At 34.9% G+C, this 121,896-nt stretch overlaps 2 protein-coding genes, 2 long non-coding RNA genes and 1 other non-coding gene across 6 annotated transcripts; 3 read left to right on the forward strand and 2 right to left on the reverse strand.

The window, feature by feature from the left end:
- Nucleotides 1-6,065: 6,065 nt before the first annotated feature.
- LOC127148197 (uncharacterized) lies at nucleotides 6,066-6,940 on the forward strand. Its single transcript, XR_007819007.1, has 3 exons — nucleotides 6,066-6,108; nucleotides 6,182-6,245; nucleotides 6,852-6,940. It is a non-coding gene; the product is annotated as an uncharacterized LOC127148197 (long non-coding RNA).
- A 39,231-nt stretch (nucleotides 6,941-46,171) lies between these two features.
- On the forward strand, nucleotides 46,172-46,244 carry TRNAA-AGC (transfer RNA alanine (anticodon AGC)). Its single transcript has one exon. It is a non-coding gene; the product is annotated as a tRNA-Ala (tRNA).
- A 137-nt stretch (nucleotides 46,245-46,381) lies between these two features.
- LOC103492486 (formate--tetrahydrofolate ligase) lies at nucleotides 46,382-51,252 on the forward strand. Of its 2 annotated transcripts, XM_008452884.3 has the most exons (5): nucleotides 46,382-46,909; nucleotides 47,183-47,332; nucleotides 48,212-49,387; nucleotides 50,090-50,236; nucleotides 50,749-51,252. In XM_008452884.3, exons 1-5 carry the CDS (start codon nucleotides 46,748-46,750, stop codon nucleotides 51,022-51,024), a joined length of 1,911 nt encoding a protein of 636 aa, XP_008451106.1. In that variant the 5' UTR covers nucleotides 46,382-46,747; the 3' UTR covers nucleotides 51,025-51,252. The 2 variants fall into 2 exon arrangements, with proteins under 2 accessions (XP_008451106.1, XP_050937421.1); XM_051081464.1 differs by lacking the exons at nucleotides 46,382-46,909; nucleotides 47,183-47,332; nucleotides 48,212-49,387; nucleotides 50,090-50,236 and adding an exon at nucleotides 50,330-50,663.
- A 1,378-nt stretch (nucleotides 51,253-52,630) lies between these two features.
- On the reverse strand, nucleotides 52,631-117,294 carry LOC103492488 (callose synthase 9). The gene is made up of 52 exons (XM_008452885.3): nucleotides 117,113-117,294; nucleotides 115,140-115,347; nucleotides 112,063-112,160; nucleotides 111,663-111,826; nucleotides 110,609-110,705; nucleotides 110,098-110,208; nucleotides 109,887-110,012; nucleotides 108,239-108,328; nucleotides 105,376-105,473; nucleotides 105,108-105,225; nucleotides 99,473-99,598; nucleotides 98,563-98,639; nucleotides 98,397-98,475; nucleotides 96,057-96,173; nucleotides 95,702-95,804; nucleotides 95,445-95,568; nucleotides 95,174-95,363; nucleotides 94,935-94,987; nucleotides 90,560-90,620; nucleotides 90,405-90,486; nucleotides 88,354-88,403; nucleotides 87,695-87,781; nucleotides 86,607-86,698; nucleotides 86,493-86,517; nucleotides 79,515-79,609; nucleotides 79,303-79,384; nucleotides 79,027-79,187; nucleotides 78,547-78,667; nucleotides 76,622-76,719; nucleotides 76,456-76,546; nucleotides 76,205-76,365; nucleotides 75,974-76,083; nucleotides 69,493-69,627; nucleotides 68,447-68,515; nucleotides 68,198-68,375; nucleotides 67,960-68,074; nucleotides 67,445-67,564; nucleotides 66,000-66,115; nucleotides 65,832-65,915; nucleotides 65,624-65,736; nucleotides 58,760-58,812; nucleotides 58,500-58,676; nucleotides 57,842-57,889; nucleotides 56,553-56,711; nucleotides 56,053-56,166; nucleotides 55,880-55,968; nucleotides 54,939-55,097; nucleotides 54,672-54,774; nucleotides 54,267-54,386; nucleotides 53,927-53,977; nucleotides 53,668-53,850; nucleotides 52,631-53,291 (listed from the first exon to the last, which is right to left on the reverse strand). Exons 2-52 carry the CDS (start codon nucleotides 115,339-115,341, stop codon nucleotides 53,055-53,057), a joined length of 5,712 nt encoding a protein of 1,903 aa, XP_008451107.1. The 5' UTR covers nucleotides 115,342-115,347; nucleotides 117,113-117,294; the 3' UTR covers nucleotides 52,631-53,054.
- On the reverse strand, nucleotides 89,306-90,346 carry LOC127148173 (uncharacterized). The gene is made up of 2 exons (XR_007818921.1): nucleotides 89,793-90,346; nucleotides 89,306-89,671 (listed from the first exon to the last, which is right to left on the reverse strand). It is a non-coding gene; the product is annotated as an uncharacterized LOC127148173 (long non-coding RNA).
- Nucleotides 117,295-121,896: the final 4,602 nt, after the last annotated feature.

Here is a 121,896-nt window from a genome sequence, read left to right on the forward strand (position 1 = left end):
ATGACACATTTGGATGTTGCTGACTTCTTTGAGTCTCCTTAAGAGAAAACTGATGTTAACGAAGGAGTAGCAAATACTTCATTTAGTTATGATAATGTCCAAAACTAATATTTGTATAATGTTTTAGTTTTTTTTTTCAATATTCAACTTTTACAAGTTTATTTAAATTATTTATATTTCAAGTTTAGTTTAGTTTTTTTTTACCCTAAGACTTATTGTAATTGGTTTTTTTAATGAAGAGTTATGGACATTTTTCATATTTTGGTTGACTCAAAGATGAATATGAAGACTTATGTTTAATAGATAGTGCAACTACGCACACAATACTTAAAAGTAAAAAAATATTTTTCTACATTGATAATGCTCGAAGCAAATGTCAATACAATATCAGATTCTGCAAACTTGATTAGAGGTTATTTTGCCTAGCGGAACAAAATTCACAATTAATAATGCTTTGTTCTCTCTAGTAAGTAAAAAAGAAACTTATTAAGTTTCAAAGATATACGTCAAAATGGTTATCACGTTGAAACTAATAATAAACATAGTATAGAATATCTTTATATTACATTTATTGTTTCACATGAAAAGCGTATATCGAAAACACAACCTATTTTTTCTTTTGGATTATATTATACTCATATACGAGTTGTCGTAACGTGATTGCGACGCGGAGTGACCGATGTTCTCAATTATTTAATCTTAATAAATAATAGGTTCTGAGTCGTCACCAACCATATTAAGGTATGATTGGTCACCAAAAAACATTGGTTTACGTAATTTTAGATTTAAGGTTCAAAAGACAATATGTAGGGAAGGTGTTAGCACACTACAATACCCATAAAAATGGTTACCAAAATTTATCTTTTCAACTAAATTACAGAGGTTCACAAAACAAAGTTTTTTATTTGATTTTTTTAAATGTCCAATAGTTCTCAATTCACATATAAGAAAAAAAAGCTAAGCATGAATTGAATAATATGGTCTTTTCAAAAATATAAAAAAGCGGCAAAATATTTACTCTCTATAGAACAATTCAAAAAACGGAAAAATCCCAGAGGCCCACCATGTAAAATATCAAAAATACCTCGTCAACTACGCTATCAATAACGCGCGCATAACATATTTCGTTTAGATTTGGTTTTTATTTGATACTCGATCGTTTAGATATGGCTACAATTTATACGTGATTGTTTAGATATGACTACAATTTATACGCGATCGTTTAGATATGGCTACAATTTATACATGATCGTTTAGATATGACTACAATTTATCTTTTTAATTCAATCGTTTAATTTTGTTACACGATTGTTTCATTTGGCTACGTTTAAATTTGGTTACACAATCGTTTAGATTTGGGGACCCAAATCTAAATGATTTTATTTTTCAAAATTTGGTATACTATTTTCTTAATTCTTTTGGTACACGATCGTTTATTTTTTTTACACGATCATTTATTTTTTTTACACGATCATTTACTTTTTTTTATATAATCATTTACATTTAGCTACTCCGATCCAAATGATTTTTTTCAAGATTTTTTATACATGATCTTTTAATTTTTTTACACGATCGTTTACTTTTTTTTAAACGATTGTTTACATTTGGCTACTCCAATATAAATGATTTTTTTTTCAAGATTCTTTATATACAAATTTTTAGATTTGCTATTTTTGTACATGACGTAAAAAAAGAAAAGAAGAAAAACGATGGAAAAAAATTGCAGCGAAAAAAAGAAGAGGAAAAGTAGAAAGACAATGGAAAAGCGAAAAAAAAGAAGAGGAAAAGAAGAAAAACGATGGAAAGATTAAACGACGTAAATAAAGAATTGAAAAATAAGAAGATGATGGAAAGAAATTATTGAAAAAAAATAGGAAAGAAGAAAGACGAAAGAAGTAATAGTAGAAGACGAATCGCAAAAAAAGATGGAATGACAAACGTGAAATATTTAAAAATGGCTAACTTTATGGGCTTTGTTACACGAGCCGTAAATAATTTGATGTTCGGTTGCATTTACGTAAGTTTCCTTTGAATAATTATATGGGTGGCATGAGAGCCATTAGAAAAATGAAATTTATTTTTTGTTTTAAAAGATGATTTTTTTTTCACCTCAAGAATATTAAAGTATCAAACTTTGATATTTTGATCTTCATCATAGGCGTTTAATGAGAAATTTCATGTATATAAAGAATTAATAAATTCTAAAGAAAACAATACTGAGTCTCATTTTAAAATATAAAATTGTTGATATATATATATATATTTTTTAAAATAATTTATTGATTAATTTTTCAAAATGAAAAATTTCATGTATTTATGGAATGTAAATCATAAAATCTATAAATAAACATTACTTCTTTCCCGTCTCGAGTTATTATATTCATGTGGTTAAAAATAAATTAATTTTTTCATACATTTTGCAATTATAGAATTAAAATAAATAAATAATAATAATAATAGTAGTAGCAAAATAGTGTGAAATATGAGAAATACAGGTTGACAAATAATACATGTTGGCAAATAATACAGGTTGCCAAATAATACAGGTTGGAAAATAATATATAGGTTAGAAATAATATACAGGTTGAGAAATAATATACATGTTGAGAAATAATATGCATATTCAAATAATACAAGTTTGGGAAATAATACAAGTTTGGAAAATAATACAAGTTTGGAAAATAATATAAGTTTAGGAAATAATAAAGTATGGAAAATAATACAGGTATAGGAAGTTATCTAGGTATGGGAAGAAAATAATACATGTTGGAAATAATACAAATATGGAAAATAATACAGGCATGAGACATAATACATGTTGAAATAATGTACGGGTTGGAAAATAATATACAGGTGGTGAAATAATTAAAAAGTGTAATATGTAGGTTGTGAAATAAATGTCAAACTTAACAAACTATTATATATGTCATTCACAAGCCTAATAGATTGTATCTCCTAAATCTAATAAATTTAAAACCACGTTACCCTAAATCTAATAAATTTGAATCAAAGTAAAGCAGAGTCATAATAAACTCAAATTGCCTAAATCTAATAAATTTGAAGCTTAGTGTAATCAATTGGCCTAAATCTTCTAAATTTAGAGTGCATCGAAATCAATTGGCTTAAACCTAAAAAATTTAAAGCACAGTAAACTCAAATGGCCTAAATCTAATAAATTTGAAGCACAGTGAAATCAATTGGTTGCTAAATTTGAAGCAACACCACCGTAAAATCAATTAGTCTAAACCTAATAAATTTGACGTAACAGTAAACTCAATTGGCCTAAACCCAACAAATTTAAAGCCACCGTAAAATCAATTCAACAAAATTTCAACAAAAAAATTGAAAAATATCACAAAATTCATTGGAATTGATCACAGTTAACATTCAAATGGGAAAGGAAAGAAAGGAAAGAAAAGAAATTCATAAAAAAAAAGTTACATTTGAAGACCAATTTGGCAGAAAAGTTTCATTTGCTTTTTTTTTCCAAACCTCACAATTGATCTCAACGTATTCCTCCTCCAAGAAAATTCCCTTTTTACAGTAGAAAAAGAGGAAAATCTAATGTACCAAAAAAGAAATCTTGTTTGTTTTTATAGGGTAGTGAGATGGTAGTTTTATTTTTTATAGTGTTGAGAAGAAGGCAGGATCGTGTTATGAGAGTGGAGAAGGTAGGGAGAGTCGTGAGAAGGGAGAGAGAAAAAATCGTGGGAGAGAAAATTTGGGTGAGTTGAGGAAAAATAGAAAGCAGACGTAAGATTCGTGTATATATTTTTTTTGTTTTTTGTTTTTTTTAAAGTTAAATTCAAATTCAAATCCAACTTTCTTTAATAAAAAATAAAAAAAAAGTAAATAAATAAAATAAAAAATAAAAAATAAAGGACAAGATACAATATCTCCAGCTTACCCCCCTTTGTCCATCCTGAAATTGTTTAAAGGTGGACAAGGGAAATAGATAAAGTATTTGAGCCGAATTTGTATTTGTTAGAGAGAGAAAGAAAGAAAAAAAACTATCAACCTTAGCTCCAAGGCTAGGTTTGATAAATGAAGAATTTGATAGACAAGTTTCGGCCTTAACTTCAGATCTGGACTCGATTTAACCAAATTTGAAAAGGCATCAACCTTAGCTCCAGGGCTAGGTTTGATAAATAAAGGACCTGATCGACAGGTTTCGGCCTCAGCTTTAGATATGAGCTTGATTTAACCAAATTTGAAAAGATATCAATCTTAACTCTAGAACTAGGTTTGATAGATAAAGGATATGATAAACAGGGTTCGCCCTCAGCTTCAGATCTGAGCTCGATTTAACCAATTTTGAAAAGACATCAACCTTAGCTCCAGGACTAGGTTTAATAAAAAGTGGACTTGACCTACCTTTGAACTGGGTAAAAATTTAATTTAATAAAATATTGTGCTTTTCAAAGAAATAAATTGCTCACTGCTCCATTTTACCAATCCTATTAACAAACGAATCAAAACTGCGAAAGACTGCACTATGTTGTAAAGATCCAATGTTGTTTTAGTCTTAGACTTCATAAAATGTGAATCGCTTTAGGATGTAGACTTCCAATTACGACAACTCACGATCGTAGCAAAATTTTTCTGGACTTGTAGACACCTATATTTCCTTAAGTCTTATCAAAAGAAAATCATAGCTTTTATTTAGCTTGCAAATATAATAAGTTGTACTGGATCCTTGCTAATTAACAAAATGTAGAATAATAGGCTGATGGATCATGAATGTTTACTATAATTTGATAATCTTTATAAAGGATAAAAAAAAGATAGACAAATAAACATATGTTTGATAAATATAATAAGAAATGACAATGATGTTTGGAATAAGAGTATAAAGAGAGAAGGTGAGAGAAATATTACACATATGGAAATAACATTCTAAGGACTAAATGTAAGTTTCCTAGAAATACCCCTGACTTCTTTCAACACTACGAAACCATCTAAGAAAAGGTCTCATGCATAATATCTTCGAACATAATCTGAATTCACAAGATCTTTTAACTGAATGCCATCCATATTGGTTAAAAGCAAAGCTTTTCTTGAAAAAGTTTTTTCACTACGAACGAACCTTCATAATTAGGAGTCTATTTTTCCCAGGTATCCTTTTTAACACTAAGTCTCCTTCTCGAAACCTTTGAGTTGGAATTTTTTATTGTATGCTCGCATTAGTCTTCTTTGGTAAAGTTGTCCATGACTTAATGCTGCTAACCGTTTTTCTTCAACGAAATTCAACTGCTCATAACGACCTCGTATCCATTTAGCTTCATCAAACTTAGCTTCCATGAGAACTCTCAATGAAGGTATCTCAACTTCTATAGGTAGGACAACTTCCATACCATAAACCAAAGAAAATGTTGTTGCCCCTGTTGAAGTACGAACTGACGTACGATATCCATGTAGTGCAAACGACATAATTTCAAGCTAATCTTTATATGTTGTTGTCATTTTCTCAATGATTCTTTTAATATTTTTGTTGGCTGCCTTAACTGCCCCATTCATCTTTGGGTGATATGGAGTTGAATTTCAGTGATTAATCTTGAACTACTCACAAGTTCGTCCATTATTTTCACTACAAGAAATCGAGGTTCTTCTGACGCAGAGAAAGACGTCGGTAGAAAAGTCATCAGGAATAACAGGCTCTTCCAACGCCAAGTGTAAGACATTAGGAAAAAATCTATTCCCGACGCAGTGCAATGAACATAGAGAATTACACGTTTTACCGACGCATATAAGATGGGTCATGAAAGATTCATCGGAGAAAAAACTATTCCCCACGCCAAACATAATACGTCGGAACACGCGTTGAGAATTACAGGACAAATTATTTATGACGGGCATGTATCCCCGACGCCATGCTTTATGCGTCAAGAACGACATCGGGAATAAGGAGCATTCTCGACGCTATTATTGTGCGTCGGGAAAGGTGGAGCATTCCTGACGCCGTAAGTGGGATCTCTCAATGTTTTCGTGATGCGTTGGGAGATCCCCTATAAATTAAATTATTTTCCTTAAGGGACGTCTTGGACCAAGTAACTGCTGCAGCGTGGGATTTCTTCAGTAGGGGCTCGAGCACTGCAACCTCTTTCTAGGGTAAGTCATTTCAAATGAGTCTTGAACCGTTAGTCGTTGGTGACCTAATTACGAATTTTGGCGTATTAAACAGTTAGGACCTCGTCGCTTGGAAAGCATACTGCCTCGCGGTTAGGACTCGTCAAGTAAATCTCCAGGTAAGAGATTCTACTACTAGCACCATGTTTAGAATTATGAGATTACGTATACTTCAATTGTACATGTTGAGGACTAGACAATACGATGCATGAAATCAATGATAGTATGATGCAAATGATGATATGGTTATATTATAGCATGTTGTGTGGTGACGAGAGCTGTTATGGCTGTACGACGGATGTCGAGATGGAGAGTGTAATGATGATTTATCTGTTATGTTATATGCTGATGCCATGTGTATGTATACTGCGATTAGGGTACATGTTAGCTTAACCTGTTAGAGTCGTACCTGCATGGGTGTCCTTCGGGATCACCACCTATTGAGGACTGTGTGGTCCGACGGGACACCAGTCTAGCATGGATATAGATATGACTCGAGTGACTCGACGGGGTCCTCGCATCCCGATTGTCCTAGGTGTCCCCCGGGGCACCGAAGACCAGAGTTACGTTCCTACGGGAGCGCATGTTGCACGTGTTCGGGAACGTGCCAGAGATTGGGTACCAGTTACAGGACTCTGACAGGAAGTTAACAGGCACCTAGTGGGACTAGTAGTGGGTCCCTTACTGAGTATTTTATACTCACTCTCTTCATGTCATGTTTTCAGGTAGAGGACGAGGCAAGGGCAAAGGCAAGCTGGCGAGCGACCCGAAGTGACCGTGGCGGGCCATAGGGACTTCTGCTTCCGCTTATTCTTGTTTTAGACTTTAGTACCTGAGTTTGAGTATTCTTCATTACTTATCATCTTTTTATGTAGATAGGGCCCGAGTAGGACTTTAGAACGCATTTCATTTTTTTTGCATAACTACCTTATTTGAATTTTCATAAATAAAATTTCTCAAACCTTATGCGTTTTAATAAATTTTATGACTTAAACCACTTGTTCTATATTTAGTAATGACTTCGATTCAGTATAAGGAGTTGGGTCGTTACATCTATACTAATGATTTAAATATAATTAGAACTTCTGAAGAGCTCTCATAGGCAATAGAATATCTCAAAAAAGAATTTGATGTAAAAGATCTTTGTCTTGGCTTGCAAATCAAGCATTAAGTTGATGAAATTTTTATTCATCAATCAACATATACAGAAAAGATTTTAAAAAGATTATATATGGACAAAGCACACCCATCATTGAACATTTCAATAATGGTTCGATTAGTAGATGTGAAAAATGATATCTTTCAACCTCAAGAAGATAATGAAGAATTACTTGGTCCTGAAGTACCATAGCTGTAACGCCCCAACAAATTTGATTTCCTTTTTATTATTATTTTTTTAAGGTGTGGTTATGGGAAATTTCGAATTTATTTGAGGAACTTGATCATTTTGACTTGTGATTAATCAAGGTTTAGAGACATAATCATTTTGATTTGGATAATTAAATTGGTAAGGTTGTTTGTTGAAGATAAAATAATTGAGTTAAGCTAATGTGATATTTTAGTTGGAAAAGAATATATATATATTTTCGAAAGGGGATGTTGTGATTGGATAATTTTTTGAAAATTTAAGATATTGGGAGATTTAATTGGAGAGAGAGAAAGTTGTTGGTTTTGAATTAATTGAAGGAAAATGAAAAAGGGAATTTATTTTGGGTTTACCTTATAAATGAGCCTTGGGACCCGTGTACCAAAAGTAGAACCTTTTTTTTGGAAAAGAAAAGAGAGAGCAACCTAAAGAAATTTTTGGAAAAAAAAACCCTAGCAAGTGCCGCCGCCGCCGTCCGCCCGTCGCCGAGCGCCGCCTTCAGCCAGAAACCGCGGCAGACGTCCCTGCAAGTCAGCCGAATAGATCAGCCAACCCGCACCGCCAGTCGTTCGAGTTCGGAAGTCGTGCGCCGCACCCCGTCGCACGACCCGATCGCATCTCCGCCCCGCGCTCAAACGAAACTCCTACCGAGCGCCGCGTCTCCTCCGCCTGCACGTCGTCGCCCGAGCCAGAAACTCGACCCGCATCACCTCTTCGTGACCGAGCCGCACCTTCTGTCGCAGCCGATCCACGTTTCTGACCAAATAGAGACGCCGCGCCTTTGACCCGGAATCCGACCCGCGCAGCCGCTTCGCGCCGTCAAGCCACGCCCGCGTGCAAGCCGAGCCGCACCTCCCTTCTGCCGCAAGCCGAGCTGCACGCATGCAGCACCTTCACTCGAGCCGAGCCGCGCCTGCACACGAGCCAAGTCGCGCCTGCACCCAAGCCTAGTCGGTCCCTGCTTTTCCAGCCGAGCCGCCAAGCCTTTTTGGAGCCACCTAATTCTTTGGTCCTTTCCCCCACGTGTCCTTGGTGAGTTTGTGGTAAGTTGGTTGGATTTTTGGCATACCTAACGAAGTGTAATCTTGGTTTTAAATAATTTAATTTTGGGTTAAATTAAATTATTTTTCTGAAAGGGCCGGTTAAACCAAGTGGAGTTGAAACGTGGGATTTCTCGACTTAAAGGGAACTACTGCAACCTCGACCTAGAGTAAGTCATCTCAACTGCACTTTGGGTCTTGGGTCGTTTGGTGATTTAATTATGAATTTTGGCGTTATTAAACACTTATGACCTCGCTGCTTGGAAAGCACACTTGTCTTGCGGTTAGGACTCGTCGAGCAAATCTCCAGGTAAGAGATTTCTACTACTAGCTCTATGATTAGAACCATGAGACCGCATACACTTCCAGTTATGCATGTTAAGGACTAGACTGTATAACACATGTAGAGCATGATGTGACTGATGATGTGGTTTTATATGATGGCATGGTAATGTGATGACGTGGCTTATTATGACTGTATGTTGGATATTGTGATGAGATGTGAAATGATGATTAGACTGATACGATTACATGATGATGTTATGCTTATGTATGCTATGGTTAAGGTACCTGTTAGCTTAGCCTATTAGAGTCATACCTGCATGGGTGTCCTTCGGGATCACCACCTATTTAGGACTGCGTAGTCTGACGGGACGTTAGTCTAGCATGGATATAGATATGATTCGAGTGATTCGACGGGATCCTCGCAGCCCGATTGTCTTAGTGCTTCCCCTGGGTTCACTACAGACCAGTATGTCCTAGGTGCTCCCCCAGGACACCGAAGACCAGATTTTCGTTCCTACGGGAGTGCATGTTGCACGTGTTCGGGAACGTGCCAGAGATTGGGTACTATTTTCAGGACTCTAATAGGAAGCTAACAGGCACCTAGTGGGACTAGTAGTGGGTCTCTTAGTGAGTATTTTACACTCACTCTCTCCATGTCATGTTTTTTAGGTAGGGGCCGAGGTAGGGGCAAGGGCAAGCTGGCGAGCGACCAGAAGTGACCATGGCGAGCCATAGAGATTTCTGCTTCCGCTTACACCCCGTTTTAGACATTTAGTACTTGAGTTTTATTTTCTTCCTTATTTACTATTTCATTTCTTTAAAAGTAGATAGAGCCCGAGTAGGATTTTAATATTTATTTATATTTTGCACATTATCCTGATTTGATTTTTATAAATAAAATTCTGAGGTTTTATTCGTTTTAACTAAACTTTATGGCTTAAATCATGTGCTTTACATTTAGTAATGACTTTGGCTCAGTATAAGAAGTTGGGTCTTTACAATAGCTTAGTGCAATAGATGCACTAATATATCTTGCAAATATCACGAGATTAGATATAACATTTTCAGTAAATTTATTAGCCAGATATAGTTTTTCTTCAATAAAAAGACATTGAAATGGAGTTAAGCAGATATTTTTCATTATCTTCAAGGAACGATTTATATGGGTTTGTTTTATTCAAACAAATCAAACTTTGATCTAGTTGGTTATGCAGATACTGAATATTTAATTATCTGACCCACACAAAGCAAGATCTCAAATAGGTTATTTGTTTACATGTGGAGGAACTACTATATCTTGGCGATCTGTAAAGCAAAAAATTACGGTGACTTCATCGAATCATGCATAAAATTTTACAATTCATGAAACTAGTAGAGAATGTGTATGGTTAAGGTCAATGGCTCATCATATCAAGAAACATCCGATTTGTCTTTCAGTAAAAAATTACCAAAACAATATTATTTGAAGACAATACCACATGTATAATTAACATAAATCAAAGGAGGGTATATAAAAGAAGATAGAATAAAACATATCTCACAAAAACTCTTCTATATTCATGCCCTTGATGAAAATGGTGACATCAGTGTTCAACAAATTTCTTCAAAAGACAACTTAGCAGACTTATTCATAAAGACATTACCCACATCAACATTTGAAAAGCTGGTGCACAACATTGGAATGCGACGACTCAGAGAACTCAAGTGATGTATCCATAAGGGGGAGTAGAAATACTGCACTCTTTTTTCCTTGACTATGGTTTTTTCCATTATGTTTTCCTAGCATGGTTTTCAATGAGGCAGTTATATTAAAGTATAAAAATGATGTACCTTCTTTTCCTTTCATTAGGTTTTTTCCTATCGAGTTTTTCTAGTAAGGTTTTAACACGAGTCATTTGTTTTATATACTATGGATATCTAAGGGGTATTACTGTAAATATAATTATATATAATAAATGTAGATATCCATAACCTAAATAGATTACCACTTTTCATATTATCTCTCATTCAATTCCATGTTGTAACATTCATCCCATTGAATTCCATAATGTAACCTATATCATGACATGTTCTATAAATAAAGGTATGTGGTGTCTTTGTAAGATACACCACAATTGAGTTCAATTGTTCCTTACTTCCTCTCTTCTCTATTCTTATTTTGCGTTATTTCCTTGTTCTTATTTTATAACATAACGAAAATTAATAAAACCTATTTTAATTTAATTTATCAATTTAAGTTAATTAATATAATAAATGTCAAAATTAAAGGTGAGTATTAAGTGAAAAATATAAAATTGTAAATCTTGAAACCTAAAAACCAAATAAAAACAAGTTCTAAAGTCAACAATAAAAATGAAGCATACTATAAAAATCACACTCCTAGTATTTTCAAACTTATAAATTAAATTTAAAATTCAGAGACTAAAAGAAATTTTTCTTCGTAGTTGTTTCCAAAATAATGGTTGAAAATGAGTAACATAGCACAAGAAAAGAAAACGAAAAAAAAAAATAGTTGTTTTTTTTTTTTTTTACCTTTTGAAATTAATTCCAAGAACAAGAGTAATTTTAGCGGTTAATTCTAAAACGGTTTTTAGTTTTAATTAATTCTTCAATTATTTTTCTTCAATCTGAGAATATTTTTCATTAATTCGATTTCTTTTTCTAACTAGTGAACGCTTGAATTGACATGTTGTGTTAAATTTGAAGAGCAATTAAAATGTGCTGTTACACCAACATCTTGCAAAACTTTGCTTTTAAAGTAGTGGAATTAGAATCAATATTCTTACAAAATTAAAACACCCATGTGTGAGAGAGGGTTGCATCTAATGCAGTCTCTATATGGGGAAGAGAGATATCTATGAGGAAGCTTGAATAATTTGCACAAAAAATTATTGCCAAAGCCCATATTGCCATAAGGACCCCTATTTTTAAAATTTGTAACAATTAAACCATCAATTTTGTAACCATTAAATCATCAATAATTGAAATATGATATTGATGTGTGTTTACTTATTCTTTTGAAATTTTGGGTACAATCGTAATTAAATCGTAAAGAAAATAAACTGGAAATTGTAATTAGATTACTCTTTATAGTGTTTGCTTTCGTGTAATGAGAATGAATTGAATTGTAATAAAAAACTATGTTTACTATGTGATATTGAATGAAATTTAAACTAATAGCAATGCAATCTTAAAGTTAAAATAAACCGAAAAATACCCTAACTACCTAGTATCCGGAGGAAGAGCTTCTTTTTTTTTGTTTGAGAAAGACTTTTTAAGCATAATATAGGTGGAAGAATTTGAATCCAAAACTTTTTGTCCTCCGAAGTAAAGGATGTCAGTTGTTGGTTAGAGAAAGAATTTGGAAATATGTAAAAAATACAATATAGACAAACACATGTATATACAATGGGTCCCATATAACTCTCATCAATATTACCTACAGTTCCATTACATATATTTACAATTTGAACAAACCAATGACAAAAGTAATCTGATGAGTGATGAGGCTTGTTTGCCAAAATCGTGTTGCGTATGTTTGCGATCATGAGTTGGTAAATGAGACTTAAGTTTAAGGAAAATACATCTTTTTTGGTTTCGCTCTATATCTATATATATCAAGGGACAACCACATAAATAGCAACTCTTATTTGGGAAAATAGAAAAATAAATGTAAAATTATACAAATGGAAAAATAAAAAAAATATATTAAAAACGAAAAATATGGAATGCCAAAAATAACACCAGCCGGTTTAAAACCCCAACTTTCAATTGAATGATTTGAATAACGTACCACACAATAATTAAAAAACCCCTCAAATTAAATACACAATAATCAAACCAAATACCAAGACAATCAATTAATTGTCACACCCCATTTTAAATTTTCTCCTTTTAACCTAGATCTAGGTATGAATCTACTCCTTAAAACAATCCTTTTCAAACATAAGATTGATAAAATGCTTTTAAAAAATTATATAAAAATTTCGGATAACACCTCTCTTAAAATATGGGTTAGCCAAACATGTAAAGGGGAGAAATTTTGCACTTCTATATATGTATATGCAACTTCAGAATTTCCACAACACATCAAGTGTGTCTCCCCACATACTTCTCTTGACAATTTCAGAGTTTCAGGCAGAAAATCATATTCAAACTAGATATTACGTACAAAATAGTTTCAATTTAATGAGAGATCTCCCCAAACACAAGTTCACAACCTCACTCTCGCTACATCTAACCACTCCATGATTCATTACAAAAGATAACTATATACATACAAAAAGAATAATGGAGATCTACAATCGATAATGAGAGTTCAACCAACACTTGGCCCTTGATCGCTACTTGAGGGGAGGGGGAGAGGCAGAAAACAATGAAAATGTAAGTTGAAAACTTAGTGAATGGCAAGTTTCTTAGAAGTAAAACTCGTAAAGCATGCTTAAATAGAAAATCTATAAATATGCATTCGTAATGAAATATTAGTTAAAAACGTCATTAACTCATAGCCATTAGTCCACCAACAAACCTGTAGTCAATCCAACAATGGCAAGACTTCTAAAAATAGGGCTAAAGATAGCTCGCATATGACAAAGTGTCATGCGACCAAAACTAGCTCATGCATCTTTAGTATCCGCCACGATATCAACCTCCAACCAATCCAATCCAACCATGATAACATACTAAGTATACGACTGGGAATAGCTCACAGGTGCTCCATATCCACAAGAAAACACGCGACAAAATGGAGCTCACGTATACTTAGCACCTACCACAGTAATAACATCTATCTAATCCAATCCAACCATGATAGCATACTAAATACACGGCCCAAAATAGCTCACATGTGATCTACATCTATAAGAAAACACACGGCCAGACGAAGCTCACGCATATTTGGCATCTACCACAATAACAACATACCGCTCCTATGTGCACATAGAGCCATCCACCACGGGTCAAGCTAGGCCCGAAGCCACATCGCAATCCTCCATCCACATCCTCACCTAGATTCAGGTTCCCGAATCTCCGATCACGGTCTCTTTCAGCCTCGAAATCCTCTAACAACCATAGGTGGCACTACAGAAACACATTCACGTAGCCTTAGGAAAATCACCTTCTCGTTTACCATAAATATCGGTTAAACATATTTCAAACCAAGTATAATCAAAACTTGAAACTCAAATTTATAGAGTTCAAACCATGTGCATGTTTAAAACTGTGATGAACAAACACATTGTTTAAGTGTAAATGAAATAGGAACTTGAACCCGCTTTTATAAAATTCGAGTCATAAACATTTTGAAAATTTCGATGTGTAAATACATTGTTTAAACATAAACAAAAATGTGATCATAAAAAGTTTACATCATGGTAGTTTTCAAGCAATATCATGAGACAACATGTATAAGTATAAAGAAATCTTGAAAATAAGCCACTCACAATCAGTAACTCTATCCCTCGGGTTATACGCTTTTTCTACTTCAATTTGACCTGAAATAACGATCAATGACCCTTAGTTATATTCGCATATCAAGATACCACAGTTATCTCTAAAATATTTAATCGTGATCACGATTAAATATTTTAGAAATAATTGTGGTATATTGGTATCATTCACCACATGCTTTAATTTAGGCTAAATATTTCACTTTTGGGCCCTTAAACTTCAACTTAAACTCCTAACGTCATAAACAAACAAGATTAAGTCGTCTTTAAAACCATATGCTCTTATACCCAATATCCATACCGTACCTTAGAGGGTTAGATCCATTAACAATCTCAAAACCAAACTAACAAGTCAATATATAACTTAAGAGATTACCTACACTTGTCCTAAACGACTTTAAACATTTTGATCAATGTTTCTAAGTCCTTCAAATCTTCAATCTTTCATACATAAAAATATGAGGAAAATCAAGTTCATGCTAAAACTAAATGGGTATTCACGAAACTTACTAAAATTACCTAAAATCTTATCGAACAATTATTAAAGTAGCCTTAATCCTAATGAACAACATCCTATCGACTTTCTACTTCGAAAACAAGCATCCACCATCATGGTCTATTCAGTTTTAACGCTTAAACTTAATGGGCATTCAAGAACTCTAGAAAAACTCAACAAAATTGCTCCAAAACTTATCAAGAAGTTAACCAAGTAACCTAAACTTCAATGGACAGCACCAATACTACCTTCTAACTTCGAAATCTAGCTTTCAACATCATGGGCTATTCAATTTTAACACTAGAAACAAATGGGTATTCAATAACTGCTCCAAAAAACTTAGAAACTTACCAAAGTTGTGTCGAAACGCCTAATTTCAAGTTTTTGAATGGCTAGACAGCGACTCAAACTCTTTTAATATTCAAATCTAGCATTAAAATGTAATGGGTATTGTGAAAACCAAGTTGAATTTTAATGGGTAATTGAAACACATCAAGAAATCCAACTAAAATAAAGAAGATTTACCCAAAACTTAGATCTAACGATAAGGAGTTGGAAAAGAAGGAAGTTGGCAGTGATTCAGCTTGTAGAACGACTTCAATCAAGCCTAAAGACTTCAAATTTGTGTAACCCGTGAAGAGTTCGACATAGGGTGGCTGTCAATCGGTTAGATGGACGGTGCGACAACGATCAAATTGGGCGTCGGTGAGCAACGTCGTGACTGAAGGCATCATGGCTGAGGTCTCTTCGTTAACGACGTGTGATGTGGCACAACAACAATAGATGAATAAAGGGTGTGCCGTGGATGCTAGACAATGTGGATGAGTGACACAGATAGTGAAGTCAGCTTGATGAACGACAAAACGGGGTTGCATAGCTCGTGGCTGATCTATAGCTCGAGAGAGACACAGTTAGATCACGGTGAGGGATGGCGACGATCGAAAGAGAACAAAGAGGTAGAGGCGAACGACTTGAAGAGAAAAGGGATGGAGGGGCAGTTAACACTCTCTCTCTAGAAGGTGAGGAAGAAGAAGAAGAGAGAAAAAAAAAGAAAATATCCCCCGTTTGTTTCTTTTCTTTTTCCCTCTTTTTTTTATTAAAAATAAGAAGAAATTACTATGATGTCCCTTAGATAGTTTTTAAAAACTAACAAAATTCAAGCTTTAACCCAATTAAAATAGTTCTAAATTTTCCTTAAAAGACAAATCACCCTAAAAAGTATAAAAGAAAATATTCTAACTTGTTTTTCACTGTTTGGGAAATATTAAATAAATAGATAAAATAAAAGAGAACGGAATGAGGGCTTACATTAATGACATGCAAAAAATCAAATTCTCTCTACCTTTCATGGGTAAAACCTTGATTTTCTCCGTAACCTCTATTTTCGAGCTTGAACCAAAACAAAGAAACCTCCATTGAAGACAAATAACACATTTGTAGGAACCCATCAGAATTGATCGTCCGTTGTCGTTGAAGAAGTCATCCGTTGAAGAACCGTCAGTCATCCGACGTTTATTTGTCAAAGCAGTCGTTGCTAGAATTGTCCGTCAAAGTAGCTATGAAAGTTATGCCGACGTTCGTTCGTTGGACTCGTCTTCCATTACTATAATCATTCATTTGCCGTCTACAAACAATAGTCCACTGTTTGTTTTGTTGTTTACCATTTAGTTTGAGATTGAAGGAAGGTTTACAAACTATTAAATTTCCTTTCTAAAGCAATATCTCAATTTTTTTAAAAATTTAATATTAGAGATATATTACTAGAAAACATGCTTGTCTGTTATAGAATAGAGAAATAATGTTAAATGGAAATTTATTTGAAATAGTTTGTAAAATTAAAATAACATCTTACAAATAAATAATAATATTTTAGTTTGTAAAAAGGGGTATTTTCAAAAATATAAAAAAGCGGCAAAATATTTACACTCTATAAAACAATTCAAAAAACGGAAAAAGTGTAAAATACCAAAAAGCCCCATCAACCATGCTGTCAATAACGCGCGTGTAATATATTTGCGATTTATACGCGATCGTTTAGATATGGTTCAATATATACGCGATCGTTTAGATATGACTATAATTTATACGCGATCGTTTAGATATGACTACAAGGCGATCATTTAGATATGGTTCAATATATACGCAAATTTATATGCGATCGTTTAGATATGGCTACAAAGCGATCGTTTATATATGATTATAATTTATACGCAATCGTTTAGATGTGATTACAATTTATACGTGATCGTTTAGATATGACTACAATTTATCTTTTCAATTCAATCGTTTAATTTTGTTACATGACCGTTTAGATTTGGGGACCCAAATCTAAATGATTTTTTTTAAAATTTGGTACACAATTTTTTTAATTTTTGTGCTACACGATCGTTTAGATTTTTTTACACGATCATTTACTTTTTTTTACACGATCGTTTACATTTGGCTACTCCGATTCAAACGAATTTTTTTCAAGATTTTTTTTACACACGATCGTTTACTTTTTTTAAACGATCATTTACAATTGGCTACTCCAATCCAAATGATTTTTTTCAAGATTCTTTATACACAATCTTTTAGATTTTACTATTTTTTTGTACACAGTCTTATACACATTAGATTTTGCTATTTTTTATGTACACAGTCTTATACAAAGTCGTTTAGATTTGGTTAACAAAATGCAAACGCGTAAAAAAAGAAAAGAAGAAAGATGATGAAAAGAAATCACAGCGAAAAAATAATAGGAAAAGTAGAAAGACAATGGAAAGAAATCGAAGCGAAAAAAAAAAAAGAAGAGGAAAAACAGAAAAATGATGGAAAGATTAAACGACGTAAATAAAGAATTGAAAAATAAGAAAAATGATGGAAAGAAATCGCAGAAAAGAAAAAGAGGAAAGAAGAAAGACGAAATCGCAGGTGAAGAACGGAGAAGACGAAATAGAGAAGGAAGACGAATCGCGAGGAAGAAAGAAAGATGAAAGGACAAATCTGAAATATTTAAAAGATGACTAACTTTATGGGCTTTGTTACCCGGGCCATAAATAGTTTGGTCTTTTGTTACATCTACAATAGTTTTTCTTGTAAAAATAAAAAAGATGTTTAAAAAAAATTCAAAACTTTTAGAATATTGAAAAGAATTTTTTGATCTTATATAAATTAAACTAAATCTAATAAAAAAATTTGAAAAATAGAAAACAACAAAATATTTACTATTTTTAAAGTCAATTTGATATTTTCGTAAAACAACCCGATAATAAAACAGAGGAAAACAAATTAAATCATATTTGATAAAACTAATTTTAGGTTAATGAAAAAAAACAGAAATGTGAAAACCACACATATATAAATAATAAAAGCTTATTAATAAGATATCTTTTTACTTTTTTAAATCAAAATATTTTCGATCAAATCAATGAATTTAATTTTTGATTAACAAACAAATCTATTTGAGATTATAAAAAAATAATAATAATAATAAACCCAACCTTTTCAAATCAAACTAAATCAAATTTGTTAGGTTAAATCAAATTTAAAATAATAAAATGATAAATTCAAAATTTAAATTCGTACATTTTTTTCAAGTTTATTGGACTGCAAAAACATTACCAATGTTTTCTACAAGACTATATATCGATTAGAAATTTATTCATGATCTGGTTTCGGATAATTTTATTTACAATGTATAGGAATAAACTACAAAATATTTGAAAAGCATGGAATTGCAATGAAACTTATCAACCACGTTTTTTCTTGCTGCAGAAACTCCCACGATCGAATTTTCCATTTTATCAAGTTCTGCATATATCAATCTTATCATCAGCCCAAAAGCTCGGCCAATCCAAAGTCCAACCACAAGTCAACAATTTCAATACTTTGAATTCGATATGGGAATATGTTTCTTAAATTTGGTCGACCAATGGATCAACTATTTCAATTGTATACGGATTAACCACCATATAACAATATATTATAGAAATATTTAGACAAAAAAAAAAACCTAACATAACTATGATTTTACATAAATATCTTAAACTTTCTAATAAGATTTGGCCAATTTTATGGACCAATTTGATCTTTTTCATTAACTTTAAATATTAAATATTAATGAAAATTGATATATTTTTTTTCCATAAATATTTTGTACTATATTTATTATTTATATTAAAACTAACATATTTATTCTATTAATTATTTAATATACATTTTTTTATTTAATGTAGTTGTGGTCATTTATTAGTCCTATGTAAATATGATATATATTGAATACAATTATGTAATATTTTCAATCATCTTTCTCTCTCCCCATTTTCATATCCTTCCATGAATTTAGAGAAAAAAAATTTCCAATCATCTCTCCGTCCATTTTTTATTCTTTTGGTGAAGTATACTACATCTTCAACATTTCAATCGATCTCTCTGTCTATTCTTTCTTATTTCGTTCATCTCCTCCAAGTTGTCTGGTGAGTACATATTTGTATCTTCTTATTAATGTTTTTCCAGTGAAGTAAATTATAGTATGCCGGTAAGGTTTTTCGATTAAGTAAATTTGTTTCATCTTATTCGTCTTATTCATATTTGTTTCTATGTATTTCAATTGTTTTTTTCTTACATTAGTAATCAATATTTTTTGTTGAATTTATACTTATTATATTACATTCAATTTGGAATGTTTTCATATATTGAAAGTCAAATTCATAATTTCTTACTGTGTCTAAAATTGTTTTTGGTTTAAATGGATCATTATATACCATGATATATTGTCGATAATATTGTACAGTGATATAATTGTTTTTCCTTATATTAGCAAAGATTAATAATTTATTCATTTTGAGAAGAATATAGTTTCAATTTATAACAATTATATTACATCCAATTCGCAATATTTTTCATATATTTAAATGTCATTTTAAAATTTTTTACACCATGTGAAGTTGGTTTCGGTTTACATGTTTGTTCATCATATACTAAGGCTTATTGTGTATAATACGTTATAGTGATATATATATATTGTTTTTTTAGATATGACCAATATTAACGTTGTTTCAAGAGTTACACAATAGTTCATAAAAATTATGTTTTCTAAATTGGTCATGTATATTGTTCATAATTTTCGTTGAATTGCAGCCGAATATATTGTATTCATGGGACAATATTATTCTTATATTTAAAGTTTTGTTTCTAAATTAACACATTATATTTTCATATTATTCGTTGAAGTCAATCTAATTAAAACTAGACATTCAGTATGTAACGACCCAACTTTCCGGACTAAGCTGAGGTCATTACTCGATACTAAGACTCGACCACACAATACCAAATTCATACTAGACCAGTTACAATTTCTTAAAACGTTAGGAATAAAACAACAAAACAGTATCGGGCCCTATTTCAAATCACAGTTACAAAAGTTCTGAATAAAATCTCAAATCATCAAATCCAAAATCCTCAAAACAAATACTCTAACCAAAATACATCAGCAGAAGCGAAAATAAAATCGGACACGTCCATATGACATTCACGCATCCTTTCTGCCCCTCGTCGGTCTGCCCCTAGCCGTGCCCTTACCTGAAAAGTTAAGAAGAGAAAGGGTGAGTATAAACATACCCAGTAAGGGACCCACTACTGGGCCCGTTAGGGGACAACAGTTAACTTCCTATTCGGGGGTGCCCTACATAACAGTCTAGTGGTTCCGTAGAACGCACATATCAGTCCAGTGCTCCCGAAGGATGCACATATCAGTCTAGTGCTCCCGAAGGATGCACACATCAGTCTAGTGCTCCCGAAGGATGCACACATCAGTCTAGTGCTCCCGAAGGATGCACATATCAGTCTAGTGCTCCCGGAGGATGCACCTATCAGTCTAGTGCTCCCGAAGGATGCACATATCAGTCTAGTGCTCCCGAAGGATGCGCATATCAGTCTAGTGCTCCCGAAGGATGCACATATCCGTAAGGCACACTACCCCATAGATGAAGCTAACCGTTACCCCTCAGTCCATACTAAACAGTCCACAACAGTCACACCCCAACGGCATTCATATTACAGTTCCGCCATAGGCTTTGTCAGTCAGATAGTATAGGTTTAAACAATTACACCCTCAGTTACTATACGCGTCACTAATTCGCACACCATTAGGGAAAACCCTAGACCCAATCAAATAACCAACCAAAACCGGACTCACTGTCCTTCCCCGTCCAAATTCCATGATCAACATCCAGACCAATGATTACTACATACTGAACCGTAACTTCAAGGTCCACCAATATAAAATCCCAATCTACAATTAGCAGTCACAGTACCGTCACATCAGACAAAATATAACAACAGTGCTTAACAGTCAACACACATACAGTTATTCAATACAGTCACTAACGTGTAATCCCCTGTGGATTACTACGTTTCCAGCCTCGATCTGAGGTCCAGTAGTAGGAAAACCCTTACCTGATACTCGGTTATGCCCCTCGATCGAATCCACGCTCAACGGATCAACGTAAACGAAAACACAAAGGTTTTAGTTGATGACTCTAGTAGAAGTCATTTTAAAAAGGTCAGAAGCGACATCCGTTGACTTACCCAAGGAAAGGAAAACTACCTCCAACAAGCCTACCGCAAGACCCGAGAACTCAAGCGTCAACTCTGTACTACCTTCAAAGGAGAAAAGTAGGGCCATATCTTATTCCAATATTCAAACTCTAATCGGATGTAGCACATTAGGGAATTCATCGAAAACAATCCCTACCGAAGACTCACCGTGACCTGGAGCGGAGGAAGGAAGGCTTAGGTGGCTTGGTGAAACAAGGAGCTCGGCTCGGCTTGAAGGCGTTCAGCTCGGCTCGGCTCGGCTCCACCTCGGCTCGGCTCGGCTTGGCCTCGGCTCGGCTCGGTTTGGCCTTGGCTCACAGCTCGGCTTGTGGCTCGGCTCAACTCGGCTCGCGGCTCGGCTCACTTGGCTCGCGGCTCAGCTCGCGGCTCGGCTCACTCGGCTCGCGGCTCGGATCGTGGCTCGGCTCACTCGGCTCACTCGGCTCGCAGCTCGCGGCTCAGCTTGGATCGCTACTCGGCTCGGCTCGCGGCTCGCGGCTTGGGTTGGTTTGGTTTTCGGCTCGGGTAGCTCGCGGCTCGGCTCGAAATGGGTTCTCGGGTCGGGTTGGATGAGATCGAGCAGCCACGGTTGGTTTATTATCTTCCGGCGAACGAGGGCGGCGGCGATTCGCAGACGACGCACGAGGCACGACATTGAAAGGAGGGGATACCACCTGCGGTTGGGACAGAGGCGGTGGCGTTGGCTGGTGCGAAACGGAGATTCGGTAAGCTTCCACGAATGCGACTGTGGGTTCGGGTTGACCGGAGAAGAAGGAAAAGAAGAAGCTGGGGTCGCGTCGGCTGAAGAAGGAGGATGGAAGGGAAGAAGATAAGAAGAAGAGAGTGTTGGAGATGGGCGGCGCTGAAACGGAAATGGAGAGAGAGAGAGAGAGAGACGGCTGCGGCGCTGGGGGAGGTGAAACGAAGAAGAAGATGGATGGGGGGGGGGCTCGCGCGGCAGTAGGGTTCCCCTTCTCCCTTTTTTTTTAAAATATGTATATATATATATATATTAAGTTAAGGAATTTAATAATAATAATAACATTTTAAAATAATAATAATAATAAATAAAATATTATTAAATGTATATATATATATTAACTTTTAATAATTCTAATTAATAATAATAATATACAAAATATTATATATATATATATATATATATATATGTATTAACTTTTATATAATTAAATAATAATTATAATAATACTAATAATAACAAAATAAAAGATATTATTAATATTAAATTACATATAAAGCTTATAATAATTAATAATAATAATAATATAATTACTATTATATTATTATTATATAAATTTACAACTAAAAAATTCCAGAATTTCAGAAATTAATCCAAAATTTAAAATTCCCTAAAAATTAAATAAGGCGGTAAAAGTTTACCTCGAAAATTTGGGGCGTTACATTCTTCCCTCCTTAGGGAACTTTCGTCCTCGAAAGTTTCACTCCTCGAACAGATCGGGATAACGGGACCTCATGTCATCTTCTCGCTCCCATGTAGCCTCTTCTACCCGGTGATTCCGCCATAAGACTTTAACCAGGGGGATTTCTTTATTCCTCAACGTTTTCACCTCTCTAGCCAGCACCTCAACGGGTTGTTCAGTATAGCACAAGTTTTCATCAATCTCTAGTGGCTCGTAATCCACTACATGGGATGGATCTGGCACGTACTTCCTCAACATAGAAACATGAAACACATCATGAACTGTCGAGAGTGATGGTGGCAACGCCAAGCGATAAGCTACAGGACCAATCCGCTCTAGAATCTCAAACGGCCCAACAAAACGGGGACTCAGCTTTCCCCTCCTCTCAAATCGTAAGGCACCTCTCATAGGTGCTACCTTTAAGAACACCTTGTCCCCTACCTCAAATTCAAGATCCTTTCGCCTCACATCTGCATAACTCTTCTGTCTACTCTGAGCGGTATGCATGCGTGATCTAATCTTCTGTATCGCTTCGTTGGTAGACTGAACTAACTCAGGACCCATCAATCTCTGCTCACCCACCTCACCCCAGCAAACCGGGGATTTACAACATTTGCCGTACAAGGCCTCAAATGGTGCCATGCCGATGGTAGCCTGATAGCTGTTATTATAAGCAAATTCCATCAAATGTAAGTGGGAGTCCCAGCTACCTGGAAATTCCAATGCACACGCTCGCAACATATCCTCTAAAACCTGGTTCAGACGCTCAGTCTGACCGTCAGTCTGTGGATGGAAAGCCGTACTAAAGTCCAACCTCGTGCCCATAGCAGTCTGCAAACCCTTCCAGAATTTGGAAGTGAAACGGGCATCTCTATCAGAAACAATCGACACTGGCACTCCATGTAATCTCACTATCTCCGACATGTACAGCTGTGCCCACTTACTAGCAGTATAGGTGGATTTACCCGGAACGAAGTGCGCTGATTTGGTAAGCCTGTCCACCACAACCCAAATCACTGTAAAACCCCTCAGAGTTCTCGGCAGTCCTGTAATGAAATCCATGGATACGTTTTCCCACTTCCATTCCGGTATGCTCAAGGGTTGTAATAAACCCGCTGGTTTCTGCCTTGGTGCCTTAACCTGCTGACACACCAAGCATCTACTAACAAATTCTGCTACTTCCCTCTTCATGTTACGCCACCAATAAACCCGCTTCAGATCCTGATACATCTTCGTACTACCCGGGTGCATGGAAAATGGGGAACTGTGAGCCTCAGATAATAATTCTGTCTTAATCACACTGTCTGACGGCACACAGAGGCGTCTCTCAAACACAAGTCCACCATCAGAGGATATGGAGAACCCCTCCGCTTGCCCTGCCTCTGCTAGGCCACGTTTCTCGACCAAATAAGGATCGTTACTCTGAGCATCAATGATCCTTTGCCTCAAAGTCGGCTGTACTGTCAACTGGGCTAACTGCATAGTAACTGCCCCCACTGACACTGCAATCTCAGCCCGCTCGAGATCCCGATGCAATGGGGCCTGTCGGGTAATAAGTGCTGCCGAATGTGATACCTTTCTACTAAAAGCATCAGCTACCACATTCGCCTTGCCTGGATGATACAGTATCTCACAATCGTAATCCTTCACTAACTCAAGCCACCTTCGCTGTCTCATATTCAATTCTTTCTGAGTAAAGAAGTATTTCAAGCTCTTATGATCCGTGAATATCTGTATCTTTTCACCATATAAGTAATGCCTCCATATTTTCAAAGCAAAAACCACTGCTGCCAATTCTAGATCATGTGTAGGGTAGTTCTGCTCATGACTCTTCAACTGACGGGACGCATAAGCGACCACCTTACCCTGCTGCATCAAAACGCAACCCAAACCCTTCTTGGAAGCATCACTATAAATCACAAAACTGCAAGAACCATCAGGTACAGTAAGAACCGGTGCGGTAACTAGCTTCTGTTTAAGGTTCTGGAAACTGTCCTCACATGCCTTGCTCCAAACAAAAGGAGCTCCCTTCCTGGTCAACTGAGTGAGAGGAGTAGCTATACGAGAAAAGTTCTCCACAAACCGTCGATAATAACCTGCTAAACCCAGAAAGCTACGAACCTCACTGACAGTGGAAGGTCGGGTCCAACCGGTGACTGCCTCTATCTTAGCTGGATCCACAGAGACCCCGGCCTTAGAAACCACGTGACCCAGAAAGGACACCTGCTTCAGCCAAAACTCGCATTTCGAGAACTTTGCATACAACTTATTATCCCGAAGTGTTTGCAAAACCATACGTAAATGCTTCTCATGTTCGGCCTCCGTCTTGGAGTATATCAAGATGTCATCGATAAACACGATCACAAAAGTATCTAGGAACTCCCTAAACACTCTGTTCATCAAGTCCATAAACACTGCCGGAGCATTCGTCAAACCAAAAGACATCACAATAAACTCGTAGTGTCCATACCTGGAACGAAATGTTGTCCTCGGTACATCCTCATCCTTAATCCTCAGCTGATGGTATCCCGACCGAAGATCAATCTTAGGGAACACTGTGGCTCCCTGTAACTGGTCGAATAGATCGTCAATCCTGGGCAAGGGATATCTGTTCTTTACAGTTACCTTGTTCAACTCCCTATAGTCAATGCATAGATGCATCGATCCATCCTTCTTCTTAACAAATAAAACTGGCGCACCCCAAGGTGACACGCTCGGTCGAATGAATCCCTTATCAAGCAATTCCTGTAACTGTACCTTCAGTTCTTTCAGTTCTGCGGGGGCCATTCTGTAAGGGACTCTGGATATAGGAACCGTGCCCGGCTCCAACTCTATGGCAAACTCAACCTCTCTGTGCGGAGGTAACCCCGGAAGTTCTTCAGGAAAGACATCCGGATAGTCCCTCACCACCGGTTCCGACGACAGGGATACATCGACCTCTCTAGTATCCACCACGCTCGCTAAGATACCCCAAGTACCCTGACTGAGCAGTTTACTGGCCCTGATGGCTGAGATTACCTGAGGCAACGACTTTGACCCTCCTCCCTTAAATTTAAAACTGGCCATCGAGGGAGGGTTAAACGTTACCTCCTTACGTGAACAATCTATGCTGGCGTGGTTAGCGGCCAACCAATCCATACCCAGGATTACATCAAAGTCTAGCATATCCAGGACTATCAGCGTTACTTCAATCACATGGCCTGCTATCTCAATCTGGCATGCTTTCACCTTTTCCTTCGACAACATACATTCCCCGGAAGGAGTAGATACTGATAGAACATGGTGTAAGGGCTCTACCTCTAAGCGGGCATGCAACACAAATGCGGAAGAGATAAAAGAATGTGACGAACCCGAATCAAACAAAACTAAGGCATAATGCCCCAACACTGGGAGCGTACCTATCACTACCGTGCCTGCCTTCTCAGCCTCAGTTTTGTTGGTAGCAAAGACTCTACCCTGATGTGGAGCACCTGCTCCCTGATTCTGCGCGTTCCCCGTGAGTCTCAACGGGCATCTATCAGCTGTATGACCCTCTTGCCTGCACTTAAAGCAAGTCCTGGTCCCGAATAAGCAACGGCCCAGATGGTGCTTCCCACAAGTGGTACACAACGGCTTCCCTCTGGCAGCCTCCCCTGCCTCAAAAGGTTTCTGCTGGAAGCGGCGAAACTCACCACCTGATCTGAAATTCCGCTGTGGCGCTGGAACAGGCTGCTGCTCAGCCTTCCTCTTCTGTCCCGATGTCGAACCTCTACCAGCGGTCTTAGACGAGTTAGCCCTCTCCTGTAAACTGAGATCCACTGCCAGGCGCAGTGCATCGGCATGAGTAGCGGGTCGGAAAGCTCGGACCAAACCCTGAATGTCCAGTCGGAGGCCTCTAACAAACTTATCAGCTCTGGCCGCCTCGGTCGCTATCATCTCGGGAGCGAAGCGGGATAACATGTCAAACTCCGCATCATACTGCTCCACTGTCATGTCACCCTGCTCTAAGTTCAGGAACTCCTGCCGCTTGGCGTCTCTCAAACTAGCAGAGAAGAATTTCGCATAGAAACTCTCCTTAAACTGCTGCCACGTGATCTGACTCACATCACCACCTAGCATTCTCTCTGTAGTCTCCCACCATGCAGTACCTTTGTCAGTCAACATAAAAACAGCACACTGAACTTTCTGATCCTCAGGGCATTTCATGTAACGGAATATGGTCTCCAAGGACGATAACCACATCTGAGCCCTGGTGGGGTCCTCCAAAGACCCATCGAACGTCGTGGGATTATACTTCCTGAAATCCCTCAGGTGCTTAGCCTCTGCTGACAACTGATCCGGCACAAACTGGGGCGCAACTGGTACTGGAGCCGGAGCTGGAGCAGGAGCTGGTGCTGGAGCTGGCGCTGGAGCTGGCGCTGGAGCTGGCGCCGGAGTTGGCGAGGCAGGCTTCTGCTGCTCCCGCATCTGCATAATCAAATCTCTAAACCTCTGCTCCATGGCGGCTAGGTCCGCATGAGTAACTGGCGCAGCCGGGTCAGGGGCTTGGGCTACAGGCTGCACCTCAGGCTGAACGTGTCCTGCTTCCCTTCCTCGGCCTCCTCGGCCACCCCTACGTGCACCTCTCCTTGGCGGCATTTCCCTAACAACCACCAACGATCCCTTTAGTCATAATGGTAATTGAATTTGCAGTTTAACTTAGGTAAGGTAATGCATGTAGAGTTATACATATACTTTCATGGGAGCGTACCTGACGAGTGGCAAGGATCGTTTTAGCCATAAGGACACAAAACACAGACTCACATTATAAGTCAGTCTACAGAACCTAAAACTTAGGCTCTGATACCAACTGTAACGACCCAACTTTCCGGACTAAGCTGAGGTCATTACTCGATACTAAGACTCGACCACACAATACCAAATTCATACTAGACCAGTTACAATTTCTTAAAACGTTAGGAATAAAACAACAAAACAGTATCGGGCCCTATTTCAAATCACAGTTACAAAAGTTCTGAATAAAATCTCAAATCATCAAATCCAAAATCCTCAAAACAAATACTCTAACCAAAATACATCAGCGGAAGCGAAAATAAAATCGGACACGTCCATATGGCCTTCACGCATCCTTTCTGCCCCTCGTCGGTCTGCCCCTAGCCGTGCCCTTACCTGAAAAGTTAAGAAGAGAAAGGGTGAGTATAAACATACCCAGTAAGGGACCCACTACTGGGCCCGTTAGGGGACAACAGTTAACTTCCTATTCGGGGGTGCCCTACATAACAGTCTAGTGGTTCCGTAGAACGCACATATCAGTCCAGTGCTCCCGAAGGATGCACATATCAGTCTAGTGCTCCCGAAGGATGCACACATCAGTCTAGTGCTCCCGAAGGATGCACATATCAGTCTAGTGCTCCCGAAGGATGCACATATAAGTCTAGTGCTCCCGGAGGATGCACCTATCAGTCTAGTGCTCCCGAAGGATGCACATATCAGTCTAGTGCTCCCGAAGGATGCGCATATCAGTCTAGTGCTCCCGAAGGATGCACATATCCGTAAGGCACACTACCCCATAGATGAAGCTAACCGTTACCCCTCAGTCCATACTAAACATTCCACAACAGTCACACCCCAACGGCATTCATATTATAGTTCCGCCATAGGCTTTGTCAGTCAGATAGTATAGGTTTAAACAATTACACCCTCAGTTACTATACGCGTCACTAATTCGCACACCATTAGGGAAAACCCTAGACCCAATCAAATAACCAACCAAAACCGGACTCACTGTCCTTCCCCGTCCAAATTACATGATCAACATCCAGACCAATGATTACTACATACTGAACAGTAACTTCAAGGTCCACCAATATAAAATCCCAATCTACAATTAGCAGTCACAGTACCGTCACATCAGACAAAATATAACAACAGTGCTTAACAGTCAACACACATACAGTTATTCAATACAGTCACTATCGTGTAATCCCCTGTGGATTACTACGTTTCCAACCTCGATCTGAGGTCCAGTAGTAGGAAAACCCTTATCTGATACTCGGTTATGCCCCTCGATCGAATCCACGCTCAACGGATCAACGTAAACGAAAACACAAAGGTTTTAGTTGATGACTCTAGTAGAAGTCGTTTTAAAAAGGTAAGAAGCGGCATCCGTTGACTTACCCAAGGAAAGGAAAACTACCTCCAACAAGCCTACCGCGAGACCCGAGAACTCAAGCGTCAACTCTGTACTACCTTCAAAGGAGAAAAGTAGGGCCATATCTTATTCCAATATTCAAACTCTAATCGGATGTAGCACATTAGGGAATTCATCGAAAACAATCCCTACCGAAGACTCACCGTGACCCGAAGTGGAGGAAGGAAGGCTTAGGTGGCTTGGTGAAACAAGGAGCTCGGCTCGGCTTGAAGGCGTTCGGCTCGGCTCGGCTCGGCTCCACCTCGGCTCGGCTCGGCTCGGCTCGGCCTTGGCTCACAGCTCGGCTTGTGGCTCGGCTCAACTCGGCTCGCGGCTCGGCTCACTCGGCTCGCGGCTCGGCTCACTTGGCTCGCGGCTCGGCTCACTCGGCTCGCGGCTCGGATCGTGGCTCGGCTCACTCGGCTCACTCGGCTCGCGGCTCGCGGCTCAGCTTGGATCGCTACTCGGCTCGGCTCGCGGCTCGCGGCTTGGCTCGGATCGCTACTCGGCTCGGCTCGCGGCTCGCGGCTTGGGTTGGTTTGGTTTTCGTCTCGGGTAGCTCGCGGCTCGGCTCGAAATGGGTTCTCGGGTCGGGTTGGATGAGAACGAGCAGCCACGGTTGGTTTATTATCTTCCGGCGAACGAGGGCGGCGGCGATTCGCAGACGACGCACGAGGCACGACACTGAAAGGAGGGGATACCACCTGCGGTTGGGACAGAGGCGGTGGCGTTGGCTGGTGCGAAACGGAGATTCGGTAAGCTTCCACGAATGCGACTGTGGGTTCGGGTTGACCGGAGAAGAAGGAAAAGAAGAAGCTGGGGTCGCGTCGGCTGAAGAAGGAGGATGGAAGGGAAGAAGATAAGAAGAAGAGAGTGTTGGAGATGGGCGGCGCTGAAACGGAAATGGAGAGAGAGAGAGAGAGAGAGACGGCTGCGGCGCTGGGGGAGGTGAAACGAAGAAGAAGATGGATGGGGGGGGCTCGCGCGGCAGTAGGGTTCCCCTTCTCCTTTTTTTTTTTTAAAATATGTATATATATATATATATATTAAGTTAAGGAATTTAATAATAATAATAACATTTTAAAATAATAATAATAATAAATAAAATATTATTAAATGTATATATATATATTAACTTTTAATAATTCTAATTAATAATAATAATATACAAAATATTATATATATATATATATATATATATATATGTATTAACTTTTATATAATTAAATAATAATTATAATAATACTAATAATAACAAAATAAAAGATATTATTAATATTAAATTACATATAAAGCTTATAATAATTAATAATAATAATAATAATAATATAATTACTATTATATTATTATTATATAAATTTACAACTAAAAAATTCCAGAATTTCAGAAATTAATCCAAAATTTAAAATTCCCTAAAAATTAAATAAGGCGTTAAAAGTTTACCTCGAAAATTTGGGGCGTTACACAGTATACGTTAGCTTACAAAAAACTCGAAACATACATTATGTGAAACAAATATATTATAATCATTAACAACAAAGTTACATGGTATATTCTTGGATCAGATTAATTTAGTCTTCAGGATATACCATGTTTTATATAAAACATTATTACAGTTGTTTATTATATAATATGAGGTATATATATGCGAAATAATTAAATATATATGTGTGTATATATGAGAAAGTACATCAAATATATATCTTGCTATTATGTAACTTATTAAAAATCTATAATTGTTATACTTATACTTGATCTAAACATGATATACATTTGAAATTAATAACTAAACTAAATGAGTGCATGAATATAACAATTTTACAAATATATTATCTTATATACCAAGTAATATATCAGATGTATATTAGATAAATCAATATAGAGGTTTTATTATTTTTCATTTAATTTTGAAAGAAAAACTTTGGTTTTAAATTATGCATGCATGTAGTAGTATTCCTGAAATGAGTTAGGACGTTGAGTCGTTACAACTAATTTCAATGACCTCTTTTGTTTGGCAACTTCAAGCTCGACGAAGATTGTCTTCAATGATCAACTATGGTGATCACAACCATTTCTATCGACCAACTTTGATGTTCACCTCACACGATCAACTATATGATGAAGACCACCTACAATGGTCAACTCGATCAACCGACTCCAACTACGAATTTCGTTGTTTATCTTCAATAACGACTAATTCTAACAACCAACTCAAGTAATCATATACTAAAAAAAACAAAAACATTTGACTAGTGAAAGTATTTTAAAATACAAATTTAAAATTATCAGTTTGTAATGTTTAACAGGTTGTATTTTATAGTACTTTGACACCGAGAGATTGACAGAGGAGGTGATCGGGCCCTTCTTGTAGAGCTATTTGTCACAAACATCCAAAAGACCAACTACTTCTTAACAAACTTACCACAATCTAGGAAGACATTATTTGCACGTACTTGGTAGGATGAACTAGGCGATCCTAAAATGAATAATATTCTTTTGTGTGCAAATAGACCATTGATGACGCATCATGTGAATTGGATGTTATAAGCATAAAATAACAAAATATATACTTATTTACTGAAATAATTAGTTTCAAATAATTATGAAATTTATTTTTATTTATTGAGATCACATTTGGGTTTCAAATTAAAATATCTATGCAGTTGAATGGCAGACCCAAAAGTTTTTAGAAAATCATAAAAAAATTCATACTTTTTTTATAATAACTACACAAAATACTCCTAACTCAACCGAACTCAACATTTTCCATTCTAAATACAAATTTTTTAAATCAACTTGACTATGTACTTTAAACATGCGATTATTGCCAACTTAGCGATAAACTTGGCTCTGCACCACAAACACATATACAATCATTGTAATCCTAACAATTATTAACTTTAACTCTCTCATCCACCCTAAAAGGAGGAATATAAATAATTCTTACTTTGATTCACTCATGAAGAAGTCCTTGGCATGAGTGTGACATGTTTGTTGGCTAACATTGAGACTTCCCTTTATGTAAAGAATGATGATTTCATTTGATATTTGGATTGTATGTACTATACGCACGTTCATGTGTTAATCGAGTCTTTTCAGTTTAGTTTTAAAAATTTTATGATAGAACCTTTTCACTTAAAATAATTTTTTTTTAAATAGTGAAATTTGCCAATCAAAATCAAGGGTAAGAAATATATACACAAACATACATATAATTTATTTTCATTGAGCATATAGATCCTTTATTATATTTAAACCTTATCCATATTTGTATAAAAAATACTAGCTAGCTAGTATTTATATTATTAGTATCCGCGAAGATACAATAATGGTTATACATCATGTTTGTGTACATGCTAGTATTTACATTGTTCATCTCCACAATGACATAACAATATTTGTTGTGTTTTATGTTTCACAAAACTAAAAACATTCAAGCAACATCTTTTTGCATAATTTAATGTTGTTTATATTGAAGGAAATTAAATCACGGTGGAAGTGTGTGATCATGTGTTCTTTGTGAAAAGCCTAAGAGATAAAAGATAATTTTTATTGCTTGATGATTATTTTCATTCATATATACGAGTATTTATACAAGTTACAAGAATATAAATATGGTAAAATACAATCAAACAATTTAAAATTAGAGGCCTAATTAGGCAGAAGAAGATTAAGAAGAGATTTGTGGATCTGAAATATCTTCTAGTATCCTCTCTCAAATGGATGACTCAGGTTGAGTCAGTAGTTTGTCTCGAAGTTGGAGAAATGTTTGAGACAAGAGTGACTTAATGTGAGTATATCAGCAAGTTGTTTGTTGGAAGAGATGTAACAAATTGAGATGTCTTTACGAAGAACTTTTTTTCGAACAAAATGGTAATCAATCTCAATGTGTTTTGTTCAAAGCATGAAACACAGGATTATGAGCCAAAGAGATAGCTAAAACATTATTGCACCATAATGTTAGTGAAGACTTAAATGGAACACGAAGATCATAAAGAAGTTGACAGATCTAGTAAAGATCGACAGTAGTAGTGGCAAGTGAGTAATATTCTACTTTAGTGGAAGAACGTGAGACTGTAGGTTGCTTTTCAGAAAACTAAGAGATTGGTTTAGAACCAAGGAAGGCAATGAATCCAGAGGTGGAACGTCGATCAGAAGTACCACATAGATGTCTGTAGAGATATCGAACCCTTTCGAAAGTTTATTCCAAGGATCGAAGTACCACATAGATGTCTTAGGATTTTTATGTTTGGTTTAGTGCTTGAGAAGGGGATAACATGCATACCCAAAAACCTTTAAATGATACAAATCAAAAGTGTAACAAAAAACATTTCAAATGGCGAAAATATTTTAAGTGAGGAGAAGAGCATTTGATCAATAAAAATAATGCAGTAGAGAAAGCATAAGGCCAAAATTCTATGGAAACAGACGAATGAAAAAATAGAGACAAACAGTTTAAACCATTTGCGTTGTTTACGTTCGGTTATGCCATTTTGCTTAGGTGTATAAGGGCATGATTTTTTGTGAGAAATACCTTTGGAATCAAAGATGGATTTTAAAGAAGTGTTGCAAAACTTTCCACCACCATCCGATCAAAAAAATTTTAATTTTTGAAAGAGTTGATTTTTCACAAAAGGATCAAATTTTTGAATAATAGAGGTAACATTTAATTTATATGCAATAGAAAAAGCCAAGTAAATTTGCTAAAATTGTTAATAAAACTAACACAAAATCGATTTCCATTAAAAGAAAATATTGGAGAAGGTCCCTATACATCACTGTGAACAAGTTCAAGTGGTGTAAGAGAAGTAGATAACGACATAGAAAAATTAATTTTGTCATTTTTACTTTTAAACAACTAAGGCATTTGCAAGTAGAAAGAGAAGAAGACATAGATAGATTGATACGAGATAAAATAGAACTAAGAATCTTTGGAGTAGGATGACCAAAACGAAAATGAAATAATGATGAACCCTCCTAATTTGTATGAAAATTATAAGTTTGGGAATGCATGGCAGAAGTGGATAGAGTAGAAGTACTGGGAATGGGATGGAGACCGTTGATGCTTTCACCAATATATAGAGTTTGGCCAGTGACTTTATCCTGAATGAGGCACTAGTCACTATCAAAGATAAAAATGCAATTGTTGTCAAGACAAAATTTATGAACAGATAAGAGATTTGCAGCAAGTTTACGAGCATGAAGTATTTTGAAAAGATTATGTTAGCTTTTTGGCCCTTAACCTCAAATTAATTAATTTAAATTAATTAATTAATGTTTTGATGATAACAAATCTAAATTTTTTATTGACAATTTTATTATTTTGAATAGTTCATAACGTAGGGCTTGAAACAATGATTCTAACATCTCTTGAATCACCCGAATCGTAGTTCAAACAAAGAAAATATTGCTAAAAGAAGTTTAAACGAAAAAATACCCGAGATGGTGACGTGGCGACCAAATAATCAATTTTATCCAATTAGAGAGAGCCACTTGGAGTAATGGAGAAGTAACGCATGTGACTTGTTTTTATTTTTTCTTTTGTTTCTTTTATTGGCTTTAAAAAAAGAAAATGAATTTAAAAAGAAAATAAATATAATATTATTATTTATCTTTGTGTCCAATGACTATTTTTCTTTGAAGATTATGAAGTTGTTTTATTGGGCTTTAAACAAATTAATTTAAAAAGTATATATTATTCTACTATTATTTATTTTTGTGTCTAATGGCTAGTTTTTTTAAAAAAATATTGTGAACTTGTTTTATTGCGCTTTAAACAAATTATTTTGAAAAGATATATTATTATATTATTATTTGTGTTGTGTCTAACAGCTAATTGAGTTTAAATCTCAATCATTCATTTTTCTTTTACTTACATCCAATGACCCAAAATGATTTTAGATTTCAATCTTTCTCTTCTTTTTAAATACCATTTTTCTCAAATTTTTTCAAGTACTTTGTTTATCTTTACAATCCTCAAAAGTTGCAAAAGTCACTATTGTTATTCTTTCTAAAGTTTCCAATTTTCATTATTTTCATTATTTTCATCTTGTCATTGAGAGAAATTTTTATTGTATTGTGAGAATTAATTATTGTGAGCTTAAAATTGCATACTTGCTCTTTTAGAGAGTTTTTCTTTTGTGTAATTTAAAACTTCAACATATTGTGACAATTTGATCCTAACCCGTGGAAAGGATTGGGTTTTCTCTTGAACCCGAAAAAGAAGTAAGTAACGGTTCGACTCTAATCCGTGGAAAGAGTCAAAAAAAGATTTCAATCAAAAACCCAAGAGGTGCTTGCGAAAGTGGATGTATGTCGAGTTTGATCGAACTACTAAAATTACGGTGTCTTCTTCTCTAACTTTTTTCTAATTTTTTTTACATTTAATTTTAGTTACATATTCTTGTTAGTTTAGTTAATTTGATTGCATACTCTATTACATACTTTTTTATCAATCTTGCTATTTAACATATTTTATCTAATTTTCTTTGTTTAATTTAAAATTTATCTAATTAGTTTAATTTATGCTTATTTGTTAAAAAGTTTAATTAAACCATATTCACCCCCCTCTAGGGTTGCCATATTGGTCCAACAGATTAAAGTTATGAGAGGGAGTTGAGAGTTTAACATTGTTGATATTTTGAATATTAATTTAAAGGTTGACCATTTTCCACTGTGACAGTTTCCTCACCATTATAATTGTTGGATAAGTTGAGATTTGCCAATTCATTTGTCATATGAACGTTTCATCCACTGTCATATAACCAGAAATCATTAGTATTTTCACTTGAAGATTGAGAATTCATAGAGTTTACTACAATTAGTATTTCAAGTTCATGCAATGATAGCAATCAAGAGCTCCATGCCCTTGTTCATGGCATGTTTGACAAGGTATGCAGCCAAGAGGCCCAAAAAATGCTTCGGACTCAAAACCAGGTATAGGTGCAAGTGTAGTGTAACGACCCAACTCTTTATGCTAAGCTGAAGTCATTACTAATTTAAAAAATAACTAAAATTTCTTAATTTAAAAACAAATAGAAAATAAAACAAAACCTCAAATACTTATTAAAATCATAAACAAATGTATGTAAAAATAAAATTAAATAAAATCCTAACTCGGGCCCTATCTAGTTTTTAAAGAAAATAAATAAAATAAAATAAAATAGAAAGTGCATTAGACCAAATGACATAAAGCGGAAGCAAAATGATCCTTATGGCTCGCCACAGTCACTTCTTGTCAGTTGCTAGCTTCCCTATGCTCTTACCTCTACCTCTGCCTGTAAAATTTAAACATGAAAGAGTGAGTACAAAAATATACGCAGTAAGGGACTCACTACCAGTCCCCTAGGTGTATGTTAACTTTCTATTAGAGTCCTATAAAAGTAGTACCCCATGAACTGGCACGTTCTCGGACACGTGCAAATATGTGGTCCCATAGGAACATATCTAGTCTTTGGTGAACCCAAAGGAACATCTAGGATAAACTGGTCTTTAGTGTATTCGAAAGAAACACTAAGACAATCGGGCTGGGAGTGACCCCGTCGAATCACTCATAATCATGTCTATGTCAATGTCAATGTCATAACGGACTGGTGATCCCGTCGAACTACAGAGTCATAAAAGGTGTTGATCCCAAGGGACACCCATGTGGGTACGACTCTAATAGACGAAGCTAACAGTGCACCCTATCCATAACATGTAACGTGTCATAACATTATCATAAACATGGCATAACATAACAATCATAGCATACTTATCCAAATATCATAATGATAAACATAACACAGTCGTCCTCATCAACATACTACTAGTCATAACATAACATCGGTCATCAGCATCAATCATCATTACAATGTCAATCATTATAAATAACATCGAGTTATGCAATTTAGCTATCGTCCATGCATAACCATACACACATGCGATCTCTTAATTTCAGTCGAAAGTCTAGTAGTAGAATCTCTTACCTAAAGATTAGTTAAACCGAGATTTTCCTAACAGTCGTGGTCAAGCTTCTCAAAGGAAAAATCCTAAGCAACAAGGGTAAGTAACTAAGTTTAATAATTTAGCTCGCATATAACCAAGGATCCAAAAATCCAGTTGGTTTAACTTACCCAAAAATCGAGGCCGAAATCAATTTAGACTTAGGTGGACAAATTTTCAGCTCGGTTTCCAGTTAAATCTAGCCAATTTAATCCAACAATTAATTAATTAGAGTCGGAAATTAATATTTATTGGGCACTAACCAAGACCCACTCACTTACCAAAAATAGGTGGAAAGGCAAAAAATTAAGCTTGGCAGCTCAAACGGCTTGGAAAATAGAGTGGCTCGGCTAAGGCAGAGAAAATGGCTCGAGTAAGTGCGGCTCGGCTAAGGCACGTGGCTCGGATACAGGAGGGCGACTAGACTAAGGCACGTGGCTCAAACGAAGACTCAACTGGATGGCTACGGATTTGCATGGCTTACGGCTGACGCTCGATGATAGCATAACTGGCTTCGACGGAGCGACGGACGGAGGGGCTCAACGACTTACAACGATCTTGATTTGAAGGGTGGTTCGCGAACAGCGGCTGATGCAACGAATGCACAGATCAACGAGATGTACGGTTGCGCGACTAGGAACCAGCTCGACTGATGGTGCTGTTGCACGGCGGAAGGACGAGCGGAGAAGACTGACAACGGTCTTGACTTGAAGGGTGGTTCGCAAACAGCGACTGACGCGACGTATGCACAAATCAACGCGATGTACGATTGCACGACTAGGAACCAACTCGACTGATGGTGCTACTACACGGCGAAAAGATGAGCGGAAAAGACTAACTGCGACAGATGAGGGATGGCAGTCGACTGGGGCACGGCGGCTAGGGTTTCAAGAGGAAGATGAGTAATTTCTTTTTCACTTTCACGCTTTACGAGGACTTCTTTAAATAAAGTAAATAATAATATTATTATTATTATTATTTCTTTTCTTTTTCCCTTAATCTATTCCCCAAAACCAACTAAATCTCAAACTTTCTCTCTCTCCATTTAAACCCATCAAATCCTCTCTTTAAACTTCAACATTCTCTCTCTCCAATCACATGACTTTATCTTTTCAAAATAAATAAACCAATCTCAAATAATTATATTACTTTCATAATACAATTATTTTAACATTAAATCCAAACAATAATTATATACTCCTAAATATAATTATTCAAAATTCTCTCAAAAAATAACATATACCCTTAAGTAATTATATTATCCTCATAATATAATTATTTTTAACTTCCAAACAATTAATGATACAATCAAATATAATTAATCAAATTTTCTCAAATACAATCAATTTTTTGTATTTTTCATTGTGGGCCTATGGGGCTTTTCGTTTTCGAAATTATTCTATATAGTATAAATATTTTGCCGTTCTGTTATATTTTTCAAAAGACCCCTTAATTTTTCCTCCACTTGTTTAATTCAAATTTTATTTAAATTAAATAATTTAATCATATGAATCTCATCCATTCAAATAATTAGCAATTTAAATCTTTGTGCAAATAAATTAAATCTTCAGTTATTTATTTAATTAGATCTTATTCAAATTTTAAAAAAAATATTTATTTATATGGATCTTATCTAAATAGATAATTAATCGGGATCTTTTAAAAAATATAACAAAACGGCAAAATATTTACACTATATAGAATAATTTTGAAAATAGAAAAAGCTCACAGGCCCACAATGGAAAATACCAAAAATGTCTCGTGATTAATTGGCACCCAGCACGCGTAATATATTTGGTAAACGATCGTTTAAATTTGGCTATTCTTTCCTCCGTGATCGTTTAGATTTGATTGTTTAGATTTAGCTACCAAAATCTAAATGGTTTTTTTTCAAGATTCTTTAATGTTACACGATTAATTAAATTTGGCTATTCTTTGGTACACAATCATTTATATTTAATTGTTTAAATTTGGGTAGCTAAATCTAAACGGTTTTTTTCAAGATTTTTTGGTACACAAACCATTTAGTACACAATCGTTTAGATTTGATCGTTTAAATTTGGTTATCCAAATCTAAATGATTTTTAAAGATTCTTTGTACATGATCATTTAGATTTGACTATTTCTGGTACAAGGTCTAAGATTTGACTATCCAATATTCCAACCATTTTTTTTCGCGATCTTAAACAACTAAATAACAGTTCTAAAAAAATAAAGGAAAAATTGTAGAAAAAAGAAAATGGAAAGGAATGATAAACAAAAATATTTTTAAAAAATTTATAGAAGAAGAGAAAAAGACGATGTAAAGAAAAAAAATCGCAGAAAGAAAGAGAAGAAAGACATAAAAAGAAAGGGCAAACATGTAATATTAAAAAAATGGTCAACTTCATGGGATTTTTCATTTTGTTACACGCGCCGTAAATATTTTGACGATTTTTTATATTTACGAAAATTAACCTAATTAATCAATTGAATCACATTCAAATAAGGAAAATAAGGGACATTTTCAAATATAGTATAATGAATCAAAATATTTACAAAATATAGCAAATTTTTAGATTTTATCAATGATAGACACAATAGTCTTCTATTAATGTCTATCAGTGTCTATTGTTGATATAATTTGAAAGTTTACTATATCTTGTAAGTATTTTCAGCAGTTTTGCCATTTTTAATAATTTTTCTTCAAATAAATTAACTCTCTATATTTTTTAAGTTATCATTTGAATCTTATTCAAAAATAAAAATAAAAATAAATCATGTAATTAATTACATAGGATACAATTAATATGTTTCCTTACAAATTTGAATATAATTTTCTTTCAATCACTAATTCATCTATGTTGGTCCGTACTGACTCCGCAAGGGAACCTTATATATCTATAGATTACAAGCTCCAATAATCCAAGATTAATTAATTAAATTTATTTTATTTCATTAGCCATTATATACCTATAGTTGAACTCTTATACATTGTAGAACAAGTGTCCATGAATAAATATAATCAATATATATAAGTTGATCATTGAAGAATTGTTCATAATTACAGTTGAGTCGAATATTTCTTTTACCCCTATAATTAATTATATCTTTTTCTTAAGTCCCTCTCGAGTCAGTGAAAGAGGTGGACTCCCTGTTTAAGACCCAAAATCAACACTTAAAGAAATTACTACACATCTACTTATTCTTATAGGGAAAGAATGAATTTATGTCCCAGTTTCCTATTTTATCAAGTCTCCTAAAATGGTATATAAGCTTATTAAGTCAGCAACTCAGCACACTTTCACACATTCAAATAAAAAGACTAATCTCACATATAGGAGTTCATAAAAATCATTCAAGATTAAGATCAAGTTACACCTAATTATACAATGAAATATTAATTTTTATCAACTAACCATTTTACAAGGGTGAGAATTAGATATTTTGCAATTATGTCTTATATAAACTTTTTGTATAACCCCATTCACATGTTTGCACATGAATGGTTTGAATCAAACCATTTGTAACTAATACATAAAGTATGTGTCATATTCATAGTTTGAATGAATGCCAATTACATACTATTTAAGACTGTCGATAACAACCTTAAATTTTTCTAATTAATGGATAAATTAATATTAACTATTAATTAAATTAATCAACTACTAAATTATAAGGTTTTAGGGCATAAATCTAAGCCTAATATAATAATAATAATAATGAGTTTGACAAAAAAAAAATTATGAAATTAATTTTTAGAAGTCAAACCACCAAAATGAGAGACTTGATTTTTTTAAAAAAGACAGTTATTATTTATAATTATTTATAACTTTTCTACAAGGAAACCGAAACTTCATTCGAATGAATAAAATTCATATGCATGTCCTAGGTATGTTTCAAAATAATCATTCGTCGAAATCCGTACGATGCTGTTTCCTTTTCAATTAAAATTTATTTTTACTTATTCGGTCTTCTTCATATTTTGAGCTCATAAGTAAAAAGAGTACTAGATTATAGGAAAATCTGTGGAAATAGCAAATATGAAAATAGAAAATAGAAAAATTGCAAACTGTTATTTTTTTATGATTTATAGCAAAATTAACTGCTATGAATATTTTACAACTTTTTTGGCCTGAAATTACCCCTCCACGGATGACAATTGTCCATATATAAATGCAGTGTATTTGTTAAGATAAAAAAATCAAACAAAATACCACTTATGATAATTATTAACTAAATCAAAAAATTATTATATTTTTTTAACAATATTCAATTAGTTTCAACATCCCCTAATTATTATGATAAAAATCAACAAATTAACGAAAAATAACTTCAAATTAACGAAAAATAACTTCAAATATTTAATTTTTTATTTATTTTGAATCTCTCCCTAAAATCATGTAAGAGATAATGCAATAATGAATTATTATGATAAAAATTAAGAAATTAACAAAAAAAATTTCAAATATTCAATTTTTTCCTAAAAAGATAATACAATAATTAATTATTAAGATAAACATTAAGAGATTAACGAAAAAGAATTTAAAAGATTCAATTTTTTACACACCACATACTAATCCTTCCCTAAAATCATGACAAATATAATGCAAATAATTATCTTTGATAAATTAGTTAAGTTTAAATTCAAAATTCAACCCCTCCCTAAAATCATGTGAAATACAATGCAATAATTAATTATTAGGATAAACATTAACAAATTAACGAAAAAGAATTTAAAAATTCAAATTTTTACGCACCACATACCAATCCTTCCCTAAAATCATGACAAATATAATGCAAATAATTATCTTTGGTAAATTAGTTAGTTTAAATTCAAAATTCAACTCCTCCCTAAAATCATGCCAAATATAATGCAATAATTAATTTTTATGATAAAAATTAAGAAATTGATAAAAATTAAGAAATTAAAGAAAATAAATTAAAAGATTCAATTTGAAGCAATGGTGGAAAGCGATCTTAACAATCAACCGAAGCGGAGAAAAAAACCAACATGGCCGCGTGAACAAAAATTTGAACGATATTTATTTGAGGAAAGAACAGAGGAAAGAACCGAGATTTGAGAAAAGAATGGAGGAAAGGTGTAACGACCCAACTTTCCGGACTAAGCTGAGGTCACTACCAAATACCAAAACTCGACCATTCAACATAAAATTTAAAACGGACCAGTTACGATTCATTAAAAGCATTAGAAACACTACAAAAAGACAGTTCGGGCCCTATTTTAAATTCAATCATAAAAAGTCTCAAACAAAAACTCAAGTCATCAGTTCCAAAAGCACAAGTCAAATATTCTGACAAAATACATAGCGGAAGCGATAAGAAAACCAGACGCGTCCATATGGCCTTCACGCGTCCTTCCTGCCTCTCGTCAGTCTGCCCCTCGCTGTGCCCTTACCTGAAAAGTTAAGGAAGAGAAAATGGTGAGTATAAACATACCCAGTAAGGGACCCACTACTGGGCCCGTTAGGGGACAACAGTTAACTTCCTATTCGGGGGTACCCTACATAACAGTCTAGTGGTCCCGTAGAACGCACATATCAGTCTAGTGCTCCCGAAGGGTGCACACATCAGTCTAGTGCTCCCGAAGGGTGCACACATCAGTCTAGTGCTCCCGAAGGGTGCACACATCAGTCTAGTGCTCCCGAAGGATGCACATATCCGTAAGGCACACTACCCCATAGATGAAGCTAACCGTTACCCCTCAGTCCATACTAAATCGATAACTTAGGTGGCTCGGCTCGGCTCGGCTTGGCCTCGGCTCACGGCTCGGCTCACTCTCGGCTCGGCTCGGCTTGGCCTCGGCTCACAGCTCGGCTCAACTCGGCTCGGCTCAGCTTGGCCTCGGCTCAGCTCGGCTCGGCTCGGCTCGGCTTAACTCGGCTTGGTTCTCGGCTCGGCTCGGCTTGGTTCTCGGCTCGGCTCGGCTCGGCTCAGCTCGGCTCGGCTTGGTTCTCGGCTCGGCTTGGCTCGACTCGGGTCGGCTCGTCTTGGTTCTCGGCTCGGCTCGGCTCAGCTCGCCCGGCTCATTCGGCTCGGCTCACGCGGCTCACTCGGCTCAGCTCACGCGGCTCACTCGGCTCGGACTGGGATTGCTGGCGGCTCGCGGCTGGAATTGGGTCTCGGGTCGGGTACGGCTCGGGTTCAATCCCTACTCTTCCGACGGCGACGGCTCGATTTGTTTGTGGCTCGGGTCGGGTCAGCTTGGAACCGGGGCGACCACGAACATCGGCCTCCGGCGTCCGACGACGGAAAAGCTTCGCCTCAATGCGACGGAGAGCGACTGGGCGTCGGCGGAAGGTGGGGCGCACGTCGGTGGCTGGTGTCGTGAGTCCGAGAGGAGACCCGAAATAGAGGGAGGCCGCGGCGGACAGCTTCGACGGCGTGGAAGAGACGGGGACGTGCGCGACAGAAGGAAAAGGAGAGAACAACAGGCGGCGGCGTTGAACGGAGAGAAGATGGCGAACGGCGGCGCTGAACGGAAAGGAGAGAGGGGGGGGAGCGTCGGCTGCGGCGCTGAGGAAGACAAAACGAAGAAGAAGAGAAAAAAAAAATTGGAGGGGGGGCTCGCGCGGCAGTAGGGTTCCCCTTCTCCCTTTTTTTTTAAATATATATATATATATATATATATATGTATATTAAATTAAGAATTTAATAATAATAATAACATTTTAAAATAATAATAATAATAAATAAAATATTATTAAATGTATATATATATATTAACTTTTAATAATTCTAATTAATAATAATAATATACAAAATATTATATATATATATATATATATGTATTAAATTTTATCTAATTAATTAATAATAATAATAAGATTAATAAAATAAATAAAAGATAATATTAATATTAATTTATATATATAAAGATTATAATAACAATAATAATAATAATATAGTTACTATTATATTATTATCATATAAATTTACAACTATAAACTTCCAGAATTTCAGAAATTAATCTAAAATTTAAAATTTCCTTAAAAATTAAATAAGGCGGTAAAAGTTTACCTCGAAAATTTGAGGCGTTACAAAAGGATATTGATTTGAGGAAAGAACAACATCATTTTTTATTTTCTAAATTATTTATCAAAAAAACATACATAATAAATTAAGTTTACATTCTCTTAATTTGAACATTTTTATTTTCTAAATTATTTATGAAAAATCAATTTTGCATTCCTAACATTAGATTTCTAAGATTATACCATATAGGTATATTTGTTGATATAAAAAAAATCAAACAAAATATCAAATGTCCGAATAGTGTATTTGTAAACAATAATTTTTAACTAAATAAAAAAATATTATATTGTTTGAACAATCTCTAAAGATATAGTTTTAACCTCCCCTAATTATTAGGATACAAAATAGTGTATTAATTTTAGATTTTAAGTTGAATTCCTAAAATTATGCCAAAGATGGTACAATCCATTGATTTTAGATAATTTATTTCGTGGGGTGTTAAAAGTTATTTATTTTTTAAAGGAAAAGAAAAAAAATAAAAAAATAAAATTTTTATAATTATATAATATAATATAATATATATATATATATATATATATATATATATATATATAATATGACTTATAATATTATTATTATTATTTTAAAACCCTAAATTCATCATCATCTTCTTCATCTGTAGCCCCTCCCACTCTTATCTTCTTCTTCGAAATCACACGGCCGCCGCCGCCCTTGCCTCTCTTCTCTCCATTAAGATCTCTGGTGACAATCTCCCTCCGTCCGTCAAAGCCACCACTGTCACCTTAGTTCTCCGTCAAGCTTCTGTTCGTCGTTAGCCCAAGCCACCACACCCCGAGTCGCTCCCCTTTCTGTCAGCCATCTCCTCTGCGTCGCGACGTTCGAATCTGAAGCGAGTGGATTGCATTTGCTCCAACCGGTGTTTGACCACGAAGCTCTGATCGTCGTTGTCGCATCTCCACAAACCCAGTCGCCGCCATCACGATCTCCCATTTTCATGGAGCTTGTTGCACCATCCATCCTTCTTCGTAGCATGTTACTGCACCAAGGCAGCGTGCTCTCCTTGCTGTTGAAGAAGCCTACGTCCTCGAGCAGTCATGTCCCAAGTGTGGGTGCATAGTTTGTATTAATTATAGGGTATTTGTGGACGTGGGTGCATAGTTTGTATTAATTATAGGGTATTTGTGGATCCTGTTACAAATGTATTTAAAAATCACATTTGTCAATCAGGTAGGGGCATTTAAGACATTGTTCTCCCATTTATTATTTAAATTTTTTTTGTTTTGCTATTTTATCAATTTAAAAATAAAATTGTCATTTATCCAAAGTAAATCTCTAATTTTACTATTCTTCTTGTCAGCCCTAGATTATTATATATAGTTAAATTCACATTTTTCTACTAGCTTAAGTTTTTTGGTTGATTGATGATTTAAGAAGAAACAAGCTAAGATATAAACCCAAATTGAAAAACTTAACGGATATAATATTAGCTTGTTTTAAGGTACGAATGGTCTATTTGGATTAATTTAAGGAAATAATGTTTTTTAAGAAACTCATTTTTATTTAAACTCATTTTTGTGAAATTTTTTTAAAATACACTTTAAAAACTAGAAAAAATAGTTTTGAGCAGTTTTCAAGCACTTTAATTTTTTTTCAAAATAACTTATCTTTTAAATTAAACACTTGAAAATGTAATCAAAACACACTATAATTATTTTTGAAACATCGTGATGAGATTTGGGATATTTGCAATCCATGTGTGCACTTCGTACAAAATATCCCTCTCCCCCAAATGAAAGCCTTCCAAAAAGACATACACTTTTGCCACAAGGAAACAAGTGGATCTCACAAAACCCATGGGTCATACGACCAACAATCGGTCACATGAATTTGCAATTGTGTGTTAATTTTAGAGTGTCAAAGGAGAAGACCACTTTCGTTGATTTTAAAAAAAGTACCAATTTTTTAGTTGAGCCTTCTATACAAATTTCTCAAATTGCATAGGTTGATATCCCGATATATATCTTTAGGGTTGAGAAGAGACGACACAAAAGGAGACTAAACTGAAATTCCTCGGATAGGCCAAATTATAGTCACTTTGCAATTGGAATAGAAGTACATAGAGAAATCATTAATTCTTGGTAATTTTATTTCCATCCCAAAGCCCTTACATAGGCCACCTTCTTTTAGTCTTTCATAAAACACTATATTTATACTAATGTTGACATTCTGTTCAACATCCATTGGGGATGTAGCTCAGATGGTAGAGCGCTCGCTTAGCATGCGAGAGGTACGGGGATCGATACCCCGCATCTCCATCAGTTTTATTTCTTTTATGAATTTTCTTTTCTCATTTTTTCCTTAATGCTAACAAACACCATCGTCTTAAAGAAACATCCACGTGTTTTAAGAAGGGACCTTTGTCCTTAGGCAGGGCAACAATCCTTTGTTACAAGGCACAGTATCCAATTCCTCCAAGCATCTATCATCCACCGTCCATCACCATCATAATCCACAACTCCTTAATCCATCATCCAACTGCTGTAATTTTTCCCTTGAGCCATACCCCACTACAGTCTCTCACTTCTCAATTTTCATCCATCAATGATTTTTTCCAATCTGTAAAACACAATGTCTTTTCTGTTCCTTGAAAACGCTTGAAAGCGAAATCTTTTACAATCTAATCCATTCCTTCTACTATAATAGATCAGCAGAGATCTAATTCAAGAAGAATTTCAATACCCCAGAAGGATTTTTTTTTTTGCTGAAAGAAGTTAATTTCTGTTCTGGGTTTTGGAAAATCTTGTCATAGTTTTGCAAAATGAGTTCATCCAAGACAGTGAGGAAACTCCAAGTGGAGTCTCCAGTGCCTGCAGATATAGTCATTGCTAATTCAGTGGAGCCTTTGCATATAGATGAGATTGCTAAAGAGCTCAATCTTACCCCCAACCACTATGATCTTTATGGCAAATACAAGGCCAAGGTGATTCTCATTCATCTCACTTTTTTTTCTTTCCCTTTTTTAGGTTTCCCTTTTTTCTTTTTAGGGTCTTGAGTTTTGAGTGAATCTGTATTCTCGGGTTGTTTTGATTGAATGATTTGGAAAATGGAAGTACTTTTGACCGCTGCTGTGTTGTTGTCTTTTGCTTTCTTTAGGAATGTATAAAGTTGAATTGGATTATTAGGTGTTTGGAGGATTGATATGGCTGTTTGATAATTCGAGGCTGGATTAAATTATGTTGTTTTTGGTTTGCAGGTTTTGTTGTCTGTTCTTGATGAGGTTAAAGGATCTCGGGATGGATATTATGTTGTGGTTGGGGGAATTACTCCTACCCCCCTAGGAGAAGGTAAATCCACTACTACTGTTGGACTCTGTCAAGCTCTTGGTGCTTTTCTTGACAAAAAGGTAGTTTCCTTTTTCTTGAGTCATCATAATTGTAGTCTTTTTTACTGACTATTTCGGTTTTGGTATTTGAAAAGTTAATGCTTGCCATTTCTCTTGGGATGGTTTTTATTTCTCTTGATTTTTTTTTTCTTTTTGTATTCTCAGTCAAATTTCAAAAACAAAAAAGTGTCTTTAAAAACTACTTTGATTTTGCATCTCTGATTGACATGAAACACTGTAGTTTTTATTTTGCAACAAACGAGATGAAAAAGGGACACTTTGAAAGCAACAATGCTTTACTTGCTTTAGAGATTTTTTTACCCTTTTTTCTGGATAAGAAACAATTTCATCGAAAAGAGGTTTCCAATTGGGACTTTGGAAAACTTTGATTCAAATCAAACTATTGAAGTCAAGAAAAATGCATGCTTTCAAATTCATTCATATTTGTATATATTTGTTTACCCATAATTGAGCTTGTGACTATTTAAATGTAAGTATGAAAATTTCTGGGTGTGAAAGTGACTTACAAATATATTTGCACTCTCTATTCCCATCTGTAATGCTTACCTTAATAATTGAATGACTCTTTTATTGTTAGCCTCAACCCAATTCAAGAACAATTCTTGAATCTTTGGGGGATGTGATGTATTATTTTTGTTCATTTGAATCCTTTTCTATTTCCAGTTTTGATGAGGAAAAATGGATCTTATATCATGTTTTATTAGGACCTGGGAATCTATTCTTGTTATATTATCGCTTTTAAAATCATGGTTTCCTCTCTTTCAATTTTTTCTAGGTTTTATTGATGAGCAAATTAAATAATTATGCTAGTTGCGATGTAATCATGATTATACTTGGATCTATTTTTACAGCATGATCACTTGCCTAGATTGATTTCAGGTGGTCACCTGCCTTCGCCAGCCATCACAGGGACCGACATTTGGAATCAAGGGTGGTGCAGCTGGAGGCGGTTACAGTCAAGTGATTCCAATGGATGAATTTAATCTTCATCTAACAGGAGATATTCATGCTATAACAGCTGCCAACAATCTCTTAGCTGCTGCTATTGATACCCGAATTTTTCATGAGGCATCGCAGTCGGATAAGGCTCTTTTTAATCGGCTTTGCCCGGCAAACAAAGAAGGAAAACGAAGCTTTAATGATATCATGTTCAGACGTCTGAAGAAACTTGAGATCACCAAGACAAGACCTGAAGATCTGACACCGGAAGAAATTAAAAAGTTTGCCAGGCTTGATATTGATCCAGATTCTATTACCTGGAGAAGAGTAATGGATGTAAATGATCGGTTCTTAAGGAAAATTTCTATCGGTCAGGGTCCCGACGAGAAAGGAATGGTAAGAGAAACTGGATTTGATATTTCAGTTGCCAGTGAAATAATGGCAGTTTTGGCCCTTACAACATCCCTGGCTGATATGAGAGAGAGGCTCGGAAAAATGGTCATTGGAAACAGTAAGGCTGGAGACCCTATAACTGCTGATGATCTTGGTCTTGGTGGCGCTTTGACAGTGCTGATGAAGGATGCTATTAACCCAACATTAATGCAGACTCTTGAGGGAACTCCTGTTCTCGTCCATGCTGGTCCTTTTGCAAATATCGCCCATGGTAACTCCTCTATAGTGGCTGATAAGATTGCCCTGAAGTTGGTTGGACCTGGTGGGTTTGTAGTTACAGAAGCAGGTTTCGGGGCTGATATTGGTGCTGAAAAATTTATGAACATAAAATGTCGCTATAGCGGTTTAACTCCCCAGTGTGCTGTAATTGTGGCGACAATAAGGGCATTGAAAATGCATGGGGGTGGGCCCGAAGTTGTTGCTGGGCGACCTCTTGACCATGCCTATTTAAATGAAAATGTTGGTCTTGTTGAAGCTGGGTGTGTTAATTTGGCCAGGCATATTGCAAACACAAAGGCTTATGGTGTGAATGTTGTTGTTGCTGTCAACAAGTTTGCCACAGATACTGAAGCAGAGATGAATGCAGTTCGAAACGCTGCTTTGGCTGCTGGGGCATATGATGCTGTTATCTGTACTCATCATGCTCATGGTGGAAAAGGAGCGGTAAGCTACTTGATGCTGATAAAATTAACTTTTACACAACCAATCCAGTAAAACAACTCAACTGTTAGTATCATAAACTGAAGAACACTATTAATGTGTAGATCAATGAAATATATGGAAATATTTGGGGCGTTTGGCCCACTGGTAGTAGTTAGTAAGTCTGGAGTTTATATTTCGTAGCTAGTAAGTTTGTCTTGGGGGCGTAGTATTGTAAAATATAGTTTTTTGATGATCATGAAAAGTAAATTATAAGAGGAAGATGAAGTTACTCTACAAACGTGGAAAGTAAAGGTAGAAGAGAAGATGAAGTTCTTCAATAAATAAATGTGAAAAGGAGAAAAAGATGGAAAGATGAGGTTACTCGATAAATGTGCAAACTATTGAAATTGAGTTGTTTACACCACACCAATTTAAAAAGTAATTCGGCCCCTATAAATATATTTTAGTCACTATTCTTGCAGAAAATGGTATCTTTCTGTGTTCATGTCATATTAATATCTGGTGTACACTTCTATGCTTTTTAAGTTACTTTCCTTTAGGAAAAGGTAGAATAAATAGATAATCAATTTCTAATAGAACATTTTCATAATCCAAGCCCCTAAAAATTTTCTTTTCGTATCACATTCCCACAAATTAATCAACAATGATAAATGATGATCTTTGATTGGCCATTAAACTTCCTCGTGATTTTCAATTCTTCAGGTTGACCTTGGTATCGCAGTTCAAAAAGCATGTGAGAATGTAACTCAGCCATTGAAATTCTTATATCCATTGGATATAAGCATTAAAGACAAAATAGAAGCCATAGCCAAGTCCTATGGAGCTAGTGGGGTGGAATATTCAGAACAGGTGAGTTCTTGTTGCAACTTTCTATTGTTTGGTACAATTTCGGCAAAAACTTCATTTTATTTGCATTAGCTTTACATAAAAGGATTGATGCAATGATGTCATAGATTCTTGTTTCTTCAATTTGAAATAATCCTCATATTGATAGAAGAAATCTCAGTCTGGAAAGGGTTTACCTTCTGACTAATGTTGATCCAGAAAGAGGAAATTTTAACAGTTCTCTTTCCCCGGTGAGTTAGTTTCTGAAAGGATCTGAAGAAAACTATTACTTCCTTCACTTGTTGACTTAAATGTTTGGGTTGAAAGTTGAGTATTAGTTCTAATCGTAAAGCTGGAGTATGGTGGTGTCCTGGCCTAACGAAAATGAAACAGAAAACTTAAAGGATCCACAATAAATTAATTAAATCCCTAGCATTTCCTACTACTGCAGGTGAGAATGCATTTCTTTTATATGAAAACATTTTTATAAAAGTATTGATAGGAAACTGAAAAATGTTCACTGTATAAATCAACAGGCTGAGAAACAGATTGAGATGTACAGCAGGCAAGGGTTTTCGAATCTACCGATCTGTATGGCGAAAACACAATATTCCTTCTCACACAATGCTTCAGAAAAGGGAGCGCCAAGTGGATTCAAGTTGCCGATAAGGGATGTGAGGGCTAGCATTGGTGCTGGCTTCATCTACCCTTTGGTGGGAACCATGAGTACAATGCCAGGGCTTCCTACGAGACCTTGTTTTTACGATATTGATCTCGACACTGCTACCGGGAAGGTAATTGGTCTTTCTTGAAGCTGGAAAAGGAGGCTCTAGCCTGCCATCTTTCAAGTTTCTAAAACAAGCAATTCTCAAACACAGCTGTCTCAAAAGTTCCGGTACAAGAGCATTGTCTTTCTTCTCAACTATTAATGTTCTGATCTTTCCTATAATGCCGCCTTTGCTGAACTTTGAACAGTCTGAAGTTATATTTCTTAATAAAATGAAAAAAAAAAAGTGTGTAAAGATTTGTGTTCTTGCTCATATTTTGCCTTTCTTTGTTTTGGGTATCTTTGATTCATGCCTCCATAAAGTGGAAAAGATTGAAAATGGAAAAAGACAAAAGGGAGTGATTAACAGTGGTGGATTCCGCTACCTATTCCCTTCTAGAACTTTGTTCCTTCTAAAACTTTCTTATATTTGCTTTAAAATTATTGTGCTGTCAATGTAGAGAATCGGTGAAAAAAAATTCAATGAGGATGTTTAAAAAATATTATTCTGGTTTGGATGATTCTAGGTGTGTTTTAAACATACGAATATAGTTTTGAAGGTTTCAAAAATTTTAAAATTGATCCAATAAGTTAAGGTTCACTGATATTTTTTAAAATTTCATTTTACAATGAAAGATTAATAAACTTTTCTTTTTTCTTTCAGAAAGTCTAATAACAGGCTAACAATAGATATTATTAACTTTAAGAAAACAGAGATTAGTTTAACGATTATTTGAAAACATGAAGACTAAATTTAAGTCGATTCAACTTTAACTCTAACTCAAACAGACATAAAGTATATAACATAAAATATATATAGGAAAATTATGACAGAATACCCACAAATAAGAACTGGTTGTGAGAAGTAGCTGGAAAGTTTTGTGCTTCACCTCTATTTCAAAATCACTATCATGAAAATACACAGTATGCATATCCAATATTACTTTTTCGGTTAGAAACTCATACTTTGATAAAATATTGAAATATCATGCATAATATACATTTACCCATATATATCAACAAACTTATAGTCTATTTCTTATATTTGTGAGTATTCAAACTAACTTACGAAATAATCTATCATTAATTTTTGAACAAATGCGTACGATATATATATATATACATTATTGATCCAAAAAATAATTTCTTATTCTTTTTAGTTGATCCCAAAAACCACACCAACGAATTGAAATAAAAACTTCTATATTTTTATTTGTTAATAGTATTTTTTTATACATATTAAACTAAAAAAATTCTCTCAATACTTGTTTACACATTTCGATTAATTTCTCGATACAACTCGTTTAACCCTACAACAATTGAGAGTATGATTAATTTCTTAATACAACTCTTTTAACTCTACAACAATTGAGAGTAGAAACTTAGAAAATTAATTTGATTAAATTGCTCACCATGGATTGAACACTTGTTTTTTTGGTAAATGAATCTCTTTTTACCACTGACTAACCAAGATGGTCAAAAGAGTTACTGCAATAAGAAAGTTATGAGCTTCATTAATCATCATGTGATTGACCATTGGAGCACATCTAGACAAATTAGAACTGTTAATTACCAAGTCCTACATGAATATTGCTACTCAATAAATTAGAACAGTTATACTCAATAAATTTCAAGAACACAACACTAAAGAATAGTTCTGCTAAATCCTCAATTGGATTGCTCATATAAAAAGTTCATATTCAAAATCAACATTATATGATACAGGACAGTAGTACACAAATTTTGTTACTAAAACGTCAATTCAATTGATAAATACACAGGAAATTGACAATCCAAGCCGATGTTGAAAAATGCCCAAGTGAAAATCGAATAAACCAAGAGGGTAAGAACAGCAATTTAAAAGGGGCTTGTTAAGCAATCCAAACATCTGAAACCGGAAAGTACAATAGATTGGGTGAGAGGCTATAAGGAAATTCCTGTTAATCTTCTATGCTAACTAATAAGTCGTGAAGGATTTTCTAAGGCACCCCTTGGGGTCGGGAGATAAAACTGATGAAGATAAATTGCATCGAATTTACAAGGATACAAACTGGCACGGTCATGCCAATCGGTAAATCATAGGGCAGTGTTGGGATTGTTTCCAGCAAGAATTAGAGAGATCTCGAGCCCTCGACTGAAAGCCTGGTTGAACATAAGACGAGTTTGGAATGTTGATACAAATGGAAACCATGAAAGGAATGCAATGGGAATAAAGACGAGCATCCCCATCCCAGCATCATATAGCCGAGCAATTGAGCGTATGGATTTCCAGAGTCCCAGTCTCTTTATCAAAGGTTTCCAAGCTGCTGCAATCTGAAAAAGTGAATATTCTAATGTCAGGACAGGATTCTAAAATTTAACAAAGCTGGGGAAAAAGTTGATATCTTTTGATTCCATCCAATTCCTGACCATCAGAATGAACATAGTGTACGTATATATATAGGCGAATAAAACAAAAACTGAGACCATATTTACTAAAATGCTTAGGTACTTTTGTTAAAAGCATTCCCAAACACACCTCATAAATCATTTTGTTATTGACAACGGGCAAAACTAAAATAGTCCTGACAAGGGACGTGAACGGGGAATGACATTCACTATTTTATTTTTCAGTACCCAGTTATACTCAAAAATCAACCAAGATAAATGTGGTAGTAAGACAACAGGACTACTAGATTCGGGAACTCACAGAAAGAATGCCCCATCCAGTAGGTACAAATGCCAAGATGCAAGCAAATACATCAGGCAGCGACAAATCTGTAATAGCAACCGCGACTGCAAGGCCAGCCAGCGTCAAAAAGAAAGAAAGACCTTGGATAAATCGCAACAAAAGCTGGAAATTGACAGTCATCTTCTGGCTGAAGGTAAACACCTGCCAAACCAAGAGATGTGGAAGATCAAACGACTATCATACATACATATTGGTAAACATGTAGGAGAACCCATACCTTGAAAAGAACTATAAGCCCAGCTAACACGATCCAGGAGAATCCATATACCTAAAGAGTTGCCAATTTTGGAGTTTCTTACAAGTTGATCACAAAGAAAATATGGAAAGGCTATAAAAGAAACTGAAATGATTATCAAGGCTTTATGAAACATGAAACTTATTTAGAAGCTGCCATTCGTAAAACTACTTGATGGCTAAAAAATATATAAAAAAAATTAAAACAGCTGCTCATAAAAAACATCTAAATAATATAACTTGGATATTTTGAAAATTTTCTTACAATATTGGTAAATGCTAAGTAAAAGAACAGGGAAAAGAAGTTCATTGAGAGAACTTACCGACAATGATGTGTTTGATCCTTGCACATGGAGCTTATAAACAATTCCGTATTGAAAAATAAAAAATCTTAGATTTAAAATAGTCTCTGCTATACGGCCTTCAAAGGTTTTTATGTGCGCCTGCAGATTGTAAAAGGAATTTATATTTAGACTAGAAAAGAACGAGTACATCTAATGTATAGAGGTTTATCTAAATCTAATTATCTAATTACCAAAATTTAATAGTCTTTACATAATACAGATTTTAACCTTTTCACTGACTGAAAGTATAAAAATTAAGAATAAAGAACTAGGACCCAAATTGCTGATTCCATACAACTGTACAACACAGATGTAACGAGCACTACATTTAAAATTTATATAAAAGAAGGAAAAACAAAGAAAAGTAAAAAAATTTTGAATTACCAGTTCCGAGTCCCACCACGCTTCCCAACTTTCTTCACCCTTAACACCAATTCCACCACGGTAAAAAAGCCAATTGGTCCATTCCCTAAAATCCTCCACGGTCCTGAAAGGAAATATAAATAATTAGAAATGGTTTTAATTAGGGCTTTTGGATGTCCCGTTTCCACGCTAATGGGAGTAGATCTTTAAGATGCCCAGATTTTTGTTTTGTTGTAGATTATAGTCAAAATCAACAAAGGAAAATATGTTGTGGCAAAGATGACTTACTTTTGCCACTCAAACCCAGATGGATTGAACAGATAGGGAGCAAAAAGCCAAGATATTGCCATGAACCAACTGCTAAGAGTAACAAGAATGTATGCTAATGAACCACCTGAACTATATCCGTAGGCCATGTACACAACCAACAGAAGCACAACTTCCAATCTGAAAACACAATAATGTATATAAATTAAAATTGTATAATTCAGATTTTCCATTTAGTAGTTTTAAAAGTTACAATTTGGTATTTGAACATAGTTTCAATTTGTTATTTTGGGATGTAAAAGTTCAATTAAGTCAATATAGCAATTCCTATATTCTAGTAGGATTTCATACTGAGTAAAGAACAGAAAATAATTTAGATTTTGGTGAGAAAAAAAAATTAAGAGATGAACTATATCATAGGACGAGCCAAAGTGCAAAATTTTGATTATTTAAATCAAAGAAGCTAAATGGAAATGATTAAAAACCACAGGATCCAAATTGATAGTAAACCCAAACCATAAGACCTCTTAAGACCACAAAAACCAAGATCAAATTGATTTTACAATGGTTTATGGGGAGACTCTGATGGGGTGTGTGTGGTTATGGTGTTTTTGAAGCAAAATAAACATGAATTTTACATTCTTTCTAAAACAATGAAGGTCCAAGCTAATTTGCGCATACCTCCCCTCTAGAATAATTGTCTCACCATACAACATCCTCGGTAAACTATCACGATGTAAACCCCATGACCTCAAACATATTTGGGTTTATAGCTAGGTGCATATACACAGTAAAAAAATTAAGAGTTATTTAGATCTTAATTTGATCCTACACGCAAATGTAGAATAAAGATGGTGCCGATAGTACTGCTCAAAGCTTGAAAAAGGAGTAGTTTACGTAATCAGCAGAGTTCAAATAAGACATAAAAACTCTCATGTGAAATGGAAAAGAATGGCACAAACCCTTTAACAAAATGGCTGCGGGAGTACAGTCGGTAATTTTCAGAGAATTTGATATGGCGAACCACAAATCCCCTTCCAGTTGCATGATACTGTATAGAAGTAGAGCTTTTAAAATACTATAAGGTCTCTTGGAGAATGACAAATGAGCAGAAAATATAGCAGAGCAAACAAACCTTCGCACCACCATGTAGAATTGTTCGGCCAAAATAGTGAGTTTTTGTGCCAAGAGAGAATGTGAAGAAGACAGAACAAAGCTGAAGCTGCATGGTTATGAAGCTTACAATAGCCTGCAACCAGGATCCAGTGTAATAAATGAGACGAAAACAAAAAGATTGCTGGAGAAAAATATAACTAAATAATGATATCATTGCTAAAATAACTATAGCTTTAGTGGCATTAAGCATATACGATAACCTTAAGGTTAGAGGTTCGATCCCCCCCACACCTCAATCATCAAAGAAGAGAAGGAACAAAGGACTATTTGAACTTGCTCTTGCATATGACAAGCATGGGTGCTTCATTGACCAAACAGCATTTGTTGTTAATTGAAGCTAATCTTCAGATGTGTGTGAGAGAGAGGGAGAGACCAACAATGATAGCAGTTCATGATCGTACAAGAGCAGTCAACTTTTTGGCATACAAAAAATGAGGTATATATTTGAATAGCATTTACCCTGAAGAAACCTTGCTCCAATATGAATCCCAAGATCATAGGCACGGCAGTGAAGATACCAATTTGGATGAGAAACTGTGTATTCAAAGCAGCTGACAATGCAGTATTATCTGTAATATTAGCTCTATCTTCAATGGTCTCACCAACTCCAGATAGTGCCTGAAACAAAACCATGCATCAGTTTGCACCACATTCTTTTACTAGGAAAAGAAGGAAACATGTTAATAGATAAATATTTAAACTAGTCGCAGATAGGAGTGCAAGTTGAAGCCCAATAAACCAGAAAGACCTAACCCAATTTGCAGAAAATTAGCCCCAACATCAATTTGGTAAACAAGGAGAGAAAAAGATTACCTCAGATCAGAAATAAATGAAAAAAATATTAATTAAAGAGAATTAACCAGGTACACATTGAAGCCCACTACTCGACTAACTGCACTGGAGTCTACCTTGAACAGTACCAATCAAATAGTTTTAGTGCCTACGAGAGTTGAACAAGACTTAGGACCCATTTGGTTGGAGGTTTTTGGAGGTGGGAATGTATTTGGTCATTTAAAGCCCATGTTTGTTTTATGAGCGTTGTCCGTTTTCCTGGGATATCACTTTCCCAGGCATCTTTATTACTATCCACCATTGGATTTGCTTTACCTTGCAAAATGGTGGACTTCTTACAATCCTTTCCCTCGTGCAAACTTCTTTTTATTATATTATATTATATTATTCTTACTTGCCATTTCCTTATTTTATTTTTTTAATAATATAAACTTTACAAAAATATATTTTCTTATATAATTTTAATTTTATATCGAACAGTTAGTTTTAATTATAAACTATGCAACTTTCATATATTTACAATTAATATTATAATAGACTCTTAATTATTTTTATCAATATATTGAATGATATTTATTCTTTAATCAATCAATTTATTACTATTATATAAGATTGTCAAACTTAATTTCATTAATTAAATACAAAATGAATATTTTTTTTTATAAAATACCCAATCCTGATAGCATTCTCATGTACAACAAAACACAATTATCTTTGATTCCCCGACATTATATATCCAGACATCTAATATTCCTAGGCATTTATAAAACCTTGAACCAAATCACCCCTTAACACTCTATATTCTAGAGGCATAGGTTACTTCCAAACTGTTCGTGAAGTTCATGGATGATGGTCATCAAGACAGTTATAAATTTCCATCATACTACAAAACAAATAACTTCTACCCAAGAAAACTGAAGCTTATATAAAAGATAATTGCACAAGATAAAACTTACCAAATATGCTTTTCCATAGAGAAAAATGTATACAGTCAGCACTGTTAACTGCAGAAGATTATAAATAAAGAAAATAGATCAGATGTCTTAAAATTTATGATAACAAAATTATGAGGGTGAACTTCAACTACTCGTTAAGATACAGTCTTGTTCTATAAACAGTAAGAGGTCCTCAGGAAAAAATTATTTTGTTTGATTGTTCTTGTTAAAATATAGCAACAAATTTTACTTTGATGGGAACGTCGTTTTCTTTCTTTTATTAAAGAAAGGACCCTCAATATTCTTCCTAAGATGAGTAAACATATATTGCAGGATGTGTCAGTTGCTATCTAAACTTGAAGTAGGAAATAGGAATAATCAAGATATTCTGTACTACATCAGGGACGTCCAGATGTCATTAGCTAAACGTACTCAAGTTTAAAAATAGCAAGGAAAAGCCAAAAACAAGATTGTATAGGATTTTTGGGGAATGGCAAAAAGTAAGACTATTAGCAAACCACAATTTCTTCTTCCAGATAAACAAATCATAAATTTCTCTACTAGCGGGAAATTCAAACTCTTTCTCTCCTGTTCAATAGGTTCTATCAAGGAGCATAGAAAATGAGTAATCATTGCTCAATACTCTACATGTTTTACTGGCATACACCCCGTGACATACCATAGTGCAAAAGTAGTAGCCAACAGTGGTGAAATAGAATGACATCATCCGGAAAAAATCAAACAGTTGGCCAAGCCTATATACATCACGGCTAAGAACTTGTTCTCCATTACCACCAGCAACCTTTCCTTCGAAAAGAGCAATCTGATTGAGACCAACATCTCGCCCTTTACCGACCTGACATAACTCAGAACAGTTTCGGTAAGTTCACCATCAACTGATACTGCATTATTAGAAAATTAAATGATGAAAAATTCCACCTGAATATACTCATGATGAGTGACGTTCCCTTGCCTCAATGTTGTGTTAAATCCTTCAATGCAGAAAAGTACTCAGGTAAATGGAGAGATCTTATGCCTCATAAAGAGCAATGAAAAATTCATAACAGTAACGATCAAGAAAATGAAATAATGCATACAATAGTACAGTGTTTATTATTCTCTTTTATTAAAGAAGTTGATACAAGTGGAGCACCAAAGGCAAGAAATAGATCGTGGTTGTTAAAGACTATTATGGGAATTTCTTTGCATGACTCTTCATCTTATTGAATCAATCAAGGTTGGTTTTTTGCATTTCTCCGAAGAAAAAGACAAATGGAAGCACCTACTGGCAATCAATTACAATTATCTGGTATAATTACTTGCTCTGACTAGGGAAACAAATAGTTCAAAATGACTTTGAGCAATCAAGAGACATTTATGGTCTTTTAAGTTTTGACCTTTTGGGTTTGGTTTTCATTTGGTCCTAGGTTTCAAAATGTTACATTTTTACTCCGGAGGTTTAAGCTTTGTTTCAATTTAGCCTTTAGGTTTCAAGATTTATACTTTTAACATTGACTTTCGCTATATACTCACTTTCAGCCTTCGGTGTCAATGTGCATTAACTAATTAAAAATTATTATGAAGTGAGATTTTAAAAATAATTCTAATGGTTAGGAAAGAATAGTGAATATTATAATTCTTTTAAGTTAGTTAATAGACATTCACACTAAAGATTAAAAGTGGGTATTCAACATAAAAATCAAGGTAAAAATCATAATTCTTGACCAAATTGAAACAAGAGTAAAAACATGACTAAGAACATCCTCCTTTCTTGATGTTTCTTTAAAGTTCTTTAATATTTCTTTAGCTAATTCTTGAATATCTTGAATTACTATTCTTGTATCTTGAGATTAGTTTTTCTTTAGTTAATTCTTGTATCTTGAGTTAGTTCTAAAATAACTAACTCAATTCTAAAGTTAGTTCTAAAATAACTAACTTCAACAAACTCTTGTAAACTTCCCGCCTATAAAAGGCTTCCCCTCTCATTAATAAAAAATATCAGGAGTATTATTCATAAAAATTCCTAAAGACTTTGCATTACTGCATCAATTGGTATCAGAGCGTGATCCTAGCTCACCCTTCTCACAAAAACTTGGATCTTACCACTCATAACCATGGACGCAGAAGCCTCCTTCGACCAATGCTTGCATTTGGTAGAACAAGCTGTTGAAGAACTTCAAAAAGGACAGTCGAATATACAACAATCTTTAGTAGAATTAACTAATCTTTTTAGCCGAGGGCATTCCCAGCCTTTAGAAGAAGCAATCTAGCCCCCAAGAAACCCAATTGCAGCAAACTAAGGAAGACAAGGACCAAGAAACCCAGCTGCAAACCAAGGACGACCCAGAAATCAACCTGTTCACATCCACAATAACCAGCTATATGGAAACAACTTACCTAGACATTTGTTAGATGATTGACTCTTTCGATGAACACAACTTGCCAAACATTCATCAAGAACCACAACGAGGGTTAGACTTCGACCATATTTTCAAGAAGATCAAGAAATACGTATGAAAGTGGATCTCCCTACCTTCAACGGTCGAATGGACGTGGAGAAGTTTCTTGATTGGATCAAGAACGTAGAAATTTTTTTCGACTATGCCAATACACCCGAACACAAGAAGGTCCGATTAGTTCCTCTCAAACTTCAAGGTGGCGCAAGCGCTTGGTGGGATCAATTACAAAACAATAGACGACTATTCGGTAAACAGCCAATAAGAAGTTGGCCAAAGATGTTACATCTAATTAAGAAGAGATTCCTACCAATCAACTACCAACAACTACTATACAATCAGTATCAATAGTGTCATCAAGGCTCACAAAGCATCATGGATTATACAGAAGAATTCTATAGACTTGGCGCTCGAAATAATATTTCCGAAACCGAACACCAACAAATTTCCAGGTTTATTCATGGTCTTCAAGATGAGATTAAGGATATTGTAAACTTACATCCTTTAACTTTTCTTTCAGATGTCTCTCCTTAGCTTCTAAGACTGAAGATAGTGAAGAGATCAAGAAAACAAAGATTTCTCAAAGAAAGAACAATCGGGACAAACATCAAAGAGCTAACCCAACCAATTCATTTAGAAACTTTCAACAAGTTCCTCCACAACCTCACACAAGAAAGATGAAAACCTACCAAAGATTCCAGCCACCAAACCAAGTGAGAATATCACAAAAAAGAAGGTTGACAACGTTTATATTCGTCCTACTTTGGGTAAATGTTTCAGGTGTGGTCAACAAAGACACCTTTCCAATGAGTGCCCTCAAAGGAGGACTTTAACAATTGAAGAAGGACAAGAAAAGGATGACTCATGTGACAACATCTGAGACTTCAACTCCGGATGAAGGAGATCAATTATCTTGTGTAATTCAACGAATTCTCTTCACTCCCACAACTGATCGGATACCTCAAAGGAATTCTCTTTTTCGAACAAGATGCACCATTAACCGTAAAGTGTGTCAAGTTATCATTGATAGTGGTAGTAGTGAAAATTTAGGGTCTAAAAAACTAGTTTTATGCCTTAGATTTAAAAACTAATCCAAACCCGAATCCCTATAAGGTTAGTTGGATAAAAAAGGGGAGGTGAAGCTACTGTTACTGAGGTTTGCACTATTTCTTTATCAATAGGACAACACTATAAAGACCAAATTATATGTGACGTTCTAGATATGGATGCTTGCCACATACTTTTAGGACGGCCTTGGCAGTATGACACATATTACGATCATAGAGGTAGGGCTAACACTATTGAATTTGATTGGATGAGTCGTCGTGTAGTTCTTACCTATAGGCAGCCTCCCCGAAACAAACCTAACCCTAATAAAGGAAAACAATCTTTTTTCAGTAATTAAAGGTAAGGAGTTCCTGCCTCAAAAAACAGCACCTATATTAGCCTTTGTTATTAAAGGTAACAGCACTACACCTACAGAAAATCACATACCTAGTGAGATAACAAACCTTCTTGCTGAATTTTCGAAAATCATAGAACCAACTACTAAATTGCCACCTCTTAGAAATATACAGCACATTATAGACTTAATGCCCGGTAGTACCTTACCTAATCTGCCACACTATCGAATGAACTCTAGGGAGTACAAAATCTTACATGAACAAATAAAAGAACTCCTTAGCAAAGGTCATATCTGACCTAACCTAAGTCCTTGTGTTGTCCCAGCCTTACTTGCTCCAAAAAAAAAAAAAATGGCAGCTGGAGACTTTGTGTGGATAGTAGAGCAATAAATAAAATTGAGGTTCCCCATCCCCAATTATCTGACCTCCTTGATCAATTAGGTAAGGCTTCCATCTTTTCCAAAGTAGATCTAAGACTGGTTACCACCAAATTAGAATTAAACTAGGAGACGAGGGGAAAACAACCTTCAAAACCAATGAAGGGTTGTTTGAGTGGTTAGTTATGCCCTTTGGTTTCTCTAATGCCCCTAGCACCTTTATGAGATTAATGAACCAGATCCTACAACCTTTTTTGAATCAATTCATTGTGGTATACTTTAATGACATACTCATCTATACCTCCTCTAAGGAAGATCACCTAAAACACATCCAACTACTTTTTACAGTCTTACAAGAAAATGAATTACAAACTAACCTTAAAAAATGTGAATTTTTGTGCTATAGTATTCATTTTCTTGGATTTATCATAAGTTGTAATGATATTTCTGTCGATCCTAAAAAGATCGACTCTACTAGTTTTTGGCCACAACCAAAGCTCCAAAAGATATTCAATGCCTTTTAGGTTTAGCCTTTTTTATAGAAGGTCCATAAAAAAATTCAACACTATTGCAGCACCTATGACAAACTGTTTAAAGAAAGGCAATTTCCAATGGGATCAAGCCGAAGAAGACAGCTTCTGTCAATTGAAATTAGCTTTAGCTAGTCCCCTGTTTTAAAACTACCAAACTTTGATAAACCATTTAAAGTCATTGTAGATGCTTCGGGTTCAGGTATAGGAGCTATCCTTAGTCAAGAAGGCCACCCCTTAGAGTATTTTAGTGAAAAATTAAGTACTTCTAGACAAACTTGGAGTACCTATGAACAGGAACTGTATGCCCTTGTGCGTGCTCTAAAACAATGGGAACATTATCTACTTGCTAATACTTTTATCTTGCTTACTGACCACTTTTCTCTTAAATTTCTGAATTCCCAAAAACAATTAGTAGAATGCATGCTCGATGGCTACAATTCTTGCAAAGATTCAACTTTGTAATTAAACATACTTCTAGTAAGTCTAATAAAGTTGCTGTTGATGCTCTCAGCCGAAAAGGTATACTTCTCACCATCCTCCAATCTCAAATCATTACCTTTGATCACCTACCTACATTTTACCCTTCCAACACTGATTTTAGAAGTATTTGGGAAACTTGCTCTAACCATAAACCTTGCAACGATTACCACATTGTTAATAACTTTCTCTTCATAGGTGATGTTTTGTGTATTCCTCACACATCTTTAAGAGAGGCAATAATTAAAGAAGCACACTCTAGTGGATTAGTAGAACATTTTGACCGAGACAAAACTTTGGCTGCAATTAGCTTTAAATTCTTTTGGCCACAACTCAATAGGGATGTTACTAACTTCATCAAAAGATGCTCTATTTGCCAAACAGCTAAAGGTAATTCTCAAAATACAGGTTTGTACACTCCTTTACCTATTCCTTCTACTATGTGGGAGGATTTATCTGTGGATTTTGTTTTAGGCTTACCAAGAACTCAACGGGGTCATGATTTTGTTTTTGTAGTAGTAGATCGCTTTAGTAAAATGACCCATTTCATCCCTTGTAAAAAAATTTCTAATGCTTTGAATAAAGCTAACTTATTTTCCGAGAAATTGTTAGATTACATGGAATTCCTAAAACTATAGTTTCGAATAGAGATGTAAAATTCTTGAGTCATTTTTGGAGATCTCTATAGAAGAAATTCGATACCAACACCAACCTTATGTTTAGTACCGCCAGCCAAACAGAGGTAACCAACCGAACTCTTGGCAACCTCATTTGATGTCTTTGTGGGGACAAGCCTAAATAGTGGAACTTAGCTTTACCCCAAGCAAAATCTGCCTTCAACCACATGACAAATCGCTCAAACAAGGAAGTCCCCATTTGAGGTTGTATATACTAGTCTCCCTCGGGTCACTTTTGATTTAGCTAATCTACCATTTGTTGTTGGTGTCAGTATGGAGGCTGAAGCAATGGCTAAACGTATTTCCAAGCTACACCAAAAAGTCAAGAGTCATTTAGAGCTTGCTAATGACTCCTACAAAACATTTGCTAACTCTCACAAACGCTTCAAGGAATATCAAGTGGGTGACCTAGTTATGGTGTACCTTCAAAAATCAAGATTCCCTGTTGGTCAACATTCCAAAATGACAAACAAGCGCTTGGGTCCATTTTAAATATTGGAGAGACTCGACCCCAACGCTTACCAAGTGGATCTCCCAGCAAACATAAGAATCAGCCTAATCATTCAATGATGCTGACCTGTCTCCTCACCATGCTCCAGATTCCTTCTCTTTGGCTTCCTAATTTCACTCGAGATCGAGTTTTTTCCTAGGGGAGAGGTTTGATGTAGAACATCCTCCTTTCTTGATGTTTCTTTAAAGTTCTTTAATATTTCTTTAGCTAATTCTTGAGTATCTTGAATTACCATTCTTGTATCTTGAGATTAGTTACTCTTTAGTTAATTCTTGTATCTTGAGTTAGTTCTAAAATAACTAACTTCAACGAACTCTTGTAAACTTCCCTCCTAAAAAAGGCTTCACATCTCATTAATAAAAAATATCAGAAGTATTATTCATAAAAAGTCCTAAAGTCTTTGCATTACTGCATCAAAACATTTTAGAATTTAGGGTAAAGATTATCCCACAACTATAACAACCACCTATTGTTACAGTAAATACTATTTAAAATTCCTTAATTAGCTACAGTCAACCTCCTAAATTATCGATTGACCCAAAAGCTTAAGCTCATGGGTAAAGACAAATTAATATTATATCACTTAACAATCCTCCTCACTTGTGGGCTCAATATATGAAAAAGATACAACAAGTGAAAATAAATTTTAATTGGGGAGGAAATAAGTAATATAATAGGGACTTGATCACTTGCTCTTATACCATCTTAATTCACTCATTGACCCAAAAAGCTTAAGCCAAAGGATAAATGTGGATTTAATATTATATCACTTAACACAGCACTATTTCAAAACCCTCATTTGTTATGGTATTTACTATTTGCTACAACTTATACAATTTTATATTTTTACATTTGTCATTTTTTTATTCTTCGCTATGGTACTTACGGTTTTCTTCTAAAATTAAAATAGTTTAAACCTCAAACACATACTATTATAACCTACCCTCCAAACACAAACTATTATAACCCAAGTATAACAAGGCAAGGACTATAATAACCAACTCCTTGTCCCAAACACCATCCTTAGGGACAAAATCAAAACTTAGGACTCCGATCGAATGGAAACCATACCTAAAATTGAGAGACCAAAAATGCATTTTTCCTATTTGTCGGATTTTTTTTTAAGAATAAAATATAATCCCAAGTCATTCAATGGAACACACTTTTAGCCATTACTTTTTCCTAGGATACTTATAGAAAAATTGAATTTGTTTAAAAGATATCTTTTTCTCACAACACATACTACAATTTTTTTGGAAGTGACATATCAATCACATCCCGCCGGTACCAACCATTCAGAAGCTAATAAAGATATGAGTTAAATGAAATAAAACAGCTTAAATACATCTTAGCAAGTAAAAGAGGATACCTGCAAAGATATCTTCACTAATGTTGATAACACGGGAGGCCTTGCTGATGCCACCTCGTGTTAGATGAAAAACCCTATCAAAAACATCTGGATGGCCATAATGCATACGCACTCTGACCAAATTTATGAAAAAATTAATCTCAAGAATAAAGCAGAAAGAAAAATCTAAAAATACTAATATATTTATTGCATGACGGCAATTACTTACTTCAAAGGATTTGCCAGAACACGCTGACCAAGGGTCACAAAACTAGTTTCTTGATTCGACATGAATGACGCAAGAGATGAAACACTGCACAGACAAATCAATTATTACATGTCATTTAGAATATAGTTGAGAAAAAAAAAAGATTTATTAGATACAAATGGAAAGTACCTCCCCGTAAATACATGTTCCCTGACACCCAGTATGGTAGGAGGACGAATACCATGATCACAACCAAACTCCTCAAGAAGATTTCTCATCTTCAATGCTTCTTCGAAGTAATTATCCTAGATTTGTGAAATCTCACATGTTACAAGTAATGGAGAAAAATAAGATCGACACAACGATAACTATGTTTCTGAGCCACAAACATTATTTACATATGGAAGAGTGTGAAACATTTATCATTCTGGTATCCTTACTTATCCTTATTGGCTTCAATAAAAGTGCTACAAAACTCCACGAGTTACAACATATACAAGTATTTTTGTTTTTCTTTTCAATAAATCGTTTTGATAAACTATTTCCCACTACCTTTGCGCCTATATACAAATCACTTCTAAAAGGTGATGTGTTGTGGTGTATCTTGTCTTGTTATTGCTAATCCTTAAGGGTATATCTTTTAAGAATTTATGTTTTGGGTAAGAGTAACTGTCGCAGACGTGAAATTGTGACCCGATTGCTGACCATCCACCATTAGTTGAGCCATTCAACTCGAAAACCTCGCTTGATTGATTTGGCTCCATGGTTTAGAGACAACGGGCTTTGTATGATGGCCATCTCCGCCAAGAAAAACAAGTATACGTTGAAACAAAGGAATCCATTAGAGAAATTTGGAACCTAGAATGATCTATCTCTCGTGAGAATAAGCAAAATCTACGCTTAGAGAAGGATAATTGTCTGGTTGATGTGGTTTAGTGAAGTTTTGGACCTTTCCCTTCGTGTTTGTGGATTGTTTGCTCTCAACTAACTTGACATTTTCCCTTCATCAAGAAGGTCGTTTCCTCAGTTTTAGTAAGTGTGATTACTGTTATGATTATTGTTTGCATCACTTGTGGAGCATATGGATCGATTTTTTGCTTCATTGTTATGGGGTGCATCTTTTCGATGATCTTTGGATCGTAGTCTTGATTGGGTCTGGTTCTTCATTTGGTGCCGGGAGGCCTTCTTGCATCATCGATCCAACTTTCACATTTCCGTTTTACTCCCTTTTGTTGTTCCCCTCTCCTTGGTTGTAGTTTTATCTTGGATTCAAGGTTTCTTTATTACATGCTTTTTTCTTTTTTAACAGGAAATAAGCCTCTTCATTAAAATAACGGAATGAGACTATTGCTCAAAGTACTAGAGATACAAAATATTCTTTGGATATTTCATTAATCAATTTCATTGTTTCTTATCCTATATTCGTAAACATTCTTTGGATAATTCATTAATCAATTTGGTTTTTTTAACCGTTTCTTCCATAATTTAAACAACCACAGACAACTGTAAAAATTAGAATATAATACTACATAAAACTGGTAAAACCGAAATATAAACTACAAAATTTCAGTAGAATTGCTTTAGCTCAAGGAAAACTCAAAGAAACAACAAAAAAACTAAGAAGTAATTTTCACCTGATTCATATCAATTGTTTGAACAGCATTTCCACGAGTAAAAATAATAGCATGATTTTGATTCTCAGGCTTTCCTTCACCCAACTTTGGATCGCCAGGCAATTTGATAGAATATATCTCCTATAAAAAGGGCACAATAGAAAAGATAAATCAATCAAGAGGTGGGAGGTAGAATAAAGAAAACAACATGTCAGAACTTAACCACCTATCCTAAAATTGAAAATTGTTTCAAGTTAAAACTGGACACAAACTATATATAAGGAAATGATAAAGAAAAGTCATCAGAAGAGTTGACAACTGGAGAAGCAAAATTATTAGGAAATTCATTTTTACAAATGAGCATGACATGAAGAATACTTGACAAGTACTAGTATTTTATTATTATTTTAATTTCAATTTTAATTTTCATTTTAATTTTTTTATAAGAAAAATTGCTAGTATAAAAGACAAGAATAAAGGTGAAAAATAAACGCTTATCCATGCAAAATAGAAAGGTTAAAGGAAAGAAATAAGACCTTGTCCTTTCCATTGATATCAGCCTTTACAAGCTTCGAGTAAAATTCTTTGTGCACCTTACCATCCTTTAGGCTTTCAATATCATCGATGTAGGCAATGCGAAGGGCTTCGTTTCTATTTAGAAATATTTCAGAGTATAAGACATTATAAACAACAAAGATTATTCTAGGATTAGTTAAACAGTCAGACTTCTTTCATGTGGGGGATTCAGTGAGACAAAAGTACCAAGCAACTCACCTTTGCATAAGCAATGCGATGTCAGAAGCCTCTGGTTTTTGTTGTTCTCTTTGTCTTCCATATATCTGACATGTCACAACATATGTAAATTTAAGATCTGCTTGTGCACGTGCTTCAGGAGATAAATCGAAACCCCGAGTATCAGTTGTGTCAGAACAAGGAATGGCAGCTTCCAAATCTGAAATTCCTCATATGGTTAGGTAATGCAATATCAGGAGGAACTAGAAAATATTAAATGGTTATTCTGACCTCCATAAGTTCCTCTCTCTAAATAAGTCTGCAGCATAAGAGCTTTCCTATAGTACATCATTCCACGAACTGCAAAAAAATTCCAGCACATTAATCTATACATTTATGGATAAACTATCTTTTGACAACAATGCACTCACACTTCTTGCAGTTTCTAGATTGCTACTGGAACCTAAATTTTGAGAGTAAGTACTAAATAGTAATGTAATAAATAAATATGTGATGACCTATGCCTAGTGTTTCATAATTTAAGTTTGAGTACAAGAAATTACAAAAACCGCATAAAAACTCATTACAATAATAAGCTATCCATTTTTACTAATATGGCTAATGTCATAGGCATTACATTCTAGAATGCCTAATATAAAATGATACTTTATAAAGAAAACATCAAGTGCATCGAGATTACACTTAATGATCATGATGGATAAATAACTCGGTACTTACTTTTTTAGTCTTTTTACAATTTGGTCATTGATATTTTAGAAGTCTCAAATCCATTTTTACGCATTGATTTTGATTCGCTTTTCGGTCGTTATAGCCACTAAACATAAACTTTAAACAACAAAATAATGATTGTAAAGACTTAATTGAAAAAAAAAGGTCATTACACATAGAAATAAATAAAAATTACTTTTTAAAATATCAGAGACCAAATTAACCTAACCATTAGGGACTGAGTTACATATTGCCACCTTTTAAGCATTAACAATCTTGAACAAATATAACTAAACCTAAAAAGTAATAATTTCTAATTCTCAAATTCATTTTAATAATTTATGATAATTGCTATTAAATTGATTTTAAATAAAAAATATTCTTATAAATTATCATAGAACTAGGACAAACTCAACTATTTAAAAAGAAATGAATTTTACTCATATAATCAAATAAAATGGAAAGATTGTGTGCAAACCACATGTAAAAAGACGAGTGAACTTTGAAATGATATCTATATTTCATCAATACCCACGTATTCAGAATTTCAGGCAGGTAAATGAACAATTGATGGACAAGTAATATTTTGAAGATAGCATAAAATTTACCAGTCCTTGCTAAAGTCTGTCCCCTATAAGAGGCCCAAAACCGCAGTGCAAGAATGTCATTAGAGTTATCGAACGATTCTGGGTCAACTTCATTTTCATCTCGGCCAATTCGAGCAAGAAAGTTTTTCCACTCATCTATCATGTTTTTATTTAGTTAGCAAGAAAAAGTAGGACAAGAAGGGTCAGAAAGAACACAAAAATAAAGAGAAATCAATGTTGGTGAAATGTCCACAGCGAAATGATACTGAGTTGTGATGAGATTACACTAAAAAGATAAACATTAAATTACAATTTTTCAACTATGAACCAAACTACTACAATCAACTCTCTAACATACCACAATTAAGAAAAAAAAAAAGAACCCCAACCAGTGACTACCTTGACCATTTGGTATCCCTCTTGTAAATCTATTTTGATAATGAAAAGGTTGTTTCTTGTCACACACACGCTAACAACAACTGTTTTAAGAAACATTTCATTGATGAAATAAAAACAGATCAATGTTCAAAATACAATGAAACATAGGACCAAGTACTACACGATCAAGACATCAGATAATCATTTAAAGAGGCAGCGTCCTTAATAAAAATGGAAGAATCTATAGCCTCAAGAGAAGAAGAGTTCTGTAATGCTAGAGTTCAAGAGGGGTGCATGAATAGGAGTGTTCCCTCCCATGTACGAACAACTAATCAATAATATTTCCACTTTAACAATTTAAGAAGCACAAACATTGACACGTTACATGACGGCGTCATGTCAATTTTTTGAAAAAGTAGGACATGACACGTTAAGGGCACGTTATTTATTTATTTATAATTACTATTATTATATTATTATTAAATAATATTCATAGACAAATCAAAATACTTTAAATTATTTTACAAACTATAAGAAACAATTCTTAAAAAATTTTGAATGCGAAAGGGGATAGTTGAGTGTTTAGGCCACAAGGGTATTTGTGTAAACTATTGTTGTCGGAAATTAGGGGCTAGTGGAGTGTTAACACCCCAGTAATTTATTGTACCCTAGTTTTATATCCTTTTTTTGTTAGGGCTTATTATAGCTTGTATATATTCTTCCATCTTGTACTCTTTTGATTGCTAGAAAATAATGAGAGTTTTCCATATATATCTAGTGTTCGTGATGTAGCCTAAGTAATCTCAAGGAGAAATCCTCCAAGAGCCAAGATTGTGAATCATTTATTAGAATGAATAACGTATTTCATACAAGAGGAGAAGACTCCTACTAGTAGAGTTCTATTACAATTGGGGTGAAAAAGAGAATTAACCTAGAATATTACCTAATTACCCAATTAACCCTTAACCTTCTTACATCATTCCACCCCTCCAAAAAGAAAACTCGTCCCAAGTTTTAAAAAGAAGAAATTTATGAAGGAATAAAAAAAAAAGAATGAAATAAACTTGTTCAACAGAGTATGACCAAACCAAGCTCCTACATTTTGAACAAAGATATTATGATCGAAGGGATAAAATCGAGACAAAAAAATCAAATATGGCCACTAACCAATGAACCTCTCCATTGGCCGTAAACCCGAAAAAAATGTTTCTTTTAATCTCACTCAAAACCGTATTCAAAGAACAAATTTCAAAAGAATTAGCTTTCGAAGAAAATCCTTCAAGAATCACATTTTCTTTATCATTCGCTTCAAGTTCTTGGACAGTTTGAAGATTCATTTGCATCGCGACCAATGTGTCATTGTACTTGTTCAATTTTTGCTTGGTGTTCGATACTTCTTTTTCATCTTCTTCATTGGATTTTTCTTCACTTGTGACCATTTCCAAATCAACATTTTCAAATTCTTGTTCTTCAATTTTATCTTCACGATTTTCAATTTGAAAATTATCCAACCGTAATTCCTTTGCTTTTTTAGCATATACAAAATCAATCCCTTCCTGATTTCTCGAAAATGAACAAATAGTTGATTCATATGTTGAGTCATTTCCCTCGATGAACGTTGAATTTCTTTTGATGCTTTCTTTATTTCCTCCAATGCTACGAGATCAAAGTAGTCATTTTGTTGGATTCTTGAATAGGTTTTAATCACATAGTGGGTATGGGACTCATCCATTGATTTTCTTGAAACTATCTTTCTTGATCGTGTTTCATAACCAAAAGAGTAATTTTGAGTCTTGAACGTTCTTCTTGGTTGGTAAAAATCCATTCTTGATGATTCTTTAATTCATCCAACTTCCAATCTTTACGTTGATTGCTTGAAAAATGGGTTTGCTTAGATCATTGGGCCATTTTTCAGTATTGTCGCCTTTTTATTCCGTCCCAAACTGCCTTAGAAAAATCATCGAAGTCACTAGAATCGCTAGAATCAAATTTCCAATTTGGATAATGATTGGTTCTTTGAAAAAATCAAGCATGGCCAAAATTAGAATATTGAAATTCTTCTTATGAATCACTTGAATCAGAACTCCAGCATCATTTATGGAAGTAAAATTGATTTTCTTGTCTATACCTACCGCTGGTTTAGTTCTTGGACATCTTTGATCAATAGAAGTCCATGTTTGAAAAATCTTGATAAATCTTTGGTGTCTTCTTTCTTGGAATTTCAAGGGTTCCCCCTAATTAGATGTGTTGCTCCCTCTCGTGATCAGTGTCAACAAGAATTTCCCAGTCTTCCACAGGTGGCAGTCAACATTGGTCCAAATAGTTTGCTCTGATACCAATTTGATGTAGCCTAAGTAACCTCAAGAAGATATCCTCCAAGAACCAAGATTGTGGATCTTCTATGAGAATGAATAATATGTTTCATACAAGAGGAGAAAGACTCCTATTTATAGTTATATTACAATTGGGGTTTAAAAAGGGAATTATTCTAGAATATTACCCAATTATCCAATTAGGCCTTCTTACATCAGTTCGTCTTCCTCTTCTTTTTAATATGGTATCAAAGAGTGGTGACGAAACCCTAGCCGCCAGTGGCGAAAACAAACTAGTGTAAGAAGATAACCAAAGTTTAACCCTGCCTCAGCCAAAATTGCCGCAGTTGACCACCACCGAAGCAATCACCAGAATCGCCGCCACCGGAGAAGTCATCAGAGAAATTGCTAGTCGTTTTTACTGCTGCAGATACTGGTGCAGCTATCAAAGTTGCCATTGATTGTTATCTTCCGTCCTTCCAAAACATACATCATGAAAATGAGATTAGTGGGACCTCTGCCTACCACAGAGGTAAATTCGCAACTACAGCAACAAGCTTCTTGTAGCAACCGAGTTTTCCTCACCATGTGTTGCCTAGTTATGAACATCTAGGTGCTTCCACAAACTCCACAAATTATGCCACTCCTTCAGTCTTACCAATGTATTCGGAGAATCCAATAACCTCTTTCCCTATCTTAACTGCTACAAATTATTTATCTAGCTCCATAGAAAATCTCATAGAAGTAATTGGAGGGGAGAAATTGAAGGGCCAGAATTACTTCTCATGGTTTCAATCCATTAAGATGGCCCTTGAGGGGTGTCACAAATTTGGGTAACTAACAAGAGAGGTACCAAGACACAAGGAGACCTTCAAAAGCGAATTTGGGAAGGAGAGGACTCTCTTCTTCGATCTGCGTCGATTAACAATATGGAAACTCAAATTGAAAAACCTTTGTTGTATTCAACTACTGCTTCGGACATATGGTATAAAGTTTAGAAGTTATACTCAAAGAGGCAAAATGTCTCGCTTGTATACTCTTAACATTTTATATCATATCTTTCATGTGTTGGCAATGAAAGAACTAGAATTGTAAATGGGTCCTTTGCTCCTATTGCATGCAATGGTTATATTTCACCTTTCAATGGTCTCGGTTTACAGAATTTGTTACATGTGCCTAAGATATCTTATAATTTCCAGTCTATTGGTAAGATAACCAAGCATCTACGTTGTCAAGCTATCTTGTCACCTAGTACTGTTTCTTTTTAAGACCTGAACTCGAGGAAGATAATTGGCTCTGCCCAACACAGTAGAGGCCTTTATTTCCTTGATGATGATACTCCCTCTGAGGATTGCCATAGGATTAGTTTAATGTCATCTTCTTTTTTTACTTCCGAAAAAGAAAGCATGTTCGTAGCACTTTCGTCTTGGTGACCCAAACTTTAAATATATGAAATATCTGTTTCCTCATTTATTTTCTAAAGTGGATATCTCTTCTTTGTCATGTGATGTGTGAATTCGTGCAAAACAGCACAGTCTTGTTTCCATCTCAACCCCACAACCCTACCCAGACATTTACCATCATTCATTGTGATGTTCGGAGGAAACGTTGGTTTGTACCCTTTATTGATGATCGTACTTATCTGGCTGTCTCACTTGGGTCTTTCTCCTCACTGATAAAACTAAGGTTTAATTAGTATTTGTACAATTTTACCCAACCATTGTGACACAATTCAACGCCAAAGTTACTATTTTGCGTAGCAATAATGGTCGTGAATTCTTGAGTAATATACCGCTTTACCCCGCAAAAGAACAGTGTGGTTAAACAAAAAAACCGCCAACTCCTTAAGGTTGCTCGCTCTTTCATGTTGTCTACTTCTTTTCCTTCCTACTTTTTGGGGGATGCAATCCTCACTATGGCACATCTTATCAATAGAATGTCATCTCAGGTCCTCCACCTCCAAATACCTCTTGAATGTCTCAAAGAGTTCCTACCCTACCACACAGCTTATCCAAAGTTATTACTTGTGGTCAGAATATTTTTCCATAAGTAGAGTTGTTTTCATAGGGGACCTGGGTTGTAATTGAAATATTATTCAACGATCACTTCATCATTACAATGAGAGAGAGAGAGAGAGAGAGAGAGTAAGTAGTAGTAGGAAGAGATGAAGAGAATCCTCTCATCATCGGCCATCCACGCTGCTCTTAGCCATGTTGAGAATCTCAAAACTAGTGTCATCAAGGGCTACCGTTAATTGATCGATTTGTTTATGCTTACTTTTCCATCAATGCTAGCATCACCAACTCGAACAAATTCATTGAGATTCAAAGCTTTCTTGGTAAGAAGAAGCTTTAGAAAGTCAATATGCTTGACGAGGTATCTATTGTTCGATCTGAGAAGGTCAATGATGAGTTAGACTTGGATGGCAACAATATTTAGATTGCATCTTGATCTGTTGCCTTGATTAACCAGAAATGCCATGTGAAGAACAAAGATATCAGAAAGTTCCTTGATGGTATTTATGTGAGCAAAAAAGGAATCGTTGAAGAGGAATGATGAATGAGTAGTTTTGTTCAACCATGCATTGGCTTTTGGTGATAGTTTCTTTTTATATATTTATATCAAATTCGTAAACAAATCCATGAGAACATGGTTTTTGAAAGGACAAAAAATTAGCGTAGACAAGTCACAAGGACACCATTGTACTGTGCCACAGAGTAAATATCAGTTTTCATTGTTTGGTTTGTTGTGGTAATTTAATTCTTTAGATTTAAGAATTAAGAATGCTATTCATCTTTCAATTTATAGCGAAGCTATTGTTGACCGTGGATGCATTTATTGTTAAAATAAAAAACATTTAATCCAAGAAAACTCCCAATCGATCTACATTGTTTCCTTTGAAAGGGGTTGGAAAGAGGGGACATCACCAGGTGAGTTGGGACGTATTTTCTAAACTTTTGAATATCGAGGGCTTAAGGTTGGATAACTTGAGATAGTGGAAAGAAACCCAAGTAGCTAAGTGGTCGTGGCATTCCCCCTTGAAGACCAACTCCTTCTGGCATTCCCTGAAGACCAACTCCTCGTGGCATCTAGTTGGTGAATCATGTCCTTCGAGATTGTTGATCGTTCTATCTACGATTGATTTTCCAAATTGTTTGGTGTAGTTGTTGGGCTTGGGCTTGGGCTTGATTTTTCCAATTGCTCATTGAAGGTGTTGGACTTTCGAAGAGAAGAGTTGGGTTTTGTGGCCGACCATCTTCTAAGCTATCCTTTGAAGATTTTGGCTTCAAAGGTATGGTAGTGTGTATAGATGATGGTATCCTTTTGAGTTTTTAACTTGAGAGTGATGATAGTGTGTTTAGGAACAATCGGGTGGTCTTGAGAAGACATTCGGCTACTAATGACTATTGAGGTGTAATGCCTCTACTTGAACATCGTTTCTAGATTTTCTGTAATTACACGCTAGGCTGAATTACAAGAAATCAGAGCCCTTTCTGTATAATCAGTAGCTAGGGGATCCTTTGGGGAGCATTGTTTTTTGTGTGCATGTGATCCTTTCGACTTTTTTCTTTTTTTTTTGGGCATAATGAATGGGATTGGGAGATTCGAACCTCCCACCCTGGAAAATAGAAGGTCATGCCAATAATCACTCACTTTGTGATGGTCCTTTTCATTTTATATCCTTTCATTTCCTCTCAATCAAAGCTTGATTTCTGTTTGATATTATGAAATACCTGGATAAATTTTCTATGAAATACCTGGATAAATTTATATAAAAAAAAACAGGCAAATGTAGAATTTAGATGAAATACCGGGATAAATTTTTTGCAAGTAAAACAAGGTTGTTATCCCATCCTCATTTTTCTTCAGGAGTTCCCCCATACTATAAAGTACCGTCTCAGAATAGTATGGAGTGAAGACACTGCATTAAAAGATATGGAAAGACTAAGATAGAATGACGAGACAAAAGATGAGACTTCAGATAAAGGGTATACAAATGAATAAAAGACACGAACAAAAGATGGAGTTGAAAGAAGCTCTACCTGAAGGAAAGCATCTGACGAACAGGTTTTGGAGTTGGCATATCCATGAAGAGTGAATTTGTGAAGAATTGCAGTCTCCGTCTGGCCTCCAGATTAACTGGAATATTTGAAGCTGAATCTTTAATGGTTAACAGGGAATGCAATCTTTTTACTTGCGACTTCTGCCGAATGATAGAACCAATTCAATCACATAAAATAATAAAAGCATAGTGAATCAAGAATGAAGCACTAGGAATTAAAAGAAGTAATACCAATTCGGGATTTTTGGGCCAATTTAACTTTGTAAATAGACGACCTTCATTTCTGGCTTTTACCAATATGTTCCATGTGTCATAGTTCCCTCTACAAAATGCAACTTACGTTAAAAGATAAATCAATAATATCAGTACTTCAAAAAACAAACTATAACTTTCAGACCTCTTGTCGCCGACAAGGATATCATGGTGCACAACATCATACAAATCTTGAACCGCCTTAACAGCCCCTTTTTCCAGCTCTGAAGTTTCCGGCTCTTTCTGTACAATGCCATAATCAAAGTGAAATACAAAAAGTACACTAGTAAAAGATGCAATGACTTATACCAACAGTCAACTTCTGTTTCTCAGACCAAAGTACTTTATTCATAAAACTAATTGATGGCGTTTACACAAAAAGAGAAACTAATAATTATACAATAATTTCTTCATGTTACCTCTTCCATAAAAACTTATGACAGACGTATCATTCAAATCACGATTCAATAAAATACATAAAGATAAAGAATCTCCAAAACGTACTGTAATCCAGTCATTGCTCATTCTTTTGAACTTGCACTGATAAATCTATGATAGTCATGGAACCTACTTAGCATCAGTCCACAACGTAAGATATATAGAACTATTTGAAAATAAAACCATTCTACTAAGTTTATAGTTATTTCTTAAAATCATATGCTACGAGAGACAAATAATAATTCCATCAAAATTAAATAGTTGTCTAATTTAAAGAACAGTACGACTTGCATTTTTCACAAACTACACTAATGTTTAAACTATTTTTAACATTTAAATATGCAATTTGAAAATTTTCCAAACGGCAGAGGTTTATTTCACAATCTGAACCAACGTTGTTAACTTGTAAAATGGAGTGAATATCACAAATATAATTTAGTGTATCTTGTAATAATGTACCGTAAGTCCCAATTTGATAAATAATATGGAAATATAAATATAATTAGTCATATAGAGAAATAGATAGTGATGTATTAAATAACTTCAAACGTTAAATAAAATAAATCTATTTGAATTACCAAATAAAAAATGAGTAAATTTGATATCCACATAAAGGGAAAATAATTTATTTAAAAAATTCAACTAATAAAATTGCGTGTTTCACACTTTTTGGTTACTTTTAGTAACTAAAATTTCTCATATATCAGTGTCCACCACCTGTCAGCCTCCTCATTTTCTCCTTTTGTTTTCCCCCTTTAGTCCTTAATTATTATTTTGATGCCAACTGTTTTTTCATTTTTCGGACCTTTGATATTCCATCTTTTCGAGAGTCTGAAACTAAGAAAGCACATCCTATCCCATCTTCTATTCCATCTTCTTTCATTCTCCATACCAAACTTTTCCTTTTTATTTTGCTGCTTTTCTTCTCAGCCGACACAAAAAAAATTTCTTCCACTAACACGCTAGCTGTATTTATAGATTTTACATTATTCTTGTGTCAAATTTTATTGATATTCTTGAACAGGATTGTACCAATTCAACCCAATTCGTAGAATTCAATATTATGGAACATGAGTCCTCTAAGTTGAATCGTGTGATACAATTTGTGTATTGTACGATTTTAATAACCTCGAATCTAACAAATAAATCAAAAAAAATATTGGTGATAAATGACACCAAGAAACGACAAAAGAGTTTTTATATCGGTACTAAAGCTCAAATCTGATGTTTCCCAACAAGGTAAGATGTATAACTAGTCTATAATATGAAAAAGTTATCTAGGATTAATCTTCATTTGTTCTCGGCCTGCTGCCTTCTTGTTTTTATGTTTTGTATGGACAGATTATTATTGTTTTGTTTGGCCTTGTATTTGTAGCCATTTTGTTCTTCTTGTATTGAAAATAGGAGCCTAGTATAAGGGTTTTTATTTTCGCTTCTTGGATATGATGAGGGTGCTAAACCTAGTTGAAATGCACGGGTGCGCAAGCTAATCTCCCCCCCCCCCCCCCCCCCCATTGTATAACCCTAATGTACATTGAGACAAACTTATCTACAATGAAAATATAGATAGAACTCTTAAATCGCTTATTAACCCAAAAGTACTTCAATAAACACTAAACTAAATGTACGAACCAGAACACCCGTCAGAGCAGTTAGTCTTGTAATCACAAGCGGCAGCTTACTTAGCTCGAAGTTATTTAGAAAGGAATTGTTTTCTATACTTTCACGAATGTCTTCAAATACCCTTTCAACCCTGAAAAGGCACAAGAAAGTGAAAAAAAAAAAAAAAAAAAAAAAAGTCATTTTAGCAGCAAATTAATTTTTATGTATCATATTGTTTTTTGATGAAATTTATATGAAAAAAAAAAAGGTAAAGTAGTAAGCGTCTGAATCTAACATGTCTGAATGCCAGTCCATACATTTCTTCTAGTCATTTGAAGAGTTTACCCCCCTTTTTTCCTTTTTAATTTTAATATGCTCCACAACTTATGCTCTAGGTTTTTCTCATGTACCTCTTTTTGGTCAGTAAAGTTGAGGTTTCCATATATGATATATTGCATTACTGATCGCATAAGACAGAAAAGAACCATATGGAGACTGCCAGGTACATACCACATCCTTCCTTCCCCAACCAGTACTTCTGTTAAGATAAGCTTGATGGCATGGTAACATTCCAGTACTGCATATTTCATATAGTCATCTCTTGTAATACGCTCCCACAACTCGTCCTGTGAATCTCGTCTCTCAACAGCAATATCCTTAGCTAGAAATATCTACATTTTCATAACCACAATCAAAATGTTGTAAACAATTGGAACTCAGTCAGTGAAAGCATCAAGTATTAAAATCATGGTTACTTAAGTCCCCCTTTTTAAAGTGATAACTGACCTTGCTGGCTAGAAGAAAAAGGGGCCACTGAACCATGGGAAGACTACCCTTGTTTTTAGGCATTTGAAGCAACTCCATTTCCCTATAAGACCAGAAGAGTCCGAAAAAAATATGAAACTATGGCAATAGAAACAATCTAAAAATATCAGACAGCACCAATATGAGGACATAACAATCATACGACAGCAACAGCCTCAAGACAATACACTCACAAGTTTGTAATATAATCTTCTTCCCGTAAGTTTCCTATGATTTCATTCCAGAAGGGAGAAAATTGAGCAGCGTCGAACTTCTCTTTCTCAACAACCTTGACAAATAGCTTAACATGTTTGCATGAACACTTTCCATAAACAAAAAGCAAGAATAATGTTTGTAGACACCCAACCAAACAGTAATGTCTAATAGAGGCATTTAAGAAAGCAAAGTAACGTGAGCAAAACCTATCATCTAGTCAATCCTGTTCCACATGCTTAACAACTATTCTCTCTCTTACTGTTTACAAACACAACCCATCAAGATGCCATAAAGTACTTCGTCATCCACCCTGAGCCCACAGCATACATAATGTTAAATTATAATAGCATTTCAAATCTTAATGTATGCATGCATGGTAGGTTTGGGTGTTTGGGCTCTGTCCTTTAGTTCATTTTATCAATAAAATGTTAGATGTTTCTATTACCCAAAAAAGAAGGAATAGCATTTCAAACCTACAATGCATGCATACATGATGTCGTAAAATTAGGGTATTATGGTCAATTCCTTAATTTATTAGAATTATGATTAGTTTTTTTATTAATTAGGATTAGAATTAGTTTCTTTTAGTAATTAAGATTAAGATTAGTTTGCTTTTCAATTCTCTGTAAATAGAGTACTTGTGTTGTATTCACAACTTTTGATCATTAGGGTTTAGGGTTTCTCATTTGGTCTACACCAATTGGTATTCGAGCATCAAGATCAACTGGGGTTTTGTTGGAAAGAAAGAAGTCTTCCACGAAAGAAATTTCCCAAAACAAAGAGACAGAGACAACTACTGTCTTATCACCAAAGACTACGACCAAATGCTTGCCGTCGCATGAAGGTTCGATCGATGGTATCATGAGGTTACTAGAGAAATTTCTCTTCAGTTGGATCAACTATCCGAAAGACAAAAACAACTTCAATATTTGGTAAAAGAAAAAATCAGAAAAAGACACGAGGCAGAAAAAGAGAGAAGAAATGAGAGGTGATGACCATAACCACGTATTAGAAAAAACATAGGACAAGAATTCGACCGAGAAGACAAGGAAGCACTAGTTGCTGGAGACCATCACTGCATCGTCAGAGATCAATATTGCCGTAGCTTCATCAACGCCGCTCGTGATCATTGCCAATTCGTCTTGTGCTTTTCAATTCTTTATAAATAGACTACTGGCCTTCTTGAATTCACAATTTTTGATCATTAATAGAATTTTCACATTTGCTATACACCAAGACACTAATTTTCTAGTAGCCCGTCCAAGGCTTGCATGAGGAAAACCTGGCACTTCAGACACTTGACAGGCTGTCAAACTAAAGTGCCAGATCTTACAATTATTTTCTGGGGAGGAACAGCTTTTGCTTTGTGGAGGAATATCGTAAGCGCTGCTTTCAGAAAGTAAGCAAAACAGATAAACCAGAGTTTCTGAAGAAGACTTATTGATGCAAAGCTAAGAAGTAAGAAGCAACTGACACAATTGTTAAAAATGTAAGACATAGACACTTCGGTACACGTCAGTTTTTTTTTCTCTTTTTTCAAAAATTTAGGTGGACTCACATGAGCCCATTTAAAGGAATCCAATAATAATTTCCTCGGGCCCTTTTAAATAAACTTGATCAGGTACTGAAAAATAAAGAAACAATAATTAAAAAAAGCCCATTTGCCTCAAGAAGTTTTTTATTCTCTCTCTCAGACTCCAATGACCAAAATTAATTCAGATTAAGACTAACCCATTAGTTAATGGCAGTCTGGAAATGTTGCTTGCACCTATTGATTCCCATTGCCGCTAACTTATCTCATAAATCAAAGGAGGATTAACTGGATGTAGGGCCCAAATCTAAGGTTGCGATTCAAGAGTTTTCTTTGGGAGCTTAGTCTTGGAGCTACTAATAAACTTGATGGACTTGCAGAGACATATGCCTAATTTATCACTCTCCCCCTAAGAAGCACAAACACCAACGCGGAACGTGAGATACGATGTGACATAGCAACACGCCAATTTTTGAAAATGTAGTACACAACACATTGAGGACACGTTATTTTTTTTAATATATATATATAATCAAATAATACTAAAAGATTAAACCTAAAATTTTTCACTTTTTTATTAGTTATTAAAAATATTTTTAAAAGTAATAAATTATAAAAACATTTCAAATAATAATAATAATAATAAAGAAGGAAAGGGTATTAAAAAGTAAAATCAAAACCCACTTTATAGAAAACCCAACGTGGAAGGGATGTAAATAGCCCATTTAAGAGTAAAAACCCCAACCCTAATATTGTCTTTTTTCCCTCCACTATTCTCATTGACATCCATGCACAACTCTCTCATCTCTCCCCCAGATTCTGCTTTCCCCCCTTCCTCCTCGATTCTTCTCAACAACATCTATCCCCCCCTTTGTCATTGCTTAGTTGGATCAATGTTGTTGACGCCAATCTCCCCTCCCTGTCGTGTTTCACTGTGTCGAGGGCATGTCATGCCATGTCAGACATTACAAATTTATTAATTATTTCTCAACAAGTGAGTTGGCGTGTAGAACACGTGTGCTAGCCGTGTCAGTGCCAAACACGTGTCCAACACTGAGACTTGACAATTTTAAGAGTGTTTGTGCTTCTTAGCTCTCCATGACTTGATGTATTATGTGCTCGACTCATTATGAAGATCCAAGTGACATTTTTCGTAATTGTTCCTTTGCTTCTCAATACTAGACCATCATTCTCAATACCCTTGGTTGGTCTTTGGATTTTCTGGACTCAACCTATGATATTCTTGATTACATCTTTGATGGACATCCATTCCATGAAGAAAAAGAAGACTCTTTGCCTTGCTTTTCATCAACTGCTTTTTTGTTCCTTTTTAGCAAAAGGAATGGTCGACGTTTTGGCTATTCTTCTTCCTCCTTTAAGAGTTTTAGAGATTTGAGTTTTTCTAATGCATCGCATTGTTGTAAATACTATTAGCCCTTTTCTAATTATAGTCTTTCTTGTTTAATTTCCCAAAGGAAAAAATTTATGTAATCTCACCTTCAGGTAATACAGAGTTTTTCCTTTCCAAAAATTGTAAAAACTTGTTGACCTTGAATTTCATTATGATGATTGGTGTCTTCGCTCTCCTTTCAAGTGTGTTTTCCTAAACTTCTTGAAACAGAAACAAGCCTCTTTATTAATAATAATAAAAGAGACTAATGCTCAAAGTACAAAAGTATTATACTAGGAGCAAAAAGGACTAAGGAAAAGTACAATAGTATTCTACAAGAGTATTTCCTAGACTTTTTCACAGTGCCTCTTTCCAAGATAGTATTCATGACCATTCGGTCCCCGTCACTTGTTCGTGGAATTTCTGACTTTGAAGACAGTTAAAGGAAATTTCAGAATTACAGCAGCTGATGGTAACTTTTTGTGGAAAAAATTATCCCATTTGCCTGATTTTGTACTTTGGTCATTGGACTCCTCTGGTAAATATTTAGTTAATTCTTGATCAAAGCAACTTACATCATCCCAGCCCTCTGTATTAAGCTGGACTTTGTTTCATTGTATTTAGCTTAAATTTTTTATCTTGCTTTATTTTGAGATATGCTGTTCGGTGCGAAGAGGGTGTCATCCGGGTGCATCTTTTGATCCCCTTTACTACACTCATTATATAACTCTATTGTACTTTGAGTTTTATAATTAATAAAGAAGTTTGTCTCCGTTTCAAAAACACAATATCAATAAAATTATGCTTGAATCATTGAATGTTTCTCATCAAACAAAAAAAGTGCATCTTGTATTCTTGCTTCTTAGGTTGACCGTTGACCATTTATTAGATTTAATTTGCAAACGCAAGGTTGCTTATCAATGGTTATGACCAGATTTCGTGCTTCCAGTTAAAAAGGTGAGTTCTCCTCCCTCCCTCCTCTCTCCTCCCTCCCGTCTCCGACAGCCAAGTTTCTCAACAGATCTCTCTGTTAATTTACAAGCACAACATGGAGGTTGTTAGTTGCAAAATCGATTAGTCACTATACTGCATTTGAAAAAAGGAAGAAGTTTGCTTTATCGAAGATCTAGAAGCCGGCAGAAGTATTTTTCTTTCCGATAGCCAACTTAGATGGACCCAGTCAGTAATAGCCAACTTACTTAGAATTCTAGTGGACAGCCATTTTAGGCAGATTCCTAGTCAAAACAGGAAGCTTCAAGTGCCCAACCATTCTCCCCCTCCAAAACAGAAGCAATGGTTGATTAAGGACCATGAGGTTGTGAAGGTCAATTTTGAAAATCTATGGACTATATCAAAATTATTTGTCTTAGACGACTGGAGACTGATCCGTAATAGGTTGGAAGTTCTTTTCCAAACGAAAATTGTTATAAACCCTCTTTATGATGAGAATGCACTCATTATAATTGACCAATGATCAATATTAGACTTCATCCGTGAGGAAGATAAATAGTGGGCCTGGGGAACTTTCGGCTCAAATTTGAAAGATGGGATACCTCAAACACAGACGGCCACTTGTCCAAAGAGGCTAGGGTGGTTGGCTTAAGATTAAAAACCTCCCTTTGGATTACTGGTGTATAAGTACCTTTGAGGCTATTGGGGATCACTTTGGAGGTTTCACGGATATAGCTTCCAAAACTCTAAACTTACCAACATTATTGAAGCTCGGATTCAAGTTAAGAACTTACTCGGTTTTCTGCCTTCCACGATTGAATTACTGACCTAAAAAAGGGAAATATCTACCTTCATTTTGGAGATTTTGAATTCCTAAAGCCTACCGGCCCCTCCAAAGTTCCTTCCTTATGGGATGATTTTAAAAACTCCATTGAGAGTTAGAGATGTTTTGCTTGATGAAGATATTAATCCTTCTTTCTTCCCATCAGTATCGAAAGTCCCAAAATCAGTATTTGCAATTCTTCCCCGAGGTAGAAATCCATTTGAAATTCTGAAAAAGTTTCCGACCATCCCATTGGCACCAGAGAAGAAGACAATGGCCGGCATTCAGGTTGAAGGGGAATTAATTGTGCAGGCAACTGAACAGGCTCCTAATTTGAATTTTGCCGAACCCAAGAATAACAACGGTTGCAAGAAGGCAACGGGGTCCACTTCTATTGATCAAGGTTTTAAAATTCCGATAGCCGAAGAGTCATTAAATGAGTCATTAAGTGAGAGAATCAATGAAAAAAAGGCCCACTTTATTTCCATTAAGAGTAACTATGAATTTTGTCCAAAAATTTCTGTTGATAACTCGACCCTTTTAATGCAAAAAAAATGTTTCAGATTGCCTCAGAAACGGAAAATTCAAATTTTGTTAGTGCAAGGGCCCATCTTTCTCCAAATTATGGAATTTACAACCATTTCATGTGTGCCAAAGGAAGTAAATCCTCTCATGCTCCAAAAATTCTCAAACATTACATCTGCAAGCAAATCTCCTTCAACAATGTTTGGACTGCCCTACTAAATTCGGAATTAAATGGGGTTTGTGACCTTAAAGTTCCCCCTTTGGACTCTCTTCGTCTCCATCCCATCAAGCACTCCATTTCCGATAAAAAACCCAGATCTTCTAGAAATATACAGCTCTAAAGTTCAGGCCCCTGAATGCTTCATTACGCTAGTAAATGCAGATTCTATAACTGAGCTTTTCAATTTTTCTAAATCCACCATCACTAACACAAAGGCTTCTATTCTGCGAGGCTCCCCCTCCAAAGCTGATTATTCTTTCAGGAACCAGCTTGATATTTCCTCTACATTCAGTGTTAGTAGTGTAGAATCAGTCAGTGCTCTCAATGCGTTTGACTTTAAATTAGACTCAGAAATTGAAGGAGTGGATCCTAATGCTCTGTTTAATAATGAAGGCTTCCCTCCAAATAAAGTTTCCTTGGACCTGCCAAAGGATTTGTTGCCAATAGTCAATAATTTTGGAATTATTTTGGCTTAAATTAGCAGTTCAGTACTCCCATGTTGTTAGTCCTCCAATATTATTCCAATATAGTAAGAGAAGTCAGAGAGAACGTTAACGTTTCGTGCAACTCATCTTTGGAAGTCTTCATTGTAGAAACTCTGGCTACTCTTCTAATATTTCTCAAGCCTATTCATGAGATTATCTTGTTCATCATGAATCGTGTTATGGTCGAAAAAGGTGCTGGAATCTACTAGAGTGGCTTACGGGAGAATATTTTGGTAAATACTTTTAATACTCCTACACATCGAGGGAGGAGTTTTCAATTGAAACATCAAACTTTGTCTTTGAAGATTTAACATTGGGTGTTGAGGTGTTGCAAAAGGAAGTACAACCTTTTGAGAGAGTTATTTCGCTATGCTTTGTATTCAGATCTCTTCGCTTTGGTTTTGTTTTAGCTTCATTTTTCTTGTTGGATTTCACCTTTTTAGCTTGTTCTTTGCGATTGTTTGTTTTGGTCGTTTTTCTCTTGTATTGGCTGAGATCATCTTTAGGCAGTTTGTTTGGTTGTTTTTGTCTTTCCTGTTTTGCTCTTAGTATAATTCTCTTGAACTTTGAGCATTAGTATCATTTTCCATTATTAATAAAGAGGTTTGTCTCCGTTTAAAAAATATACATTATGAAGTCCAAAGGTGAGGCCATTTTCGTCCTTTGGCTTGGCTTGATCTAATTGATCTGCTAGACAAGAAATCGTCCAGAGAATTTATATTGGTGCAAATTGACTCCTTATTTGATTCCCTGTAGCTTGGCCTCTCTTCTTGAAAATTGGGAGAGCTTTTTTAGTCATCTTTGGATTTTTTAATTTTGAAAATTTTCACACATTAGAAGAAAAACACTAGTATATCTCAAACATTAAACAAATATAGTTTGAAGAGGTCAGTAGATCTTCTCTAAGATCAATCAAAAGTAACCCTCAACCAGAATGCATCTAACCATTACAAAAGTAAAAAACTCATCCCAAAGGCCAACCGTAGTAAATCAAGCATATTTCTGAAGACAGAGCAACAAGGGGAACTCACCTGGGTTGAAGAACGATTTGAAAACCTGCAAAAGATACGTTTAGATAAAAGATAAAGGGGAACCCTTTTTAAAACAATGAAATGTAGTTTATATTGCCATCTTATTAAAAGTACCCAAGTCTCTCCTGGAGAGGAACATGTAGTTTGTTCATAAAAGCTTCAGGAAACTGCTCAAACAGTTTATGAAGGGCTTCCAATGATCTAATCTAAAGGCAATAAAAAAACAGAAAACAAGGACAAATGAGAGAGGGAGATTTAAAATTAAGCAAGAACAGATGTTTACATGTTAGATTTCAAACCAAACCTTTGCATAACCATCATAGATTAGCCTAGTGGTAAAAAAAGAGAAATAGTCTTAATAACTAATAAAGAGGTCATGGGTTCAATCTATGGTGACACTCTACCTAGAAATTAAGTTCTTACGAGTTTCCTTGACATCCAAAAGTTCTAGGGACAGACGGATTGTCTCGTGAAATTAGTCGAGGTGCGCATAAGTTGGCCTGAACACTCATGAATATAAAAATAAAACAAAAAAAGGACAAAAGAGACCAAACCTCTACATAAATTCATCTCATCGACAAAACTAATTTATAAGAAACCATCATTTTACAGTCTTTGAATTTGGCAGAGTGACCCAATTTGTCATGTTAGCCTATCCATGTTGCTAACTAGAAAAGAAATGGCATGTTACAATTACCATAAAGTATTCCATACTCTTATCAAATCAGAAAATAATAGTTGGAGTCCATTTAGTGGGATTCCTCTTTTTGTAGGCTTGGTGCCTGTGTATTCTTTCCTTCTTTCTCGATGAAAGTTGTGCTTTTCATAAAAATAAAAAAATAATAACAAAAAAAAGTAAACAACAACCACGACAACAAGAAATTAGAAAATGCATTTACTGCAGAGGATGCAAATTATCAATCGTTGCATTTGGATTCTTTTATGACTAAGCTTGAAATTAAAGCTATATTTAAGAAGTTTTGTTTATAAGTATTTACATGATTCATTTGACGTCTTCATTTAATAAGTTTAATCATCTTATTGGGTTTAGATGAGTATTAATTTAACAACTTATAATCAAATTTAGGCTCTGAAATTAAAATTGACCCACCTAGTTAAGCGCAAGATACAAAATGACTATTTTCCTCATTTATTTCATATAAAAGGGATAACGCATAAAATCAATAAGAATTCACCAGTACCTCTCCAAGACGATCTCTCGCACCAATTAAGAAACTCCAAATAGCTGATATAACAGTATAGAACACATGAACGTCCAAGATGTAAATCTACAACCATAAATTAAATAGAGATAAGAAGACTGTACACCCATTTAGAATTTACATGAAAATCTGAATCATCTCAACCGAACAGTCGTTATATACTGCTAATTTAACATATGATACTCAGAAAAAGAAACAGAACGTGACTACTTGTTATATAACTGATTTACATTTATGTAACAGAATGACTTTTATCATTAAATCATCTCATTGACAACAATGTAACGAAGGACTTTTATCATTACATCAGCATATTGATAACAATGTGACAAAATGACTTTTATCAGCTCATTGATTAATGATATCAAAATACACAACGGTTTTACAAATATTTACATTTATAGACACAATGTTTATCATCTATCACTGATAGACACTGAAACTTTGCTGTATTTGTAAATATTTCCAGAAGTTTTGTCATTTAAAACAATTATCCTTATCAAACCATCAAGGGTGCTAACTTTTTTTTTTTTTCTTTTGCTTTCTTTTAGAGTTTTCTTCCTAGAAGTACAGCTTATTTTTGCTTTCAAATGCTTCGATTTATTGTTCTCACAAGTCACAAGGATACCAAAACTTACAGCAACCACCGGGGCCCATAAGCTAAGAATAGTCAAAGCATTATGATTATCTGCAAATACAACACAAGGTGAGAAGTCAGACTACAGAAAGAGAATAACCCTTACACAGAACAACCAATTCTGGAAAAGCTTCTCTTTATAAAGAGAAAAATATAAGACTGAAGGCATAAATGATATATTAACCAACTTTTCTTATGACATCTCCTTATAAATACAAATGACAGAGGATGAAAGGATAATGGTCCAGAGTTTATATTTATCGATGAGATTCATGTCAAAAACAATAAGAATTCTTTTTTTGTTCTTTTATTGAGAAACCAATTTTTTTAAAAAACTGAAACCAACACATTTCAACCCTAAACCCTGAACAAAACTTTTGATTGAGAAACCAAATTTTCGTTAGGATAAAAATGAAGAATAGACTTCGCCATAATTTTTAATGATTTGGACCCATTGAATGGGCTTCTTTGTGACACCTATTGTTCTCTATCAAATTCTATCTTTCTCGTGACTCATGGATATGGTCTATTGGTACTCCTGTCAGTGCAATTGAGCCTCTTGTATATTATTAATAGTCTGCCATCGGAAGGATTGTTACCTTGACACTGTTAATACTGATGATCGTCTCAAACATTGTATGCCCTATATGTCTACTTCTCCATCTTGGTGTCTCATGTGTAAAGGGCACTCCAAGTCTCCTGCTCTTCTATTTTTGCATTGTTCATTTTGTAAGCTTTTGGTTGGTTTTTGGCAGGACATCGTCTCATGGTACAAAGAAGACAATATGGTTGAACCATTTTGCAAGCTTTCTTTTGGTTCTGTTACTGCTCTTTATTGGTGCAAAATCAGTCACCCTTTTAAAAATTTTAGTCTTTCTTATTTAGTTTCCAACTGAAAATCTCTTCTGTAATCATATTTAGGTGCTCTAGGTCTACGTTCATTTTGTTTGTTCTTTTGTTTTTTTTTTTTTTCTAAACGGAGACGAGCCACTTTATTAATAATAGAAAATGAGACTATTGCTCGAAGTACAAGAGAATTATACTAAGAGCAAAAGGCAAAAACTAAGGAAAATGAAGCCTAAAACTGAAACAAAGGAAGTACCCTGGCAACACAAAAATGAATACGAACTAAAAATGATCACAAAAGATAAAACAGTGAGCTATTTAAAGCAACGGAGATTCAAAACATCAGAAAAGAGCTAGATACAAAGTAAATACAAAAAGAAAAAGGTAAACCTTCGTTTAAAATTTCTTTTGTAGTCACCCAGAAAAAATGAAGAACAAAAAGAAGATTGGCAAACCATCTATATTATATAGGCCTACAAGAAGGCAGATAAAAAGGATCCAAAACTAACAATTAAGGAGCTATCATCTACAAGAATGTTAAATAACTACAAAAGTACATAGACACAATAGCCCAAAGAGAGGCTTTAGACCTACCTGGGGACCAGACCTCATCCTGTAAGACATCTCCACCCCTAAAAACACTATTATTCCTAAAACCAAAGCACCAAAATAATAAAAGAAAAAGGTACTGGAGAAAATAAACATTAACTTCTTACCAAGAACTTTAGCAATGATCTAACGATTCGCTACAACGTCGCCTTGTTCTCCACTTTTTGTGGATAAGGAACATGGACATTCTGTCCATCCAAGTATCAACAATACCCTCTAAAAAACTTCCAAATATCACACCTTTATCCTTTCCCAGTTATCATAGAGAGACCCACCCCAAATAAAATTTAAAATATATTTAAAAATCATTACATTGTGGATTTTCATTTATAGGAGGCCAGAAAAAATTTTAAAAGATTAGACAATAATAAACAAAAAGAAGACCAGCATGGCGACATCCTTGCATGACATAAAGAAACTAAATTAGAAAAGGTTGACTTAAGATCAAGCAGCAGATAACACAAACAATAACAGATATGATACTAGATAACAAAACAACATTATTTTATAAAATTAAATAAATATATATAAACAAACAAATAAACACCGACAACAATACAAATCTATAGCCTAAAATGAAATGAAACGAAAACTCACTTCTAGACACAAAGTCATGCCACGAATATCTTATATCTTTCATATTTACAATAAGCCTGGTGGGTCCAACAAGAGGCTTGATCTGCAAGATACGAATCAAGTCTTTAGATTCCATCGCTAGAGACAGGTATCATTCCATAATGACCATAGCTAACCTGAAGAAAATAGGCAAATGCAAATTTTCCACCCAGAATGATGATCCACAAAAGCATGTACCTGCGAAATGAGTTTGGGAATCTCCTCATGTTCACAAACAAAATTTCATTTCTACATGACATTTACTTGAGCAGTTAAAAGAGGCATTTGATGTAGGGACATATTTACCTCATCTTTACATTCCTCACTTACGAAAATTTTATATAAGTATATTGAATATACAAATTCGGCATGGAGTAAATAGACCTCAAAGAAACCACTAAAGAAAAATACATAAATGTAAAATACCAAAAAGGAAAGTAAGAATAATATATAAACCTTAATTTCCTTTTAACACACTCCCTCAAACTCGAGGAGGTAGAATGACGAACAACTTGAGTTTGTGAAGAAAACATCTTAATCAAATCAGCAAATTTAAAATAGAATCAGAAACCCAAGAAGAACCAAACACGCAAAGAACTATAGGGCTAGAAATAGAAACCCACAAAGAATGGAACCAAAGACTTCTAGGCTAGAAACATAAATCCTCATATAGAGATCTACAACAAAACCTAAGAAAAACGAAACAAAAACTTCTAGGTTGGAACAAAGATCTTATAGAGTGCTCTGTAACAAAACCTACGCAGAACGAAGCAAGAACTTTTATGCTGGAACAAAGATCCTCATAGAGAGATCTATAACAAGACCCATGAACAACTAATTCAAAAACCAAGCAAAGACCAAATAAGGCAATGAACCAACAAATCTGGACAGGTCGAATGCAGAGGGAGCTTCCTTGCGTGGATCTTGGCGACGATGTGACTGGGCTGATGGAATAAGTAGGGCAAAGGTGGAAACAAATACAGGAACGGGTCGGAGGTCAATGGGAATTGGTCTTAAACAATGGTGTGAATCAAGATGAATCTGCTTCCACCGATGGCTAATTGGATTGACAAAGGCAAAGATTGGACAAGGTTGTGGCAGCTAGGGTTTAATGAGAAAACCTTTAGCTTTAAATATTTTATATAAGATATTGAATATTCAAAATAATTCAGAGTACATAATAACCTTTTACATAGGAGATAAATAGACCTCAAAGAAACCACTAAAGGAAAAAAAAATACCTAAGGGGGCGTTTGACGCACAGGTTCGAAATTAAATGCCTGGGAATTAAATGTCTGTGGGCTTATCTGTTGGAGTTCTGATGCCTGGGAATTATAGATGCATGTGTTTCAGTAGCAAGATTAGAAATCTGGGTTTCTCATGCCTGTTTTTGGAGTGTTAGTTTTGAATTCATGGGTTTAGCCAGTCTGTTTCATTTTTTTTAGTTGTACATCCTAAATTTTATCATGTAGCATTTTTTTAATAGAGTTACATTTAATCATGGTCGTGGTTACATTTACAATTTCCACTATATTATCATTATATTGATATTTGATTTATACTTGAGATCAAAATAGATAGGTCATCAATTTTTACCTAGGAAAGATTAATTTTAAACAAAGATGAGAAAAGAGATAATTAAAAAAGATGATCTAAAAATTATTATTATTAAAAAAGCTCCGAAAGAAAAAAAATAGAAGAATGAGAATAATTATTATTAAAACAACTCCAAGAGAAAAAAAAATAGAAGAATGAGAAAATGTATTTTAAAAGATATTATTGTGATTAAGTCAAAGGCGTATTTGAAATGACTCAGAAAAAAAAGATTTTTCAAAAATTCATTTTTATTAATTTTTCAAGGTTGGCGGCGGTCCCCACATGATCCAATAGCTAATCTACAATTTTCAACCCCGAAGGATATCCATTGAATGACCTGTTTTTCCTATATATTAGGCCAAAAAGATTTCACAGGTATCCAATATGGAATACAATTTTTTAGGTATGTCTTTCCTTTCCGGTGGCATAAAGGGGAAGCTTTCCTCGATGGAAAGTAATTGAAACTCTTCGGATTGGAATAAAATATCTAAAGCCTTGTTCATATCGTTTGGCATTTCATCTGTATCTTCTCTATCCTCATCATCTTCTCTTTTTATTTCTTCACTGCTTACACTTGCTAATGACTCTTCATCGAAGTCTTTCGAACCTTTATCAAAAGTTTTCTGAAAAGTGCAATGTATTCCTCGCACACAAGAAGAATTAGGGAATTACATCAGGAATGGAAACCGGGATTTTATTTAGTCCAAGGACTTGGATCTTGACACAACACGCCTTCCCGGAATTGTTAAAAGAAGTCCTTTTCCTGTTGAATTGTTTTCGGAAAGGCTTAAACAAATAAGAACTTCCTCGAGACATTTTAGAAATCTAGCGCTTCTTGTTTCTCTTCATTCATTGATGCAAAGAAATGTCAGTCGGAAACTTGTAAGGTATTTCAAACTTACTTGTATTGTCAGATGGAGACCGAAGAAGATCATTATTCAAATTCTCCTTGGACGGGAATGCTATATTCACTGCACTGTTTGATTGGTTGGATTCCGAATCAAAGGAAGATATGAGAACACGACTGGAAGATGGAAGGGTTCTTGAGTGATTAGTTAATGTTGCTGAGCTGTCTATCGGGAGGACTAAATGAGAAACTACAACAGCCTCTTAAATTTCCTTTTCATTCCCTTATGGATGTAAACTGAACAGTTACTTGGCAGAGAATCGTTTCCATCCACATTCTCTTTCCTCATTAATGCCTTTTTCTTGTTCACACTAGGCTGGAAAGTAGCCCCATTTGACCATCTAAGATTTAACTGGCGGGAGACCAAAGCCCAATGAATTAAAGGCACGGTTATCTTCTGCTGAATTCTGTCTCTTCCTTGAATGCAGCTTATTCATTTCTAACAAATAGATTTCATTTCCAATCAGGCCATCGGCCTCAGTCTTCTCCTCCGGCGCTGGTGAGGAAACTTGAATGTGGTTCAAAGCTTCAAACGGATTTCTTGAAAAGGGAGGATCTGTTTTAGTTTTTTTGAAAAGGAAATGAGTCTCATTTATTAATAATAATAATGAGTCAAAAGCTCAAAGTACAAGAGGATTATACAAAGAGCTAAGAAAAAACTAGGGATCAAGAGATACACCCAGACATCTACACAGAAGGGAGCTGTTTTAGTGGATTTAAACACATCAAGTTCTGGAGGGAAGAACAAAACATCAACAACTTCATCTTCCAAAGCTTGCCTAACCCTTAGTTGATCGATAGGGTTTTTGAAATCCTCTACAAAATGACTTCCCTTGAAAATACTTGGGGGATCTATAGGCTCCATATCACCAAAATTCAAGAAAAAATTAATGAAGTGTGGGAGCTTTGGTGAATAGAAAACACGAAAAAAATCACAAACCCTAATAGCTTTTGATCGCATTCCCTAATTATATGCCTCGTGCATACATCTTAAGAAGAATTGGAAAAAAATGCACCAATCACCACAGATGCATTGATTTTCATATTTTGGATTTAGGAAGCACCGACACAGACACACGACACAACACATAGATACGCCCAATTTCTAGAAAACTAGGACACAACACGTTATAATTTTTTTATTTTTTTTTAAATAATATATGTGAAATTACTTGTAGATAAATTACTCATATGTTAGAAAATAACAATACTTCTTTGAAACACATATAAAGAGTACATTGGTTGTTGGAGTTCATTAAAAAGTTCCAAACTACAATACAAATACAAAATCCTAAATAGAGATCACACTTTCATCGAAAATAATGGTACAAGGGGTATGTTTTTTTGGAACCATATCAAGAGTTCTCCCATTTTATTATTTTTTATGCATTAAAAATATTTCCTGGCTAGTTGGGAAGATCTCTGGTATAAGTTTGAAGCTAAAGTATCATTATGGAGATGTATGCTAATTGGAAGAGGGTGACTGGTGCCAGCGATGTCTGATTGGAGGGGAGGGGCCGAGCGTTGAAGATTGGAAAGGACTAGGGGAAAGTCAAGGCGAGTTCTTAGGGTTTGTTTTTTTTACAAAAGTGGCTGAAGTTAAAAAATAAAAGGGGTGTGTTTTATTTTTTTTTAAATATTTTTTAATGATATTAAAAAGTTCCAGCATGTCCTCCAGCATGTGGAAAAAAAAAGATCAAACTCAATTTTGCGTGTCTGACACGCGTCAGCCACATAAAGGTGGCAAGGTTTACATTCCTCATACCTCTCTTAGGAACTTCATTATTAAGGGAATGCATTCTGGGGGTTTAGCAGCCCTAGCATGATGAAATCCATGAGGCTTACATCAAATATCGTCTTCCCCTATTTTACAAATTCTCCTGATATCGCAAGTTGCAACAAAATTTATTTGTGTTTTTTCTTTTTTCTCTTTTTCTTTTTCCCTTTTTTTTTTTTTTTTTGGGAAAGGAACATTAGTGGATGCAGATCTAATAAATTCATATACTTACTTGATAAAGTCAGTAGTCCTCTCATACATCCCACGTCCAACGTAGTACCGTTCCTAATAAAACAAATTTCAGAACCAAAATAATGGAAAAAGACTTGTTTCCATTCAAAAAACAAAACAAAGAAAACGAAAAGGCAAAAGAAATTATACATTTAACCAAATAGTGCGTCAACTGAAATTGAGAAGGCCACATTACCCGAACAGAAAACAATAAATAAAACAAGCATAAGAGGGTGAAACCTGACGCATCCATTTGATAAAACGAACAAGAGGCCACCGATCACATTGATTTGTTAAAAGATGGCAAGCAGGTATACGCATGAGGATACTGAGACAAAGTTGTACTCCACCATATATTCCAATCACAATTACATATAGTCTGAACATCACTCTTTCCGCATTAGGCCCACTCCCCTCCTGAAGAGCTTTCCTGTAAGAGAATAGATATAAATAACACCAAAGGTCTTGGCGAAAAACAAGACGGCAAAAACATTAAAGCAAGAATACATACACATAAAGAAATGTTATCGAAGCTGATGCAATACTGAACCAAATAAAACGAAGAAAAATTCGAGAAACAGCAAGACGCCTTGAAGTAGAGTATGCACCATACATCATTAGAATATCTAGAACACCTGGATCAAGTTCATGCAGATCAATAGAAAATTGTTAGAACAAGAAGAAAATTATTTCCATCCATTGCAAACAAGATAACAGAACAAATCAGCTTCAAACACTTTCAGTAGAAATGACTAGAATGGCACATACTCTCAATAAACTTCATTACAACAAATGTCGGACCAAGACTCAAAACTTCCAGCAGTGTCTTCATATTGAAGCTTCCATTGTTAAATGCAATTATGGTCAGAGCCTGTAAGAATAACAATGTAAAAAATAATGATTAAACAAATGAAAATGCAGATATCCTAGTCCCCTGTATTGAACACATGAATCGTAATAAAATCCTTTGGATTAGATTTCTGGGATCATTATCTGTTTTGTCATTTAGGCTATATCACATAAACAAAAACCAAAAATAATCTCCCAAGCATCAAGACGCAGGTTAGCAAATTATAGTTAACAGAACAAAGGATAATGGAGAGCATTTAAAAAGGCCATATACCTGAAACATCATAACCAAAAATATCCATAAACGATGGAAACTATGATAAAGATGAAGAAAAGTCCGATGCTCAACAAACGATGTTTTCCCTTGATGACGACTTCTACCAAGCATACTCTGAAAAAGAGATAGTAATAATGAAGAGACAGAAAATTACTCAACATACTTGCACTCTTTTTATATAAGCAACAGAGAAATTGTATAAATCAACAAAAAAAAAAAAAACAGCCTAGGGCAGGGTAGAGAGAACCCCCCACAGAATCAAATCATGTGAAGGATATAATTGCAAAACAATTTAGTGTAATTTGTACATCACCAAGATGCCTTATTCTGCACTCAAAATACTCGTACGAGTGCATCACAAAGAAAAAAACTAAAGTACTTTAATGCACCATACTAAAAGCATAAGACCCAATATCATGTGGTTTTTTCCAATATGTAATTTAATCAGACAACTAAACGTTAATGCTAAATAACCCTTAGAGAAAAATATATAAAAGTTAAAAAATAGTTATCAGTTCTAGAACAAAAATGAAAGCATGACCAGGAAAATGAACATTAGCAACAAGTACCTATTGTTCATCAAAATCACAATAATACAATTAACAAAGAATAAGACGTGTACACCAATAGAATTTAGCCAATAGCCTATGACACCAGTCTCTTGCTCGACCAGAAGCTGCGCTCAACCAGATGCATTTATTTAATTATAAGAAACTTTTTTTTCAAAAAGAAAACAGGCCTCTTCATTAAGAAAATGAATAGACAATATAGTGTTGAGCCCAATGAAGTGACAAGATCTAAGCCTTGGGAATAAGCAAATGTGCCCAAACATCTCAACTAAGTTGCAACCCTAAAAAACAAGAAAAGCCAAGCCCCAAGCCAAAAGAAGTTCTAAAAAACTTGTTTTAATGGACAACAAGAAAAGTAAGGCTGAGGAGATATTTTACACCATGAAAGATCTGAAAAGGTAAGTGATCCAAAAAAGCCTATCAAAACAATGTTTTTTGTCTCTGAAAATCCATCGGCTCTTATCAAGGCACCATGACCAGTAAAAAGGATGACTCCTAAAACCAAAGGTTTAGGGTAGTACATAACTCAACAATATGAATTGATCTTTGACAAAACTGAGCCTTATTGGTAACAGCGAGTCCACTTCTTTCTAGAAATGCATATGGGTTGGTACATCTCCTCACAAAGTCATCTTCTAAGGCTTTATGCTCCTCGCCACAAAGGTTCAGTTCAGCCATAGCGGAATATTGGACAAGGGAAAATGTTTGTGGGATCTTGACAATATCTTTTATAGCCACAAATCCGTTTTCCCAGGTTTGCATCCACAATAAGCTAGTTACGTCCCTTGCCAATTTCTTCTGAATCGCGCTATTTTCATAGCCAAATTTCCTATCAAAGGTCTGATACTAAGATAACGATTCTGCTTCTTTAGACTAACCACTACTCCAATACTGATTGTAAAACCTTCAGACATTCTAAAAATTTGCATCTTTTTGTAGAAACTTTTGGAGAAGTCATTTTCAACACTGGTGGTTGAGGCTCTTCCTTAACACATTCTTTAACCACCGTCAACTTCTTTCCCACCACCAGGAACCCAATATTCCACAAAGAAAGCAATATGTTGAGTTGTACATAAATCATGACAATGGATTAGACTCAATTTAGCTGAATCTGGAAATATAATTTTTTACAATTCCACAAAATTCAACAAATGAAATATATGCACATACTTATTTGGAAGTTCAGCATCATAACAATAATCATAATCATCTTCTATTTTTCCTTGATTAATTAGGATAACAATAATCACAATCATCTACAATAGCATCAATGTAGACCAGGCCTAAAAGCTACGAAAATTTAGAATTACGGCAAATGGTGAGGGTAAACAACTCAAAAGTAGCCTACTCAAACGAACCTCCAATAGTTTGATATATCTCAAACATTTCATTGAATAATTGATATTTCTCTAAGGTTGGTGGTTGCACACAGTAACCACCTAAAAAATTGCATATCATAATTCAAGGATTCTTTAGGTTCAAGAAAATAATTAGATTCAAAACCCTGAAAACCACTTGCTAAATCAGGCTTTTACTCCCAAATGTTTAAATGAAAGCACCAATTTCCCGTATGGAATTATACAGCACAGAAAGATCTATCTTCGTCAACTAAAACCAATCAGTACAATAAATAGTACATAATATAAATACCACAGTATAAATGAGTTGAAGAAAAATAAAATAAAATAAAATAATAATAGTTACAAGAAGAAGTAAAAGAAGAGAGATTAGTTTTGACAAAATTAAAAAAATAAAACATGCAGACCACCTTTGACTTTGGTGTTGGCTTCTGAAAAAAAGATTTGCCTTTATGCCATGGCCAACTGAGTTCAAAGCATCTAAGCGACCTGATAAAAAAAAATGAACAGCGCTCCAAAACTTCTTCAGTATGAACTGTTCGTTACAAATCAAACTTACAGCATTTTGCAACTAACCAGAAATACTCGTTAAAATCATCATAGTTTCTCCACGCAGAATGTGGTGCCCGCCCATTATTATTGTTTGCAGCTTCCTGAGCATTTAATTATCTGGACTCATCAATTGATAGCTCAAGACAGCCGATTAAATATTCAAGGGACACTTTTAAATAGAAAATGCAATAGTCTTTTCTGTGATTTTGTGAAATCTAGCTCAAATGCAATACTTCAACAATAAACAGACAACAGAGTAAACTTGGCACCAAAACTGAAGAATTTTGTCAAAACTTATTAAAATCATCGTAGTTTCTTCATACAATTGGAAACCAGTTCTCTAAGTTCTGTTAAACTTAGCACCTTGAAACTAACCTTTCCATTCCTTTTTCCTTGTTTTGATTTCTTAGACTAGAAAAGTACAATAATAGGTGCAACAACTCGCAAAAAAATAAAAAGAGAGCAAAAGCACAAAACCAGAGACCAAAATGGATTAAAAGAACCCCACTCCTCTGTACAATATAGATCACCCACAAAAGAATAAAACCAAGAGAAAACCCCAAAACCTTCAAAAACTGTAGCTGAACCGTGCCTATCAGAAAATTTTCACCTTTTGAGCTCCATTTCTAAAATTTTAGCAGAAGACTTCCAGATGCAACTTGAGCTCAACTACTTCTTTTTTTTTTCTTGAAAAGGAAACGAGTCTTTTTATTAACAAAAATGAGACTACTACTTAAAATACAAGAAAATTATACAAAAAGCAGAAAAGAAAGGACTTAAAGATCAGCAGCCAAAACCCTTTCAGCTAGGGTGACACTTTCACTCAACTACTCATATGGACACACTCACTCCTACTCTTTAACAAAAAAAGAAAAATAAATCCAACTCTTCCATTAGAAATTTTGGAAGACACAAGAAACAATAAAAGACATACCGCAGCCAAAACCTCATAAAGAGGACAGATAACTTGATCAAGGAAAGAAACACCATCTTTAGACTCGCAGCTCTTAGCCGGCTGCGCAATCTGATGCCTCAGTATCTCATCCATTTCCCTAACCATCTGCATGCAAATTTAAGGGTAAGACAATGCAGCTCATGGAAAAAGATAAAAATTACATAACAACAAATAGATTTTTTTAGTTAAAAAAAATAATAATAAATTATAGGAAACAGGTGTGGAAAATACAGCCAAACAGTCTTTTGAAACAGAGACAGACTTCTTTATTGATAATAAAACTCAAAGTACAAGAGAGTAATACAATGACCGTAATAAATAAGTCTAGAGAGCCATAAGCAAAGAAATTAGAATGTGCACCCGAACATCTCAACTAGATTGACACCCCCTTAGCACCAAAACATAATATCTCAAATTAAAGCAAGAGTAAAATTTAAGCCAAATACAATGAAACAAACTCCAGATAAATACAAAGGGCTGAAATAGAGAAATAAAGGAAGAGAATAGAAGCAAAACAGTACAAGGACCGAGCCTAAAACAAAACAGCTACTGTGTAAACAAAACAAAATGAAAATGTAAGCTATGCTCCAAAGAAGGCCTGCTGAAGAGGGGAAAGACGAAACTGTAAAAGTGCATACAAAGTCACCAAAACAGAAACTGGGCTACGCAAATGGCTGAGAGAGAAAGACTGCCCAGTTGAGACAAAGATCTTGAGTGGAGTAGTTCACAAACTCCTTATTCAGAGAGCACCAAGCAGCAAGCGTTCTGCGGAACGAAAAATTTCCGGTCTTGAGTTTTGCTTATCGTGGAAATTCCGTTGATTACGTTCAAACCAAAATTCTGCAAGCAGAGCTTTTAATATATTTAACCATATAAGCCGAGGCTTCTTTGGTAGAGAAGGACCATCCAGAAGTTAGAAACACCAAGGAGCTAAGGGAACCATCAAAGACCCAAGCAATATCAAAGATGGAGAAGAGACTGTTCCAGCAAAAGGAAGTGAAGGGACAGAGTAGCAAGAGGTGGAGTAACAACTCGTTGGCCTTTAGAAAAAGAGGGCAAACCGAAGGCTAGAGGCACCCGTTGGGGGTGGAGAATATCTGCACTATTAAGGGACCCAAAAAGCATGATCCAAATCAGAATATTCACTCTCCGTGGGCAGTTTGACTTACATAGGGCTTTAAATAGCCTTTTATCCATGGGGGGGGGGGGGGGGGGGGGGGGGGGGATTCGACAGAGAAACTGCCATCCTCGCCAATTGGCCAAATTTCATAGTTCTCAGAAACGAAGGAGAAATCCTCCAAGAACAAAGATTGTAGATCTTTTATTAGAATGAATAATGTGTTTTATACAAGAGGAGAATACTCCGATTTATAGAGTTCTATTACAATTGGGGGTAAAAAGGGAATTAACCTAGAATATTACCTAATCACCCAATTAACCCTTAACCTTCTTACATCATTCCACCCCTCCAAAAAGAAAACTCGTTCCAAATTTTAAAAAGAAGAAATTTATGAAGCAAAAAAGAAAAAAAAGAATGTTCAACAGAGTATGACCAAACCAAGCTCCTACATTTTGAACAAAGATATTATGTTCGAAGGGATAAAATCAAGACAAAAAAATCAAATAGGGCCACTAAAAGATGAACCTCTCCACTGGCCGTAAACCCGAAAAAGATGTTTCCTTTAATCTCACTCAAAACCGTATTCAAAGAACAAATTTCAAAAGAATTAGCTTTCGAAGAAAATCCTTCAAGAATCACATTTTCTTTATCATTCGCTTCAAGTTCTTGGACAGTTTGAAGATTCATTTGCATCGCGACCAATGTGTCATTGTTCTTGTTCAATTTTTGCTTGGTGTTCGATACTTCTTTTTCATCTTCTTCATTGGATTTTTCTTCACTTGTGACCATTTCCAAATCAACATTTTCAAATTCTTGTTCTTCAATTTTATCTTCAAGATTTTCAATTTGAAATTTTTCCAACCGTAATTCCTTCGCTTTTTTTTCCACATACGAAAGCACTCCCTTCCTGAATTCTCGAAAATGAACTAATAGTTGCTTCATATGAGTCATTTCCCTCAACGAACATTGAATTTCTTTTGTTGCTTTCTTTATTTCCTACAATGCTATGAGATCAAAGTAGTCACTTTGTTGGATTCTTGAATAGGTTTTAATCTCATAATGGGTATGGGACTCATCAATTGATTTTCTTGAAACTATCTTTCTTGATCGTGTTTCATAACCAAAAGAGTAATTTTAAGTCTTGAACGTTCTTGGTCGGTAAAAATCCATTCTTGATGATTCTTGATGATTCTTTAATTCATCCAACTTCCAATCTTTACGTTGATTGCTTGAAAAATGGGTTTGATTGGATCATTGGGCCATTTTTCGGTATTGTCGCCTTCTTATTCTGTCCCAAACTGTCTTAGAAAAATCATCGGATTCACTAGAATCAAATTTTCAATTTGGATAATGATTGGTTCTTTGAGAAAATCGAGCATGACCAAAATTAGAATGTTAAAATTCTTCTTCCGAATCACTTGAATCAAAACTCCAGCATTGTTTATGAAAGTAAAATTGATTTTCTTGTCTATACCTACTGCTGGTTTTTTTTCTTGGACATCTTCTTTGATCAATAGAAGTTCATTCTTGAAAATTCTTGATAAGTCTTTTGTGTCTTCTTTCTTGGAATTTCAAGGGTTCCCCCTAATTAGATGTGTTGTTTGGAAACAAGCACAAAACTCAAACCTCCCTCACGTGATTGATGTCAACAAGAGTTTCCCGATCTTCCACTGGAGGCAGTCAACGTTGGCCTAGATAGTTTGCTCTGATACCAATTTGATGTAGCCTAAGTAACCTCAAGGAGAAATCCTCCAAAAACCAAGATTGTGGATCTTTTATTAGAATGAATAATGTGTTTCATACAAGAGGAGAAGACTCCTATTTATAGAGTTCTATTACAATGGGGGTAAAAAGGGAATTAACCTAGAATATTATCTAATTACCCAATTAACCCTTAGCCTTCTTACATCAGTTCACTTTTTTAGGCAAGAGGAGAGCTAATAAGGAGCTGAATTCAGCAACTTCCTCTTCTCTCAAGCTTCTTCCAAAGGAGAGGGACCAAATAGGGTATCAAAATCCCAATGATCAACAACCGAGCCAAGGGATAATAAGACAATTCTTTAAACCAATGAAAAAAGGTCCTTAGGAGAAGAGAAGTCAACCCAAATGTCTGTCCAAAAACCGATTCTGCTGCCATTGCTAAGTTTAAGAAGAGCTAGAGGTTCCACCAACCTCCACACTCCAGAGATAATAACCCAAGGACTCCTTAGGCTATCTCCAGGCTTTCCCAAAATAAACCAATTGAAAGCCTCGTGCATGCTACGAATAATTTTCCTCCAAAAGGTTGTTTTCCCCCTTGAATATCTCCATCCCCACTTAGCAAGCCAAGCTGAATTGTGAATTTTAATGCCCCCTAGGCTGATGCCCCCATCCTCTAATGGAAGGGAAATCAAACTCCATTTCACAAGATGGTTCATCTTGCCACCAGAAGCCTTACCAAAAAAAGTTCCTAATGATCTTTTCCCAAAGAAGTTGCCACATTCTCGGGATAGAGAACAAAGATAGACAATATGTATGTAGGCTAGCCAAAACAGCATTGCATGAAGTTTGTCTACCTCCTCTAGAGATGTTAAAACGCTTCCATCCATCTAATTTCTTGTGAACTCTATCTATGTTTGGTTACCAAAACTCCTTTCGCCTAAGGTAGCCTCCTAGGAAGAGACCTAAGTATAAGATGGGTAATTTTTCTGCCTTGCAACCAAGCCAGGCTGTTGTTTAGAACAAGACATCCTCACTCACATTTACACCACTAAGAGCTGATTTTTCCCAATTAACTTTGCCCCGAACACCATTTAAAAAGCCTAATGGCTTCCTTTAGCTTGAGAAGCAACAATTCATCATATGTTGCAGAAAAGGAGGGTGTCATCAGCAAATTCGAGCAAGGGAAGGTGGATTAAATCCTTACCAACAAGAAAACCCTCATATTGCCCAGTTACGTGGAGATTGTTGATGATGGCCACTAGTACCTCATTTACAAGGAGGAATAAGATGGGTGAAAGGAGGTCCCCTTGGCGGATTCCTCTAGTAGCTATGATACAGCCCCTTGGTTTCCCATTAATGAAAATAGAGAATTTAGGGTTCTTCAAGCAACCCATCATGAGCAACCAATCATCCAAGCTGTCCATTTGGAACTGAATTTTTTTATGGTGTAAAACCTTCTCAAGGAAGCTCCAATACACTCGATCAAAGGCCTTTTCAAGATCAAGCTTCAAGATCCAACCCTTTTCCTTTTGGCTCTATCGTCTTCAACGGCCTTATTAGCAATCAAGACTGGGTCAAGAATTGTCTTCCTTCAATAAAAGCACTTTGGAAGGGGCTGATGATTGAGTCCATGACTAATTTCAAACGTTCTGCTAGGACCTTAGCTACTACCTCATAAGATAAGGTGGTGAGGCCGATTAGGCAAAAGTCTTTTATAACTAAGGCATTTTCTTTTTTATGTCCAAGACATATATCCCTAGGATGCAAGCATTTAACCTACCATTTTTCCGAAAGTCCTCCATCAAAGCCCTGAACGTGTCCTTGAAAATAGACTAATGTTTGATGAGGAATTCCAGCCATCAGCATCTAGGCCTTTGTTTCTGCGAAGAGCTTTTACAGCCATAAAGATTTCCTCCACTGAAAAAATGAGAAACTAGGGCGGCATACTGATTTGTAGTAACACAAGAGCAACCATTGATGAGAGGAATGAATCTATCACCCAAATAGTGTCTAGCAATCAAAAAAATGAAAAATGGTGCTCATTCTTTTATAGGAAAGAAGGAATTTTTCTTTTTAAGGAGACAAGTCTCAAATTTTATTAATAAAACAAGACAAATGCTCAAAGCACAAGAGAGATCTACAACGAGCACTCGAATGAAGAGACTGGAGATCAATAGGCGCACACGGACATCTCAACTAAGTTGACACTCCATAGCGCCCTCATCATATCCAACAAACGCACACTGACCTCCAAATTTATGTTGGAATGATTCAGGGGTGTTCTTTGATGTTTGTGATAACAATTTCTTTCACACTCTGAACTTAATGAATAACAATTTATTTCTTCGTCTTTCTTAACTTGATTTAATCGGATACTATCTATTGGATTGGTAAAATCATACACGAACCATAAGATGTAGTCTTTTTTTCGAATGTAAAACTTAATAAAGGATTTACAAAAGTAATCGCTTCTTTCCTTAGTCCTCTTTTGTTCTTGTAAAGGCACTTTGTTGTCCATATTTGCACTACATTACGACCTTTGATTAAATAATCTATTCCTTCTGGATTCTAGAATTTCCTGCATAGTTGAAATATCATTTTTAACCTACTAACATGGTTATAAAAAAAATAAAACAAAAATAAAAGTGGCAGAAAGCAACTACATCAGATGGCGACAACAATGGAGAAGACTGCAGTAATAAGAAGTCTAGGTGGAAATATGTAGCATAAGATCAAAAATAAAAGAAGTGAACATAATCTAATAAAATTACAAATGAGTCCACAGCTACATACATGGTGAAATATGTAGCATAAGCATTCTGGAAGAAATCTGACGTTGGCTGCCTCCCCCCATATCAGAAAGTATAAGGAAATAAATTGTAGCTTTTTTTCCTTGCTAACAGCAGACAAACTGCAAAAAAATCAGAATACTTGTAAAAATCACATAAAATTTTCTTCTAGAAGGAATCAAATTCAACGATTCATTGTTGAAAAATAAAAATATAAGATGAAACGAAGACTCCATTCAGAAAATAACAAGAATAAGTTAGAAAGACCAAACCTGCTCCAAACAGGTTGAATGCATAAATATTCACACCATTTAACGTAGTTTTCTAGAGACTTCTTAAAAACACCCTCCACAGCAGCTTCATCCAATTTCTGAAGTAGATAAATAAATTTAAATAAATAATAGTAATCATTTAAATAAGTGTGTGTGTGTATGTGTCTCTATATATATTTAAAAATAAATTTAAAAAAAAAATATTTGAGCATCTGTACATTAATAATTCACAAGAACTAAATTTATGGAGGATATTAGTTAGAGCGCAAAGCATGGGTGCTTGTGGAATTACGCAGTGAATAGACCTTGCTTTGGCCCGAAAAAACTTAGAAGAGAGAGCTAAAGTTCTGTAAACTCAGAATTTTTTTTGGTTGTAACTAGGCTGTATGCTCATGACAGCCAAGTAACGATGAAATTAACTTCTCCAATGTTGTATATTTTGGAAAAGTGGAAGACTTTAGGTAATTTCATTTGAAAATGGAGGAATGATGTGGGAAAAAGTATTCTCGTCCAGATTTCATTCAGATGCATGGAGGTTGGATCTCTATTAAGAAGTAACCTTTCAACATGTTGGGAACATAGCACTTTTAAGGAAAATCACGAATACTTTTGAAGGTTTTGTTTTTTCTTTTTTATTTTTATAAGAAACAAATTTCAGTATATCTTCAAAAACTCTTTGGGGCGTTTGGGGTGAGTATTAGAGTGGGGTGGAGTGGGTTATTATAAGTCACTCCATGTTTGCCCAAAAATTAACATAATCCCCATATTTGGATTATCTAACTCCCCTCTTGCACTGTTCAACTCCCCCTCTTGCACTATTCAATTCCCCCTCGTACACTGTTCTAACTCCCCCTCTCGTTTTTGCCACATTGTTCAACTCCCTCTCTCTCTTCCTTCAATCTCAACCGGACTTGGCCTCGGGATTGCCCAATATCCTCAATACTTCCTTTTTTTCTTCCAATCTCGACCGGACTAGGTCCCAAGATTGCTAGAGAATCCTTAAATATTCTTATTTGTTCCCAATTTTGCCGGGAACTTCCCCGAGTTGGCCTAAGTTCCACCTCAAAAACCACTTTGTCCACCAAACTCGGCCGAGAAAGCTCCGAGATATGCCCCAGGATCCATCTTCTTAAGCATTCCTGCCCTTGATCTCAGCCAGTCATCAACAGGATAAATATTTAAAACAAATTTTTGAGTTCAAGGGGCAAAATTGTTAGATTTATGAATGTTTGGATACACTTAATTTTGAATTGAGATTGAGTGTCCGTATTATGTGAAAGATTAACTAAAATATTATATATATGTGTGTGCGTGTGGGTGTGTCTGTGTGTATATGGTGAAGACAAAAGTAGTGAATATATATTTATATACAGTTTTTTGTCTTGCTTTCTTACTAACTACGTAGCCAAATTGTAATGATGTATGCTTAAACTAATTTCAAACACAATAATATAAAGATATAAGGAAATTACTTGGGCCCCAAATTTGCAAGGGGTGGAGTTGGCTAAAATAGTTCACTCCTTGTTTGGGCCCCAAATTTGCAAGGGGTGGAGTTGGCTAAAATAGTTCACTCCTTGTTTGGGCCCCAGATTATGGAAATCCTAGTATTAGGGTTTCCATAATCCCTGTACTTCCCTCAACTCCCTCCCCTAATCCTTCTCACTCCTTCGTGGTTTTCAGCATAATGAATATCATAATTAAAAAGATTTAATAAAAACAATCTCAAAAAAATGTGTATTTCATATACAGTATATATGTAGAAAAAAAAAAGTAATGAAAAATCAAGATTAAGGCTAAATTTATGAAATAAATATCATAATTAAAAAGATTTAATAAAATCAATTTAAGAAGAAAAAAAAGTAGTGAAAAACCCAGGTTATAATAGTTTCCACCTCAAACACAGCTTATAATAACACAGATTATAAGAACCTCCACCCCAAACACAAATTATCATAACACAAACTATAATGGTCTGCACCCCAAACGCAGACTACTATAATCCCCAGACTATTATAATACCAAGACTATATAAGTCATTCCTCACTCCAAACACCCCCTTTATCTATTGGATTGCAATTAGGCTTGCATATAAGTCAAGGAAAAAATTTGAACAAGAAACGGAACTTTCCAAAAACTAATCCCCAAATGATACCTTAAAACTTTACAAAATTATTGTCAGAACAAAGCAGATAATCTTGGAGGCACAAGTGGTTTGCTATTATTCATGGTGATTACTTTTTTTTTTCAATAAGAAACAATGAAATATATTCAGAAAACAAGGAATACAGACATGACTTAGAAGATGCTAACGAAAGGCTTTTGTTGAAGAAATTTCTACAACAGCAGTTTTCGAAGTCCTTGGAAGATTTGGAAACCATTGCAGCTTTGATGACTGTTGGCGGAGGTTAAGAATTTCTCCACAAATTTGTATGGGTTGTCGTTGGAGGGCTGAGGTTTTAATTTGAGAGTTTCATTTCTTGCCATGGGAAAAAGTAGGTTTTAGTTGGTGTTTTAAATGAAGAGCAGCATTTGGTGGAAGTTGAACCAATTAATGTGAATTCTTCGGTAAAAGCAGAAAACTAATATGTGCTTTGCATGACTAATTTGTTGCCAAGCTTTGACACGGACGAAGGGAAAACGAACGACAAATTAGATATCAAGTCACCAATAACCATAAGATACAATTAGCCAACACTGCAACATCAGTTATTTATGATAGGAAACAATCTTCCATAAAACGAACTCATAGAAAGATGTCTGAACACCCACCAGAACCAAATTGCAAGCAGAACCAATTGTTGTTAACAATTAAAAGTACACTAAACCATCCATCAAGGTTCAGTGATGAGAATATAGCACTTACTGGTTCAGTTTCTTCAGGGATGCGTAGGCGAGATTGTTCGTTGGCAAGTAGGTGCACTACATGTTCACGCTGATTAGACACGTTGTCTTTCTAAAAGACATCAAATTTCAACGTTAGATAAATTAAATTAACAATTAAAAGAAATAAACAAATCATGCAATTTCAAAGTTAAAATATATTAAATTAAACACCTACAGAAACAATGATGGTTACCAATAAACTATACGAGGGTGAATAAACATAACTCCATTCCAATAGCAAAGGTGTAAAAGCAACAAGATTCAGAACCATAGAATTTTCAAAGAAGGAAAGGCTTGGCCACCAACTTGAGTTGGGTTGGCTAAAAAAACTAACAGTGTTTGGTTCACCAAGTTCACGTGTTAAATAACTCAATCTACCAACTACAACAGTTTTCGCTAGAATTGCTATTGAAGTCAGCACATTCATCAACAAACTCCCTCTTCCCCTCTCTCAGCCCTCCCTCTTCCCCTCTCTCAGCCCCCCTTCAATGGTCTACCCATCCAGGGATACCTTAAAAGAACCTCCTTTTGAAGCCTATGAATGACAAACTTCAAAGGAAAAATGATTAACGGACTGTACTCTCAAGCAGAGGCTGTCTAGCTCAAAGTATTTCAGTTTTGGTTAATCATCCAATATATTATGGAAGTTTAAGACTCCGTAGAAAATTAATATTCTTGCTTGAATCATGCTTAAATTTTTAATGGAAGTCTCAATTTGGCCACAAAGGAAGAATCTATCACTTTGTCTCATGCCTTCCCGTATTTGTTATAAAGATGAGAAATCTCCTAATCATATCTTCTTTAATGTCATCAAGAGGTTATTAATCATATCTTCTTTTGTTTTGGAATTCCAAATTTAAGTGGGCTTACAAATAAATTAGATTAGCGATTGGACTTTGAAATATCAATTTATACCCATGAGCCTTGGGGTTTGTATCAATTTAAACCCTAGACTAATAATTGTATCAATTTAAACCCTAAACTTGGATAAGCATATCGATTTAAACCTCAAACTAATAATTTAGACCCTAAACTTTTATAAGTGTATTAATTCTTTTTATATTTGTGAGTGTCCAGGCCAGCTTTCTATAAGTGTATCAATTTAAACTCTGAACTCACATAATAGTATCGATCTACTCGTCAATTATGTTTTATTTTGGTTGTACTTATGAAAGCTTAAGATTTAAATTGATGCATATATGAAAGTTCAAAGTTTAATTTGATACACTAATGGAAGTTAGGGCTTAAATTGATACAACTATTAGTTTGGGGTTTAAATTGACACAACCCCAAAAGTTCAGGGTTTAAAATGACACAATTATTAGTTTATGGTTCAAATTGAAAAAAACCTGGAAGTCAAGGGTATAATTTGATATTATCCCAAAATAAAATAACCCAAGACATCCCTCCACATATCTGGAAGGCATGTCATATATGTATCTGAATTAAAAATAAAAGTGTAAAAACGAAAATCAAATACTTTGAATCATGTTTTGGTCACGCATCCTAGACATATCCATATCAAATACGTATCTAATACGATTCTCTACACAATTAGAATTCATAAGTATTTGTGCTTCCTAGTACAGTACAATACAAATAGTGGACTGGATTGAGTTTATCCATACCTGAAATCCAAAAATGAAGTGTAGAAAGTCAAATACATCAGGACTCCTAGTTTCCGGAATTGAAAATTCTGCGGGCAACTTTGGAAGGCCACTGAAATCCTTTAAAGCTGACACCGCTGCTTTCACCTAACCATAATGTTCGGTTTCAAGGTAACAGAAGAAACGGGCAAAATTTTCACATTCCAAACAGAAGAATTGTAATCTAAAGTACCTCAGCCAAGGACCCAATAGGATTTGTCGTAGAAGGAGCATCTAATGGAATAATATTATATGCAATTAGGTCCTCTGTCATTGCCGCATCCAATTCCATGAGTCTCTTCATCTGCAAGAAAAGAAATCATATAACTTGGAGAGATGAAAAACATGGAATTTATCTTTTCAAACAAAGGAGACACATAAATCTTTGTTTTTATAAGAAACGTAATTTTCATTATCACAATGAGGGATACAAAAGGAAGAAGAGATGAGTTATCCCCACAAAACAACAAATATCTTTTGGCCAAATGGATCTATTTGTAATCCTTTTGGCTACAGGTATCTTCCCCTCTTCTGTGACTTCAATTATTAATGAAATGATTATTTATTTCTACTTGCTTTCTTCATTTAAACTAATATTAAAAAAACCAAAAATTAAGGTTCGACTTTATATTCAATGGTCGTAAAATACTTGCACCAATCATTTTTATATATGTATAATACCACAAGATAACTGTAAAGCCAACCTCTTCAGGGATTGCATCACTGAGTTGCTCCACTACCATTGCTAATACTTTCAGGGTTGCAAAGACTTTTTTTCGCTTCAACGTTTTTCGTTCCAACCTTAAAATTAATTGAAAATAAAATTATTACCCATCCCTGATGCAAGATAATTAACTACTCAGAAATATATATATAGGTCACAAGTAATACGTGCTAGCCAATAACCAATTTACAAGTAAACTAAGAAATTTTTTGGGGATTGTCTAGATGTATTTCAAGATTAGTTTTCATGGGCATATCTGTACTTTAAAAAAAACTGCTGAATAAGAAACAGGTAACTTTACATAAAATGCACAACGAAAAAAAACCCAAAGGCCAAGGGGGATAGAGAAAGCAGAAAATGCTTTTAAACATTAACCAGACTAGAAGAGATATGTTGTTCCCTTGCTCTAAGTTTGAAAATTAGAAGAGAAAAGTTTTTTATTGGTTTTCCATAGCAACTTTACACGGAAAAGATATATTGAAAAATAAAATAGAGTAAAACAACTCAAATTTCTATGGTACAAGAAGCAGAAGCTGAAAAGGTGCATCAATAACAAGGGGAAAAAAAATTCTAACAAAAGGAATATGATTTCATTGAAACTCCGAAATATTAAATGTTCAATCCAAACCATTAAAAACCCAGGAATATCAATAAGAGAATGCATGGAAATTAGGGTACAGACAACTGAAAACACTAGTTCTGTCAATAGTTTTATAGTGATTTGCCTCCAATCATTCCATCACAGATAGAAACAACATTTAATGTCATCAAATCTAATAAGTTTCTTAAATTGTTGAAAAATATTAAATTTTGTAGAACTTTTAAATACACTGCAATAAAATCAATTATTATGGCAGGATTGTAATAAAAAAATTGAATATAACACCAGAACTTCTTGTTGATGTTAGAGAAGTTACAATTAAGAATAGAAGTTGAAAGTAAAAGTTGAGAGACATATTCAAAAAAACAAGAGTAGCTAATCAAAGACATCGTGAACAATGACACAAGGTAACTACTTTTGTCATTGAACTTACTCTCCAAGATTACCACTGAAAGCACCAGATTCCCTCAAATTCGTTTCCTCTTCCCGAAGCTTATCTACATTATTTTTCTCTCGGTATAGTTTGTAGAACTCCAATAGCCGAGCAATATCCTGGCTTCTATCTATGGTTCCACCCTCCCTCTTGGCTAACTTTTGCTGAAAAATATCTCCCAAACAATCAAGAATTAGACAAGATTAAATCAAACAATGAAATAAGCCAAATTAGCTACGATATAAAAGTTAAAAATTCATACAGGTGGATGGCTCAAATTCTCAAACAATCGAAAGTAGAAGTGTAAATTTTATGTGAAAATAAGCTGATGAGGGATGAACAGAAGTCTAACCAACATAGACCAATCTATACTCGGAAAAATGTATGATAAAGAACGTACCTTAATGACAGACATCAACCCAGTTTTGAATTGCAAAACACCCCTTCCTTCACTATTAGGATCCAGGTTTTGCGCAAGTGAATATGCATGCTCACATACTACAGGAAAACAAAATATAGACTCTTGTATGAAAATAAAGAAAAGAAGCTCAAAGTGCTAAAGAATTGCATAAAAACAATAAGAATATTATATCAAAAGAAACATAAAGAATTCCAAGAATTTAAAAATAAATAGATCGAATCTTAATTTGCAATTGTTCCAATTGTTCAGAGCCACTCCTTGCCTATGGGAAAATTTAAGTTCAGTTGTACATGTTGAAGTAATGACATTCATCATTTATCATGATAATATTACCTCAAATATCTACTTATTGGTAAATAACATTTCGACAGACAAATCAAAACCACACAAAAGAGGTGTCCAATTGATACATTATCAAACCAAGAAAGAATTACAATGAAACAAAAACAGGCAACACTTCCCCTACAGGCTACAATTGAGAACCGAGTAAAAAAGAGTGTTTTCATGGCTTTTTAGGTCAGGAAGGTGAATCTGTCATTAGAGGGTGGATAAACTCTCTCAGAGGATTGACAAGTATGACAATTTCTTAGATCTAAGGGATGATCCCAAAGTACGAAGGACCCTGTGGTCCAAATAGAAGACTGTCATCAAACTCTGGGAAGATTCCCAGCAGATCAAACTAGAAAAGAGATCTGCCATGGAGGAAGTCGTAACTTATCTCCACGATAAGGGGTGGCCTCCAGAGTATACGCCTACGGAATTAGAGGATCAGTTTCTCTTGTTGGATTGGATAGGGACCAACTTGGTTTTCCATCACTCCTCCAGTTGACTGATGACACAATTTTCTTCTATTCAAGGAAGGGAGGTCTTTTATTGATATTAATCGAATTTTGAAATGGGTTGGCTCAACATCCGACGTTGAGGATTAATAGAAGCAAATTCTAGTCATCATTTTTAACCACAACCCCTTGAAGTTCAAAAGGTGGGCAATCCGGTAGGCTGTGTGGTAAGGTCCCTACTATCATCTAACTTCGGCCTCCCTCTCAGTAATAACCCTAGAAGCAGTACTTTTTGAGATTTAATGATGAATAAGTTTAAAAAATGCTTAGTCTGGTAGAAAAAAAAGCTTTTTCACCAAGGGAGGAAGACTAACTCCCATCTACTTCATCCTTAGTGGCAGCCCCATGTATTTTGCGTTCTTTTTTGGATTCTGTGGAGAGACTCGTCTGATTTTGAATGGAAAGAGGTGGAGAGGGAAAACGGAATACACTTCGCTAATTGGAAGTTGGTGACTAAATTAGTGGAGTTAAGGGTGCTAACTGTAGGGAATCTTACGGTGCATAATGAGGCTTTGTAGGCAAACAGTTGTGGTGATTCCCTGGGAAAGTTAATGTAATACCCTATGGCATAAAATTATTGAGAGTAAATACAGCCCTTATTCCTTCAACTGGCTTTTGAGGGGGTTGTGAGACGGAAAACACTATGCATGTTGCTGAAGCCAAGCCACATATCAAAAAATTGAAAGGTGTTGGCCCCTAGATTTCTTTACCAAGTTTAAGTTGATTGGACAATGGTCTAATGTAATTCATTCCAGTTAACAAGCAACCGCATGGAAGAACTTGGAAGTTGAAAATAATACTTCCAAAGACTAAAAGCATGTAACCATCATGGATTGGTCTAATGGAAAGAAGGGATATATAGTCTCAATAACTAACTAAGAGGTTATGTGTTCAATTCATGGTGACCACCTACCTAAGAATTAATTTCCAACGAGTTTCCTTGACACCCAAACGTTGTAGGGTTAGGCAGGTTGTCCTGTGAGATTAGTCGAGGTGCGTGAAGTTGGCCCAAAAACTCACAAAAATAAAAAAATAAAAAAAAAAGACTAAAACCGTGTCATTAAGAATAAAGGTGGCAAGATACAAGGTAGAGAATGAGTGTCAATGAGAGAAAGGTAGAGATGGAGTTTGAGCCAGCTTCAGTAACTTTTCATTCAACCCTACTTTTACTTGTTAATCAATTGTTCTTTTTTATAAAACAAAAAGCTTTAATTGAGAAAGAATGAAAGAATACAAGGGCAATAGAAGAAAAACAGCCCCAACTAACAAACAGAAGAGGGACCAACTAAGTAAAATGTTACCAGTAGAGTAATTACAAAAGTGCTTCAAAATTGAAGCCCAAAGGGAAACATGAAATCTAGCCAAAGACCAAATCTCACTATACTCCCTCACCCTACCCCTAAAGACTCGGTCCTTCCTCTCATCCCAAATGTCCCAAATAATAGCACACACCCCAAATGTCCCAAATAATAGCACACACCCCAAAAAAAACTCATTATCTTTGAATGGCAACTGGAGATGGAACTCCTTGATCGTCACTCTGACACTCTAGGAACCAAACATTTTGGTTGAATGAGATGACTAATCTCACAAGCCCTAAACTTGTTGAGCAGTTTGGAAACCTTGCTAGAAAGTGATGAACCAGGAGCAATAAGAAATTGATGGACGAATAACTTAAGGGAGGCCACATCTAACCTAAAATGGATGTTCGCTCCTATCTACAATGTTCTTTGGTGTTAGAGTTACTCAATTTTCAAGCTTAGACCAAGAACTAACAAAGAACTTAAACTAGGCTAAAAAGGGGTAGGGATGCATTTCCATCACCATCTCCACTAATTTTTTAATCCTCCTCCCGACTGCATCAGCATTCCCCAAATCAGGGAATTTAGGAACAGGGTTAAAAATTAAGAATTATAGCCCTTATCATTTGAACAATGTAATGGTGATGTGAGTCATGTGGCATTAAAAAACATTCTACCAAATCCTTCTCTTCATTTGTGATTTTTAAAGAATTTAAAGATCTTCTAATGATGTTTTGAAATTATAACTCTAATTTCTTCTTCTTCAATGATGAAACAGGACAGAGTTTTTTTCCAGGTCTTGTGACTTGCCAAATCTGAGTTTCCTAATATTCATGTGAAAAAAAAAAAGCGCAAACACACAAACAAATGTTTAAAAGGTAATATAAATAAAATTTAAAACTAAAGTGTAGTATACATATTCTTGCAATATTGGGATCTTCATCTTGGATTTCATCTGCAGCTCTCAAGATTTCATCAATATCTCTATTGTTTGCAAGTGAAGATGGTACATTCCCAGCAATGCCACTTTCAGGTCGTCCATAAGCATCAATGCCAATTCTGTCCCTTCTTAAGGCAGCTCGAACTAAGCGCTCCCACAACTCCTCAACTCGTGTCATACTCTACTGAAATAAGAGAGATGTCATTTAAAACAAAAGACAACAATGATCTACCATATGGTACACTTAATGGAATCAAAAAAAAGCATAATGTACACAAACACTAGATCAAAGAAAATTATGAAAAAAGGCAAAGATTGCAGCCAAGAATTTGTTCATGACCAAAGCAAGAAACCAAAAGTCGTGGTCAAAGCATGCCCCAAAGCTTAAATATTTAATTTTGTCCAGGTTAGTTTCAATCTTGCTAAATCATAACAAATATAACACATTGTTATCCACCGGATAAGTTCACTCTAGATACCAAGCTCATGTGAACTTTGTCCTGGGGGAATACAGCATTGATTCAAGTGCCCAGTAGCAATATTCCAAGCTATCACGATATTTTTTTTCTTGGCTAAAAAACAACCCAGTGTGCATTCAAGCTAGCCACACTCCAAACATCCCCAAATATTGCCACGCCACCGCATCAAATACTTTTTGTTCTCTCTCAAATCATATTCTAAATTACATTGAACAATGTCGCTAGTCAAGGAAGGCGCTTTCTGTCAAAGCATGTCAACGAGCACCTTCTCCATTGCATTTCTTTCTCTCTTTCTTGTTTTTTTTTTCTTTTTTCTTTTTCCTTTTTGGATAAGAAACAGATACTAGTATTAAAGAAGCACAAAGAGAACAGCCAAAGGATGAGGGGTTGATAACCCCCAAAAAAAAGAATCAAATAAGAAGAGCCCTCCAATTGTTAATAATCATGAGAAGGGTATAATTACAAAAGAACTTGTGTAATTCGTACACCACCAAGTGGTTGAATGTTGAACAAGAGCCCAAAAAAGAATGAAAAAAAATGAACTTATCTTCAAACATCCTATTATTCCTTTCATTCCAAAGATGCAACAAAAGTGCAAGGGTAGAACATCTCCAAGGGATTTTTCCTTTTCCACAAAAGTTTCCACCATTCAAGCCGTACATCATCCAGTCATCAATCTTCATGGGGAGACAATCGACCAACCCAAAAGTATCAAAGATCATACTCCACCCTTTGGAAGCAAATTCACAGGGTAAAAATAAATTATCCAAGGTCTCTACCTCCTAAAGAGAAAGATAGCACATGGAAGGGGAGAGAGACCAGTTAGGGAACTTCCCTTGAAGCTTGTCCTCAGTATGTAGGCTTTTATAAGCTATGATAAGAGTTCACTTCCTTAGGAATTTTCGATTTCCAAATGAGATTAGCCATGGGGAATTTAGTTTTTGAGGCCCCTATAGTCATATTTAAGAAAGTAGACTAGGTAGAGAAATTGCCTCACGCCTCCATTGCATTTCATAGCTCTGCTGGAAGACTAACAATAGAAATCATGAGAAACCTCACCAAATTTTCAACGTAAAACAAAAAACCACACATCTTCCACAATACAGTTTCTAAGTACACCATAGTACAAATACTACTTTGTTCAAATTTCCTCGACTCAGTATGGTCTCATTCCAAGCAACAAAACAAAACATCAGAAGATTACCATCAAAGCTCAACCAAAAAAAAATCCAATAATTACAGAAACCTTCATCCATCCAATAACAAAAAGCCATGCCATGCTGATGCCAATCGGCTAAAGCTACACTTAACAGCATTTAAAAACCAAAAATAACAAAAACCCAGAAATAAGGAAGATAAATATCACTGCATTTCCTCCATTTTTCAACATTTTAATGTCATTCTACGAAATCTACAGTACCCAGCAAAAAACAAAAACATACATAATAAGAAAAAGGGAATTGAACATACGTGATTTCTGATTAGATGGTGTAAAACCCTAACGAAGAGAGAGGAGGAGTAAAAGTGGAAATGCCAACTGAGGGGAAAGGTGTTTAGATTCAGAAATGGGAGTGGGGAAAGAGAGAAAAAAGAAATGAAACGACGGAATGAGGTGGGAAAGTGAAAAAATGAAACACCGGTTGCGACTGGGTGATGGGTTTTGGTCTTTAATTGACGCGGACTCACGCGGATACGAAAAAAGAAAAATCTCAAGGCCACGTCCACCGGAAATTGCCGGTAAAATCCGTCTCTCGCTTTCTCTTTTTTCTTTTCCTTTTTCTTTTTTATTATTTTTTTTCCCTCGCAACTCCCACCTTGTTAAGCAACCGAGTGTCCATTTTTCAAAATAATGGCAACTCTAGAAATGAGCTATAAAATAGACATATTTGGTAGACAACTTTTTTCAAATAAAAGATTCAAGGAAAAAAGAGTTGTACATGTAAATTTACTAGTAAAAGACAATGGTAGCTCTAGATTATAGTAAACATTGCATATATATGTTTTGGGTGTACTAAATTCAAAGATACAAAATTCTAAATGTAATAGAATTAGATATATATGGAAAAAATTTAAAATAATTAGATTAAAATATAAGAATTTAAATGTAAGACTTGTATATATTCAAAAAAATGATTTCTTTATAAACAATATTTTATTGTACAGTTTGAAGGTTACTTGTTTGTCACCTATGAGCTTGATCCAAACTTTTATTGTCTTCATTGAAATTCCTTCAGATAATGCAACATAAAGTTGTCCATAAGAAAACACATTTTTCATGAAGATATATTTCAATATTAGGAATTGTTTGTTCTTGTGCTTTGTTGATTGTCATTGCAAAGCATAAATGAATGCGGAATTGTTTTCTTCTGAACTTGAATGGATATCCATTTTCATTTGGTGGGCTTAATGGTATTCATGGAAGAAAAACTTATTTCCATGCATGATCACTCATTGTTATTTCAACATGTATAATATTTTTGCTAAAAGATTGACATACCAATTTTGTCTCATTACACAATCCATTGGATGGATCCAAAATTCTTAATAACAACGTCGGTAGAAAGAAATCAAGGAAGCCTTTTATATATTAGAAAAAATGTTTCAAAAACTTTTCAACTTTCAAGTCTTTAAATTTATATTGTTGATTAGAATTAATAAGATATTTAATTTGCAACTAATTTTTAAAATTGCAAATGAAAAACTATTTACATTCCAACTCTCCACATTTCCACTAAACTTAAGTATAATTAATTAAAAAATGAGTGGATAAATAAAAAAATCTTTTCCATTCAACTTTTCACATGATGCATACTTTAATTCCACTAAACTTAAATCTAATTAGTTCAAAGTGGGAAAAGGGTGTGCCCTTTATAATTATATATATTAAAAAATTAAAATAAATTTACCATCAAACTAAAAAGTGATTTGGAATATAGAACTAAACTCAATGGTATAATAGAGAGAAAAAATTTCTACACATTGAGGCTTTTATATATACTATAGGTATAGGTAGATTCAAAAATTTGATACTAATTTAAAAAAAATGTTTAAATATGATCGATACTACATATTTACAAATTATAAAACTAGTTAACTTCTCTACTAGGATTTAGTTAACAATAAGGGAAACTGTAACAAAACATCAAACTATTTACGATCCATAAAGTTAGTCATTTTTTAAATATTCAAGATTTGTTCTTTCATCTTTCTTTTGCGATTTGTCTTCGCTATTTCTTTGTATTCCTCCAACGATTTCGTCTTTCTTCTTTCCTATTTTTTTCTGCAATTTCTTTCCATCATTTTTCTTATTTTTCAATTCTTTATTTACGTCGTTTAAATTTTTCATCGTTTTTCTTCTTTTCCTCTTCTTTTTTTTTTTTGCTTTTCCATCATCTTTCTATTTTTTCTCTTCCTTTTTTCTCTGCGATTTCTTTCCATTGTCTTCCTTCTTTTTTTTTACGTTGTGTACAAAAAATAGTAAAATCTAAAAGATCGTATATAAAAAAGCTTGAAAAAAATCATTTAGATTGGAGTAGCCGAATATAAACTATTGTGTAAAAAAATAAACAATCGTGTAAAAAAATAAAAGATCGTGTATATAGTTCCGAGAACTTGATTTATATGTTTCAGGTATCTTAAATCCTTTTTAGACTTTCATGTAAATATCATTATCAAGAAATCCATTATAAATGTGTTGTGACTACATCCATAAGGTGTATGTCCAGATTTTCATACACAGTCAAACCAATTAAAAAATTTAATGTGATTGCATCCACTACTAGAGAATATGTCTCTTAATAATAAATACCAGGTCTTTGTGAAAAACCATATGCAACTAATCTTGCTTTATATCTTGTGATCTCGTTATTTTCATTTCTTTTTCTCAAAAATACCCATTTATATACCACGGGTTTGACACCTTTTGGTCTTTGGACTATTGGTCCAAAAACTTGATGTTTGGAAAGTGAATTTAATTCTGCCTCAATTGCTTCTTTCCACAAAAAAAAAAACCAATCTTTTCTCTGTCGACGTTTTCAATAGATTTTGGCTCATAATCCTCATTTTTGGATATAATATCAAGAACAACATTATATGCAAAAATGTTATCAACAACTATATTAGTTCGATTCCATCTTTTTCTTGTCATGATATAGTTTATCGAGATCTCATTATTATTCCCAGTTGTTTTATCTTCTTTGACATTTTTGTCAGAAGTCAAATTTTAGATTTCTTCTAAAACATCCACATCTTTAATCGAGTTATTGAATTGATTGCATTTTCGATGATTTTAATCTTTGGAACCAACTGGTCTACTACGCTTCTGGCGTGTTCCAAATTCATTAATGACAACATATTGTGTAGGGATATCAATCTTTAATGGGACATTTGCAACTACTATATGTGGTTTAGTTACTTTCTTTGAATACAAATGTCTTTGGTAACTTATTTGCTTTATTTTGCAATGAAATATTTTCTGAACTTCAAGTTCACATTGATCTATTCGAGGATCTAAATAAGATAATAATGATACATTTCATGCAATTTCTTTTTTCTTATTCTTAATTCCTCCCCCCAATGTTAGAAAATTTATCTCATTAAAATGAAAATCAGCAAATTGTGCAGTAAATACATCACCCATCAGAGGTTCAAGATATTTAATACATATATTCCTAGCCTCCTTTGAGAACCCATATTAGTAAGTTGTGGTAGAGCAATTGAAACATATACTGCACAGCTAAAAATTCTCAAATCAGAAATATTTTGCTCCTAGCCATATGCTAATCGTCATGGCGAGTACTTATGATAAGCTGCTAGCCTAATACGCACAAATGACGCAACATGCAAAATAGCATGTTCCCATACAAATGTAGGGAGTTTAACTTTCATAAGCAATGGTCTAGGAATTAATTGCAAACACTTTATAAATGATTATGCTAAACCATTTTGTATAAGAACATGAGTTAAAGGATGTTCAACACTTATCCCAATAGACATATATTGATTTATCAAAAGTTTGTGATGTAAATTCACCAGTATTATCAAGTCGAATTTTTTAAATTCTATAATTAGGAAACTGTGCTTTTAACTTAATTATTTGAGCAAGTAATTTTGCAGATGCAAGATTTTTACTCGATAATAAGGACACATGTGGCCATCTTTTGGATGCGTCTATTAAGACCATAAAATACTTAAATGGTCCACTTGGTGGGTTAATTGGCCCACAAATATCGCCATGAATTTGTTTAAAAAATATAGGTGATTCAATTTCACTTCAGCCGGTGATGATCTAACTATTAATTTGCCTTGAGAACAAGCATCACATGATAATCACTAGAAGAAATATGGGTTTTGATGTCGGTTGGAAAAAATGAAAATGGATCTTTAATGTCACTTTTTAAAATACGGATGTTTAATGTCGGTTTAACCAACATCAAAGATAGAGCTTTAATGTCAGCTTAAAACCGACATTAAAGTTATGATTAATTTTTTAATTATTTTAATTTTATAAAATTAAGTTAATAAAGTTAAAAGCCACATTAAACCTAATTTACTCTTGGCATCTCACGATTTTTCTCAACTCTCACATTACTCTCTCACGCTTTTCTTCCCTTTCTTCTCAATCTCACTTTAAGGTTTAGGGTTAAACCACCACCGTCGAGCCATCCACCATCGAGCCTTCATGCTCAGTCGTCCCTCGTGCTTACCACCGCCACGTCGTCCACCGATGCACTGTCCCAGACCTTCGAAGATCTGTTATCCACGTCGCGCCGTCCGAGATGTTCGAAAATATACCGAACACCAATCTGGCAACCTCTTCGTCGTCCATTGCTTGATACCTCGTATTTTTAGTCGATGATTTCTGCTCTGAAACCTTTTCATTAATTCGTAAAAGGTATTCAATTAGATGGTGAAGTTGGAGTCATCGTCAGTCGCCAACAGAGGAGAGTGAAGATGATCATTTCAGTTCCAGTTCATTGTTTCACTTACGGAAAGGTTAGCCATGGAGAAGTATCTTCAATTTTGAATTTAAAATTGCAATTTCAGATCTCAGTAAAGACGTTAAAGGTTGGGTAATAAATAATAAAGAAGTCTCGTACACCTTTGGTCCTAATAAGGTGGAAAAAGTTATTAACAACACATTATTTGGATCTTGTTTGTCTTTCTTTCTTTTTGAAGTGGTTTTTGGATGGGTTTCTTGAGTTTGGTGTGTTCTTTACTAATAGTGTAGCAGCAAAAATGGCAAGATTGTTGGA

The sequence above is a fragment of the Cucumis melo genome, chromosome 2 (genome assembly GCF_025177605.1).
Source record: "Cucumis melo cultivar AY chromosome 2, USDA_Cmelo_AY_1.0, whole genome shotgun sequence".
Lineage (NCBI taxonomy): Eukaryota > Viridiplantae > Streptophyta > Magnoliopsida > Cucurbitales > Cucurbitaceae > Cucumis > Cucumis melo.

What these genes read in the sequence shown, in the direction of transcription:
- LOC103492486 (XM_008452884.3), top strand. Translation starts at nt 46,748, where the DNA reads ATGAGTTCATCCAAGACAGTGAGGAAACTCCAAGTGGAGTCTCCAGTG. An exon ending in CTCATGGTGGAAAAGGAGCG is followed by an intron (nt 49,388 to 50,089) that starts GTAAGCTACTTG and finishes TCAATTCTTCAG; the next exon opens with GTTGACCTTGGTATCGCAGT. An exon ending in GGGTGGAATATTCAGAACAG is followed by an intron (nt 50,237 to 50,748) that starts GTGAGTTCTTGT and finishes ATAAATCAACAG; the next exon opens with GCTGAGAAACAGATTGAGAT.
- LOC103492488 (XM_008452885.3), bottom strand. Translation starts at nt 115,341, where the DNA reads ATGACACGAGTTGAGGAGTTGTGGGAGCGCTTAGTTCGAGCTGCCTTA. An exon ending in CTGCTCTGACGGGTGTTCTG is followed by an intron (nt 76,720 to 78,546) that starts GTTCGTACATTT and finishes GGCATTGTACAG; the next exon opens with AAAGAGCCGGAAACTTCAGA. An exon ending in GGCCCAAAAATCCCGAATTG is followed by an intron (nt 76,366 to 76,455) that starts GTATTACTTCTT and finishes ATCATTCGGCAG; the next exon opens with AAGTCGCAAGTAAAAAGATT.